Source organism: Hypanus sabinus, chromosome 1 (genome assembly GCF_030144855.1).
Source record: "Hypanus sabinus isolate sHypSab1 chromosome 1, sHypSab1.hap1, whole genome shotgun sequence".
Taxonomy (NCBI): domain Eukaryota; kingdom Metazoa; phylum Chordata; class Chondrichthyes; order Myliobatiformes; family Dasyatidae; genus Hypanus; species Hypanus sabinus.
In genome coordinates, this window is record NC_082706.1 from 116,586,677 (window position 1) to 116,730,855 (window position 144,179).

Genomic DNA, 144,179 nt, shown 5'->3' on the forward strand with positions numbered 1-144,179 from the left:
CAATTTAAATGCAGCTTTCAGCTTTCCAAGTTCTTGCACTCTCAACATAAATGCTCTTCAAGATAATGCTGTATACTTTCCTCTTACATTTAACTCCCGAACTGTCATACCTCACTCTTGACCAGATTAAACTCCAGCTACCATTTACCTGCCCACATTTTAACTGATCTATATCCTGCTGAATCTTTTTACTTATTATCCACAACCACAGATTTTTCTGTAATCTACAAATTTACTGATCAGCCCATTTACTTACTTCCAAATCACAATATATGATTCTTGTGGGCAGTGTCTTTACAGGACAAATGACCCCAGCCATTATCAATATTCTTCAGAGATTGACTGCCTGGTATCAATGGTCACATAACCAGGACTTGTGATATGCACCAGCTGCTCAAACAATTATCCACCACCTGTTTCCATGGCTACACTTAACCCTGATCAAGGGACCTCAGCCTTCTGTAGATAAGCCAGTGTTGAATCCATTCTATCAAACCTCCACAGATCCCATGTGCCCTAATCTTCTTGATCTGCCAGCTATGAGGTACTGTGTTGAAGGAAGAGCCCATAACCTCCCAATCTATTTGTGGGCTACATTAGATTAAATAGGAAAGGTACAGCGGCTCCTACCTTGACATCCATGAAAATCATAAGTTGAACATAACAGAAGATTTTCCCCATTGTAATTTGTTAACTCCTTGGCCAAGTACAAGTCTTCTTATACTTGCTTCTATGTCAGAAATTAAAACCTGATTTAGCGAGATTTGCTGAAGATCATATCAGAAAGAGCACTGGGTGGTAGAAAACTTGAAGTTATGACTCAGTAAGTTATGCTTAGTAGCAGCAACTGCATGTTATAGTTTATGAAACAATCCCACATCATGAGATTAAAGTTATACAGCTGCAGTCATGTGAGGAAACCTGTAATCCCCATAGAGCCATGTTCTCTCTCTCCCTATACATGTCTTGCAAATGAAAATTTGACTTTCTTGGAAAGGAGAACCTTAGAGGCATCACTTAATCCAACAGAACATAGCTGACTTTTAGTTGCAAATATCTCCAAATGCAAATGCATACCTTTAAACCCTGAAATATTACATGGACATAGAACCATGCATAGGAACAGGCCCCTTCAAAGCACAAAGTGAAGTTATCATCAAAGTACATGTATGTCACCATATACAACCCTGAGATTCATTTTCCTGTGGGCATACTCAGTAAATCCAAGAACCGTAACAGAATCAATGAAAGCCCCATAATATCTGTGATATTGGACCTTGGCACACAATATTTGTGAAAAAAATGATGTCAAACCAAACTAATTCTGCCTGCTCAAATGCTTTCTTGATCCTTTCACTCCCTCCCCATTTATATACCTGTCTAAATGCCTCTTAAATATTGCTGTTTTATCTGCTCCTATCAACTTCCCAGGCAGTACATTCCAGTTACCTACCAGTGTATTAAAAACTTACCTTGTAAATCTCCTTTACACTTTTCCTATCTCACCTGAAAACAATTCCCCCTAGCATTGCACATTTACACACCGGGGATTAAACATTCCTGACATTCCTATGCCTTTTATATAGATTTGTCAGGTCACCTCTCAGCCACTGACAGGCCGGAGAAATCCAAATTTATACAACCTCCCCATGTAATTAATACTCTCTAATCATCTAATTGTTAGCTAATAGGTGATTGGCTAAGTAACTAAATCATCAGCCACTAAAAAGGCAGAGTGGACCAGTGTAGAGCATGGTGATTTCATTGTGGGACATTTTTTTAAAAAAAGTGAGTCCAACAGATTGGTTAATAGGAGGACACTTTATTCAACAAAACAAAGTTAAGTTTTAAAGTGGAAGTTCTGAGATTATAGAGCTGAGGCTTTAGTGTAGAGGTTAGTAAAAATAGGTAAGGTTTCATTTTTTGCTGTTCATCCTTCCTACTTAACTTGGTGTAGCTAAGATGGCAGTTAGTGCACATTCTGTAAGGTGTTGTAGTTCGGGGAAACTCTTGGAAGTGCAGTCAGGTACAGCTCCTGACAGTCCAGGTGGTTGTACTCAGGACCATAGGGGAGGCTGAGTGCCTCAAAGATGAGATCTTCACTGAGGTGCTCACATGGGAGGTACAGACTTCAAACTGGTGGGTGAAAACCAGGGAAAGAAGAATAGGTGATTAACAGGGTTCACCTATGAGCAACAGGTATACCCCCATTTAGCTTCTGGAAAGAGGGTGTTCTCTGAGGGAAAGGATGTAATCAGACAGGGTGATAGTGTTCAGAAACTTGATAGTGCAGTGAACATGGGAAATGTGGCTGTAGATTAAGTGCCAGGGTTGTTGTGTCCAGGATGCTAGGGTCAGGAATCTGAATGGCTATGGCAAAGTCTTGAGGGGGGAGGTGAGCTGCCAGAAGTTGTATGTGTTGGCACAAATTACATCAGTTCAGTGAAGGATGAAGTCTTGCAGAATGACAATAGTTGGGTAAGAAGTGAAAAAACAAGATCTTCAGTGTAGTGATCTTTGGATTATACCTGATGCCAGGAGATAATGAAGTCAGAGATTGGATAGACCAAATGAATTTGTGGCTGGGAATCTGGTCCAAGGAGGCAGGAGCTTAGGTTTTTAGGCTATTGAGATCTCTTCTTTGGTAGAGAAGACCGGTACAAAAAAGGATGGGTTGCACTGGAACCAAGAAAGATGACTGTTTTGCTTGCAGTGGAAATTGCAAGTGCTTTACAGGAGAGTTTAAACTTGATTGACGGGGGAGTAGGGGTGTGCTTGGAACATGAGTAAGTCATGGGATAAAGTAGTAGCTAGCAGGAGAGTGTAGTAATGAACGTAGCAGAACACAGCAAAGAAGGGGAAAGGAATAATCAGTTACACAATTATTTTGATGCTTCATGTTTAAATGTAGGTTTTTGCAAATAAAACGAAGTGAGGCATTTTATTTAATGAAACCCATAACACATTTTATTGAACTCCAAAACCTAAAGATAAAAGTGCACTGAATATCTTTACATACCATGTCATCAATTCAGAAGAGTCTCTTAGAGAGAAATCGCAGCTGAATGACAGTGGTTGTGAATTATGTACATTTCTTCCAATTACATTACCCTACTCGTTGTCCCCCAGAATTCACTAAAACTGGCATTGAGAGTCTGTCTGGAGCTTGGATGAGTTGACTGGCTTGTGTCCTGTGTTCCATGGGTGAAGGAATCTCGGTGCCTCTGGCTCGTCCAGAGGTGTGTTGACACGCTCAAGATCACATTGTGATGCAGGGGCATGGCAACAGAATATTCCAAATCTTAGTGGGCCGGTTTAAGCCAATCTACCGGTATATGTTCAGGTTTACCCCTCTTTGATGATGTCTTCTCTCCCCATTCCAATAGCGGAATGGGTCAATGTAAGGGGTCAAGACTGCTATTCACCATGAGGGGAGGTAGGAATAGTTGAGAAGGAATTGAATTTGCTGAGGACAATGGAATGCTATGATATTTTTCAGCAGCAGGGACTAGAAATCCAGTCAGGTGTGATGGGAAGATGAATGCTGCTACATACACAGAGATTCTTGATAAAAACTTGCTAGACTCTACCAGAAATCTTAAACTGGGGAGGAAGTTTGACTTTCAGCAGGACAGTGAACCTAAGTCCTGACCTTAACCCAATCAAACGTCTCTGAAAGGACCTCAAGATTGCTGTCCACTGCTGCTCCCCAACTAACCTGGCACAGCTTGAGCAAATTTGCAAAGAGTAATGGGCAATCTTGCTCCATCCTTTTGTGCAAAACTATTGAAGACATCCAGAAAAACTGCTGGCTGTAATAGCTGCGAGAAGTGGTTCAACTAAGTACTAAGCAAAGGGGGAGGAATACTTTGGAACTGTTAACAATTTAGTTTTCCATGCTTTACAATTTTCTTTTTTTGGGGCTGTACTGTGAAAAAAACAGCATGTGGTTCACAAATAAAAATTGTCACCTAAGTTAATCAAAATCCCTATTTGTAAAATTCTTTTATGTAAACAAAGGGGTTGGGGCTGAGTACTTTTTCAAGGCACTGTATTTCCATGGTTGGCCAACCTTCAAGATGGTGCCAGCAAATAACAAGACCAACAGCGACATCCTGCAGACAGTTCATGAAATGACTATTTTTACCACTACTTTTTTCACGTATGGTTCTACCTCGAAGCTGTGTGTCATTAGAACCTGTGAGTTACATTTTGATGACTTTTTTTGGGGGCCGATCGAGTGTTCTGGTGCTCTGCTGTGTCCGAGGGAGTTTGGTGAGGTTTGTAGCAGAGTATGCGGCCTGCAGACGGTGCATTTCCTTGAGTACTCCATTGCTTCTGTCCAAATGAGGTGTTGAGCAAGTTTGAAGTTGATGAGGATGAGAGTGAAGGATGGGATGGCGGGAGTTCGGCACTGGCTGCCTGTTTCGGCCGATCTTCCCCTTCCTCTGATTGGCTGCTGCAGGAGGAAAGTGCAGGAGTCTTCAAAGCCACATCGCAAGGATTGTTCAGCCAGGCTGTGGACTTGCTTTGGAGGGATTTTGAGTTTTAGTTTCATGTTTTCCTGGATTCTGGTTACTCTTTATTTTTGCTTTTTTTTAAAAATCGGAATGATTGATGCGCAATGGTGCATTTTGACAGAGAGTGGCCCTGTGATGTGGAGCAGAACTGAACTAAACTGAATATTATTGGACTCTTGGTTCAATATTTGATATTCTATGGTGTTTACTCACGTTTTATCATTTGTACAATTTGTTTTTTTTTGCTCATTAGGTGTTTGCTCTTTTGAATGGATTCTATTGTATTTTTTTGTTTTGTGGCTGCCTGCAGGAGGACAGAGCTTAGAAATGTATTCTTTATACAAACTTTAATTTAAAAAATGTATCTTCAATCTTGAAATTGTATGCCACAATGAGGTAGACAACAAAGCCCAGCCAAGTTGTTTACTTTCTTTTCCAAAGACATTGGCTCTGGACTATGTGACGATACTTGCAGGCTGCCCCAGTACATCCTTGGGTAAGCTGGTTGCCAATGTAAGCAATGCATTTCACTAGCAAACACGAGGAAATCTGCAGATGCTGGAAATTCAAACAACACACCCAAAATGCTGGTGGAACACAGCAGGCCAGGCAGCATCTATAAGGAGAAGCACTGTCGATGTTTCGGGCCAAGACCCTTCGTCCTGACCTGAAACGTCTCAGTCCAAAACATCGACAGTGCTTCTCCTTATAGATGCTGCCTGGCCTGCTGCCTTCCACCAGCATTTTGTGTGTGTTGAATGCATTTCACTGTATGTTTCAATGTGTGTGTCATAAATAAATCTGTGTCTGAGTCTGAACACCTCGATGGCCAACCATGAGAAAGCTCATTCATCAATGCACGTTCCAGCTGACAGAGGTATGCATCAGATTTGACTAGTCTACGTAAACAGCAGAGTGACATGAATGAGTCATTCAGTCTTCTGATTCAGTCCTTCACTCCAACCTCTGCTACAAATTCCTCAGTACAATGACTGAATTAAATTAGGTCTTAAATGTCTTAGTTCATATACAGTGAGGTAGTGTTACATATTTCCCAATGAGGTTTGTGCTAATGGACTTTTCTACCTAATTCTGGTGCCTCTACGTCTCTGCAGGTGCTTGGACTGTTCCAGCAAACTATATTTGCATTGGGGTGGTGAGGCATATCAGGGCCATTATCTCTCATAAAGTAATTGAGCAATATGATTCCAACATTTACCTAGTTAATGAGTCTGGCGTAATAGTGTGCACCACATAACCCAATCTCTGACCTGAAAGCACTAGCATTCTGATTGGTGCAATAGGAAAGTGATATTTCAACATTTTTGCATTCAGATTTAAAAAAAACAGAATATTTCAATTATTAGAATGTTTACTCTGTTTATTTTAAATTACTGCATCTTGAAACTTCAATGGGCATACTACAAGTACTTACTTTTACTTATCCACAGGATTTGGAAATCAATGGAACAGTAATTGTGTAGTACCAATCCCTTAAGATACCAACTAAAGATAATACTCTGTGAATTCAACTTCAATTTGATTGGATGAGGGTCTAGAGTACATTTGACTTTCAATGTGCATTATGGACAAATCCTTTAACCTCACTGAGGTTACAATGTCAGAATGCTCAAATATGGTTACTGATTGTTTAATTTTCAACCAAACTTTTGAGCATAATTGTAATTTCCCTGAATTATTTATCAACTGTTAAATTGCCTGCCCTTTTAGTTACTGCTCATAACAGTGTTAGTGCAGTTATCTCCTTCCACATCTCAGGAAAGTAAACAAATCTTCAAAATAAAGGGCAACAGAGGTATTGATGTTTTCCTTTATTCTAATGCTTAGCAAGTAGCAACATTGTTTTTTTTTATTTGAATGAGTTTATTGTGAAACAGTGATCAAAGTGAATATTTATACGTTCAATTGCAAAGATATCCAATTGCATGGGGTTAAGAGTTTCCATGAGGCTAATGGAATCATATAATGGGAATAAATCAATTAAACTGCAATAGTGCATAATTCTTCACTGATGTTACAGCAAGAAGTTCAAAGTAAATTTATTATCAAAGTAAGTATGTTACCATATACTACCTTGAGATTCATTTTCCTGCAGCCATTCACTGAAAAACAAAGAAATACAATAGAATCAATAATTAAGTGAGATCTAGGCAGCTGAAGGGATGGGCATGCGTCTCTTAACATTTACAAAAGGATTTGGCATCACATCTGCTGTCTCAAATTAATGCTGAGCACCAGACAAAAATGAATAGAAATAAACCACATTTCAAAGATATTGTAGTTTCTGGCTTAGAGTCATAAAAGCTTTCAACAGAGCAATACTGTGCAAAAACTTTCACTGAACTTGTCCATACCAACCAAGGTGCCCAGCTAAATTGATGTAATTTATAACCATATATAACCATATAACAATTACAGCACAGAAACAGGCCATCTCGGCCCTTCTAGTCCGTGCCGAACACTTACTCTCACCTAGTCCCACTGACCCGCACTCAGCCCATAACCCTCCATTCCTTTCCTGTCCATATACCTATCCAACTTTACTTTAAATGACAATACCGAAACTGCCTCCACCACTTCTACTGGAAGCTCGTTCCACACAGCTACCACTCTCTGAGTAAAGAAATTCCCCCTCGTGTACCCTTAAACTTTTACCCCCTAACTCTCAACTCGTGTCCTCTTGTTTGAATCTCCACTACTCTCAGTGGAAAAAGCCTATCCATGTCAACTCTATCTATCCGTCTCATAATTTTAAATACCTCTATCAAGCCCCCCCTCAACCTTCTACGCTCCAAAGAATAAAGACCTAACTTGTTCAACCTTTCCCTGTAACTTAGATGCTGAAACCCAGGTAACATTCTAGTAAAATCTTCTCTGTACTCTCTCTATTTTGTTGCCATCTTTCCTATAATTCGGTGACCAGAAATGTACACAATACTCCAAATTCGGCCTTACCAATGCCTTGTACAATTTTAACATTACATCCCAACTCCTATACTCAATGCTCTGACTTATAAAGGCCAACATACCAAAAGCTTTCTTCACCACCCTATCTACATGAGATTCAGGGAACTATGCACCATTATTCCTAGATCACTCTGTTCTACTGCATTCTTCAATGCCCTACCATTTAACATATATGTCCTATTTGGATTATTCCTACTAAAATGTAGCATCTCACACTTATCAGCATTAAACTCCATCTGCCATCGTTCAGCCCACTCTTCTAACTGGCCTAAATCTCTCTGCAAGCTTTGAAAACCTACTTCATTATCCAGAACGCCACCTACCTTAGTATCATCTGCATATTTACTAATCCAATTTACCACCCCATCATCCAGATCATTTATGTATATTACAAATAACACTGGACCCAGTACAGATCCCTGAGGCACACCACTAGTCACCAGACTCCAACCTGACAAAGTTATCCGCCATTACTCTCTGGCATCTCCCATCCAGCCACTGTTGAATCCATTTTACTACTACAAAATCAATACCTAACGATTGAACCTTCCTAACTAACCTTCCATGTAGAACCTTGTCAAAGGCCTTACTGAAGTCCATATAGACAACATCCACTGCTTTACCCTCATCATCTTTCCTAGTAACCTCTTCAAAAATTTCAATAAGATTTGTCAAACATGACCTTCCACACACAAATCCATGTTGACTGTTCCTAATCAGACCATCTATCCAGATAATTATATATACTATCTCTAAGAATACTTTCCATTAATTTACCCACCACTGATGTCAAACCCATTTGTTCGTTGAACTTCCTCCAGACAGTATTCTTATTTTTATTTCTGAATTAGATACTAGCATCAGTGAAATTTTCCATTTCAGAGCTGGGCATTAACTTTAGAAGTGTGTGGGGGTGGGGAGTGCACAGTACACATGCACCTGTCTACATCAATGGAGTTGAGGTTGCGAGCTTCAAGTTCCTAGGTGTGAGCATTATCGCACCGTGATCTAACCACATTGATGTCACATGCAAGAAAGCTCACCAATACTTCTACTTCCTCAGAAGGCTAAAGAAATTCAGCATCGACTCTTAGCAATTTTTATTGATGCACCGTAAAAAGCATTCTCTCTGGATCCATGGCAGATTGGTAAGGCATCTGCTCTGCAAGTGACCGCATGAAACTGCAGAGTTGTGGCCAGAGCTCAGCACGTCATAAGAACTAGCCTTAACTCTTTGGACTCCATCTATATTTCTTGCTGCCTTAGTAAAGTGGCCAGCATAATTAAAGATCCCATCCACCCCTGATATTCTCTTGCTTCTGTTCTTCCATTGTGCAGTAGATACAAATTCCTGAGGCAGGCACCACCAGGCACAAGGACTGTTTCAATCCTGCTGTTATCAGACTCTTGAACAGGCCTCTTCTACAATAAGATGGACTCTTGCCTCAGTCTACCTTGCACTTTATTGTTTACCTGCACAGTACTTTTTGGATATTTCTTACATTTCATTGCTTTACTTGATTCTAACTCAATGCACTGTGTAATGGTTTGATCTGTCTAAACAGTATACAAGTTTTTCACTGTGTCTTGGCACATGCCACAATAACAAACCAATAATACCAATTCTGGGCTTTTCTAAAAAATATAGGGAGCATTCTTAAACCAAAGGATTCTTGAGGTTGTGATATTATTCCCAATGGAGTCAGGGGAAAAAACCCAGGATGTAGACGTACAGAAAATGAATCATACAATAAAAATCCAGATTAGGATGTCTGTTTCTTCTTATCTTTGGTTATGTAGAAACAGCATGTAATGTTGAAGCAAGTGTGTAAGTTGTTGCAATAACACATTCTACAGAATCCAGAAGTGATGGATATTGAAAGTGACAAGTACAAATTGAGCTGATTGCTCAGTTCTTGATGTTTTGAGGTTATTTGAGAGAGGGGTAGTGACTTCTACAAAATGAGAGCACCTCAAAATGCATCAAAACCAATGAAATGCCATTAATAATTTAACTGTAACAACATAGTTACAATTTAGGAAACATGCAGACATCTCAATACACTGGAGTGCTTTTTTATTTGGAGATAAAGCGTACAATAGGCCTTTTCAGCTATGTTGCCAGCAACCCACCGTTTCTATGGGCAGAGTGTTTGAATTTGTGGTGCTTGATAATTTGGTCTCTGAAAGTAATATACATTTCCTTGTACTCAAGTATTGAGCCAAGCAACAGTTACATCAGAGGGCAAATATTTTTCTAGACTCCCCCGCAACAACGCTTTATCACTTCCAGGATAGCAATATTGTAAATGTGTTTTTTTATATTTCAAAAAAACAATTTATTCATTATATGTACACATTGAATAAAAATCAGTATGCATCTTCCTACTTTTATTGTATCATCTGTTAAGTACATTCATTTACAAAGTACAAATGCCACTCACCTTTCCTCCTTAAACAATACAGTTTTGAGAAGCTGTTACTTGGGGTCCAGTCCTGGTAGAAGGAATCTAGACTGTGCCCCTTGTCCACTTTGCTGTGGCTTTAACAAGCTTCAGGGCATTCTTGTATTGTGTCAACCAGCAGCATTTTCTTGCTGGCATACTATAGTGAATGACCAACAAAGTTTAAACAGACCCAAGTGTATTTTCCACTCAGTTAATGATCTTCCAGTAGCATGTAATATTTGTCTCAGTATTCATCAGGGGGTGACAAAGTAATCATCACAACTGGTCTTCAGCACTATTTCATTTAATTTTCTAGTCCAAGCTTCCTTGGGGTGTTTCTTGAGAATCACATTATCCCAAGTGTGAGGAACATGGAAACGATGTCCTCAGTGCAAGGTCATTTGTGAATAGGAGGAACCAGTCTAATTTCGGTTATGGTGCCACTTCGCAGAAGAAGCAACGAACATAACTTATTCTAAAAATAAGCATATTTTCACTCATGTCATTTTGAAGAAAAGCACATGTGACTGAATTTCTGGGCCTTAATCTCTCTTCCTTCTAATCTTCAGATCTCGCTGGGTAAGTTATGATCCTTCATCCACTAAACACATCAATCTATCAGGAAAAAGAGAACTTATCAATAACCTATTGCAGTGCCCAAAACATCATCCTTCTACAATTCATAAAATCATATCAGCAACCACACTGTTTAAACCAATTTCATCTCATTTAACTATGTTTTTGTCTTGTATTAAAATGTCTACTATTATTAGATTTTTATTGGCTGTAAATTGTCATAATTAATGGCCCAGCTGTCTACTCAGTTCACAGGCTATGTGGAGATGTACAATAAATGTTCTTCTAACCAGTAGTGAAACATTTTAACCAAAGGTCTTCGACCTGAAAGGTTATCATTTCTCCTTGTACAGATGCAACCAGGCTTGCAGACAGTTTCCAGCAATTTCTGCCCTTTTTCATGTAACAGTCTGTGAATGAATAGGTAAAAGGATTCATCAGAATGACGATGGGCTTGCCCTGAGCAACAGAATGGCAAAATAAATGAGTCATTAGCTATTCTTTGAGAAATCCTGCCTTGCAACAGCACAGAAGCTGAGCTTCTCAGACATTTCTGGATATGAGAAATAGTCAGGTGTAACTGCAAGTAGACGCTTCTCAAGTTCTCTTTCTTCATAGCTGTAGTTACATTAAGGACAGATCTTCAAAGAGTTCTTTTCACTAAACTTTACAAATTTCAAAGGTGCAGAAGACTGATTTTCTTTTCTTGCAAAAGATAGATTGTTAATTCTTGCTTCAGTAAAATATTCCGTGGAACATGGCACCTCATGATTTTTTCATTGTCATAACAGTTCATTCACAAGGCTGCCTGATGGCCCAGCCCAGGGAAAAATAAGATAGGCTGCTGAGGATTCCTTCCACGCTGTTTTAACCTTGAATACTAATTTCATCCACATTGCTTTTAAAATACAATGGATAATAACATTTATATGATACTCCTAGTCTTTCCTGAACAGTGAATATTTTGTTTATGTCTTGGGGGTTACATCATTTTCATTTGTTGATAGTATGTGGCACTCAAATACCCTGTGAGATAAATTTAAGCTCACTGCCTGTCCATTCATCTTCTTGGACTTGAACACCTCACAAGCAAGGATAGAATAATGAACTCATAAGATGTTACATCAACTAAGAATGAAATTTTACACCATATCATCTTATATATCTAAAAATAAAAATATATCAAAATATCAATTTTTCAAAATCTATGGGTATCGTGATGATCAGTGCCCACACTTCTCCAAGTAGTTTGTGTTAAGTGGAAAGCTTATCAGTTGAAGTATTTGATGACTTTCTGAAACACCCATATCACAAAAGAGGCAATGTTGATGGTCATGAGGCATGTAGAGATGGGTAAATTCCTGGCATCTGACCAAGTGTTCCCTAGGAAGTTGTGGAAAGCAAAGGAAGAAATTGTTGTGGTCCTGGCCAAGATTTTTGCATCTTCCTTAGCTCTGGGTGAGGAACTAGAAGACAGGAGATTGTCTGATGTTGTATCTACAAGGACAAGTAATAGATCTACAGACCAGTGAGTGGTGGGTGTGTTGTTGGAGGGGATTTTGAGAAATATAATCTCACTGCACTTGGAAGGCAAGGTCTGGCCTAGTCAGCATGGTTAACTTAGCTTTTTTGATGAGGTGACTAAGGAGACTGTTGCGGACGGGGGAGTAGACGTTGTCTATATGGATTTTAGCAGGGGTTTTGTCAAGGTCTCACATGGTCTCGAAGGTCAGATCACATCAGTTCCAGGATGAGTTAGCCAGATTGATATATAACTGGCTTTACAGTAGGGGTCAGAGAAGTGTAGTGGATGATTATTTTTCAGTTTGGAGGCCTGTGACCAGAGGTTTGTACTGCAGGGATTGGTGCTGGGTTCACTGTTTGTCCTCCATGGTAGTGATTTGGATAGCATTGTTTCAGATTGTTACTTTCAGGCTGCCTGTGTTAGAGTCAAGAGGTAATGTTACAGCTATATAGGACCCCGGTCAGACCCCACTTGGAGTACTGTGCTCAGTTCTGGTCACCTTACTACAGGAAGGATGTGGAATCTACAGAAAGGGTGCAAAGAAGATTCACAAGGATGTTGCCTGGATTGGCAAGCATGCCTTATGAGAATAGGTTGAGTGAACTGGGCCTTTTTTCCTTGGAGCAACAGAGATTGAGAGGTGACCTGATAGAGGTGTATAAGATGATGCGAGGCATTGATTGTGTGGATAGTCAGAGACTTTTTCTCAAGGCTGAAATGGCTAACACAAGAGGGCATAGTTTTAAGGTGCTTGAAAGCAGGTACAAATGAGATGTCAGGGGTAAGTGTTTTTATTTGTTTTTTTACGCGGAGTGGTGAGTGCTTGGAATGGGTTGCCGGTGACAGTGGTGGATACGGATACAATAGGGTCTTTTAAGAGACTCCTGTTTAGGTACATGGAGCTTAGAAAAATGGAGGGCTAATGGGTAACCCTAGGTAATTTCTAAAGTAGGTACATGTTCAGCACAGCATTGTGGGCCGAAGGACCTGTATTATGCTGTAGGTTTTCCATGATTCTATTATGCATACTTACAAGTCTCCATTAATTATCAAAACATTTCTATCAAATTTTACTTTTATTTCCAAAGCCAGGTATGCCTCCTTAAAGCTTTTTCTCTTGTTTTGCCAAGCTCTCCAGCTTTTTGTGTTTTTTTAAAAAAAGAAATAGTAATTGGACATTGTCTTTAGAATGTGCAAGCCAATGTATAGGTGTGAAATGTTTGCTCTCCTTTGGGACAAACGGCATTCCCTATGCATCTGCTAGGCTTCCAGCATTTACATTAATAACACAGATGAAGAAAGAGAGCATGTTATTTCCAGTTCAGCAGATAGGGTTGCTAGCAGTGGACAGCTGCATGCAGAGGTTATTGAGGGAGAGACCGCAAGAAGGGGAAAAATGTGGCAACTGAATTTGGACAGAACTACAAAAAGTTTTCTATTTGATGAGAAAATTAAGAACTGAAGGAGTATTAGTGACCAAGTAGAGAAATTTAGAAGTGTGCAGCTTTGAAGGTGCAGTGAGTATTTATTTATTTATTGAGTATGCCAGCAAGAAAATAAATCTCAAGGTTGTGTGTGGTGACATAAATATACTTTGATTATAAATTTGCTTTGAATTTAGAACATTTGCATTCCAATCTATTGAATATTAGTCACATTTAACAATTAGGGATAGCATTTTCCCCTTTACCATCAGATTTCTGGATGGTCCATGAACACTACCTCATTATTCCTCTTCTGCACTATATACTTATTTTTAAACTCATAGCATTTTTTTTCTCTTGCACTGTACTTCTGCTGAAAAAGCAAAAGCATATTTCAAGATATATGTCAGTGATATCAAATCTGCTTCTAATTGGCATCGTGGACAATATCTTGGTGTAAACAAAAAAATTCCAGCTCAGTCCCATATTTGAAATTTTGTGCAATTTTTGAAGTTTGTTAGTAGTGTAATGCCTTGGATAAGATTTCTACTATTACGCTGTGAGATATTTTTATTTTAGCAGTTTTCTGTAAAAGCAGAGTGTGTCCTGCTTGTAAGAGTGTTTTAGCGTCGGCTAAAGCCATGTTCCCAATTTAGGAATTTTGCATCAGCCAATTAGAATTGTTTAGATACAGGTGATAACTTTCTGCCCAGTGTAATGTGAGAGAAGGTTCCAGGGAGCTAGGCAGGATGATAATTCTGAAGGACAGTAGTCTGGTTTGGGTTCTTTTGGTTGGAGGTGCAGAGAGAAGAGCAACAGGAAAGACACCTGGCGGATCTCATCAAAAGGGGAAACACTAATGCAAGGAGTGCTTGGTGAGATGAAGGAGGGAAGTTTTACCTGTGGTTGGTGATGGGAATTCAGTGCTGTGAGTAAAGCAATACACCCAACTACTGCTGAAACAAGCTTCACTGTTTATGTGCCCATTTAGTCTGGTTAACTGTAATGGGCCTGTCTATTTTTATTTCTTTGTTTTCCTATTGTTTGAAATTGGTAAATATACCTCATTTTAAATTTTATATTGGTGTATGATCGGTCATTTTTTTGGTGACTGATAATTATGTATATTCAGTATTTACACAGCATTTATTGGGGTTATTGGGGTCTCCCTACCTTCTGTCCAAGACCTCTTTCAGAGTCGATGCCTCCAGAAGACACGGTACATCATTAAAGACCCCTCACATCCTCTCCATGAACTGTTTGTTCTTCTGCCATCAGGTAAATTTTACAGGAGCATCAAAACTAAAACCACAAGGCTACTAAACAGCTTTCTCCCACAGGCAGCCAGACTGCTAAATAGCTGCTCCACCTGACTCTGCTTTGGACACTTTTTAACTTACACTGGCCACTTATAACTTGTTTTTAACTGACATGTGGCTGTTGCGTTTTACTATTTATTGTTGTGTTTATTATTTTGTGTTGCATTTGTTATGTTATGATTACACTTGCCCCTGGGAAACACTATCTCATTCTGCATTACAGACCTGATGTATGGTTAGAATGACAATAAAGTTTTTGAATCTTGAATCACTTGCTACAATCATTGAACATAGAAAACTACAGCATATTACAGGTCATTCAGAATCAGAATCAGGTTTATAATCACTGGCATGTGTCATGAAATTTGTTAACTTAGCAGTGGCAGTTGAACGAAAAATGTAAAGAAGAAATAAATAATAAGTAAATCAATTACAGTATACATATAATGAATAGTTCAAAAATTGTGTAAAAACAGAAATAATATATATTAAAAGAGTGAGGTAGTGTTCACAGATTCAATGCCCATTTAGGAATCAGATGGCAGAGGGGAAGAAGCTGTTCCTGAATTGCTGAGTGTGTGCCTTCAGGCTTCTGTACCTCCTACCTGATGGTAACAGCGAGAAAAGGGCATACCTGGGTGCTGGAGGGTCCTTAATGTTGGGATCCTTTGTGAGTTCTGCTGCCACACAAGTCTCCTTGAGGTGCCCCAGAAGTCATCCCACAGTGTTGTGCTGACCACGTAACCTACTCAAGAAACTGCCTAGAATTACCCTACTGCATCGCCCTCTATTTTTCTGAGCTTCATGTACATACCTAAGAGTCTCTTAAAAGACCCTATTGTATCCTCCTCTGCCACCTTTGCCAGCAGTGCATTCCACACACACACCATTTTCTGTGTGGAAAAACTTAACTCTGAATCCCCTTGTGCCTACTTCCAAGCACCTTAAAACTATGCCCCCTTGTGTTAGCCAATTCAGCCCTGGGAAAAAGCCTCTGACTATCAACACAATCAATACCTGTCATCTTATTCACTTCTATCGGGTCACCTCTCATCCTCCATTGCTCCATGGAGAAAAGGCCAAGTGCATTCAACCTACTCTCATAAGGTACACACTCCAATCCAGGCAACATCCTTGTAAATCTCTTCGGCACTCTTTCTATAGCATCCACATCCTTCCTGTAGTGAAGTGACCAAAATTGAAAACAATACTCCAAGTGGTTCTGACCAAGGTCTTGTATAGCTGTAACATTACCTCAAGGCTCTTGAACTCAATCCCATGGTTGATGAATGCCAACACACCATATGCCTTCTTAACAATGCTGTCAACCTACGCAGCAGCTTTGAATGTTCTGTGGACATGGACCCCAAGATCTCACTGATCTTCCACACTGCCAAGAGTCATACCATTAATATTATATTTTGTCTTCAAATTTGACCTACTGAAATGAACCATTTCATAATTATCTGGGCTGAATACCATCTGCCACTTCTCAGCCCAGTTCTGCATCCTGTTGATGTCCTGCTGTAACCTCTGACAACCCTCCAGCCTATCCACAACACCCCTGACCCTTGTGTCATCAGCAAACTTACTAATCCACCCTTCTATTTCGTCATCCAGGTCATTTATAAAAATCACAAAGAAGAGAGATCCCAGTACAGATCCCTGTGGAACACCATGCGTTACTGACCTCCATGCAGAATACAAACCATCTACAACTACCCTTTGCCTCCTGTGGCCAAGCCAATTCTGAATTCACAGAGCAAGATCTCCTTACTTTCTCATTGAGCCTTACATGGGGAAGTTTATCAAGTGCCTTACTAAAATCCATATACACTACATCCACTGCTCTACCTTCATCAATACACTTTGTTACATCTTCAAAGAACTCAATCAGGCTTGTAAAGCATGAACTGCCCTTGAAAAAGCCATGTTGACTATCCCTAATTGGATTATGTCCCTCCAAATGCTCATACATACTGTCTCTCTGGATCTTCTCCAACAACTTGCCCTGTACTGAAGTAAGTCTATAATTTCCTGGGTTATCTCTACTCCCTCTCTTGAACAAGGGAAAAACATTTGCAACCCTACAATCCTCCGGTAACTCCCCCTTCCCTATTGATGATGCAAAGATCATTGCCAGAGGTTCAGCAATCCCCTCCCTTAGTTCCCACAGTAGCCTAGGGTACATTTCATCTGGTCCTGGTGACTTATCCAACTTAATGCTTTTCAAAAACTCCAGCACATCCTCTTTCTTATGCTCAAGTGTTTTAGTCCGCTGTGAGTTATCCCACAATTGCTAAGGTCCTTTTCCCAATGTTCTGTAATGGGAACATCCCAACCTTCTGGTTTGGTTAAATCTCAAAATCATACCAACCCTCGCAGATTTAGCTAACAAGCCAAGTAGCTATACGAGCCCCAGTGAGAGTGTTTAAGTAGTACATACTATTATTTTACACCTGCTTCCTCCAACATAATATATCCATAATCAGGATATATTTATATTCAAAAGATTCTTCACAGGTTAGACTCATTTTTCTGCTTCTCTTCTGTCTGCCAACACTCCTGAATGAATATTTCCAGTCACCTTCAAAGTATTCCTGAAAGTAGCATTCTATTCATAGCAAATTATTACATTCATTATTCTCCAGTCATTCATTATTTCAGTCCATTCATTTTTCCATCTGGAAAATAAATTCTAGAAAAAAATGATCACCAGCCCAAGGAGTTTGTGAACAAATTGGACCTAATTGTAGTGATGGCTGTTTGGAAGGTCCAAGGAAAAACTGACAGACTGTTCTTCCATGAATATCTTAAAACTGGGAAGACCTGCTGCCGACTAACAGGAAAGGGCATGAAAACAGAATTTGTGAGGGAGGCATCATTGAAATATTAGTGTCATAGGAGGAGTACGAGTGTAGAGGAAAGTGCTAGTGGAAATGAGAAGCAGAAAAAATACTATTATAGATAACAGCTGAGATGAAGATGAGACTTTTATTGAAGGCAAGCTGTGTAATGCTAACATACAAGATTCACCAATTTTCAAGCTTATGGGGTGTAACATTTGGAAGTCACCTTATCTACAACAATATGACATACTTGAAAACTTCATTTCAAAAAGCGCTGTGTTCAGACAACCTGATTTAGATTAAATTCAGAGAAATAGCACATGATATCAGGTACTGCTAACAGCACTGCTTTTAATATAAGCCAAGCTGTTCAAATATAAAATGAAGAAATATCTCCTCTCTTGCACTGTGGCGTGTGAAATAATAACTTTTAAAGTGAAAGCAAATAACACTGTACTTTTCCTCACTGTTATTTGCAATGATTAACCTGTGATCTGTGTATACACATGGAGGTGCATACATAAATTCTGACTGTACCTATGCTTTGGTTTATGTAATATTACATATTTGCCATTCTTTACACTTAGTTCTTGAAGTATTACAGCTGTAGGTCAATGCTTGATTCCTTTCTGGTCATTTATGGACCTTGTGCAGAACTTTATAATTTTTTTAAAGTATTGTAAGTGGGTTTATTCTTTCCTATGGTAACTGAACACAAAGAAAACAGAAATCAACTGCAGGAGAATTGTTGAGTTGGACACAAATTTCAGATCCTGATTGGCACAGAAAATAGACACCAAACCAGGTAGGAATAAGCTCAGAGATATCTAATTCTACTGGCCAATGTATAGAGAAGTTTTGCATTCTGTTCAGCCTTATGTTCTTATTCTCCCAAGTCTTTTTCTAATGTGAGGCATGCTGCAAATCAACAAGTCATTAAATTTTCTAATTTATATTTTTTTAAAAAGTGTATTAGGAAAGCCAGGAAGGGCCATGAAAAGTCCTTGGCAAGTAGGGTTAAAGAGAATTCCAGGGTTTTTTATGCAATCAGTACATCAAGAGTGAGGAGATAAGGTAGGACCGCTCATGGATAAAAGGGAGAACATTCGCTTGGATGCCGAGGTCATTAATGACTACTTTACATCAGTATCTACCAAGGAGAAGAACACGAGTATAAAGAGATCGGTTCCGAGAGTACTAATATGCTAGGGCATTTCGAAGTGAGGAGTGTAGTGTTGGGTTTCTTAAAGAGCATTAATATCTTTGTGTCCGCTCCAGCCCCAGGCGTGGTCCTGGAGGACTGGTCTGGTGAGTAGTATTGGAGTATAAAAGTTGCATTGTTTGCTGTGTAACCAAAACTATGTAGTCAGCTTTGAGCTTGCTACTTGCTATGCATGTATCCAATTTAGTAGGAGAATGAAATCTTAAGAATGTAGAAGATAATGGGGTGTTAATGAGAGGTAGCTAAGAGATGTAGATTAGAACATGATTAAGTCAATGGGTAGAAACAATAGTGGCGGATGTACGTGTGATATGCAACTGTAGACCGATTGGATATGCTAATGCAACTAAACCAGGAGATTGCTATAAAGCATGCTATGTCCAAGGATCAGTGGGCAATCAGCGACTAGCTCAATGACTGTCTCAGCTTTGATTTGCAAATTAAAGTTTAACCCTTCTGCGTCTCCTGGTCGTTTGTGGGGCACGAGAAACCACGACAATAGCTAATGTTTTTCATTATTCAATAAGGGAAGCAGGGATAATCCTGGAAATGATAGACCTGTAGGTCTCACGTCAGTGGTGGAGAAGTTGCTGGAGAGAACTCTTATGGAGAGGATTAATAAGCCTTCGGAAAATCATTAATTAGAGAGAGCCAGCATGGCTTTATGTGGGACAAGTTGTATCTTACTAAAGAGTTTGTTGACAAGGTAACTGGGATGATTAATGAAGGTAGAGCTGTGGATATTGTCTACACAGATTTTAGTAAGGCATTTTACAAGGTCCCTCATGGAAAGCTCATTCAAAGATTAAGGTGCATGGATCCATGGTGAATTGGCCATTTGGATTCAGAACTGGCTTGAACTATTCTAGTGGAGGACTGTTGTTAGTGGTGTTGTGCAAGGATCTATACTGGGAGCTCTGCTGTTTGGGATGTACATAAATGACAGGATGAAAATATAGATGGGTGTGTTAGTAAGGTTGTAGATTATATGAAGATTGGTGGATCGTATTGTGGATAACACAGAAGACTGGCAAAGAATACAACAGGTTATAGATCAGTTGCAGATATGGGTGGAGAAATGGTAAATGGAGTTTAACCCAGCCAAGTATGAACAGTTGCAACTTGGTGGCAGGTCAAGTGTTAAGAGACTGTACACGGTTAATGACAAGATCCTTAACAGTGTTGATGAGTAGAGGGATCTTGGGGTCCAAGTTTATAGCTGTCTGAGAGTGACTACACTGGTTGATAGGGTGATTAAGGTGGCATATGGCATGTTTGCATTTTTTACACAAGGTATTGAGTTCAAAACTCAGGAAGCCATCTTCAGCTTTAAAAGACTCCAGTTAGGCTGCATCTGGAGTACTGTATACAGTTCTGGTTGCCTTATTATAGAAAGGGTATTGAGGCTTAGAGAGGGTGCAGAAGAGTTTACCAGGACAATTCCTGGATTAGAGGACATGTGCTATAACAAGAGGTTGCACAGATTTGGGTCGCTTTCTCTGGAATGGCAGAGGCTGAGGGGAGATCTGATAGAGGTTTATAAGATTATGAGAGGCATGGAGTGGCCAGACAATATCATTTTCCAAGTGCTGAAATATCTAATACAAGAGAGCATGTATTTAGGATGAGGGGAGTAATTTCAAAGGAGATGCGAGGACAAGTTGTATCACCAAGAGCTGTGGGTGCCTGCGGTGGTGGTAGAGCCAGAAACAATGAAGACATTTTCAAGAGATTTTTAGATAGGTACATGAATGTGAGAAAAATGGAAGGACATGGGCATTGTGTAGGCTGAAGGGATTAGTTTGGATAGCCATCTCGTTACTAATTAATTGGTTAGGCACAATTTAGTGTGCTAAAGGGCCTCTTCTTGTGCTGTACTGTTTTGTGTTCTGTATGTGATGCTACTTGGCAACATTCTTACATTACCTTCTGCACAAGCATGTGAACAGATTTCTGAGATGTTTTATTTTGAGATGAGCTGCTGCATTTGTGTAGATTCATACAGTTTTATAGATGTTAATTAAGAACAAAGCATGTAATATCTAGAGCAAATAATCCCTTTAATTAACAGAATAATTAAAACTATTGTACCACCCAATGAATTGCCTTCCATCAAACAAGAACTTGGGTTGAATTTCTAGCTGGGATTAATCTAGCAAACAGTGTCTATTTACACAACAAAACAAAATCTATTTAAATGTTTTCTCTACAAACTCAGCAAATAGAGGTCATATTCGTACTCTGGCAGACTCATAATAAAGCATTCTTAATTGTCATGAAAATATGCTGAATGCAGGGCATTAACAATATCCAAATTATAGATAAGAAATTGGATCATTAGTATCATGAGCAAGTCATCTATATAAATGATATAAACTAAATTAGATCACAAAGTAATCATTTGTGTGTCTATGAAGCTTCTCAGTCATCCAGGTTATTGTACATCAAACAGTAGCAAGTCAAGACAACCGGACTTGCTGTGTTTAGAAGACATTTTGCCACTCATCCGAGAGGCTTTGATTTATAATCTATGAGTTGTTTAAAGGTATATCAATCACATGAGGGTCGTAGTGGTATTAAGAGGGTCATGAGTCATATCTTTGCATGAATGGAAGTGTGAACTCTTGTGGAGATGCTGGGATAGAGATGTTAGGGCTCCATTGCAAGTATCTGATAGGTGGTGTCATACCCCACCTCCTCTGTTCAGGGCTGGGTTTTCCAGTTTAACAAAGGTAGCTTCTTTAACCTCTCTTTCAAGCCACCAGTCCTCCCTGTTCAAAATGTGCACCAGCTATCAGCTACTTACAATGCAGTCCTAACATCTCTGCCCCAATGTTCCTTCAACAGTTCAGAACTCCATTCATACAAAGACTAATGACCCTTTCACTACCCCTATGACTCTTAATGCATCTCGTGATTGCTATACCTTTAAACGACTCAGTTTATAAACTGGAAAACTACCCACTATGCATCAGAACTGAAAAAGCCTCTCGAAACATCCTCTAGACCAGGGGTGGGCAAACTTTTTGACTTGTGGGCCACAACGGGTTCTGAAATTTGACAGGGGGCCAGACCAGGAGCAGATGGACGGAGTGTTTTGGTAATACACCTCATAAGAGAAAATAAAATATCATGGGATATGTAGAAAACATGTGCTTTAATTTCAATTGAAAATGAACAATGCATTACAACAAAATATCTGTCTTTGAAGTCCCATGGTATTTAGCTATTTATTGAAATGACTTTTAAAACACTGAAAATTAAATGAATAAAATACAGCTTTTTTTAATAGTAACAGTTATTATTTTAAAGCACTGAAAATTCTGTTATCCTTCAAGATATTATCATCATCACTCTCCTCCTGACTGTCTATTTCAAAAACGGTAGGAGATGCAGGTCTACTTGTCCTGCTCCTTCTTATTCAATTGTCCCCTGTGCCAAAACTCAAAAACGACCAGCACAATGACAGAACAGTGACAGCGCGCCAGTATACGGAGCACGTTATTTGATCTGGAGCGCATTTTTTATTTTGAGAACGTACGTGCACCTGCGCACTACTCATGTCCATCACTTAACAGAAATGACATGTAACATGTAAGGCTTATTGAAAAAAATATTTTCAAATGCATTTTTTACATAACACAACGAAGAAACTTATTTTTAATTTCAGTGGGAAGAGTGTTGTTGGTCTCCCTTTTTAGCCAGCGCATCAAAGTCTGGATTTAGTTTTGTTGTGGCGTGTGCTGTCTTTACGACAGTTATTTAGTTTATAATATTTTCGCTTAGTAATTCATTCAATAGTATTTTCTAGTTAGAATTAGAAGTGTTTAAAGTATATTCATTGCATGTAAAATATATCGGCATGCGATGACGTCACATCCGGTTTCGCCGCGTCTTGTGGGAAAGTACCGATTTGAAATTAGCGCGAGGGTGGGGGCTTACCACGAGGCAGACCCGAGCAGAAGTTGTTTTGCAGGCATGAGAAATCACAGTGAGAGCAACGCTGTAAGTTAATAGATAATCGATATATTGAACTAAGATGTTAATGCCGATCCTGTTAGAAGTAACGACGGTAGATAATGTTTATGCTTTCGTTAGTTAAAGAGTCGCGGATAGTTTGCATGGAAGTGTATTTAAAGTAGTCAATGGAGCAGGTAAACTCTCCCTGTATACTGCACCTTAGTGTAATGTAGTTATAGTCACCTTTGCAAGTATTTACACTTGAAATGTGATATTAAGGAAGGAACAAATACTGTATCAATCTTGTATTGTTTTATCAACAGTTTTCACCATATGTTAATGTGAAGAGTGAACAGTAAATGGTTAATCTTACTGCGATCTGGTTCTTATTAACTGGTTTATCTCGACGTTAAATTCGACGTTATCAGTTACACGCGAAGGAGAACGTTACATGGCGATTCTCAGGATGGATCTGAGGTGTTGGTCAGTTAACTTGGATCTGTGGCTGGCTTTGTTGATGTTCATGACGCTGAACGCCTGTTCACACAAATAGGTTGAGCCGAACAAAGAGTAAAGTGCAAATGTGGAGTAATACGCTGCACCTCAACAAAGGTTAATGTATATAGAGTGCGTCATCTATTGGGAAAACGCCAGAATTGCAGGGAAAAATGTGAACAAGGTTTATTAATATAATTTCATCAAGTTCTGTGGGCTGGATTAAAAAGCTTAACGGGCCGCATATGGCCCCCGGGCCGTAGTTTGCCCATGCCTGCTCTAGACAATACAGGAAGTCCAGTTGCCTTGACTTACTACTGCTCGATATAATCATTTTTGTGTGATAGTATACCCATTGAAAATTCGTCCTCTCATGTCAAATGTTTCTCTAGAATCAGTCATACAACTAAAAATGGCATAAGTAACACACCCCTGCTAGATGCAAGACATCCTGAGTTTTGTTCCATTGTGAATTGTATAATGATAACTGTTTATGTTATATGCAGGATGAGGTCTGGGAAGGGGTCAAGGCTAGCTATCTTGTTACATAACACATTCAAAGATATTTGTTCTGTCAATTACTGGGCTGGTTATATATGTATTCAGAGCCATCCCGCAATACAGTGACAAAAAATTTCTTTCCTGTGTTTGCAATCCTAACAAATATATTTCAATCTTCAGGGTTAGTCTGGTCAGCCAAATGTGCTCCTAATGTAACTATATGGTTTTGCAGAACTGGCAGTCTTTTTTCTTTGAGTTTTAAGACTATTAAAAAAAATTGATGTACTTTTAGTTGAAAGGGATTCTTCTGAGAAATTCTAACACCAGAATCTCCCAGGGGATTCTTCTATTAGGTCTCCTCCTGGATACCTGCTTGTGTTATGATCTGTTACAGTAATAGTTCTGAAAATTTCATTAAAATTCACAATAGTCATTGACTGGAAACTTAACTGGACTAACTGTATGAATACTCATGATTAGATCAGAGGCTTCGTATTCTCCAGCAAATGATTTACCTCCAATTCCCCAACTACAAAGGAGAAGTAAGGAGTATGATAAAAAAAATGCTTACATTTTCCTGAATGTGCACAACTCTAACAAACTCAAGGAAACTGACATTGTTCATGATAAAGTAATTTTCTTCAGTGACATCTTCTCCTGTTTAAATATCCCCTTCCCCACCACCTCTATATTGTAGCTCCAGGCTGTATCATCTGCAAGCCAAAAAAAAATCTACATTGCAGGAATTCTTTGACTAAACAAGCCACATGCATAATATCAACCATCTGACAGGATAACAGCAGCAGGTGCATGGCGAGACAATTACCTCGAATATCCTGTCCACCTTGTACCCTGTTTAGATAATAAAATCCTGACATTCCCTACATGTCAGTACTGTGGGAGTACCTTTGCCAGTTGTCTGCAGCCCTTTGAAATTCACCACTTTATCAAGGCCAGGCAGGGATGGGTAATATATACCAATCATCCTGAGAAAACAATTGCAAACATGAAACAAAAGTTATCCAATGAGTAAATTTTGCATTTTCAGGGAACAATTTTCCTCTCGAGCCTCATCACATGGCGGCACCCAAGTACTAGCTGCTCCCTGATCATATATAATCTACTTGATTCATTTTTGCAACTGTCAACCATGGCCACGGGGTGAGAGACACGTTGTTAGTGGTATAAAAGTCTTTATTCAGCATACGCAAGCTGACATTATTTAGAGACATTCTGGAGAGAGATTCCCTGACCCAACATTACATCACCTCTGCATATGCTGACGATCAAAAGTAATGGCAAGCCCGAAACATCGACTGTACTGATGCTGCCTGGCCTTCTGCGTTCCACCAGCATTTTCTGTGTTGCTTGAATTTCCAGCATCTGCAGATTTCCTCGTGTTTGCAAGATAATTTCTATAGCTATAATGCATTCATAATGCTTCCTTTGAGTTACAGTACATATAATTTTCAAACACCAAGATCTTCACGCCAATCACCACTGTCTCTGAGCTGCATTCATGCATATGCAGACATCTCAGGTGAAGGGGGTGTTCCCTGGTCTGCAATTTACCCTAGACTGCAGTTCCAGGAACACCATTGTTCTGAGCTGTATTTTAAGTTCAATCTACAATCAGTTCTGAAGACTGTTGAAATTAATATTGGCTATATTCCATATCTCCAGGATATGCCTGAACACATTAAGCAACCTCATGTGATGCTAAATCAGGATAATATAATATTGTTATCTTCAAATTATATGGTGTATATGGAACAATAAGTTTCCCAAAATGCACATCAGGTCCACAAGTAGAATGATTTTTGAGCACAGATCAAGGGTCTCAAACGGAAACATAGGTTATTTGTTTCCCTCCACAAACGTTGCCTGGTTTGCTAAGTTCCTCCTGTGTTTCATGTGATGTTCCAGATTCCAGTATCTGCAGTTTCTTGCATTTCAATCTTTAAATGTGCTTCATCCTGCATTGGCAGCGAGCTTTCCTAATGTAATCGATCAGAGATCCTGAATCACTTACATTATTTGACATCTTCTGTTGGGGAATATGAAAATGTGGAATAGAAAAAGACATCTAGTTACCTAACATGTAGTTGTTATAACCAGGGATGGAAATGGGAATAAACTCCCACTGCCTATTAAATGCTCCTAATGGCACGTGCTTCAAATATCCTCTGACAACCAAGTCAAGCTCCTGGCCTTCACGTGTGAGTTAGCTACTAAGCTTGGCAGAACCCATTACTACAGACAGTAGAAAAAAGCAAAGATGGGTTACTGGTGCCTTAAAACTAGTCACTTTGGGCAGATGAGGCTTTTTAGCTGTAGTTGGCAGCTCATCTAGGAGAAGGAAAACTCTGATCTCAAAACTCTATTGCCTTGCGGCAGTACCCACTCATGGGGAAGGCTTTAGGAGTAAATCCTCAGGGAAAAGCCTGGAGCTGAGGCCCCCAAGGCAGTTCTACTTGTTCAACACTAATTGATAACTCTTGTGATGCTGCCGGTAACAAATTGTATCAGCCCCTACCATTCCTTTGGGTTCATCAGAAGCACAGAGAGCTGAGCTTGTGCTATTCCTGTCATAATGCCAAGGATTGTGTATCCAGACAGCTAGGATAAAACATCCATGGACCAGAAGACCAAAAGACATAGGAGCAGAATTAAACCAGTCAGCCCATCGAGTCTGCTCTGTCATTCCATCATGGCTGATCCCTGTTTCCACTCAACTCCAAATACCTACCTTCTTGCAATAACCTTTGATACCCTGACCAATCAAGAACCGATCAATTTTTGTTTTAAATATACCCACGGTCTTGGCCACTACAGCTGTCTGTGGCACAGCATTCCACAGATTTATTACTCTCTGGCTAAAAAACAAAATTCATCTTACCCATTCTAAAAGGTCACCCCTCAATTTTGTGGCTGTGCCCTCTGGATTCCCCCACCAGAGGAAACATCCACATTCATTTTATTTAGTCCTTTTGACATTCAGTAGGTTTCAATGAGATGCCCTCGTATCCTTCTAAATTTCAGTGAGTACAGGCCCAAAGCTGCCAAATGCTCCTCATATGTTAACCCTTCATTCCCAAAATCAATCTCCACTGGACTCCCTTCAATGACAACACATCCTTTCTCAGATATGGGACCCAAAACTGTTGACAATATTCCAAGTGTGGCCTGACTAGTGCTTTATAAAGGTTCACCATTATCTCTTAGTTTTTATATTCTATTGTCCTTGAAATGAATGCCAACATCACATTTGCTTCTTTAACATAGACTCAACTTGTAAATTAAACTTCTGGGATTTTTGCATGAGGACTTCCAAGACTGTTTGCGCCTCTAATGTTTGAATTTTCTCCCCATTTAGATAATAGTCTTCACTTTTGTTCCTTTCACCAAAATGCATTATCATACATCTCAACCCTGCATTCCATCTGCCTCATTCTTAACCATTCTTCCAACTTGTCTAAGGCTATATCGACACTAGACCGGAAATTTTGAAAACACCAGTTTCACGTAAAAACAACATCAAGTGTTTTTGAAAATACCTCTGTCCACATTAAAACAGGTATTTGGATGAATCTTCTTCTACTGGGCATGTGCAGGACGCATCTACAGAAAACAAGCGACGTATTTGGTGTCGAATCTCACAGTGAAAGTGTGCGTTCGTGCAGTTACAGACTAGAAAAACTTTAAAGGAAATTGCCAAACAATGGACACTTGTTGGCTCTCATGCAGGAGGACTTAAAACTAAAAAAAACAAATACTGGAGGCAACCGACAGGGAGTTCACAGACAGTTTGACCCAGCTGACGACGAACATTGAAAAACTGACTCTGTTGCATTAATAAAGCACCTTGTTAAATGTATAAAACATGTCTGCATCAGTGTTATCTTGTATTTCCATACAATGTTACTTTAAGCTGTTACACATCTATTGTCAGAGAAGTACTTGCACAAATAGGTAGACCACCTTCATTCGAGCAAGGACAGAAAACAGGGCAAAGTGAGGATAATTATTTATTCAGTAAGTTATGGGGCAAAGTATTTGGTGAGTACATTTCTAACTCTTCTGGCTTCAGTCTCATTGCCATCTGTTCTGAAATTGTTAGGTTGCGTGGGGGGTTACGTTCAAGAAAACACTGAAATGTTGCCATCTGTTCCGGCACGTCATAGTGTTTTCATATATCTCTGGTTACCCCGTCCACATTACTCTTGCCCAAGCGGCATTTTCAAATTTACACACTCAGGAGGGCGTTTTAGAAAAACGCTGTTTCAGTGTGGACTGAGGGTAAAAATGAAAAGAAAAAGCTTCGGTTATGGATTTATCCAGTCTAGTGTGGACGTAGTCTAAGTCCTGCTGCAATCACATTGCTTCCTCAACACAATGTATCCCTCCACCTGTCTTTGTATCATCTGCAAACTCTGCCGTAGAGCCATCAATTCCATTATCTAAATCATTGACAAACAATGAAAAGCTACAGTCCCAATACCGATCCCTGACAAACACCACTAGTCACTGGCAGTCAACCAGAAAAGGCCCCCTTCCCCCCGCCACTCCCTACTTCCTGCCTGTCAGCTATTCCTCTATCCATGCCAATATCTTTCCTCTAATATCATGGGATTTTATATTGATAAGCAACGTCATGTGTGGCATCTTATCGAAATCTAAGTAAATGACATCCCCACCTCTCCTTTGTCCACCCTGCTTGTTACTTCCTCGAAGAACTCTAACAGATTTATCAGGCAAGATTTCCTTTTACAGAAACTGTGCTGACTATGAGTTATTTTAACATTATTCTCTAAGTACCCCAAAACCTCATCCTTAATAATGGACTCCAAAACTTTCCCATCTACTGAGGTTAGACTAACTGGCCTATAATTTCCTTTCTTTTGCTTTCCTTCTTTCTTAAAGAACGGGATGACATTTACAATTTTTTAGTCCTTGGAAACATTGCCAAGATCAAATGATTCTTGAAAGATCATCACCAATGCATCTGCTATTTCTTCAGCAACCTTTCTCTGGGATGTAGTCCATCTGGTCCAGGTAGGTCACCTTAAAACCTTCAAGTTTGCTGAGCACATTTCCCTTTGTAATAGCAATAGCATTTGCTCCTGCTCCCTGACACTCATGGACCTCTGGCACACTGCTAGTGTCTTCCACAGTGAAGACAGATGCAAAATACGTGTTAAGTTCATCTGCCATTTCTTTGTCCTCCATTACTACCTCACCAGCAGCATTTTCAAGTGGTCCAATATTAACTCTCTCCTCCCTTTTACTCACATATAACTGAAAAAATCTTCTAGTATCTTGCTTTATATTATTGTCTAGTTTTCCATGATATTTAACCTTTTCCCTTCTTTAAGCTTTTTTAGTTGTCTTTTGTTGGATTTTATAAACTTCCCAATCATCCAACTTCAAACTCACTTTTGCTATATTATATGTCATTTCCTTGGCTGTTATGTAGGCCTTCACTTCCCTTGCAGCCATGGTTGCCTACTCCTGCTATTTGAGAACTTCTTTTGTGGGACACAACTATCCTGCGCTTTGTAAACTATTCCCAGAAACTTCAGCCACCTCTACTCTGCCATCATCCCTGCTAGTATTGCTCTCAAACCACCTGGGAAACTCCTTTCATGTCTCTGGAATAAAGGGAATTACATTGTGATATTGATACATGTGACTTCTTCTCCCTCTCAAATTGCAGTATGAATTCAATCATATTATGATCACTGCCTCTTAAGTGTTCCTTTATCTTATGCTCCCAAATAAAATCTAGATTATTACACCACACCCAATATATGATAGCCTTTCGAGTAGGCTCAAGCACAAGCTGCTCTAAAAAGCTATCTTCAACAAATTCAACAAATTCCCTCTCTTGCAAGCCAATACCACCCTGATTTTCCCAATCCTCTTTCAAATTGTAGGCCCCATTACAATAGTGATATTACCCTTATTATATGCCCTTTCCAGCTCCCTTTGCAATCTCAACCCCCCATATTTGCTACTATTTGGAGGCCTGTATTCTCAAGTCTTTTTAACCCTTGTAGTCTCTTAATTCCACCCACAAATGACCCCTATCATAGGGTCATTCTCTGAACCTATGTCACCTTTTTCTTAAGATGTAATTCCATCTCTTATCAATAGACCTTTGCCTTTGCCTTTCTGCCTATCCTTTCAATACATAATAAAAAGTACTCAATTTCAAAGGATATATTAAGAGGGACAGCTACAGGAGTGCTCTCCACTATCTGACATTCTCCTGACAGTCACCCATTTATCTGTCTCCTGTAGCTCCTGTCTGTCACTTCCTCACTTTCCTCAACAAACCAAAGGTCATTGAGCTGCAGCTCCAGTTCTCTAACACTGTCTTTAAGGAGCTGCATCCCAATGCCCCTTGTGCAGATGTGGCCATCGTGGAGGCTGGAGTTCTCCTGGAAATCCCATATCTGACACCCAGAACAAAACACTGGCCCTGCGGACATGTTCCCTTTTCATTCAGAAATTAAAAAAAAGAAATAAACTTACTTACTTAGCCTCCACCGGTTCTTGTTGAATCCTGTTGGGCCAGAGCTCTGACTCAGGCCACTCTGACAATGACTGCTCTACTAGACAGTAACTCTCTTTTATGAAGACTGGGTTTTTAAAGCTCTGCTCCAGATCTGCGCAGGAATACTTCTACTACATCTGCACCACTGTCGAATCAACATTCAACCCTAACCGACAGAGGCCTTGCTAACATAACATTAGTGACCAACAATGTATGATCACCTATCTGTGGACTCAGCAAATGAGGAACTACCTTATCCCATCAAACAATTAATGGACTGGGAGCCACCTTAATGTTGTTTGTTTGAGTGCTAGAATTCTCCTTCTCTCTCTCTCTTTTTAGTTGCTGTATTTCTGCCAATTCAGCCTTATACTTAGAACAAAAACAATTGTCATTTCCAGCATTTTTCAACTCTGTTTTTCAGTCTTACATCTAGGCTTTTTAGAACAAAAGCTAGATATAACATAGGTTTGATACCAATTAAAACTTTCTGACCTATACTCCAAAAATACACCTTAACTCTAACTTCAGAAAAATAACTATTTCCCTGTGTAATTATCCCACATAGTCATATTAGATAACTATCAAATTCATTGTTGAGAAGTAAGAAATAATGCAGAGGTTTCACAGGCAAATAATTTTGTATCAGTACCAGTGGTTCTGAGAAAAGTGGACAACTTCCCAGAGGCTGTAGTCACTTGGGTGCCATTCCTGAACAGTGACCTCAGTAATAACATGTATTTCTATTCTGGCTCAGAGCTTCCAAATTGCAGTCTCAATTACATGGTACATTCAGGCACAGGTGGTAAATTTTCCTAACCTGATTTGGTCATTAACTCCACCAGTCAGGAGGATCTTTCCCCCTTAGGCTACCATCAGTTTATCATTCGCTAGTGATTAAAATGCAGCTATTTGGCCTCATGAACCTATTATAGGCCTGTTTATAATGATCTTTTAATGACTGTCAACCTCAGCTGAGCAAGCTGACAGATAATGATGTCAATTATGCAAATTTAAGTAATGGCTTCAAACCCAATAAATTTAAAGCTGGCGGGGGGGGGGGGGGGGGGTACGTTATATTTAGAGCTTTGTATTAAATCTTTTTTGTACACAAGTTAGTAAGTAAAATGCTAAGACCCAGAAACTAAAAGCAGGCACTTACTTCAAGATAAATTACCAGTGAGTGTGGAAAAAGGCATTCAGAATGCTGGAAATTTACCATTTTCCCATTGGCTTCTGGACAATTAAAATGGTGATTAAAAATCTTGCACATTTTGCTGAGAATAATAGAGTGACACATACAAACATACTTCGGTGTTCTTGGCAAATACCCATTTGTACATCAGCTGATAAGAAGGCGTTTTTACTGATATCAACATTCAGTAAGAGTCTGAGGAACTGAAATTCACCTGGGGGTTTAATGGTGAACAGGCGAGCAAATTGTATACACTTCAGCTAATATTCCCTTCCACTGACATCAATGAACAGTACACCAGGTGAGGCTGAAAACATTTTATAAATGAGCACGTGGTGATCCTTATTAATATCCATTTTGAAGCCTTTGTTGCTTCTGTGCTATGTGCCATGACACACAGATCTTTGTTATAAGGGATGCCAATAGATTTTCCTCAAGCAAGAGAACCTTTTGACCCCAGTATTTCTTTGGCAAAAAAACAAATGCCAAGCGTAGTTGTGGGTAATGCCAATTATAATTTGGTAGGAATGCTTCAACTGTTGCTGTTCCATACTAACTTGCAGTTTTGATGCTATGGGATCTACAGTACTTCATTCAAATTACAGATAGCTTCTATTAATTTGTCTTAACAACACTAGTATCCAGATTATCAGTTTTGTTTCATAGATTATGATGATCAATGGCTGAGAAATGCTTTAGTATTAAAAGAGTGCTGTTTTGTGTAGATGGAATCCAAGGTATCCTGAATATAGAAGAAAAACAAATATACAGATCTAGGCCTGAAAAATTGACTGTTTCCATAGATGCTGCCTGAACTGGTGAGGTTCCAGCATTTTGTATTTCTTATTAAGTTTTCCAGCATCTCTAGTACTTCTTGTGTTTTCCTATCTCTTAGTAGGGAGGCTACCTCATAGGTCCAGACAGCTAGACTCTATTCTGACCTCAGGTGCTGTCTATGTTGTTTAAATGTTCTGGACAACATGGGCTTCCTTCAGGGTCTCTGGATTTTCCCCACATCCCAAAGTTGATCAGTAATTTGCCCTTATTTCCCCACATCCCAAAGTTGATCAGTAATTTGCCCTTATTATGTGGGTGTAAAGTACAATCTTGGTAACCTGGTAACTCCTATTAGTTTCCTTCTGCAGGACTTCAGCCCTTAGCTCTTTCACCTATCATCTCCAGCTGGTCAGGCAGCATCTATAGAGGGGAACAAACAACTGATGTTTTGGGCCTTCATTAGGACTTGAAAGGAAGGGGGAAGGCCAGAATAAGATGTGGGAGAGGAAAGAGTGCAAGCTGGTAGGTGGTAAATGAAGCTAGGTGACGGGGGAAGACGGTGGGGAAGGGGAAGTGGAAATGTACCAACTGTGCAACTGTGTCATCCAAAATTTTAAAGAAATTATACTTTACACATATAGTGCTGAATCATTCAAGCTCTTAGGTTTTCTGGTTGGCTGCATGTAACCAGTGGTGCTCCATAGATATCAGTATTGGGAATGCTTCTTTTCAGATTATATATCAATTATTTGGATGATGTAATTGATGGCTTTCTGGCCAAGTTTGTGGATGATACAGAAATAGGTGGAGGGACATGTAGTATTGAGGAAGCAGTGACACAACAAAATAACTTAGACAGATGGGAGAATGGGCAAGAAGTGGCAGATGGAATATAGTGCAGGGAAGTTTATGGTCATGCACTTTGATAGAAGGAACAAAGGCATAGACTATGTTCTAACTGGAGAGCAAATTCAGAAACCAGATGTGCAAAAGGACTTGGGAGTCCTCATGTTTAACTTTCCCTAAAAGTGAACTTGCAGGTGAGGTGATAGGAAGTAAGGAAAATGCAGTTTTATCTTTCATTTCAAGAGGACTAGATGTAATGTTGAAGGTTTAGAAGGCAGTGGTGAGACCTCACTTGGAGTATTGTGAGCAATTTTGAGCCCCCACCCCCATCTAAGAAAAGATGTGTTGGCATTGGAGAGGGGCCAGGCGTGGAACATGAGAGTGATTCTGGGAATAAAAAGGTTAAAGCATGAGGAGCATTTGATGGCTGCGGGCCCATATACACCAGAGCTTAAAAGATTGAGGGGGTATATCATTGAAACCTATTGAATATTGAAAGACCTAGATAGAATGGATGTGAGGATGATGCTTCCAATAGCGGGGGAGTCACTGAACAGAACCTCAGAATAGAGTGCCATCCATTTGGAACAAAGATAAGGAGGAATTTCTTTAGCCAGAGGGTTGTGAGTCAATGACAAGGGTCGGCAACCCGCGGCTCCGGAGCCGCATGCGCATCTTTGATCTCTGTGCTGCGGCTCCCCGTAGTTTGTTAGTTTTTGAAATGTAATTCGAAATTTGAAGATTATGGTGATCTTGTACAATCTAAAAACGTTGTGGAGACCCCATTTCCTGGCACATCCGAACCGGCTCACAAATAGCCACCGTTCCGGCTAAGGGAGATAGCCTACAGGGGTTTGTGAGTACATGTTGTTTGGAGCATCCGCACCCACGGGGACGGGTTGAGGGAGGCTTTAAATCAAGGCTGTTTAGTTCGAATAAAGTTACCTTTGACTGCAGTGTCTTTATTTTAGCACTGCGTGTAGCGCTACACCGCTACAACGTGTTTTTTATCGCTATTAATATACATCACCACTGCCAATGCCTGACACCCGCCAGTGCGCGCTTTCTTTTAATTCTTCGATCCAAGGTAGGCTAACTATGGAGTAACCTTCAACCCAACGTCTTTTTATCAGAGTTCAAAATGTTTTTGTTGCATGCAGAAATGTAATTTCGTTTTCTCTGCCGGAGTTCATCAATTTCATAAATGCAACACATTATAGTTTGTTTATACATAGCATAAAGGCAAAACAAAACGTTGTATGCAGTGTTATTTCATTTTAAATGTCAAACGGGTTTTCTGGCTCCCAGTGTTTTCTTTTCTGTGGGAAATGGGTCCATATTGGCTCTTTCAGTGGTAAACGTTGCCGACCCCTGGTCTATGGAATTTATTGCCGCAGATGGCTGTGGAGGCAAAATTATTCAGTATATTTAAAGCAGGGGTTGATATGTTCTTGATTAGTCAGAGTGTCAAAGGTTAAGGAGAGGATGCTGGAGAATGGAGTGGAGATAGATAATAAATCAGCCATGATGGAATGGCAGTGCAAACTTAATGGGCTGAATGGCTTTGCTCTGTTGTTAGGCCTTATGGTCTTGTAGTCTAATTGACAGATTTCACATGCATTTTATTCACACTACCAATGAACAACTAAGTCAATATTTTCAAAATTCCTTAACTGCAGCTTTCCCCTGAAACCCACCCTGTACTCCTGTCTGTTACAAATTATTACATGCAAAATCCTTTCCTTCTGCCTTCAATGCATTTAGCTCATCTTACATTGAAATTCATGAATCCACATTATCCTCTGTGCCATGGCTTATTCTCAGCAATAACCTTCTTCTGTTAATACCAAAGATGCAAAAAAAACCATCAAGGCTGATATAATGCTGCATTTACTTTTGGAGACTGATCTGTTTTGTGAAATTGCCATTCATGTTCACCATATCACTTGGTAGCTCATCTTCTTGATCATTTTATTGTGAATTGTCACAGTGTTGGGTTTCTTGAAGCGCATTAAAGTGGATAAATTACCAAGGTCTTAAGGGATCTATCCAAAGTTATTTAGAGGAACAAGAGAGGTGATGGCTGGGACAACGGCAGAGATCTTGGTATTTCCTCGTTAACCACAGATGAGGTCCCAGAAATGGAGAATAACCAATACCATATCATTGTTGAAGAAAGTCAATAGAGACAAAGCAGCATTTTATAGCAAGTGTAGGCAGGATTGTAGTTACAGCCATGGAATGCTCCTCCTGTAAGGTGCGGCATGACTAGTAGAGATGACTACATCTGCAGGAAGTGCATCCAACTTCAGCTCCAGATTGACAAGGTCAAAGAAATGGATGCACTCAGGGCCATCTGGGTGGCTTAAGACTTCATAGACGAGATGTTTACTGAGGTGGTCGCACCAGAGTGCAGGTTTCAGTTAGTAGATGGATGAGCACTCAGAGAGGTAAGGGGAATAATCAGTTAATGCAGGGTTCCCTTGTGGCCTTTTCCCTCAGCAACAAATATACCCCTTTGGATAGTACTGGGAGAAGACCTATCATGGCATAGCAGCAGCAGCAGCCAGGTTAGTGGCACTGTGACCAACTTTGAGGTTCAGCAGGGAAGGGTAAAATCAGGTAGTGACAGGAGACTCAGTTGTTAGGGGGAAGGACAGAAGATTCTGTGGCCATGTAAGAGATACCAGGATGGAGTGTAGCTTCCCATGTGCTAGGGTCAAGGATGTCTCAGAGTGGCTACAGAATATTCTAAAGAGAGTGAGCAGCTAGAGGTAGAGATGCTCATTAGCACCAATGACATAGGTAGAAGAAGAGAAGAGGTCCTGTGCAGTGGGTATAGGGAGTAATGAAAAAGGCTGAAGAGCAGGACCTCCAAAGTACAGTAATAATCTCTGGACTATTCTCAATGCCATGTGCTAGTCAGGGCAGGAATAAGATGATGTTACAGATGAATGAGTGGCTGAGGAACTGGTGCTGGGTGCCGGCTTTTAGATTCTTGGATAATAGAACCTTTTTTGGGGCAGCGGTGGCCTATACAAGAAGGAAAGGTTGCATCTAAATGAACCAATATCCTGGCCAGTAGGTTCACTAGTGCGACTCACAGGGATTTAAATTAGTTTGGCATGGAGATGGGAACCAGACACCAGGATGGAGAGAAAGGTGGAATCAGGGCCAGTAAGAGCAGGGTTAACAGATACAATTAGACAGATAGTTTGAAGTGTGTGTATTTTAATTCTAGGAGTATTATGGGTAAAGGTGATAAACTTGGAGCACAGATTACTATATGGGACTATGATGATGTCCATCACAGAGACTTGGATGAGAAGGGACAGGAATGGGTGCTTAATATCTCAGGGTTTTGATGTTTTAGAACAGATCGAGAGGGAGGCAAAAGTGTGGAGTGGAGGGGGCGCTGCACTACTAATTAGGGACAACATCACAGCTGCACTTAGAGGGGACATAATGGAGTTCTCGTCCACTGAGTTCATATGAGTAGAACTAATAAATTGGAAGGGTGCAATCATTTTGATTGGATCGTACTACAGACCACCTAATAGCCACTGGAACATTGAGGAACAGATATGCAGGTGGATTAAAGAAACGTGTAAAAACAACAGGGTTGTTGTTATGGGAGACTTCAATTTCCCTAATGTAAGTTGGGACTTTCTGAGTACAAGAGACTTAGATGCGGCAGAATTTGTCAGGGGCATCCAGGAAGGTTTCTTAAAATAATATATAGATAGTTAAACAAGAGGAGTGGCTACACTGGACATGGTGTTGGTTAACAAGCCGAGCCAAGTGACTGATCTTTCAGTGGGTGAACAGTGATCACAACTCCTTAAGTTTTAAAATAGTTATAGATAGGAATAAGTATGGGCCATGCGGGAGAGTATTAAATTTGAGCAAGGCAAATTATGGGAACATTATGCAGGAACTAGAGAGAGTTCATTGGAACAGCTGTTTTTGGGCAAGTCCATATCTGACATGTGGAGGGTATTTAAAGACAAACTGCGCAGAATACAGGACAGGTATATTCCAGTCAGAAGGAAGGACATATTTGGCTAGGTAAGAGAACCTTGGATATTGAGAGAGGTGATGAATTTAGTCGAGTAAAAAGAAAAAGTATGTAAAGCTTGGGAAGTTAGAATCAAACAGATCCATTGAGAATTTAAAAGAAGATAGAAAGAAGCTCAACAAGAGAATTAACAAAGCCAGGAGGCACCATGAAAAGTCTTTGGCAAGAAGGATTAAAGAGAATTGCAAGGTATTGTAAACATACAGTATATCAGGAACAAGAGCATAACTAGGAAGAGGGTAGGACCACTCAGGCATAAAGGGGAAACATTTTCTTGAGTGCAGAAGGTGCGGTTGAGGTCTTTAATGAGTTCTTTACATCAGTATTTACCAAGGAACCAGTATTACCATGGATAATAGGGAGATCAGTGCTGAGCGTATTGATATGCTAGAGCATTTCAAAGTAAAGAAGGAGGTTGTGTTGGGTCTTATAAAGAGCATTAAGGTGGATAGTTCCCAGGACATGATCGGATATACCTCAAGTTATTGGGAGAGGCCAAAAAAGACAATGCTGTGGCCTTGACCAATATCTTCTTGCCCTCTCTAGCCATAGACGAGGTCCTCGAGGACTGAAAAGCAGCTAATGTTGTTCCATTATTCAAGAAGGGAATAAGGGATAATCCCAGAAAGAACTACATATACTGTTGAGTCCCATATCAGTAGGAGGGAAGCTACTGGAGAGAGTTCTTAGGGTTAAGATTTATAAGCATTTGGAAAACCATGGCCAACATCTATCAGGGAGAGTCACAAACTCGAGAAAATCTGTACACACAAAATGCTTTAGGAACTTAGCAGACCAACAGTGTCTATAGAAAAGAGTAAAAGGTTGAGGCTTTGGGCTGAGACCCTTCATTAGGACTGGAAAAAGAAAATGAGGACAGAGCAAGAAAGTGGGGGGAAGGAATGAAGAGGTACAATGTGGTAGGTAATAGGTGAAACTGGGAGAGGGAGAGGGGATGAATAAAGAGCAGGGAACTTGATTGATGAAAGAGATAAAGGACTGGACGAGAGGGAGTTTGATAGGAGAGAGTGGAAGACCATAGAAGAAAGGGATGGAGGAGGGACAGCAGAAGGAAGTGATGGGGCAGGTAAGATAATAAGGTAAGAGAGAGAAACAGGAATGGTAAGGGTGGGGTAATTACTGGAAGTCTGAGAAATCAATGTTTATGTCATCAGGTTGGAGGCTACCCAGACAGAATATAAGGTTTTACTCCTTTGATCTGAGTGTGGCCTCATTGTGGCAGTAGAGGAGGCCTTGGACAGGCACGTCGGAATGGGAATGAGAAGCAGAATTGAAATGGGTGGCTACCAGGAGATCTCGCATTTTTTTGCGGATGGAGCATAAGTGTGCAGTGAAGCGGTTCTCCAATCTACATCAGGTTTCACTGATACACAGGAGGACACATTGGGAGCACCAGGTACAGGGTGTTTGTAGGCCTCCTTTAGTCTTGTGAGACCATGGATTTGTGCCTTGGAAAGTTTCCAGGGAGCAAGCCTAGGCAAGGTTGTATGGAAGACTGGCAGTTGCCCAAGCTGCAAGTCTCCACTCTCCACGCTACCAATGTTGTCCAAGGAAAGGGCATTAGGACCCATACAGCTTGGTATTGGTGTCGTCGCAGAGCAATGTGTGGTCAAGTGCCTAGATACAGTATATGACCCCAACAGAAGTATCACCTCACCTGTGTAAAGGGGGTTTCTTCTTTTTTCTTTGTTACTGTGTATGTAATCAAAAGGGCTTCTTTTGTTAACTAGCAGGAGAGCTTCTTTGTTGCGAGAGAGTGCTGGAAGCTTGTTTGGGTTAAAATTTACTGATAACGAGAATGGTATTCCTTTGTAAACCAAATGGGGATTAATGTTCTTTCTTCTGAGTCTGTAAGCTTTTGTTGACGGGCTTTTGGGCAGATCGGCGCGAGGGGGTCGAGAGAGAGGACGCAATGCTGTAAGCTGGGCGAGGAATGGACCCCAAGTGGGGGTCCGAGGCCAGGAGGTACTCCGAGGAGGGGGGGATGAAGCTAGATGTGCTTGGTTGACCACTCGGAGGGTCCTGAGTCGAGGAGTTCGGAGGGGATCGAATGGTGGCAAGAAGACTTCAGTAATTGAGCTCCAACGGTTGTGCATGAAGTGGTTTGAACTTTGATAAGTTTGGCGCCTTTTCTTTATTTTTTCTCTTCATATATACTGTATCATTATTAATCACTTAGTTATAGTAACCTTTATAAATTGTACTCATTTAATTGCATGGTGTACTGTCTGTTTTTGGGCAAGGCGGGGACATCACACAGCATCCACACCAGCTGATTACCCAGTTTGGCGGGGCCGAAGGCTGCTCCCCCTAGACGAGAACGAGCTGAGCGAGCCTGAGGTGACCCAGGGGGATGAACTGTTTGCAGCCCCAAATGGCAGTGAGGGGAAGGTGTGTAGAGGCAGGTATGGCACTTGTCCTGCCTGCAAGGTTAAGTCCCAAGAGGGAGATCATTGGGGAGGGATGAGTGGATGAGGAAATCACGTAGGGAGTCATCCCTGTGGAAAGCAGAATGTGGGGTGAGGTAGAGATGTACTTGGTGGTGGGATCCCGTTGGAGATGCCAGAAGTTACGAAGACTTATATGCTGGATGTGGAGACCAGTGGGGTGATAAGTGAGGCCACGAGGAACCCTGAACCTGGTATGGCAATGGGAGGATAGTATGAGAGCAACCATATGTGAAACTGAAGATATGTGGCTGAGGGCAGCATTGATGGTGGAGAAAAAATTGCCCCTTTCTTTGAAGAAGGAGGACACCTCATTAGTTCTGGAATGAAAAGCCTCATCCTGTGAGCAGAAGCCAAAAAGAGAGGCATTTTTACAAGGGACTGGATGAGAAGAGGTATAGTCCAAGTAGCTGTGAGATCAATGGGTTTATAAAAGATATCAGAAGATAGACTATCTCCAGAGATAGAGACATAGAGATTGAGAAAGGGGAGGGAAGTATCAGAAATGGACCAAGTAAATTTGAGGGCAGGGTAGAATTGGAGTAAAAAGTTGATGAAGTTGACGAGCTCAGCATGGATGCAGGAAGCAGCACCAATGCAGTCAATTTCCCAGCTCTTTACTTCACTCCTCCCCCTTTCCCAGTTTTACCTATTCAACTACCACCCTGTACTTCTTTCCCTCCCCTCACCTTCTTACTCTAACCTCTTTTTTGTTCCAGTCCTGATGAAGAGTCTCAGCCCGAAACATTGACTGTTTTCTCTTTTCCGTAGATGCTGCCTGGCACTGCTGAGTTCCTCCAGCATTTTGTGAGTGTTCCATTAGGGAGAGGCAGCATGGTGGGGCAAGTTACGTTTTACTAACTTGATTGAGTTTTTTGACAAAATGACAACGGTAATTGATGAAGATAGAGCTATGGACATTGTCTACATGGATTTTAATAACATGTTTGACAAGATACCTCATGGGAGGCTCAACCAAAAGATTAAGATGTAGGGAGTCCATGGTGAATTGGCTAATTGGATTCAGAACTACTTTGCCTGTAGAAGGGTAGTGGTTGAAGGCACTTGACCTAGCTGGAGGTCTATGATTAGTCGTGTAGTACAGGGATCTGTAATGGTACCTCTGCTGTTCGTGATGTGTATTATTGCTCTAGATGAAAAGGTAGATGGGTAGGTTAGTAAGTTTGCAGGCAATATGAAGATAGGTGGGAGACCTTGTGGATAGTGTAGAAGACTGGTAAAGAATACAGTGGGATATAGATCAGTTACAGATACAGTACGGGCAGAGAAATGACAGATGGATTTTAAGACCATAAAACCATATGGTCTTAAACGGGCTAAATGTGAAGTGTTGCACTTTGGTAGGTCAAATGCAAAGAGATAGTACACTATCAATGGCAAGATCCTTAACAGTGTTGTTGCGCAAAGGGATCTTGGGGTCCAACATCTTAGCTCCCTGAAAGTGGCTACACAGTTTGTTAGAGTGGTTAAGAAGGCATATGAAACACTTGCCTTTATTTTTCAAGGCATTCTGTACAAAATTCAGATAGTTATGTTGCAGCTTTATAAAACTCTAGTTAGGCCATATCCGGAGTATTGCATACAGTGCTGGTTGTCCCATTACAGTAAGGATATTGAGGCTTTGGAGAGGGTGCAGAAAAGTTTTCCCAGGATGCTGCCTGGATTACAGAGCATGCGTTGTAACAGGAGGTTGGACAAGCTTGGGCTGTTTTCTCTTGAGCGGTGGAGGCAGAGGGGAGACCTGATAAAGGTTTGTAAGATAATGAGAGGCATTGATAGAGTAGACAGACACTGCTTTTTTCCAAAGGTTGAAATGTCTAATACCAGAGAGCATGTACTTTAGGCGAGGGGGGTTAATTTCAAAGGGGGTGTGAGGAGCAAGTTTTTTTGCAGAGAGTGGTGGGTGCCTGAAATGTGCTGCCTGGGGTAGTGCTAGAGGCAGAAACATTAGATACTTCTAAGAGATGTTTAGATAGGCACATGGATGTGAAGAAGATGGAAGGATATGGAAATTGTGTAGGCAGAAGAGATTAGTTTAGTTAGTTATTTGATTACTAATTTAGTAGGTTCAGCACTACAAAGGATCTGTTCTATGTTCCATTTTCTGCATGCTGTTGAAATTTATATCAAAGGTAAGACCATAAAACCATAAGACATAGGAACAGAATTAGGCCATTCAGCCCCGGAGTTTGCTCACCATTCCATCATGGCTGATCCTGGGTTCCACTCAACCTCATACACTGGCATTCATGTCATATCCTTCGATGCCCTGACTGATCAGGAAATGATCAACTTCCACCTTACATACCCACACGGACTTGACGTCCACTGCAGTTTGCGGCAGAGCGTTCCACAGATTTACTACTCTTTGGCTAAAAAAACACCTCCTTACCACTGTTCTAAAGGATTTCCCCCAATTTTGAGGCTGCACCCTTTAGTTCTGGATCCTCCCCACCATAGGAAATATCTTCACATCCACCCTATCTAGTCCTTTCAACATTTGGTTGGTTTCAATAAAATCCCCACACATTCTTCTAAATTCCAGTGAGTACAGGCCCAAAGCTGCCAAATGCTCCTTATATCTTCACCCCCTTCATTCCTGGTACCGTCACTGTGAACCTCCTCTGGACTCTCTCCAATGACAACACATCCTTTCTGAGATATGGGGCCCAAAATGTTGACAATACTCTGTGCGGTCTGACTAGTGTCTTATAAAAGCTCAGCATTATCTCCTTGCTTTTATATTCTATTCCCCTTGAAATAAATGCCAACATTGCATTTGCCTTCTTCACCACACACTCAACCTGTAAATTAACCTTCTGGGAGCCTTGCACGAGGACTTAGAAGTCCCTCTGCACATCTGAAGTTTGTACCTTTCCCCCTTTAGATAATAGTTTGCACTATTGTTCCTTTTACCAAAATGCGTTATCATACATTACCCAAAACTGTTTTCCGTCTGCCACTACTTTGCCCATTCTTCTAATTTGTCTATGTCCTGCTGCAAATGCATTGCTTCCTCAGCACTATCTACCCTTCCACCTATCTTCATAATATCTGTAAGCTTTGCCACAAAACCATCAATTCCATTATCTAAATCATTGACAATCAATGTGCAAAGCAACCTGTGGTTGTGAAATTATTGGAGTAGTTTCTTAGAGGCATGACCCACTCAATACGTGGAAAAGCTTGGACTCATTAGGGATAGTTAACATGGCTTTCTGGGGGGGGGGGGGATGCTCTGTCTTACAAACTTGACTGAGTAAAAAGTACCGAAGAAGAGTTCATGGTTTCATTGTTCATTCAGAAATCTGATGGTGAAGTGGAAGAAACTTCATCAAATGTTGAGTGTGTGTCTTCAGGTTCCTGTACCTCCTCTTGGATTATAGTAATGAGAAGAGGGCATGTCCTGGGTAATGGGGGTCCTTAATGATGGATGCCACCTTCTGGTCATCACCTTTTGAAGGTATATAGGATGCTGGGGAGACTAGAGCCCATGATAGAGCTGACTGCGTTTTCTGATCCAGTTCAGTTGTCCTTCCATACCAAATGATGATGCAACAAGTCAGAATGCTCTCCACAGTACATCTATAGAATTTTGTGAATGTCTTTGGTGACATACCAAATTTCCTCAAGCTCCAAATGAAATAAAGCCACCACTGTGCCTTCTTTGTAATTGCATCAATATGATCAACCTTCAGAGATGTTGACACCCAGGAACTTGAAGCTGCTCAACTTGTTGAGGCAACTCATCCTGCTCTTCTTGGGCATTGGTATGATGGTCTTATCAGCTCCCAGCTTTTCACATTATCCCCTCCACCCCATCCATCATTTAACATCCCACTCACTTGTTCTCACCTATCACCTGTCAGCTTGTACTCTTCCCCCTCCTCCATCTTCTTATTTGCCCCCTTCCTTTCTGGCCTTGATTAAGTTTATTTCCTCCAAAGTTACTCTGAGACTAGCTGAATTCTCCCAGTATTTTGTGCCTGTTGTTTAGAATTTCTCCTGTGTCTACCATTCATTCTCAATACCCCTGATCTGGGAAAACAGAAAACAATTATTCACTATGTTGGGACTTCAGACACATAGAAACGAGAATATTTCAGAAAATTAATTTTCTTAGCTTGTGGGACATTAATAAATCAGGTGACATTATAGAAGGATCCATCAGTTTCATTGTTATCATTATGTTGAAATAAAACTTTTTACTTACTATCACTCTGAAGATAACATTTTACAGAAACCTCTATTTATTTAGTTATTTGAATTTAAAGATTTAATGTCCCTCATACTTCTAAATCAAACTTCTGGATTTATTAATCAAGGAATTTAACAACTGCATTGTTCTACCCTGTACTGATCATTGGGTTTCAGAAACAAGAGGTTCGATTGTTACATGGAAACATAGAAAACCTACAGCACAATACAGGAAAATGTCCCTTCCTTAGAAATTACTAGGCTTACCTATAGCCCTCTGTTTTACTAAGCTCCATGTACCTATCTAAAAGTCTCTTAAAAGACCCTATCGTATCTGCTTTCACCACCATTGCCGGCAGCCCATTTCATGCACTCACCACTCTCTGAGTAAAAAACTTACCCCTGACATCCCCTCTGTACCTGCTTCCCAGCACCTTAAACCTGTCTCCTCTTGTGGCAACCATTTCAGTCCTGGGAAAAAGCCTCTGACTATCCACATGATCAATACCTCAATACCTCTCATCAACTTATACACCTCTATCAGGTCACCTCTCATCATCCGTCGCTCCAAGGAGAAAAGGCTGAGTTCACTCAACCTATTCTCATAAGGCATGCTCCCCAAACCAGGCAACATCCTTGGAAGATCTTCTCTGCACCCTTTCTATGTTTTCCATTTCTTTCCTGTAGTGAGGTGACCAGAACTGAGCACAGTACTCCAAATAGGGCCTGACCAGGGTCCTGTGTAGCTGCAACATTACCTTTCGGCTCCTAAATTCAATTCCACGATTGATGAAGGCCAATGCACTGTAGGTCTTCTTAAACACAAAGACAACCTGCACAGATGCTTCGAGCGTCCTACGGACTCGGACCCCAAGATCCCTCTGATCCTCCACACTGCCAAGAATCTTACCATTAATATTATATTCTGCCATCATATTTGACATACCAAAATGAATCACTTCACACTTATCTGGGTTGAACTCCATTTGCAACATCTCAGCCCAGTTTTGCATCCTATCAATGTCCTACTGCAACCTCTGACAGCCCTCCACACTATCCACAATACCTCCAACCTTTGTGTCATCAGCAAACTCACTAAACCTATCCCTCCCCTTCTTCATCCAGATCATTTATAAAAATCACGAAGAGTAAGGGTCCCAGAACAGATCCCTGAGGCACTCCACTGGTGACCGACCTCCATACAGAATATGACCCATTTACAACCACTCTTTGCCTTCTGTGGGCAAGCCAGATCTTGATCCACAAAGCAATATCCCCTTGGATCCCATGCCTCCTTACTTTCTCAATAAGCCTTGCATAGGTTACCTTATCACATGCCTTGCTGAAATCCATCTACACTACATCTATTGCTCTTCCTTTATCAATGTGTTTAGTCACATCTTCAAAAAATTCAATCAGGCTTATAAGGCACGACCTACCCTTGACAAAGCCATACTGGCTATTCCTAATATTATACCTGTCCAAATGTTCATAATTTCTGCCTTTCAGGATCTTCTCTGTCAACTTACCAACCACTGAAGTGTGACTCACTGGTCTATAATTTCTTGGGCTATCTCTACTCCCTTTCTTGAATGAAGGAACAACATCCACAACCCTCCAATCCTCTGGAACCTCTCCCATCACCATTGATGATGGAAAGATCATCACCAGAGGCTCAGCAGCCTATGCAAAGATTGTTGTTTAGTCCAATCATCATAAGAATTGTGATCTAAGTGACTGACTATGGAATAATTATTGGTACTGGACAGGGTGGTTTGAGTGTCTCAGAAACTGCTGATTTCCTGGAATTTTTAAGCACAGAACTGCTTGCTCACTGATTTTTTTTTTTGTTTTTCACACCATTCTCTGTCAATTCTAAAGTCTATTTGGTCCTGGAGAAAAAAAGAAGATATTGGCTGTCTATGCTATTTATGCCTCCCAGAATGTTAAAATTCTCAGATGTCCTTTCAGCCTCCACCACTCCAGAGAAAACAATTCAAGTTTGTCAAGCTTCTCCTGATAGCAGATGCCCTCCATAATCAAGAGAAATCTACTCAGCACCCTCTCCAGAGTCTCAACGACCAGTTGTTATGTACCATGTCGTACAACATGGGTGATCATGGTCTTTTCATGAACATGATTGTTCTTTGCAAATTTCTCCACAAAAGTGGATTGTCATTGCCTTCTTGTGGACAGTGTCTTTACAAGACAGGTGACCCCAGCCATTATCAATACTCTTCAGAAATTATCTTCCTGGGGTCAGTCGTCACATAACGTCACTGGTCTTGTGATGTACAACCATTCTACCTACTTTGTACCACCAACCTACTCCCATGGCTTCATGTGGCCCTGATTGGGGGGCTAAGCAGGTGTACATTTTTGCCCAAGGGTGACCTGCAGGGTAGTAGATGGAAGAAGAGCTTTACAGCTCCTTTGGTAGAGAAATGTCTTCACTCTGCCAACCGAAATTCACCACATCCTTCCTATAATGAGGTGAACAGAACTGCATTCAACTCTCCAGATACAGCTTAGCCAGAGTCTTATAAAGCTGCAATATAACTTCCTGACTCTTGAAATTAGTGCTCTGGCTAATATAGGCAAGCACTGTTTTTTTTTTACCACCCTGTCAACAATCTTCTGGGGGTTATGGATTTGGATCCCAAGATCCCTCTGTCAAGGGTCCCTAGGGTTTACGTTAATAATGTTATAATTGTTTATCTATATCATTGAGTCCAGTCTCACCAGTTAAAGTGTGTGGACTGCACCCATGAGGTCTAACAGGCCTGCAGGAGAAAGACTAATGAACCAACATACTTCTATTTTACCTGAAAATGGATGTGTGTGTGAGTAATTACCAGTTCCACAATAACTGCCTAAAAACAACTTTTCTCTGAGACCCTGTTAAATATCCCTCTTGGTCCTGACAGCTGCTAGGAAAGCAATGGAAACCTTGGAAGAACTCCCTGCAGATAACTCTAACATCTCATGTGATAAGAATTCAGTATGAACATACTGCTGAAATTAATGAAAGCAGTTTCCCTTCAAGACATGCAATCATCCTATAAATAAAAAATGTTGCAGCTGTTTCTGGAAATTTTGCTGTGAAGCCATTGGCCAGTCAGACAACCAATCATACTCACTTTACACCTATGACAATGTGGCTAAGCACAGCTCCAATACCAGATTCAAATTTGCTGATGACAGCTTTATTGTGGGCCGAATCAAAGGTGGTGATGAATCGCATTCAGAAGGGATATTGAAAACTTAGCTGAGTGGTGTCATAACAACAACCTCTGACCCAATGTCAGCAAAACCAAGGAAATGTAGAGCTCAGGAGAGGAAAACCAGAGGTCAATGACCAAGTCCTCATCAGAGGACCAGAGGCAGAGAGGGTGAGCAACTTTAAATTCCAGAGCAGTGCTATTTAAGAGGACCTGTCCTGGACCCAGCACATAAGTGCAATTGTTAAGTAAGCACAGCATTTCTTTACTTCCTTAGGAGTCTGTGAAGATTCAGCTTGACATCTAAAACTTGGGACAAACTTCTATCGACGTGAGGCGGTGAGTGTAATGATTGACTACATCACTACCTGCTATGGCCACATCAATGCCTTTGAACAGGAGGTCCTACAAACGGTAATCAATTCGGCCCAGTACATCATGGGTAAAGCCCACTGAACCACTGAGCCAACAGAAGCTCAAAGAAATGCTGGAGGGAAACAACATTCATCATCAGAGATCCTCACCACCCAGCCCATGTTCTTTTCTCACTGCTGCTATCAGGGAGTATGTGCAAGAACAGTTACTACACCACAACAATCAGGCTCTTGAACAAAGGGATTAACTACACTCACTTGCCCATCCATTGAGATGTTCCCACAACCGATGATCTCACTTTAAGTACTCTTGTTGCCTTGTTATTTCATGTTCTCATTATTTATTTATATTTGCATTTGCACAGTTTGTTGTCTTCTGTACTCTAGTTCATCTTCCATTGATCCTCTTATAGTTGCTATTCTCTAGATTTGCAGAATTATGCCCACAGGAAAATGAATCTCAGGGTTGTATATGGCAACATATATGTACTTTGATAATAAAATTTACTTGGAACTTAGAACTTTGAAATTCTGCAGATCCTGGAAATCCAAAGCAACACACATAAAGTGCTAGAGGAACTCAGCAGATCAGACATCTTCTAAGAAAATGAACAAACAGTCGACATTTCAGGCCAAGACCCTTCTTCAGAAGTGGAAAGGAAGATGGGAGATGTCAGAATGAAAATGAGGAGTTAGGGGAAGTAGGTAGCTAAAAGGTGCTAACTGAAGCCAGGTGGGTAGGAAAGATAAAGAGAAGGAGAGGACAGAATCTGTCAGGAGAGAAGAGTGGATGATAGGAGAAAGGGAAGACCCCGGGGGAGGTGAGAAGAAGTAAAGGGCCAGAGTGGTCAACAGAAGAAGAGGGGAGGGAGAGGGTACTTTTTTTACTGGAAGGGGAAATCGATATTTGTGCCATCGCTGCCCCACCCTGCGGGTAGCCGCATTGTGCCAAAATCAAAAAAGATGTTGAATACAAGACTGGAGATGTTATATTTGAGTGCACACAGTATATGGAATAAGATAGATCATCTTGTGGTACAGTTAGAGATTGGTAGGTATGATGTTGTGGGCATCACTGAGTCATAGCTGAGAGGGGATCATTGTTGGGAGTTTAACATCTAAGGTTACATATTCTATTGAAGAACCGGCAGGTAGGCAGTGAATGTGGAGTGTTTCTGTTGGTAAAAAATGAAATCAAATTCTTAGAAAGAGGTGACATAAGGTCAGATGATGTAGAATCCTTCTAGGTAGGGATAAGAAACTGCAAGGGTGTAAAGACATTGGTGGGAGTCATATACAGCCTCCAACAGTAGCTGGGATGTGGACTACAAATTACAATGAAAGATAGAAAAGGCATGTAAAAAGGGAAATTTTATGATGGTCATGAGGGATTTCAATACACAGGTAGACTGGGAAAATCAGGTTGGTCCTGATTCCAAGCAACAAATTGTATAATGCCTATGAGGTGAATTTTTAGAGTCTTTGGTACTACAGGAAAGATACTAGTATAGATAGAGGATTGGCTCATTGGCAGGAGGAAAAGAGTGTAAATAAACTGAGCCTTTTCTAGTTAGCTGCCAGTGAGTAGTTGTGCTCCATTTCGCATTATACGTCAGTGACTAGGACGATGGTATTGATGGCTTTGTGGTCAAGTTTGTGGATGATACAAAGATAGGTGGAGAGGCAGGTAGTGCTGAAGAAGCAGGGAGGCTGCAGAAGGACTTAACAGATCAGCAGAATGGGCAAAGAATTTCCATCCATCTCTCTCCTTTCCATGAGGATCACTCTCTTTTCCCCTTACCCCTCCTTGCTGCTCTCCCTCCTAGCACATATCTCTGCAAGCAGGACGTGTTACACCTGCCCCTACATCTACTCCCTCATCACCATTTGGGGCTCCAAACAGTCCTTCAGGTGAGGAGACACTTCATCTATGAGCTTGCAGTCTACTGTGTTGGTGCTCTCGGTGTGACCTCCTCTATAATGGAAAGACCTGGTAATGATTGGGGTACCGTTTATCAAGTACCTTTGCTCTGTCTGCCACAAAAGACAAAATTTCCTAATGGTCACCCATTTCAACTTTCCCACTTCCATTTTGACATGTCAGTCCTTGGCCTTCTCTCCTACCATGATGAGGTCATGATCACCTCATATTCCAGCTGACATGAACAGCATTTTCTTTTAATCTGGTAATTTCTCATCCTACCCCTTCTCTCTTTTTCCATTTCCCATTCTGGTTCTCATTTCAGCTGCTCTCTTCTCCTCACCTGCCTATGACCTCTCTCTAGTGCCCCTCCTCTTTCCCTTTCTTTCATGGTTCATTGTCTATCAGGTTCCTTCTTCAGTGCTTTACCACTTCCACCTATCACCTTCCATCTCTTTGCTTCATCCCCCCTAATCCTTCACCTGTTCTCACCCATCACTTCCCAGTTTGTACTTCCTCCGTTTCACCCACCTTCTTATTCTGGTTTCTGACCCCTTCTTTTGCAGTCCCGATGAATGGTCTCAGCCCAAAATATTGACTGTTTATCTCTCTCCATAAATGCTGCCTGATCTGCTGAGTTCCTCCAGCACTTCGTTTGTGTGTTCCTCAAGATTTCCAGTATCTGCAGAATCTCCTGTGTTTACCCATGCTCTTTCATTCTAGTCCTCTCAAAGTGAATGCTAACATTGCATGTGACTTCCTCAGTACCAACTCAACCAGGAAGTTAACCTTTAGGGTTTCCTGCACTGGGACTCCCAAGTCCCCAAAATGATTTGTGTGTTTAGTAATTTAGTTATATGTGACAAGATGCCAGCTAGAGTATCAGAAGGGTCAGTATTTGTAGAGCAAATTATATTTTTGTCATCCAGGCTTTGTTTATTTTCTCATGCATGAATGAGAGGAGATAAAATTAAAGTAATTCTTGGTACAAGCATGCACCAATGTTTTTGAAGTTTTTTCCTTTCATCTGTATTCAGGTACTAATTGCAGCTTTCCTGTCACATATCATATTGGCTTTGCTGCTGATCACCAACACAGTCCTGATTTGTGTTCCATCAGTACCATCATTTTCTCTGTATATAATATAGTGATTCTGCTGTTAATCTATTTGATACTCTACCTGGTGATAAGCTTATTATTGTTCTTTCACCACTTTCTATCTGTAGAATCAAAATCAGGTTTATTATCACTGTTTTATATGATGTGAAATCTGTTTGTAATGTTCTCCTTCGCGTGTCACGAACGCCGAATTTAATGTCGAGATAAACCACAGTTAATAAGAACCAGATCACAGCAAGATTAACCATTTACTGTTCACTCTTCACATTAACATATGGTGAAAACTGTTGATAAAACAATGCAAGATTGATACAGTATTTGTTCCTTCCTTAATATCACATTTCAAGTGTAAATACTTGCAAAGGTGACTATAACTACATTACACTAAGGTGCAGTATACAGGGAGAGTTTACCTGCTCCATTGACTACTTTAAATACACTTCCATGCAAACTATCCGCGACTCTTTAACTAACGAAAGCATAAACATTATCGACCGTCGTTACTTCTAACAGGATCGGCATTAACATCTTAGTTCAATATATCGATTATCTATTAACTTACAGCGTTGCTCTCACTGTGATTTCTCATGCCTGCAAAACAACTTCTGCTCGGGTCTGCCTCGTGGTAAGCCCCCACCCTCGCGCTAATTTCAAACCGGTATTTTCCCACAAGACGCGGCGAAACCGGATGTGACGTCATCGCATGCCGATATATTTTACATGCAATGAATGTACTTTAAACACTTCTAATTCTAACTAGAAAATACTATCGAATGAATTACTAAGCGAAAATATTATAAACTAAATAACTGTCGTAAAGACAGCACACTGTTGTTATAGAGCAGCAGTATAGTACAAAGACAAAAAATACTGTAAATTACACAATCAATGAATAGTGCAACATAAAAAGAACAATGAAGTTTATCACCATTCAGAAGTCTGATGGGGCAGGGGAAGAAGCTGTTTCTGAATTGTTGAGTGTGGCTCTTCAGGATGCTGTACCTCATCCCTGAGTATTTGGCGTATATTTGAATTCAGGTAAATTTTAAAAGGACATCCCCAGTATCTGAGTTCCATTTAATTTCTCATCACTTGTTCTGAGTAAATTTTACTTGTGTCATACAGACATAGAGAGAAACAGGAAAAACAAACTTCTTGGCATTCCTCATCTGCACCAACCATTTACACTAATCATACGTTAAAGTCATTTAATGTTATTCTTCCAGATTCATCCTGCCCGCAAGGGAACATTTATATTGGCCAATTGATCTACTGAGCCACACAACTTTTGGGTATGGGAGTACCAAGAAGAACCCCATGTAATCACAGTGAAAATATGCAACTTCTCTATAGACAGCCAAGGTGGGATTGAATGTGGTTCTCTGGCACCACTTTGTGCTTCACTATCATTGAAAATCTGTTCCAAACCTTAATACATAATGTCAATCTATCATATAGTCTATTATTCCTAAGATCTACTCAGATTCTAGCATTTACTCTTATCCTTGCATGTGCATGTAGAGTTATAGAATCATGAAAAACTACACCATATATAACAAGCCTTTCAGCTCATCTACTCCATGCTGAACTACCATTCTGCCTCATCACATTGCCCTGCACCTGGACCATTGCCCTGCAAATCCCTCTCATTCATGCACTTATCCAAACTTCTCTTAAATGTTGAAATCAAAACTACATCTACCACTTCTGCTGGCAGCTGGTTCCATTTTGAAATATCGTTGCATCAAATCATACTTAGATAATATTTAGATAATACCAAATTTTATATTCCTCAAAATTTCTTGAGGCACCTGCACTTTGGTACTTTGGCAGTGGCTTAGATTTCTGGGCAACCTCTTGAACACCAGACTGCCTTGTGCAGAACAACTGGAGGTGCTGCTGTCAAAGTTCTGGTCCAATGGTCATTGTTGCTACCAGTCACAATATTACAACCTTGTCTGAGACTTTAGGAACAGGTCATTTAGTCCCTCAAGACTGCTCTGCTGTTCAATTGAGTTATAGATCATTCAGCTGTCAACTCTATTTACCTGTCCTATCATTAACTTTTATACACTTTGCTACAAAATCAGGTCAATCTCAATCGGAAAATTCCAACGGTGGTCGACGCTGGAGATTATTGCACGAGGTGTGTGAGTGGGAAAAGATGGCGCTTTTGTAAATAATGAACTACGCTTTCCTATTTCCTGCTGAAGTCCAAACACTTATTTTAAGACTAGGAAATTATCTTGCATACCTGGTAAAATACTTCCTTTAAATTAACCAATTCACTTGAAATCCTCGATCACAAATCCAGTGTTATTGCAAACCTCATGTTTACATCACCTACCTGCTGAGACCGGAGCTGCTATTCAGCAGACTGAATGTAACTCAGAGCTTCATTAACATCTTGCCTGAGCCAGAATAAGTGCCATGCCTCCAGGCTCACTGCACTATCTTGTTTCCAGTACAAAAGGCACTTTTATTCAGGAGTTCCTCAAATGGGAGAAAAATGGTCTACAGTGAAGGGCTTAAGGAATAGGAGAGTGTCTTTATTGTGCAACTGTCAGTTCAGATTCACTGTGATATCAGCCTCCAGGCTTCCCATCAACACTCTATTACTGCAACAGTCAACACATTATATTCTGTTCCATCTCCCTGCATCTCCATAGGCTAAGAATCAAGAGCAAGTTATCACTGACCTGTAATTTTAATGTCCGAATAATGGACACCAGCAAAAGTACACATGTGCAATACTTAAAACATTTAACAAAACAGGCTAATAAATTTGTTACAATATAATTTTATCAGAGTATGACATTTCAATAATTTAAAACAAGGGTTTAAGCTTCATTTGAGCCATCATGTTTCTTAGTATTTTCTGCAATACTAATTCATTCTGTCTGGAGAGCCTTGCTACTCTGATGAGAGATGATTGTTCTGATATGTTAACCCTGCCTTCTCCTCTCTACAATTCCTGACCTGCTGAAGTAACTATGCAGAAAGTTATTTTCCATGTTTTTCTTTAGTTGGTAATTTCAGTTTTTTTTTGGCCCATTTAGTTCTTCTAGGCTGACATTTAGTCCCTTAAAAATTATGAGTCAAACATAGGGTAGATAGACCGTTTAGGCTGATTATATAAGCAACAATCCCTTTCCCACCTTCTTGTTCCTTGGACTCTCAACCATTTTGTCAGGAGATCCCTACTGATCTACCCTGTCACTTTGAGTTCCTTTGAGTTCTCTCCCCCACTTAGACTTTCTTTGCATCTTAAAATTGCTTTTTTTTAGTACTTGTATTTTACTCTATAGCCCTGATTGGTTATTGTGGTGACTGATGGTAAACATTAGCGTTCATCCTTTCTTTTTAGATGCTGCTGATCTGTTGAGCATTTCTGTTATTTTCTATTTTTTTTTCTTAGTTTACTAGCACCTGCAGCATTTCAAAGTTGGAGTCTCAAATGTGTTGGTTCAAATCCAAATTTAATTTTCAGCTGCCAATTTATCGAGGACAGTGCAAACTGTTCTACTCCTAAAAACCTTACACTGTAAACCTCCTCTGAAATCTGTGATCTCAAGGTGAAGCTATTGATGCCTCAATGTGCCTCTCTGTGTCTCTGCCATTGAAGGAGAAACACAGAGTGTGGTGTCCTGCTGAAGGACTATCACCCAGTACCATCCACAGTGATAAAGTGTTTTCAGAGGATGGTGATGAAACATACCAACTGCTGCCAGAGAAGCAACTTAGATCCACTTTAATTTGCCTACCAGAGTGATAGATCCACAGCAGATGGCATCTAATTGGCTCTTCACTCAACCCTGTATATCTGGACAGCAAAGACACACACATCAGGATGCTCTTTATCAACTACAGCTCATCATTCAATACCGTCATCCCTTCAAAACTAATCAATAAGCTCCGAGATCTTGGCCTCAATACCTGCTTGTGCAATTGGATCCTGGATTTCTTGACTTATAGACTCCCAGTCAGTTCGGATTGGCAACAGCATCTCCTCCATTATCTCTGTCCATACAGGTTCAATGGTTCAATGCCCCCATTTAATATTAGAGAATGCATTCAATATACAACATGAGATTCTCACTCTCCACAGACATTCTTCAAATAGAAGAAAAACCCCAACGAATGATTGACAAAGAAAAAGTAAGAACAGCAAAGCCCCTAACCCTCCCTCCCCCACTCATTCTAGCATAAAACATGAGCATTTCCACCACCAGCCATGCAAGCAATAGCAAAAGCCCCAAAGAGAGACCATGGTCTACAGAGTATCAAAAACTAACCGTTCACTCCAACATTTCGACATCCCTCAGGCTCTCTCGGCAGTTATCACTCCTTCCACAGAGAGAAGGGAGACAAACAGACACTGTTTCGATGCCACAGTCAGTCTGAAGCTTTGCTTTTTATTTCGAGTTCTCCGGCTCAAGAATCGGCAGCAAACTCTCATCCGCCATCAAGAGAATGAGAGAGCGATCAAACATCGAGTGCAGAGGCCTGCAACAGCCACTCTCGCTGGCTTCGATGTTTCGGCTCCTGCTACAATTTAGTTTGTGATGCCGGCAAGGATTCATGTCTACAGACCCATGTAAAGCACCAAAAGGCACCCTGAAGGCACCAAACTTTAGGCTAAACCCGGGTCTAACAAAAATGTGGCCGATCAACGAGCTCCAAGATTCAGGACACACCACTGTGCAGAATGGCAGTTTGAATGACACTGTAAATAAAATACCCTGACAGGACCCAGCCACCCTGAAAAGGAAAAAGAGGCATTAGAAGTGGAAGAATTTAACTGTTTCACTGTTGGGCTGGGAGAAGTTGTGCCATCTTTTGTTCTTCTCCTCCATTGCTTCTTTTTGTGCAAAACATTGTTGTGTGCTTAGCCCCCTGCTCTTCTCACTTTACACTTGTGATTAGATGGCTAAGCACAGCTCCACTGCACTAGTCAAGTTTGCAGGCTGTCGTAAGCTGATCAAAGGTGGTGATGAATCAACATATAGAAGGGAAATTGAAAATTTGGCTGAGTGGTGCGATAATAACAACCTCTTAGAAACATAGAAAACCTACAGCACGATACAAGCCCTTCAGCCCAAAAAGCTGTGCCAAACATGTCCTTACTTTAGAAATTACCTAGGGTTACCCATAGCCCTCTATTTTTCTGAACTCCATTTACCTGTCCAGGAGTCACTTAATAGACCCTATCATATCCATCTCCACCACCATCGCTGGACTGTGTATAAAAACGTACTCCTGACATCTCCTCTGTACCTACTTCCAAGCACCTTAAAACTGTGTCTTGTTGTGCCAGCCATTACAGCTTTGGGAAAAAACCTCTGACTGTCTACACAATCAATGCCTCTCATCATCTTATACACCTCTATCAGGTCATCTCTCATCCTCCGTCACTCCAAGGATAAAAGGCTGAGTTCACTCAACCTGTTCTCATAAGGCATGCTCCCCAATCCAGGCAATATCCTTGCACTCGATGTCAGCAAGACCAAGGAGCTGACTATTGATTTCAAGAGAAGGAAACCAGAGGACCATGAACCAGTCCTCATATGAGGATCAAATGTGAAGAGGGTTAACAACTTTAAATTCCTCGGTGTTATTATTTTGGAGGACCTGTTCTGGGCCTAGCATATAAGTGCAGTTACGGAGAAAGCACAACAGCATACTTACTTCCTCAGGAGTTTGCAGAGGTTTGGCATGACATCTAAAATTTTGCCAATCTTCTATTAGTGTGTATGCAGAGTATATTGACGGGCTGCATCACGGCCTGGTATAGAAACTGTAACGCCCTTGAATGGAAACTTCTACAAAAACTAGTCATTACAGCTCAGTTCATTATAGGCAAAACACTCACAACCATTGAGCATGTCTATTTGAAATGCTGTCTCAGGAAAGCAGCATCCATCATTGACCTCCGCCAGCCAGGACATGCTCTCTTCTCGCTGCTGCCATCTGGAAGAAGATACGGGAGCCTCAGGACTCACACTAGCAGGTTCAGGAACAGTTATTACCCCTCAAACATAAGGCTCTTGAACCAAAGAGGATAATTTCAGCCAACTTCACTTCCTTCATCATTGAAATCTTCCCGCAACCGATGGAGTCACTTTCAAGGACTCTTCATCTCATGTTCTCAATATTTATGGCTTATTTAATAGTATTATCATTCTTATTATTACTACTTCTTTTTATATTTTTAAAGTTTGTTGTCTTCTGCACTCTGGTTGAATGCCCTAGTTTGGTGTTCTTTCATTGATCCTGTTTACAGTTACTGTTCTATAGATTTGCTGAGTATGTCTGCTGAAAAAAGAATCTCCGGGTTGTCTGTGGTGGTATGTATGAACTCTGATAATAAATTTTACTTTGAACTTTGAAAGGAATCATCAGCTGTAGAAAAGGGACTTACCACTAGTCTCCAGGATTTAGATTAGAGTTTATAGGACAGGTCCTTCAGCCTATGGCATTTATGCTGGCCATGATGACAATTTAAATTAATCCCAACTGCTTGCATGTCATTTAACTTCATCCATCCTTTGCCTGTTAATTCATCTGTCTATATGCCTCTTAAATGTTGCTATTGTTTGTTATTTCACCTTCTCCCTTGGCAGCACATTCCAGGCACCTATCACTATGTGTGTAAATGAGTTTGCTTTTAATCCTCCTTTAATCCTTCCTCTCTCACCTTAATCCTATGCTCTCTAGTATCTGATATTTCCATTCTGGGAAAAAGACTTAGTCTATCTACCCCATGTATGTCAATCATAATTTTTTAAAACTTCTTTGAGGTTACCCTTCAGACTCCAACGCTCCAGAGAAAACAATCCTAGTTTATCCAATCTCTCCTTATAGCTAATACTCTCTCTGGATCAGACAAAAACATGTGTAAACCTTTTATGCACTCTCCCCAAAGCCTCTATATCCGTTCTGTAATGCAGCAAACAGAATTTCATGCTATACTCCAAACGTGGCTGAACTAAAATTTTATACAGCTGCAACATGACTGGCCAACTTTTATACTCAAAGACTTGATATGCTATATTTCCACATGGAAAATCAGAGCATACTTCAAATTAAAATGACATTTTAAAAAACACAGCTTGTACTCAGCACCGTGGCATAATGGTTAACATAGCACTATTACAGTGCCAGTGATACGGGCTCAAATGGTGCTGCTGTCAGTAAGCAGTTTGTATGTCCTCCCTGTGAGTTTGCTCCAGTCTCCTCCTACATTCAAAAGATGAAAGCATTGGTCAGTTAATTGGTCTCATGGGTGCAATTGGGTGTTGAGGGCTTGTTTGAGGGCTGTATCTCTAAATATTAAAAAAAGTCAAATATCAATATTGTTTTCTATAATGATAATCCATAAGCAGTAGTCAGACCTTGGTTTGGTGAGTATTGGCTGAAAGTAAAGTGTTGCTTAGGAATCTGAAAGAAGTTCTTACCGAAAGGATGCTGATAAACCATTCAGACGTATGTGCTCTTGATTTATTGTCCATCCTAAAGATATAAATATAAGAAAATGCAATCATGTCAGGAGGAACTTATTTCATAGCTTCACCGTGGAACATCAGATTCCATGAGAGTTTTAGCTGAAGCCAGTAACCTTAATGTACTGGCTTCAGGCATGTAAGCTTACTGTTCAATAAAGGGGTTTTGATATACAATAGTTTCAGGCAATTCTTTCCTGCATTTTAGAATTTCACTTTGAGTTCAAACTATAAATACAGAGAATGGAAATGCAACAAGGCAAGGCAGGCAGGAAATCTTTGAAGGGTGAAGCAGAGTGTTGACTTTGCCATGATTATTATCTGTAATAAGATCTCAGAGACACAATATTATATCTGCAGCAAGTGTAAAGTTCAAAGCTACATTTATTCTGTGTCTGTAAATATTCTTCTTTCTGTGAGACATTTTTTTTAAAAAAGCAGCTGCTACGCCATCATGTTGAGAATAAATATACAGGAGCTGAAATAACATTCACAGCTAGTGGAATTGCTATATATGATTTTAGCACCTCCTAAACCTTGGGTGTAGAGGAGGGGAATTTTAACTCCGTCAGATTCTGGAGGGGTGAATAATTAACAAATGGACCCTAAATCAACATGTAAAATTTTAATGTTCTGTTCCTGTTAAATCTGCCTTCACTCTAGAATAAACTGCTTACCTAATTTTAGGGTGTCCATTGCATTAGAACACTTACTATCTTATTTTGATAAGCGTACTTGAAGCATAACTATGCTTCTTAAAAATAGGAAGAATTCATTTCCATCAGATTACTGGCCATAATGATATTACAAATGGTTGCAATAATAAGTTGCAAGGCTGACTCCAAGTTCCCTGACCTCATAGTAGGGGTTCAAGTGGAGGAAATCTTGGCAGAGGGACATTCTCCTCTAATGAGAAAAGCAATGAGGTGTCTGTGCTTGTGAATCACTGGAAAGTTATCCCAGCATTCAATAAATGTTTATGTGACCAAACTTCATATTATTCTTAATTCTTACATTTCTTGTTATGTGGTTTGGCAGAAGTCATACCAACTTTCTCATAAGGAAAATTCCTTATCAAAATTAACATTCACACTTTGCATTTAAATAGCCTCTGCTCTGCCCTCTGGCTTTGAAGGCCAGTGACGTGGATAGGTGTCGAAGGACATCTTGATTCTGTGCCTCTGCTCTGCACTTGAAAAGGACAGTGACCTGGATGGGTAACAAAGAGCACCTGTGGATGTTGAGATGTCCCAGATCAGTGGATCCTGGATATGATATCCATGCGAACTGACGGCACGAGGGCCACTGAGTCAGCCTGGATGTCAAGCTCCTGTCTTCAGCTGGTTCATTAGTCAATACCAAAGGTTGAGCTCCAAGGTCGACTGGAATTCTGGAAGTCAAAGGCCAATGGTCAAAGCCTGGAGACTAGAGATTGAAGGCTGGAGGCTGTCCTTGAGTTGGAGGACTGTGCGTGTATGAGTGGGTGGGAGGCAAGGGGCTATTGTTTTGTAACTTTGTTGCTTGTGTTGTTCTGCCTCGCTTTGTGTGCGTGCTATTTTGATGCCAGAATGTGGCAACACTTGTGGACTGCTCCCAGCACATACTTAGGTTGTCAACACAAACGATACACTTCACTGTGTTTCAATGCCCATGTGATAAGTAAATATCAAACTGAAATCTGTAATAGGATCATGAAACATACCACGGGACTACTTAGGGAAACTGCCTGGAAGCTGGAAACTCTTTCTGGTATTGAATGCCTATTTCTCCTTAAACAATTTGGTGCATTAGGTTGTTGGAGGTTAACAAGGAATCACACATTATTTGTAGCATATTCTCCTAAAGCAGCTTGGGAAATTATTCTCAATTAATTGTCTAAAATTTATTCCTCACTCTAGGTCTGAATCCTTGTCCACACATGCTGCTTGAGAAGGTGTTTTGTCTGAGCTTACTGTCTCTGGATGCAGATGGCTGAACAACTTGAAAGACATTATATGATGTTTAGTAAGCTCCAAGTGATGAGTAAGCTTCAGTTGGTGTAGTCTGAGGCTTCACTTCCAGAACACCTCTAGAAATTTGGAAGACTCCTGCTGTCAAAAACCTATGAACTGCTTTCAAATGTCCCCGGTATTTAGAGTCATAGAGTTATAGAACATTACAGCAAAGAAATAGGCCCTTTGGCCCATCAAGTCTATTATTTGGCCTGCACCTGGACCATGGCCCTTCATACCCCTCCCATCCATGTACCTATCCAAATTTCTCATAACATAGAAAACCTACAGCACAATACAGGCCCTTCAGCCCACAATGCTGTACCAAACAAGTACTTACTTTAGAAATTACCTAGAGTTATCCATAGCCTTCTATTTTTCTAAGCTCCATGTACTTATCCAGGACTCTCTTAAAAGACCCTATTGTATCCGCCTCCAGCACAGTCACCGGCAGCCCATTCCGCATACTCACCACTCTCCATGTAAAAAAAATCCCCTCTGTACCTCCTTCCAAGCACCTTAAAACTGTGCCCCCTCATGTTACCCATTTCAGCCCTGAGAAAAAGCCTTTGACTATCCACACGATCAATGTCTCTTATCATATTATACACCGCTGTCAGGTCACCTCTCATCCTCCATCGCTCCAAGGAGAAAAGGCCAAGTTCTCTCAACCCATTCTCCTAAGGAATGCTTCCCAATTCAGGCAACATCCTTGTAGATCTCCTCTGTACCCTTTCTGTAGTTTCCACATCCTTCCTATAGTGAGGTGACCAAAACTGAGCATAGAACTCCAAGTGGGGTCTTACCAGGGTCCTATACAGCTGTATCATTACCTCTCGGCTCTTGAACACAATCCCATAGTTGATGAAGGCCAATGCACTGTATACCTTCTTAACCACAGTCAACTTGCACAGCAGCTTTGAGTGTCCTATGGACTTGGACCCCAAGATCCCTCTGATCCTCCCCACTGTCAGGAGACTTACCATTAATACTATATTCTGCCATCATATTTGACCTACCAAAATGAACCACTTCACACTTACCTGGGTTGAACTCCATCTTCCACTTCTCAGCCCAGTTTTGCATCCTTTCAATATCCCGCTGTAACCTCTGACAGCCCTCCACACTATCCACGATACACCATCCTTTGTATTATCAGCAAATTTACTAACTCATCCCTTCACTTCCACATCCAGGTCATTTATAAAAATCACAAAGAGAAGGAGGGGTCCCAGAACAGATCCCTGAGGCATACCAATGGTTACCGACCTCTATAAGCTCTATCTACAAGCACTCTTTGCCTTCCGTGGGTAAGCTAATTCTGGATCCATAAAGCAAGGTTGCCTTGGATCCTATTCCTCCTCACTTTCTCAATAAGCCTTGTATGGAGTACCTTATCAAATGCCTTGCTGATATCCATATACACTACATCTACTGCACTTCCTTCATCAATGTGTTTAGTCACATCCTCAAAAAAATCAATTAGGCTCGTAAGGCACGGCCTGCCTTTCACAAAGCCATACTGACTATTCCTAATCGTATTATGCCTCTCCAAATTTTCATAAATCCTGCCTCTCATGATCTTCTCTATCAACTTACCAACCACTGAGGTAAGATTCACTGGTCACTACTCCCTTTCTTGAACAACATCTGCAACCCTCCAATCCTCTGGAACCTCTCCCATCCCTATTGATGATATCAAAGATCATTGCCAGAGGCTCAGCAATCTCCTCCCTCGCCTCCCATAGTAGCCTGGGGTACATCTCATCTAGTCCCGGTGACTTATCCAACTCGATGCTTTCCAAAAGTTCCAGCACATCTTCTTTCTTAATGTCTATATGCTTAAGCTTTTCAGTCTGCTGTATGTCATTCCTACAGTCTCCAAGGTCCTTTTCCTCTTGATCTGCAGTCAAATGCTCTACCATTAAGCTATACCCCCTGCACACCAAGGTCCTTTTCCATAGTGAATACTGAAGCAAAGTATTCATTAAGTACCTCCTCCGGTTCCATATACACTTTTCCACTGTCACAATTGAATGGTCCTATTCTCTCATGTCTTATCCTTTTGCTCTTCACATACTTGTAGAATGCCTTGGTCTTTTCATTAATCCTGCTTGCCAATGCCTTCTCATGGCCCCTTATGGCTCTCCTAATTTCATTCTTAAGCTCCTTCCTGAAAGCCTTATAATTTTCTAGATCTCTGCCATTACCCAGATTTTTGAACCTTTCATAAGCTTTTCTTCTTGACTAGATTTTCAACAGCATTTGTACACTATGGTTCCTGTACCTATCATCCTTTCCCTGTCTCATTGGAATGCATCTATGCAGAACACCACAAAAATATCCCCTGAACATTTGCCACATTTCTGCCGTACATTTCCCTGAGAACACCTGTTCCCAATTTATGCTTCCAAGTTCCTGCCTGATAGCTTCATCTTTCCCCTTACTCCAATTAAACACTTTCCTAACTTGCCTGTTCCTATCCCTCTCCAATGCTATGGTAAAGGAGATAGAATTGTGATCACTATCTCCAAAATGCTCTCCCACCGAGAGATTCGACACCGGACCAGGTTCATTTGCCAATAACCGATCAAGTACAGCCTCTCCTCTTGTAGCCGTATCTAATATTGTGTCAGTAAACCTTCCTGAACACACCTACCAAACCACCCCATCTAAAACACTTGCTCGAGGGAGATGCCAATCAATATTGGGGAAATTAAAATCTCCCACCTCAACAACTCTGTTATTATTACATCTTTCTATAATCTGTCTCCATATCTGCTCCTCGATGCTCCTGTTACTATTAGGTGGCCTATAAAAAACACCTAGTAAAGTTATTAACCCCTTGCTGTTCTTAACTTCCATCCACAGAGACTCAGAGGACAATCCCTCCATGATGTCTTCCTTCTCAACAGCTGTGACACTATCTCTGATTAGCAGTGCCAAGCCCCCACCTTTTTTGCCTCCTGCCCTGTTGTTTCTAAAACATCTAAAGCCTGGCACTCTAAGCAGCAATTCCTGCCCCTGAGCCATCCAAGTCTCTGTAATGGCCACGACTTCATAGCTCCAAGTATTGATCCACGATCTAAGTTCATCCACTTTGTTCATGATACTCCTTGCATTAAAATACACACATCTCAGATCATCAGACTGAGTGTATCCCTTCTCCATTACCTGCCTATTCTCCCTCTCACATGGTCTACAAGCTTTCTTGGTTTGTGAGCCAACCTCCCCTTCCTCTGTCTCTTCGGTTTGTTTCCCATCCCCCAGTGGTTCCAGTTTAAACTCTCCCCAATAGCCTTTGCAAACCTCACTGCCAGGTTATTGGTCCCCCTGGGATTCAAGTGCAACCAGTCCTTTTTGTGCAGGTCACTTCTACTCCAAAATAGGTCCCAATGATCCAGAAATCTGAATCCCTGCCTCCTACTCCAATCCCTCAGCCACACATTTATCCTCCACTTCACTCTATTCCTATATTCACTGTCACGTGACAGAGGCAATAATCCCTTGATTACTGCCTTTAAGATCCTGCTTCTCAACTTCCTTCCTAACTCCCTGTAGTCAGTTTTCAGGACCTCCTCCCTTTTCCTACCTATGTTGTTGGTACCAATATGTACCACGACCTCTGGCTGTTCACCTTCCCACTTCAGGATATTGTGGACGTGATCAGAAACATCCCAGACCCGGGCACCTGGGAGATAAACTACCATCTGCTTTTCTTTCCTGCTTCCACAGGATTGCCTGTCTGACTCCCTAACTATAGAGTCCCCTATCACTGCTGCCATCCTCTTCCTTTCCCTACCCTTCTGAACCACAGGGACAGACTCTGTGCCAGAGGCACGGCCACTGTCGCTTCCCCCAGGTAGGCCATCCCCCCAACAGTACTCAAACAGGAGTACTTACTGTTAAGGGGGACAGCCACAGGGGTACGCTCTAGTATCTGACTCTTGCCCTTCCCTTTCCTGAATGTTACCCACTTATCTGTCTCCTGAGGATCCTCTCTATCATCTCCTCGCCTTTCCTGACCAGATGAAGGTCATCGAGCTGCATCTCCATTTCCACAACCCAGTCCCTCTGCAGCTGGTGCAGATGTGTCTGCCTGTGAGGCTGGGAATCTCCTAACATCCCACATCTGATACTCAGTACAGAACACCAGCCTCACAGACATACGTCCTATTCCATTTTTTCACAAGTAACTTACTTCACCTTACCCATTATCATCAAAGCCCTGTTGAGCTAAAGCACTCCTACTCTGTCTCCCTCTACTCTGTTGCCCCCTCTATAAAGCTGCCTTATTTTTAAACTCTTCCTGCCGGTCTATCTCGCTAACATCCACACGCCAGCACAGTCGTTCCTCAATCAAACCCTGAAGAAAATATCATCACCTTTTATACTCTTCCCACCGGTCTAACTCACTGACATCCACAAACCTGTGCAATCGTTTCTCGATCAATAATGTTGAAATTGAACCTGCATCCAACATTTCAACTGCCTAATAATGTATTTGGAGATATTAAATTATTTCAAATAGATGAAAATAAGTGAAACATACTGAAAGGAGGTAAATATCGGAAGAACATAAATACTGATTAAAAGGAATTAAAATAAATTAAGATAACCCTAGTAGGCATTTGCTGGTCGGGGTAGACGATGGATGTTGTGCTCTGGCTGTCTAGATACTCATCCAGAGCAGTATAATATGAAGAACAAGCTGTTGCCTATATAGCAAGATACCCTGCTCCATCCATCTGATGAACTCAAAGGAACTGTAGAGACCAATATAGTTTGGCACCAGCAGTGTTGCAGGAGTGGCAAGTCAGCATTGAACTCAATGTAGGACTGCCTTAGGGACTCCAGCTCCAGATTTTTCCCTCGAGGTTTACTCCTGAAGCCTTCTCTGTGAGTGTGTATAGCTGCAAGGCTGCAGTGGCTTGAGATCAAAGTTCTTCTTCTCCTGATGAGCCCCATCTGCCCAAAGTGATGGGTTTTACGGCACAGTAAGTCACCTTTGCCCCTTCTGCTGTCCACCATGCTCAGTAGCTAAACCACAGCGAAGGCCAGGAGCTGGACTTGGACGTCAGAGGCTACTGAAGCACACATCATTGGGACCATTTAATAGGCAGTAGGGGCTTATCCCCATTACGACCACTGGCTTTAACAACCTTAGGAAACTAAGATGACCCAAACATCTTTAATTCTCATGAATGCGAGTGGGTGATGCTTCTATCTACCAGCAATGGTGAGCGCAGTGGCAGAGCAAAAGATCAGGTTCATCAGAAACTCACATACAGCTCATTTTGGATTTCTGTGTTTGGTTGAGCATATATCAAAGTCTACGAAAAGATGAGCTACAAATGGTTGACAACCATGGCTATTAATTAGCTTGATTAAGCCCATTAATCTCCAAGGGCTCTTACTAAATGTGATTGTCTATTAAGTTTAATATGCTATGATCATGGCCACAATTTAAATTATTGACCTGGATTTTAAGTATAGAGGGATGATTTGAGATCATGAAACATGTAATACAACTCCTTTCTTAATGGTTTTGTTAGGGATGCTTACATTTCACAAAACAATAATACTACATACAGGCAATTGAACTTGTTGTCAAATCAATATGGGTATAATTATGGGAAGTCATGTTATCAATAAAATGTTATAATCGTGTTAGGATATAAAATTGCTTAACAAGAAAGATTAAGGTCAGCTATCACGACTAACTCACACAAATATCCAGTTCGTATTTTCTGTGAGTGGGATACACTAACAAGCCTATACAGGACATAGAAACATAGAAAAATATAGAAAACCTACAGCACAATACAGGCCCTTCGGCCCACAAAGCTGTGCTGAACATGTCTTTACCTTTCTTCCTTGCCAGCAATCTTCTCCCTCACTTCCCACAGTAGCCTGGGGTACATCTCGTCCAGTTCTTATCCAACCTGATGCTTTCCCAAAGCTCCAGTACATCCTTTTTCTTAATATCTACATGCTCAAGCTTTTCAGTCCACTGCAGGACATCCCTACAATCGCCAAGATCCTTTTTGGTAGTGAATACTGAAACAAAATAATTTTTAAGCACCTCTGCTGTCTCCGTCAGTTCCACACACACTTTTCCACTGTCACACTTGGTTGGTCCTATTCTCTCACATCTTATCCTCTTGCTCTTCACATACTTGTAGAATGCCTTGGGGTTTTCCTTAATCCTGTCTGCCAAGGCCTTCTCATAGCCCCTTCTGGCTCTTCTGGTTATTTTTTTCTCTATAATTGATTAATATTAGACATCAACTGAGAGATAAGAAAGCTGTAGGTAGAGTATATTCAAATATTTCTTTCACAGCTTTCTGGTGTGAGAAGCATCCAGTGAAGGGAAAAGGCTTCTCCTCAGTTTTGGATTATCTCCACCCACCCCCATGCATTTTCCAATAACACCTTTGGAACTGAATACCAAATTGGACTGATAACAAATGTTAAGGGTTCCTAACTGATAGAGACATGAGACATCCTGTAAAGTTACATTTTCTCTTTAACTGACGAGCCTGTAAGCAAGGCTGTTAGAAAAGGGTCAGTGTAGAATGGTCACTATTGAATGTTTAGACTGTGTTCCATATTTGTAAAAGACAAACTAGAAAATGACGAATTGTGTACTATAGGTTTGAGAGTTGGAATTTTTTTGGTTCAAGTTCGTCTCACATGAAATTGGGTTTAAATATCCACAGAACTGTGAGATTAAAAAGAAATGATTTTTTATTTACCATTCATAAAACCATCAACTATGGACTCACAGCACTGAGAAATAACACTGAAAGTCAAAGGCATTACACCATCCACAACATTTCAGTAACTATCTTTCCCCACCAGATCCCACAGTCTATTATAGCTTCTACAATATTAATATAATAGCCAGATAAATTATTTACTCTCTTTTAGGTGACACACAATTGAAGGAGCCAGGAATGACAGGCAAGGAAGAAATGTGTCTGCATGCACTGATCCCATAGTAATGTTACTTCTCAAAGCTCAGTGGCTGGGTTCTTGTGTTGCCAGGTTGCCTGAAGCTAACTTGGCACTAGAAGCTAACATTGAACTTGAAACCTATTCTTTTCTAAGGAGTGGTGGCCAAAACCGCATTCTAGCAGGAAGGCCTGAATGCTGTGTTAGAGGCTCAGAGGAAAGTTTGGCTTGCTGCAATACTAGCAGAGACTGTTGCCAAAGGAAATGTGTTTGCTGGTGTTTAAAATTTGTAGTTAACTATAGTTAGTTCTCTGTCATGCAACACATAATGAAGATTACTGATTCATCACTTTGAAGGAGTAACAGAACTATAATTATGACAATTTAATTTCAGGATGGCAATATTTATGTCCCACCGTGCCATTGTGCATTCAGTAGTGTGTCAGCCCCACTTACAGAGATTGTAAACTTGCTCGCAGTTGTGTAGCAGTTAGCGTGATGCTACTACAGCATGGGGCATTCCAGAGTATAGAGTTCAATTCCAGCACCATTCTGTAAGGAGTTCTCTGTATGTCCACCTCGTGGAATGTGTGGGTCTTCCCTGGGTGCTCCGGTTTCCTCCCACAGTCCAAAGACATACCGTGTAGGTTAGGGTCATTGTAAAATTATCTGGTGATTAGGTTATGGTTAATTGGGTTTGTGGGGTTGCTGGGGTTATAAAGCTCAAAGAACTGGAAGAGGTGATTCCACGAAATCTCCCTAAATAAATAAATTTGTTGAAGGCACACATGTATTGGTAGGAAAGAGAGCTGTAAAGATATGTGCAGACTACAAAGGAAAGTTGGTTGTGTAAGCAAGTAATTATCTGGCAGATGGAGGATAGTGAGAGAAAACATGAAATAGCTCACTTCTGGCAGGAAGAATAAAAAAATCCAGATAGGATGCCGAGGGATCTGAGTGCCAGAAGATTAATATGTAGATGTAGTGTATAATTAAGAAAGTGAAAACAATGCTACTTGTTATTCAGATGGAAACTGAATGCAGAAACAGGATTGTGCTTGAGTTGTATAAGACATTGGTGAGACCACTACTGTGTGCAGTACTGGTCTTATTTGAGAAAATACATGGAAGCAAATCTGTGAAAGTTTACTGAACCAATATGTAGAATAGATTGATGGGCTGTTATAAGGAAAAGGTAGACTTAAGGAAAGTTTAGAAGAGTGAATGGGGATTAGTTTAAAACATAAGATCTGGGAGAGGACTGGTGGATCACTATTTAACCATAAGGGATTATCCATGGACAGATACAAGATGTAAATAGTCAATCTTTTTTTTTGCAGGTGGAAATATCAAACATCAGAGTTAATAACTTTAGGATAAGAGTGGGAACATTTGAAAGAGATTTGTGAGACAAAACTTACACAGTGTGGTAGGGGCTTAAAACACAGCAGGTGAGGTGGTAGAAGGGATGTGATAGTAATTTTTAAGAAGCATGTGGATAGACATATGACAGGGAATAGAGAAATGCAGATCAAGTACACACAGCTACTGTTAGTCTAAATCGGCATCATGGTCAGCATGTTCATAGTGGGCTGAAGGGCCTGTTCATGTAATGTAGTGTTATTCTGTATTCTATGTAAAATATAATGTTGTAGTGTTGTGCTACACGCAGCACTAAAATAACGACACGGAGTCAGTAAACTGCAGTTAAAGAAGATTTTATTCGAACTTCACAGCCTTGCTTTAAAGCCTCCCTGATCCCGCCCTCCCCGGGCGCGGATGCTGTAGGGGGCAAGTACTCACAATCCCGCGCAGGCTTTTCCCTTTGTTGGCAAAGTAGACCTGGCGCCCTCTTGGGACTGGCCTTTGTGCCAGCACGCTGGCTATTTGTGAGCCGTTTCGAGTGCGCTAGGAAGTGGGTCGCCATGTAACACCCCCCTCCCCCCCAGAACCGGCGATACACCCCCCAATGTCCACAGTCTGGGCTGGACCCTGTTTGGGAGGTCGGCCTCTGCGCTGCAGTGCCGGAAACTCGACCGGTTGCACCAAGTCCACATGGGCCGGTTTGAGTCGGTCCACCGTGAAAACCTTCTCTCTCCCCCCAACGTCCAACACGAACGTGGACCTGTTGTTCCTGAGCACTGTAAATGGCCCCTCGTAGGGCCATTGCGGCGGTGGCCGATGCCCGCCCCTTCGTACAAACACAAACTTACAGTTCTGCAGGTCTTTGGGTACGCAGGACGAGTTCTGCCCATGCTACGAAGTGGGTATGGGGGACAGGTCACCGAGCCTCTCGCATAGTCTGCCCAGGACTGCTGCGGGTTCTTCCTCTTGCCCCCTTGGGGCTGGTATGAACTCCCCAGGGACGACCAGGGGTGCGCCGTACACCAACTCGGCCGAAGAGGCATGCAGATCGTCTTTGGGCACCGTGCGGATGCCGATTAGGACCCAGGGAAGCTCGTCCACCCAGTTAGCTCCTCGCAGGCGGGCCATGAGAGCCGACTTTAGGTGACGGTGGAAACGCTCCACCAGGCCGTTCGACTGTGGGTGGTAGACAGTGGTGTGGTGCAGCTGTGTCCCCAAAAGGCTGGCCATAGCTGACCACAGGCTGGAGGTGAACTGGGCGCCTCTGTCGGAGGTAATGTGGGCCGGTACACCAAAGCGGGACACCCAGGTGGCGATCAGTGCCCGGGCACAAGATTCGGAGGTGGTGTCAGTGAGCGGGATCGCCTCTGGCCATCTTGTGAACCGGTCCATGATAGTCAGGAGGTGCCGCACTCCACGCGACACTGGCAGGGGGCCCACAATATCCACATGAATGTGGTCGAAACGCCGGTGGGCAGGGTGGAACTGCTGCGGCAGAGCTTTGGTGTGCCGCTGCACCTTGGCAGTCTGGCAGTGCATGCACGTTCTGGCCCATTCACTGACCTGCTTGCGGAGTCCGTGCCAAACAAACCTGCTGGAGACCATCCAGACAGTTGTCCAGATGGAGTGGTGCGCTAAGTTATGAATGGAGTCAAAGAAACGTCGCCGCCAAGGTGCCGGGACGACGGGATGGGGCTGGCCGGTGGCAACGTCACAGAGTAGGGTCCTCTCACCTGGGCCTACGGGGAGGTCCTGGAGCTGCAAACCGGAGACGGCGGTTCTGTAACTCGGGATCTCCTCGTCTGCCTGCTGCGCCTCTGCCAGCACCTCAAAGTCTACCCCTTGGGAAAGGGCATGAATGTTAGGGCGAGAAAGCGCGTCCGCCACGACATTGTCCGTACCCAAGACATGCCGGACATCCGTCGTGTATTCAGAGATGTAGGACAGATGGCGCTGCTGGCGGGACGACCAGGGGTCGGACACCTTCGTGAACGTAAAGGTAAGCGGCTTGTGGTCCGTGAACACGGTGAAGGGCCTACCTTCTAAGAAGTATCTGAAATGCCGGATTGCCAGATACAGTGCCAACAGTTCCCGGTCGAAAGCACTGTATTTGAGCTCAGGTGGTCGCAGGTGTTTGCTGAAAAACGCCAGGGGTTGCCAGTGACCCGCGATGAGTTGCTCCAGTACCCCACCGACTGCCGTGTTAGATGCGTCCACAGTGAGGACGGTAGGATTGCGGGGGTGCACTAGCATCGCGGTGTTTGCCAAGGCTTCTTTTGTTTTAATGAAAGCGGCGGCAGACTCCTCGTCCCAGCAGGGCGAACAGGGGGCGCATGATTTGGGCAGCTGAAGGGAGGAAGCGGTGGTAGAAATTGACCATACCTACGAATTCCTGAAGGCCTTTGATTGTGGTGGGTCAGGGGAAATGGCGGACCGTGTCTACCTTAGTGGGCAGAGGGGTCGCCCCGTATTTAGTAATCCTGTGGCCCAGGAAGTCGATGGTGTCGAGCCCGAACTGGCATTTGGCTGGGTTGATTGTTAAACCGTACTCACTCAGTCGAGCGAAGAGTTGACGGAGGTGGGACAGATGCTCCTGACGACTGCTGCTTGCTATGAGGATGTCATCCAAATAGATGAATGCGAAGTCCAGGTTGCGTCCCACCACGTCCATTAACAGCTGGAACGTCTGCGCGGCATTCTTCAGGCCGAACGGCATGCGGAGGAACTTGAAAAGGCTGAACGGGGTGAAAAGAGCCGTTTTGGGGATGTTGTCCGGATGCATTGGGATTTGATGGTATCCCCGGACGAGGTCTATCTTGGAGAAGATCCGTGCACCATGCTGATTTGCTGCAAAGTCCTGAATGTGCGGCACAGGGTAGTGGTCCGGTGTGGTAGCCTCGTTCAGCCTGCGGTAGTCGCCGCACGGTCTCCAGCCTCCCGTCGCTTTGGGCACCATGTGCAAGGGGGAGGCCCATGGGCTGTCAGACCGCTGGATGATCCCCAAATCCTCCATCCTCTTGAACTCCTCCTTTGCCAGTCGGAGCTTGGCCGGGGGAAGCCACGGAGCACGGGCGTGGAGGGGTAGTCCCTGGGTCGGGATGTGGTGCTGTACGCTGTGTTGGGGCATGGCTCCCATGAACTGTGGTGCCAGAACCGATGGGAAATCCGCCAGGACCCTGGTGAAGTCGTTGTCGGACAGCGTGATGGAGTTGAGGTGAGGGGCTGGCAAATGGGCTGCACCCAGGGAGAACGTCTGAAAGGTCTCGGCGTGGACCAGTCTCTGCCTCAGCAGGTCGACCAGCAGGCTGTGAGCCCACAAAAAATCCGCACCCAGAAGCGGTTGGGCTACGGCGGCCAGTGTGAAGTCCCACGTGGACTGCCTGGAGCCGAACTGTAGCTGCAGCATACGGGTGCCGTAGGTCCTTACTATGCTGCCTTTACGGCCCTCCGGGGGGACCCGGTGCCCTGTTGCGGGTGTCGTAACTCGTCGGAGGTAAGACGCTGATCTCGGCACCGGTGTCGACCAAAAAGCGGCGTCCTGACCACTTGTCCCACACATACAGGAGGCTATCCTGATGGCTAGCCGCCGTAGCCATCAGCGGCGGCTGGCCATGGCGTTTCCCGGGAACTTGCAGGGCGGGCTACTGTGGCGGGCTTCTGCGCCCCACCACTGGTGGTAGAAACACCATTATTCGTTGTGCTCCTCACCCCTGCCTCTGGGGTTAACGGGCTCTGTGGCCGGGCCGGGTCTGGTTTGCTGCTGGGAACGTGGCCGGGTGATCTGTGCTATGGACGCCCCACTCACCTTCTTGGCGTTCCACCGCAAGTCCACCCGGGCTGCCACCTTCCGGGGGTCACTGAAATCTGCATCGGACAGCAGCAGGCGTACGTCCTCGGGCAGCTGCTCCTGGAATGCCTGCTCAAACATGAGGCAGGGTTTGTGTCCTCCGGCCAGGGACAGCATCTCGTTCATTAAAGCCGATGGAGGTCTGTCTCCCAAGCCATCCAGGTGCAGTAAACGGGCAGCTCGCTCGTGCCGTGAGAGTCCGAAAGTCCTTATGAGCAGGGCTTTGAATTCCGTGTACTTGCCGTCCGCTGGGGGAGACTGTACGAACTCCTCAACCTGGGCCGCTGTGTCCTGGTCGAGGGAGCTCACCACGTAGTAGTAACGTGTGACCTCTGAGGTTATCTGTCGAACGTGGAATTGGGCTTCTGCTTGCTGGAACCACAGGTGAGGTTGCAGCGTCCAGAAGCTTGGCAGTTTCAACGAAACTGCATGAACAGATGCGGCGTCGTTCATCTCCGGTCCAAAGATCGTTTGGACCGTCGGGGTCACCAATTGTAGCGGTGTGCTACACGCAGCGCTAAAATGACAACATGGAGTCGGTAAACTGCAGTTAAAGAAGATTTTATTCGAACTTCACAGCCTTGCTTTAAAGCCTCCCTGATCCTGCCCTCCCTGGGCGCGGATGTTGTAGGGGGCACGTCCTCACAATCCCCCATAGGCTTTTCCCTTTGTTGGTGAAGCAGACCCGGCGCCCTTTTGGGACTGGCCTTTGTGCTGGCGCACTGGCTTTTTGTGAGCCGGTTCGAGTGCGCTAGGAAGTGGGTCACCACAATGTCTTCTTTCGGAGGTCTTATCTCCATAAAAAGTAGTGCAAGGAAAGGCTATGAGTATGTTAAGGGTAGATGTAGATAATTATGCAAAATAATTATCACTAGTAAACAGGAATGTGAAGTTGTGGTTCCAATCACATCAGCATAATATTAAAAGGCAGATAGGTTTGAGGGGCTGGCTGTGTCTGCTCTGGTTGTTAGTTCGCAGTGCCCTATGTTTATCTGCAGCTGTCCATACTGCAAAGTCGTCTGGACATTGCCACACTATCTGTCCTTTGTGGGACAGTTCTTCTAGATTAACACCTTCAACCAGCATGGGACATCCTGCAGACACTGCAGGAGAAGAACTTGGACACAGAGGGGTGTACCCTGAGCAGACCATCCAGACTATCTGGCGGAATCTGCTAGATCTCAGCAGCAGGCTTTGCCTGTCTGGCAGTGAGAGGGGACCTCCCAGTCAGATCCCACCTGTATGCCTGGACCAATACTTCCACCGCAGGCTGCCTGTGGGATGACGGTGGTGGGAATGAGACACTTGCTGACCTGGATTTACAAAAACGGTGTACAGAAAGATGCAAGGACCTGTGTCACAGTTCATCCTGAGCAGCTGAGTGACAGACGACTTTCTGATCTCCAGGCTGTTCCCAGGGGCACGCATAATCACAGACATTATGAGTGCTGCTGGCAAATCATCAGTTTGGCCAAAGATGCTCTTTGGTTGGCCCGAAATCTGCACATCAAGAGGTCTGTTGACTGGCACATTCCACGCTGCAGGAGTACATGTTGAGGGTTGCACTGAAGCCACCGCAATGCCCAGTGGGGGAAAGAAAAACCACAGTTTAATCTTCTCCCTTTACTGGACTGGGAGGGAACAGGTTGAGTGAGGAATCCTTTCAATTATTGTAGAAGTGCACCACCCCAGGGACCCATTTGAGTGGCAACAGTCTTATTGGTTTCAAGGAATACAATGGAAACCTACTTAAAGTATTGACTACTGTAAACAACTGCACGGTTTATTCTTGTAAATAATGTTTTATTATGAATAAAGTTTACTTTGATAATAAAAAAATGCAAGATGTGCTGTCTGGGGATTCAAGGCTTGGAATCTTTTCCATTGGGAGCCAATGTTCCTCCATCAACCATTCAGCAACCAGCAGTGCAGATCTATCTGCACCTACTGACACAGACAAGTAACAAGCATTAGAAATTGCACAGGGGTGATTAGTTTAAGTCTGCAAGCAATTTGGCATGAAGTCATGTAGAAATTTAGGTTTTGTATTGTATTAGCTTTTATTTTTGCTTTTTAACCAAGGGAATGTTGTGAAGGTAAGTACTGGAGGAAAAAACAAATGGAAGAACCAGTAATGAATGGAAGGAGTAGTATGATGGATATTTAACCAGCAGCTTGAGGTCTGAATCTCAAGTCTCAGAATGCTAGAGGAGAATTTATGTAAAGCAAATAAACAAATAAAACAAATAAATCTGAAGTTGATAAACAGTACCTATGAAATTACTATTGTTAATAAACATATTTAAGTTCTAGTGTTTTAGGGAAGGAAGTCTGTCTTGCTTACCTGGTCTGGCATAAATATGACTCAATAGTCAAAAATACCAGCAACTGTTCTTGGACTACAATGCAACATTCAACATCATAATTCCCCCCAGGCTTGACAAGGAGCTTCAGAAACCGTGTCCTTCACGCTGTCTTGTGCAGCTGGATCCTGGATGGTCAGCAGGTGGTAAGAGTGGCTCCCTCGCCTCTGTCCCGCTGACCCTCAACACAGGAGCTCCCCATGGCTGTGACCTAAGCTCTCTCCTTTACTCTCTGGACACCAATGACTGTGGCACCACCCACAGCTCTAATCTGCCAATGAAATATGCAGATGATACCACATTGATTGGCCTTATCTCCAATATTAACAAGGCAGCCAACAGAGAAGTCATCACCCTGACACAGTGGTGTCAAGAGAACAACCTCTCCCTCAAAGTTGCAAAAACAAAGGAGCTGGTTGTGGACTACAGGAGGAATGGAGACAGGATCACCCCATTGACATCACTGGATCTGGGGTTGAGAGAGTCAACAGCTTCAAGTTCCTTGGTATCCACATCACCGAGGATCTCACTTGGTCTGTACATTCCAGCTGTGTGGTGAAAAAAGTGCATCAGTGTATCTTTCACCTCAGAGGTTGAAGAAGTTTGGCAAGAGTGCCCCCAAATCCTAAGGGCTTTCTACAGGGGCACAGTTGAGAGCATCCTGACTGGCTGCATCACTACCTTGTATTGGAACTGTGCTTCCCTCAATTGCAGGACTCCGCAGAGAGTGGTGCAGACAGCCCAGTGCATCTGTGGATGTGAACTTCCCACTATTCAGGACATTTACAGCAACAGGTGCGTAAAAAGGGCACGAGGGATCATTAGAGACCCGAGTGTCCCCAACCAGAAATTGAGCCTTTCTAGAACAGAGTGATCTAGGAATAATGGTGCATAGTTCCCTGAAGGTGGAATCTCATGTGGATAGGGCGGTGAAGAAAACTTTTGGTATGCTGGCCTTCATAAATCAGAGCATTGAGTATAGGAGTTGGGATGTAATGTTAAAATTGTACAAGGCATTGGTAAGTCCAAATTTGGAGTATTGTGTGCAGTTCTGGTCACCGAATTATAGGAAACACATCAACAAAATAGAGAGAGTACTGAGAAGGTTTACTAGAATGTTACCTGGGTTTCAGCACCTAAGTTACAGAGAAAGGTTGAACAAGTTAGGTCTTAATTATTTGGAGCGTAGAAGGTTAAGGGGTGACTTGATAGAGGTATTTAAAATTATGAGAGGGATAGATAGAGTTGAAGTGGATAGGCTTTTTCCATTTAGAGTTGGGGAGATTCAAACAAGAGGACGAGTTGAGAGAGGGGGCAATAGTTTAGGGGTAACATAAGGGGGAACTTCTTTACTCAGAGAGTGGTAGCTGTGTGGAATGAGCTTCCAGTGGAAGTGGTAGAGGCAGGTTCGATATTGTCATTAAAAAAAAATTGAATAGGTATATGGACAGGAAAGGAATGGAGGATTATGGGCTGAGTGCGGGTCAGTGGGACTAGGTGAGAGTAAGAGTTCGGCACGGACTAGAAGGGCCGAGGTAGCCTGTTTCCATGCCTGTAATTGTTATATGGTTCCAGCTGCTACCATCCAGGAAACAGTACTGCAGCACAAAAGCCAGGACCAACAGGTTCCGGGACAGCTTCTTCCACCAGGCCATCAGACTGATTAATTCACGCTGACACAATTGTATTTCTTAGCTATATTGACTGGTCTGTTGTACATCTTACTGTACATACTATTTGTTACACATTACTATAATTTGCATATTGCACATTCAGACAGTTATGTAAAGATTTTTACTCCTCATGTATGTGAAGGATGTAAGAAATAAAGTCAATTGAGTTGAATTCAATTCAACTTTAAAGTGCCTCCCTTATCCAGGACACATTAAGGATGGGCAATGGAGACTTGCCATTGTGAAGGGTACTGGGATTGAAGTGACTGGTATCACACCTGATTTAGTTTGTCATTTATTATCTGGGCATTAGTGGGTTATCATGGCAGCAGTCACCTTTCCTCTACCTTCACCTTTTCACTAAGTGTTTGTTTCCTCAGTACTGTCAGCCTGATATCTGTGATATCTAATCATTTGACCATAACTGTCTATTCCAACAGAAACCTGGGAAATGTCAGAAAACATGTGATCTGCCCACTTTCTGTGTGTCCTTGTTGAAAAGGATCTTAAGAAAGCTACCTCTTTCCATTTCTCTTAACCTTTGGGTGTTGACAACATGATATTCACCTCACCCTTAACAATACTCTTGCAGCTTTCTCCTAACTCCCAAATTACAGTATTACTCATTCCTGCTTCTCTTTCAATCATGTAATTTTTTATGGAAACTTTATTTTATAGATCACATTTTAATTTTTAACAGTAATTTCAATTTTGAGTGCCATTGTAAAGTAGAGATACAAATTGCCCATTGAATATTGAACCTCATTTCCCTTACCTGAGATGTTAATGGATGAGAAAACCTATCCACTTAGTGGCCAATCTTATACTGGTCTATTGTCAGCACTTCAAGCAAACTTCTCTGTGAACAAATACTAAAAGAGATATCTGGCATCTCTTTTGAGTACTTGTAGTTCTTCCTTCCTTCTTAGAATCTTTTCGGAGAGAGAAAAGTGATGCAATAGTTGAGAGGTTCATTTTCAGAATTGATGCTTTAAGCAGCCTCTGCAAATTGCACTCTCCATCATTGGATTACAAACCTCAGACATTTATAATTGGCCAAAATGCATGACCAGTTAGCAGTAGTGGGCATACAAACCATTCCTGACTTCCACACCTAAAAAAGCAGTGAGGAGGTCAGGGAGATAGTGGAGGTCAGTTGCATGGCTCACCTGGCTTCTCTTTCCACCTTGGTGCTCAACGTTAAATCCATGGGCGTTCTCAAAGTTACAGGCTCAAGAATAAGTGGCCTTGTTCATTTGAATCAAGCAACTTATCTTCATTTAACAGTTTAAATGGTTTTAGTTATTTTTTCAATATTTCATTTTTTTAGTTAACGGTTTAAAGCATTTAAAATGCATGACCTCAAAATATGTTATTTTAATTGTTTCTTTTCCCCCTTCCTATTTCAAAATGTGTTTAAAACAATGCTGCTGATAACACAGGTGTTCAGGCCACTTCACTGAGTATGACCTCACTTTGTAGAACCTGCAGCTGAATAACAGGTTTGTACAGTGACTGAGGCAGCAACAGCTGCAGGACCCTAGGAGTGATTAGCTTGTGCAGCTATCATGATGGAGGTGAATGTAAGACACAGGCCAGTCAGCACAAAATGACTCAACGGGCAGATCATTCCATTGTAGGGTACTTATGACACAGAATCAAGCCATTCAGCCTACTACGTGGGGGCTGGTCAAAAAATAATGTTACCCCACCTTCAAGAACTAGGTTCGTAGTTCTGCAGTCACAGGTTGCCAGTACCCACCAAATGCCATGTGGAGAAGTTCTGTCACTTTCATCGTTCCATGCAGCAAGTTAAAGACTATTCCTGACCAAGAGCCCCCTCTAATCTTCCGATCAACTGCTTTTAACTTTTGAAATCTTAGTTGAGAGAAATGCATCTTTCCTAGTCACTCCATTGATTTTATCCAATTCTTCCCTATGGGAATTTTCCTGACCTGGCAGTACCCTTTTAATTTGCCTCTCCAGTGTAATGAGGTAATTTTTATGTAGTGTTCTCCCTAAGTAAACCACTAAAGAATCATTATTCCAGGTGCATTGTGATTAGTTGCCTCTAATTAAGTCAAACTCCTGAGAATTGAAGTCGATGTTGCTGACAGTCATTATTTATATTAAGCAAAGCTTCTCAGCCTGGAGTTTCCCTGTGCTGCATTCTTCCCTTCCCAAAATGCCGAAAATCAGTGCAAAGAAAGCTAAATATGTGCCAAGAAATATGATAATTGAAATTTCCACAATTATATGCACTAGTAAACAAGCAATGGATTAATTGTTAGACCCCCTGCACCAAAATAATTGAGTACCTACAATATATTGAAATAATTATGATGTTGAGTGTCTATTTACAGGGCTTTTGTGGGCTCTTAAAATTAAGCCTCCTTCTAAATTCCTCGTAGACATAGTTTAAGAGCTTTTAATTTACTATGAAATTGCTGCTGAAGTGTAACTTGTAAATAATTCTCTTGTTTTATAAACTCATTTTCAGTTATTTTAGTTGTGTTTGTGGCCCATGATGGATGGATATCGATGAAGAATAGGTTATTTTCATAATACTGAAAAAAAATCTTGAACCTTTTAATCCAAATTTATCAATTTACCTGTTTTTAAAATATATGTAAAACTTCAATTTAGGTGTTATTTTGGAGAAACATTCATGACAACTCTGCAAAATTGGATCGACTCATGGAAGATTTATTATCTGCAATAAACATGGACTGGGTAAAATGCATTAAGTGAATGGCTAATGCAAAGGATTGTGTAAATTTGAATTGTCCTGGGCATAAGTTATTTCTTGAGTGAAAGTTGAACAAAAATAAATCTTGCTCAATTTTGTAACAATTATTAGTCAAATTGCTTATTGCTCCCCCAGCAAAAAAGAATCATGACCCTGGTGCTCATCATTATGAGGAAATCCTTGCTTTTATTTCGCTTGATTTGTTCCATTGACCTCAGGTTCACCTCTCCCAGAATGAACTGATAGTTAAGTCCCAGTTGGAATTCATTGTAAATTAGTCCTACTGTCAAAACAAATCAGAGAGTGCTATGCAAAAAGATATTTCCATTTCTCATCAATTGTTTATGGATATACACCCACGTACAGAGATTAAAACATAAATGAAATAGTCCATTAAGCCATCCAGTACATGAAGGTTATGCTCAGTCATCATGCTGATAAATCCAGTGTCTATTTGTCAACCTTGTATCTTGCATCAATGTGGTAAAATTAAAGTCTCTAGACTCCTAATATTGGAAAAATAAAAGGGAAACACACAGCAGATTTCTCTTTCAGATCATAGTTAAGAACAAAAAATTGTGGCACTAAATGAAAAAAAAGTGCCAGAATGTTTCATAGTAAGGTAATCAAATGTAGAACTGACTTTGGACCAAACAGGAGACTAAGAGTTAGCACTCAACTATCTGCTCCAATAGATAGTTGTAAGAAACACTTTAAATAAGACAGATGGGAGTCCCAAGGTTGTGAAAGGAACTGTATTAAAGCAAGTTCTTTCTTTCTCTCGGGGGCTAAATTGCATTCTCTGTTCTCCCACCTTGTTTAATAGAAGGGTCTCTGTAACCTGACCTTGCCAATTTAAATGAGGTTATGCTGTGAAATATGTATCTGTCATTCTATCTGCTATTTCTATGTCAGATTTAGAGCATAGGTGTGATTTCTTTTTCCCTTTTATAACTTCAAACTGTGAGGAACTGTGCAGCTCATCAATCTATTGCTCTGACAGGATGCATTCTTTTAAAGTTGTCAGCTTATGGAGACTGAGATTTGTCAGCACCAAAAGCGACACAAAGTACAAATACATTTAAAGTGCCAAAATTGTATTTTCAGGATGGCATAAAATGAAGCGGATAAATTTTTAAGTGAGTGAAGGTATTCTCCTAAAAATTTGTCCTTGTATGCTTCATCATCACACTTCATTTCTGCCACTATTTCAGACCTGCCGTACAACATGCTGCTATTGCTATGTTAAATGAAGTTAGCACCAATGAGGACTGAGTGAATGGGTTTATACTTGCTGGGATTGTATTTGGGCAGTCCTCCATCCTTTAATACTACTAAAATTGCTACTTTTCAAGTTATTTAAGCAAGAGGTCCAACACAATTGTCCCAAGTATCTTTTTTCACTAATGGTGCCCATTTCCTTGTTGACTGGAGAAACATAGTGACAATTCCTCCCATTATCTTTTTCCCAAAACAGATAGCTAACTTGCTTTTTTTTTCTTGTTCCTAAGTATTGATTTTATGGCTATGTAGTCTTCCCTATACCCATGTCTAAAATTAGGATGTGCATAACTTGGAAGAATTGTTTATTCAAGTTTGTTCATGTTTCCTTGCCTTGAATATAATTAAAGTGGGTATGAGATGAAATCTTAGGTCTTACTCCTATGAACGGAGTAAGGATTACACATTGTTATTAGGAGTAAATCAGAAAACAACCTCTGATGCTCTTGCACATACATTTAAATGCAGAAATCTGGAACTGCTGTCAATCATAGACCTATTTAATATTAAACCCAATCATTGCCATGTTGCTGGAATACTCATCTATCAGAAGACCTGTAAAGAAGCTGGAAAAGATTGGTGTGGCTTCATTGCGAAAAATAGTTTCTGAAGTTGTGGTTAGTGATAAAATATCACATTCCCTAGCCCAAAAAGTTAATATATAAATGTGGAAACTTTTACTTGAAGCTGAAGTGCAGGGTTTATTTGAAAAGAAATTCACATTTCTCTCACTTAATTTCATTTGTATTTCCCAAAGCTTATTTCATTTTTTGCCTTATACTTCCTGATTTAATCTCTAATGCTTATTTCCATTTGATAAATTAGTGACCATTTTCCACATGCAAATTGCACATAAAGAACTGGTTAGAACATATGAGGGATAATTTCTCGGTAACATAGCATTTATCAGGAAATTTGCTTGTGCACATTAATGTACAATTCACTTCAGTGATCCCTGAAGCACTCCTAGTGTCAGTTATTACACCTAATATTGCCACAAGCTATCCATTGCATGCTTCCTGCACTTGTGAAATAAATTAAAGTTTTTATGCATGACGCACAACTTTCATTGAAAATGCAAGGGGAGAAAGTTCCGTGGCATCTATGTAGACAGTCCCTTCAATCGGATGGTAACAATTGAGCTTGAGAAATTTTCATTCAGCTTCAATTAGGAACCATGTGTAGTTCATTTTACTGCATAATTCTGGACGTAGGCTTCCACAAAGCTGTTTCCAATGCATTTTTGTCCATTAACACATTTTTTCTGTGGTATCTATCCAGCTATTAATGCCATGTGTAAAAAATGTAAAAGGCACTGAGGAAGGCTTAAAGTCAAAGTTGAATTTATTGTCATATGTATAATATGTAATGAAAACCTTACTTACTATGAGAATCTTGCAGAGCTCACAGACACACATCATCATAAAGGCAGCATTTGCAAAACATAAACAAATTATACACATTTTTTTCAAGAAACCACGCAATTAGAATGAAAAGTCTGCACTTTAATGCAAAGTGAAATTCAATTCCTATGTGCAAGTGACTGTGTAGTGCTTTATTGTTGCTTTCTAGTGTACAAATTCTCGATGTTGAAGTGATAATGTGTCATATCGGAACAAGCGCTAAATTAGGGCATGGCAGATGTTGAATATATCAATGACTGAATTGATGTTGGTTAGCTGGTTCAGGACAGATGGGCACTTACTGATCAGCTTAGACATGCTGGACTGAAAGGCCTTTTCTGTGTTGTATCTCCCTATGACTCTCTTACTTTTTGAAATAAGAAGGAAAATTGGTTTCATGGAATCCCCTAAGGAGTGGGAATTGAATTGCGCACTGCCCTATTAAATTGATACTAGGATTTTGATTGCATTCCAAATTTATAGTCATGGCTATTTGGACATCATCATTTTTATCTAAAGAAAAATAAATGACTGGAACTGTAGTAAAATTTTCCAGCAGTATGTTGCAGAAAAAAAGAATTATTGGAAACAAGAGGCCTAATCTTCCCTTGTGGAATCTCATATTAAGATGAATGTTAAGATCTCTCATTTGATTTTACTCCCCTTCTAAATTGAGTTAATCTGGCAAGAAAGCCTCTTTGGTTTCTACGATGAGTGGGAACACAGTCTTGTCGGGGACCAGTATATGTTGGGTCTTAACTGCATCTTTTTGAAAAAAATACTGAATTCAGTAAGATGCACCTTCTTCATCATCCTTAAATTGTCACTTAAGGATTTAGATGGTACAAAGGAGGATATGCTAAAATTACTCGATTGCTATTATATTTTAATACTATAATTAACTGTTTTTTACTTGGCAGGTTTTGTTAAAATCGACATTACTGATTAGTACTCTGACTGGGTTTTAAATAATTTGCGCTTCTTAACAGTGCAGGGGTTTAGACTGAGAGGACCTTCAGTTTGAACTTCCTAGTCTTCATTATGTTCAGTCATCTTCTGATATACATTGTGCATGACATTGTTTGAAGGAGTCCCATCACATATTACACTAATATTGTGAAGAAAATAGCATCATCTTCTTCTGGGATTTGACTGATTGCTATTATACATACTAATGGGAAACACTAGAGACTACAGATGCTGAAATGTGGAACTACTGTAAAAACAAAATACTGGAGAAACTCAGCGGGTCAGGCAGTATCTGTGGTTGGAAATGGACAGTCAACACTTCCAGTTGAGCCCCTTCATTCAGAATGAATATCCTCTTTTGTATTTCTGTAGCAGAGAGATTGGCAGTATAAGGAGATGAAGGAAAGAGAAGGATCAAATGCTGCCATGCTGGATCCTGGTGTAGATAGAAAAGGGAGAGTGGAAAAACTGAGAGATGATAGGTGGAGGAAACACCTATGATGTAATTTGATAGGAAAGTATGGTGGAGCATGGAACCAAATAAGAGAGGTGGGATAAGAAGATGGAAACAATGGAAAGAAAGGATCCATGAGGATTGTGTGGTTGATGAGCAACTAGAGGTGGGGAACAAGACAGGAAGATTGGGGGCTGGGGATTTATTTACCTATTTGTGTTTTTATGGATCCTGTATGGAACAGGCTCTTCCAGCCAATGAGTTGCACTGCCCACCAAACCAGCTTTGTAACATTAACGTAATCACAGGACAATTTACAAAGACCAATTAACCTACTAACCGGTACATCTTTGGGCTGTGGCATTATATTGAGTGGGTGGTGGAAGCAGTGGGTTGATGAGAAGAGACAAAAAGGACCAAGGGTAAATATGACATTAATTATTTTCTTGCCACTCATACAGGTATTCGCCAATCTTGCTCGTTTCAGGATTTAACCTCGGTTGGCCTTTCAGTTCAGTAACCTATCTGTTGATACAAGTCTCATGGCAAAATAACAAAATATTTATTAGTAATCAAAGAACTGGTATTTTTTCAGCTGACAGTATTAAGACTTTGACCATTCTCTGCCCCCTCTATCCCTGCTGTCTGATCTACTGAGTTCCTCAAGCAACTTGTTTATTTAGCCTATATTCTAATCTTAGCAGTCTCTTGTGTCAAACATTATTGAAAACCCATTAACATGGTATATATGTTATAGATGTGTGTGTGTTATTAGTGACAAAACTGGCAGCTTATATTGCTAATATTAGAATAGTGACTTCAAAATAATTAATTGGTTATAAGAAACTTTATGTCAAGTAAAACTCTGCTCAAAAGAAGCAGAAAAGCTACATCTTCTCGGGTACATTTTGCTTTGGCTGTTTTTATTATTGTATTGTCTCCAGGTTTCCAGGAACTTGCATGAATAAGTGTGCTGTCAGTTCAATAGAGAGCAAAGAAATACAGATCATGAATTGACCGTACCGTCAAAGGTATTCCAATCATGAACTCAGCGCAAGCCAAGCTAATTTAACAGTGTCACTATTGTAATTCAAGAAAAGTAGCAGTAACATTGTATGTAACAAATCCCATGAACAAAATTTTATATGTGCCAGAAATATGTTTTAGTAATGTTGGTTAAGGGATAAATATTGTTTAGGATAATTGATAACCTCCTCTATTCTTGTTCATTAAAATAAAAGACATCACTGTGGTTATATCTTGGTCTTAAAGTAATTTAAAAGGTCGGCACAACATTGTGAACTAAAAGATTATGCTGTAATGTTCAATGCTATAAAATGCCCCATCTGAAAGACAGTATTTCACAATCCCTGGCTCTTTCAGTACTTCATTAAGCCCCCTGAGTGTACTCTGGCTAAATCTGATTTGGCAGTTTTTATATGTGAATGAAATCAGGTGTATTTGATAACTTCCAAATCAATCAGAGAGAACTTGTTGCACTGAGTGCTTAAGAAGAAAGACAGTATTCATCTCATTTTCCACTTAAAAGTCAAGTTGGATTTCAACAGTTTGGATAAGATTTCATCAATTATATCATTTCAAGTAAGAAGTATTTTGAGTGTACACATTCCTGCCAGAATGATGGATGATATTACCGGTAAAGTATTTTCTCCATACTGTGCAGCATTAAGCTCTGCATGGATCAATGGTTGGTTATGGCTCACATGCAACATGCAGCCCTCTGAATATATACCCTCAGTAACACAGCTCTAAAGACTATTCTGAAAGTAGATATAAAACACTAGATGTTGGAATAAAAGCAAGGTTTTCTAAAATAAAAATATAAAATGCAAGAATACTTTACCAGAGAGACAGAAACAGTTTATGTTTTGGGCCAAGGTCCATTTAGAAATTTGGAAAAAAATTAGGGAAGTTCCGTTCAGGGAATGGTAGGATTCATATATGGTTTAATATGCAGGGAATGCAGAAGAGTGGAGTACCCAACGGGAATGACATTGTGGAATATATTAAAGAGCAATGTTTGAATTAGAGTGCAGAGAAAACCTCCACATCCCTCCAAATGAGTGAAGGGTCCTATCTGTGTTGCCGCTCACACCCAGAGTATCATACAGTATATTGTAACTGACTTTGTTGCTCAGTGCTTGACTTAAAACTTTTTCATGACTTCCCAAAGACAAGGAGACTAAAAAGGACTCGATTTAATTATCATTATGGAACTCCCTCTCACTCCTGCATTCACAGTGAGCTAACTTTGGATCAGAGCAAAACATTAAAATATTAGAGGCTGCATGCTTGAGGAAGAATAGCCCCATTTCCAAATAATAAAATTTCACCAAATGATTCATCAAATGGAACTTATATTTATGCTATGTTAGTAAATTCCCAGTGAGTGGAGTATTTTCTGAGTATAAATGTTAATCAAAATATTATATATGTTTATGCATTTCATGATGTTGTTCCTCTTATGCAGATGAGTCATGATTTTATTGAATGGTGGAGCAGGCTCAATGGGCCAGATGACCTGCTTCTTCTCCTATTTCTTATGTTCCTATGTTTTAGGTTGTTGAAATTGATCCAACTTTGACTTCAAGGTTATAAGTAATAACTTATGAAAAGCTCCTGACAATTCACATCAATAATTAAGTACCAGAATATCTATAGGACAAAAACAAACTGCTGTAGGATTCAATGGATAAAGCAGCATCTGTGCAGGTAGCAGAATAGTCAATATTAGGGCCAGGATTGTGTACCAGGTCTGGGAATGTAGAGGGAAGATATTCAGTATAAAGCAGAGAGAGGGAGAGATAACACAGGGGCTGGAGGATGATAGGAGAAATGAGGTGAGATAGGGGAGGGTAGAGCAAGGGAGAAGAAACCCAGGAGGCCATGTGTCTGGTTGAAAGGCAAGTGGAAATGGGAAATTGAACAAGGGGAGAGAGAACTTAGATGGTCCAGTCTGAGTGGGATATGACACAGAAGATGTTCATAGAACTGGATTGTAGGCTTCCTAAGTGGATATGAGGTATTGATTTTCTAGTTTGTGATTAGTTTCAAATATAACAATGTAACACAAGATAATGTAACACTGGTGACCAACAGTTTGGTGTGGGAATGGGAGTTCTAAGGCTCGATATGTTGTGTGTTCAGAAATGCTCTTCTGCACATCACTGTGTAATGCATGATTAGTTGAGTTACTGTCACCTTGAACCAATCTGGCCATTTTCACTGGCCGCTCTGACTAACAAGGTATTTTCACCCACAGTACTGCCATTCACTGAATGTTGTTTTGTTTTTCGCACCATTCTCTGTAAGTTCTAGAGCAGGGGTGGGCAAACTTTTTGACTTGTGGGCCACAAAGGGTTCTAAAATTTGACAGGGGGGCCGGACCAGGAGCAGATGGACGGAGTGTTTTGGTAATACACCTCATAAGAGAAAATAAAATACCATGGGATATGTAGAAAACATGTGCTTTAATTTCAATTGAAAATGAACAAATGCATTACAACAAAATATCTGTCTTTGAAGTCCCATGGTATTTAGCTATTTATTGAAATGACTTTTAAAACACTGAAAATTAAATGAATAAAATACAGCTTTTTTTAAATAGTAACAGTTATTGTTTTAAAGCACTGAAAAATTCTGTTATCCTTCAAGATATTATCATCATCACTCTCCTCCTGACTGTCTTTATTTCAAAAACGGTAGGAGATGCAGGTCTACTTGTCCTGCTCCTTCTTATTCAATTGTCCCCTGTGCCAAAACTCAACAACGACCTGCACAATGACAGAACAGAGAGCGCGCCAGTATGCGGAGCCCGTTATTTGATCTGGAGCGCATTTTTTATTTTGAGAACATACGTGCACCTGCGCACTACTCATGTCCATCACTTAACAGAAATGACATGTAACATATAAGGCTTATTGAAAAAAATATTTTCAAATGCATTTTTTACATAACACAATGAAGAAACTTATTTTTAATTTCAGTGGGAACAGTGTTGTTGGTCTCCCTTTTTAGCCAGCGCATCAAAGTCTGGATTTAGTTTTGTTGTGGCGATTCTCAGGATGGATCTGAGGTGTTGGTCAGTTAACTTGGATCTGTGGCTGGCTTTGTTGATGTTCATGATGCTGAACGCCTGTTCACACAAATAGATCGAGCCGAACAAAGAGTAAAGCGCAAATGTGGAGTAATACGCAGCCCCTCAACAAAGATCAATGTATAGCGGTGTGCTACATGCAGCGCTAAAATTACAACACGGAGTCGGTAACTGCAGTCGAAGAAAAAAACTTTATTCGAAATCCCCAGCCTCACTTTTAAACCTCCCTCAACCTGCCCCCCGTGGTGCAGAGGCTCCAAAGCTCTGTGCTCGCAAATCCCCGCAGGCTATCTCCCTTAGCCGGAACGCTGGCTAATTGTGAGCCGGTTCGGATGTGCCAGGAAATGGGTCGCCACAAATGTATATAGAGTGCGTCATCTATTGGGAAAACGCCAGAATTGCGGGGAAAAAACGTTAACAAGGTTTATTAATATAATTTCATCAAGTTCTGCGGGCCGGATTAAAAAGCTTAATGGGCCGCATATGGCCCCCGGGCCGTAGTTTGCCCATGCCTGCCCTAGAGACTGTTATGTGTGGAAAATCCGAAAAGATCAGCAGCTTCTGAGATACTCAAGCCACCTCATCTGGCATCAACAATTATTCCACAGTCAAAGTCAGTTAGATCACATTTTTCCCCCATTCTGATGTTTAGTCTGAACAACTGAACCTCTTGACCATGTCTACATGCTTTTATGCATTGAGTTGCTGTCACTTGATTGGCTAATTAGAAATTTGCATTAACGAACAGGTATACAAGTGCAGGGAATGTAGAGGGCACTGGGTAGAGGTAGTACTTTGATGTCTGGCAGCTGCACTCTCCCTAGTAGGGTGGATGGACATTGCTCGTCCTCATCCATCTCCTAAATCTCTCACGTCTGCCTCCAGGTGGCACACCCTAGCACACTGCTTCAACTGGCAGGCTAAATAACGTGAGGGGCTGAAGTTAACATGACACTACTGGGCGAAGGACCTCATTGACAAAGTCACTCCTCAGGGAGGATGAGTACCCCGAAGAACTACGATGGCCATGTGTTCGAGACCAGGGCGAGCCATCGAGTTGGAGCACATTGGCTGTGGTCTGGCCTGGAGAGAGATGGCCAGGTCTCTGCAGCCCAAGACACACAAAAACACCTCTACAACCCAGAAGGGTTGCAGGATCCGAACAGAACTGAACTGATACAAGTGTACCTAATTAAATGGCCACTGATGAAATACAGTATTTGGCTTATGTGAGTGGACAGTGATCAAGCAAATGAAGTACGAGGGAAAATATGAATTTATTCATGTTAACAGGTAGAATAAAAAGAAGTATATTATCTGAATGATAAGAGATACAGAGCCCTCAGGTGATGAGGAAGACAGGATGTTGCAGTAGATATTTCACATACAGGCTGCTTTGCGGTATAGCAAGTAGTTTGGAAAGTCAGAAGAATGTTACGGTTCATTTTTATTTAAGACATTAAAGTTGGGCATTTTTAAAAAGCAATATACTTAAATTTCTAGATTCCATTTGAACTTTTCTATATGCCCTGATATTAGAATTCAAAAGTTGTTTCAGTTGTTACCTTGCTGGTCAATCAAACTAACAGTAAAGAATCCAGACAAGTGGAAGATAACAAATTCATTTATCTGTACAACTAAGTCTCAATTATCTGCTCAGTACTGCCCAAGACGAAGGAAGGATCTCAGCATATTCCCATTCTAATCTGAAAGGATTACACTTAAAGCTAGGTCCTGCTTCTGTACATTGCTGTACACAAATTTGTGCAAGTTTCCTATTTCACAGTGATGTCAAGATCTAGCCTTTTGGAGTAAATCTGCAAATTTATCAACAAAAGGGGTGCTCCTACTCTTGCAATTTGGGCTCTACCACTCAAATATATTTTACTTAGAAACCACAGTCGATCACAATTCCTTCAAGCTGCTTCCTACTATCTTCTTATGAGTTTTCCACTTGAACAGAGAGGACATATAGTCCATCCATTCAAATGTGAGTACAATGTCATCTCAGTGCTAGAAATGGACTAGCCAATAGTTAGACTTTCTGTTTCATGCTGGATGCTAGGAGTACTTACGTATAGTTAGTATCTCAATGTTTCTATCGCAACATGAAGCTTCACAAATTACATTTCTGCAGTTGATTACGTTATATAGAGAAAGACACACTGAGATTTCAGTGGATGTTGAAACTTTATGAAGGCTGTACTATGCTGACAGGGTAAGACAGCTCATGATAAAAGAAAGTAACACAAATGTGATAGAGTAATTTCCGACTTTCATCACTGAAAACTACCAGACCTGTTCAGGCAGTGGAGCTGTCAAGGCATCTTTTTTTAAAAAATAAAACCCTTCAATTCAGCAACTGAGTGCATATTTCTGACAAGAGACAGGTCACCCATAGTCCTTGTATTTAAATTCTCATTGGGTACATGGGTCAAAGGTTGTATATAGAGAGAGAAGAATCAAGACGATATCAAGAGAGAGGACATGTCTTCCAAAGTGTACCATAGGTATTCATACACCAGTTGAAGTTATAGAGTGGAATCCTTGTGATTCATGGTGGTAATGGGATAATCTAGAACTAACACATAGGACCGATGCAGGTGTTGTTGATGAGGCTCTGGACGTGGGTAATTCTAACTATTGCAAATCCCAGAATCCTATCCCACTTCTGGGTAGAAATCAGAAGGGTAACTGAAATATTTTATTTCAGAAAATCTAGTATCAGTCACTTGCTCAAAGCAAACATGGACGGCAGACAGAACAATATTACAGATGGAAGACAAATTCTAGCTCCTGACTAAGGCACTGATGACAGAAGTTGAAGCACATCTTAAAATTGAAATATATAAATTGGTTTCTCTGCATTGTATGAATAAACTCATTTTTAGTTTATTTTATCAGAGAAATCCAAGAGTTCTGCTGGCAATCTCTATCTGTATATTTTATCCATATCTTTGTGGTTGGAAGATTCAAAAAAAGCAAAATGTCTACAACATATTTGCATTTCTGATGCTGCTCCTGACCTGTTAGAACTCAAATTTGGTTAAGTTTCTCAGTTGTGTTAACTCCATAGACCAAAGAAATCAGAACAATGAGGGGAAATTGATTAGCTACATATCCTCAAATTACAAAACATGTTGATGAAGAACAAAGCTATAATCACAACCAATGATGCACATAATTTAACTTGTCAATTACGCACACCTACACATTTTTATTGGCATTATAGAAAGTAATGACTTCCCCTTTCTAATTGGTCTGTTCTCCTCTCACAATCTAGCATCCCCGACTAGCGACATCTAATTATTTCTCTTGGTGGGTACATTATCCGCAAATGATCTTTTGTTTATTGATAATGGTGCCCTAATGACACACAATGGCTGCCAAAATACAGAAAAATCTCACACAATAATGACAATGCCCTCTGTTGTAATTAGCTTTTATTGCCTTTAACTAACCTCCTTTCTGTAAGGGAAGGATGTTTGGTGCACTAATGATGGGTAGAAGATAACTAATTACCTCTTCTCGATGTGCTTCATTCCGTCCCTCCACGTTTATCTGTTTTACTGCTCTCTTGAGATTGGCCTATGGTGTTTAACTACAGAGAAGGAATGAAAGATAATCATTTCAAAGAAAAAAGATGAATGACAGCTTGAATATTCCAATACATTCACAGACACCATAAGCAATAAGCAGTTGAGATTATTAAAGTGCATTGTTGATGATTAGGCACTTTGCAAAGTGTTGTGAGTTGCTTGCTACAGATAGACGGATAACTTGCTAGATAATGATAACCTCTCATGGATTGATAGTTGGGGATTTGGCAATGGAAATGCAGCTAAATATCAATGAACCTGGTTCGGCCTACTCTTGTTGGAGATGTTTCTAATCCTCCCAAGCCTCAGAACTTATTGGACCACATCTCAAGGTTGTAGATTGCAATGGTGATTTTCTTTATTTGCTGCAGCTGCTGGTCCATGTAATCTCAAGGGTGCTGATTGCTAATCAGGAAGAGCATCACACATGCTGAAAGGGAGAATGTCATCAAAGGATTGCCTATTGAGTCAGTGTGGGTGGAAGTCAGAAACAGGAAGGAAGCAATCATTCTCTTGGGAGTATTCTACAGATCCTCTCAATAACAACATAGACAATGAGGAACAGATGGAGAGGCATTTTTTGGAAAGGTGCAATAATAACAGGGTCATTTGCATGGGTGACCCCTTCTTCAGTGTAAAAGGTTTAGATGGAACAAATTTGTCAGTTGTGCACAGGAAATATTCCTGATACAGTATGTAGACAGGCTGACTACGGCAGATTAGATCATAAGACCACAAGATATAGGAGCAGAAGCAGGACATTTGGGTCATCGAGTCTACTCCACTGTTCAATCATGGGCAGATCCAATTCCTTCAGTCATCCCCACTCCCCTGCTTTTGCCCCATACCCTTCGATGCCCTGGCTAATCAAGAACCCACCTATCTCTGCGTTAAACACACCCAATGACTTGGCCTCCACAGCTGCTCGTGGCAACAAATTCCACAAATTTACCACCCTCTGACTAAAGTAATTTAATATATCTCTGTTCTAAATGGATGTCCTGCAATCCTAAAGTCGTGCCCTCTTGTCCTAGACTCCCCTACAATGGGAAATAACTTTGCCATATCTAATTTGTTCTGGATTTTTTAATATTTAGAATGTTTCTATGAGATACCTCTCATTCTCCTGAACTCCAGGGTATACAGCCCAACAGTTGCCAGATGTCTCTCATACAGTAATCCTTTCATTCCTGGAATCATTGTCATGAATCTTCTCTGAATCCTCTCCAATGTCAGTATATCCTTTCTATAAAAGGAACCCAAAACTGCACACAATACAGTACTCCTACTGTGTTCTCACAAGTGCCTTATAGAGCCTCAACATCTCATCTCTGCTCTTATATTCTACACCTCTAGAAATAAAGGCCAACATTGCATTCACCTTCTTCACAACCAACTCAACCAGGAGGTTAACCTTTAGGGTATCCTGCACAAGGACTCCCAAATCCCTTTGCATCTCTGCATTTTGAATTCTCTCCCCACCTAAATAATAGTCTGCCCATTTATTTCTTCCAGCAAAGTACATGAGACCATACTCTTTCCAATATTGTAATAAAGGATCTGGTACTAGAGAATGAACCTGATCAGATGTCAAATCTCTCTGTGGGTGAGCATTTCAGAGACAGTGACCACAACATCCTGATCTTTCCCATAGCCTTGGACTAGGATAGGAGCAATGTCTATGGGAAAATACTTAATTGGGGTAGGGCAGATTATGAAGCTGTTAGGCAGGAACTTGCAGTGTAAATTGGAAACAAATGTACTCAGGGAAATTCACAATAGAAATATGGAGCTTCTTTAGGGAGCACTTGCATGGGTTTCCGAATATGTTTGCCCATTGAAGCAGAGGAAGGATAGTAGGGTTGAGGAACCATGGTTGACATGTGATGTGGAACATCGAGTTAAGTAGAAGAAAGAAGTGAACAAAATGTTTAGGAAATAAGGTTCAGACATGGCTCTTGGGAGTTACAAGGTAGCCAGAAAGAAGCTGAAGAATTAACTTAGGAGAGCTAGAAAGGGACATGAGAAAGCTTTGGTGAGTTGGATTAAGGAAAACCCCAAGATGTTCTACACGTACATGAAGAACAGAAGAATGACTGGAGTGAGGGTAGGTCTGATCAGGGAAAAAAATGAGGAAATAAGTGCCTGGACTTGAAGGAGGTAGTGAAGTTCTTCAACTCCTACTTTGCTTCAGTATCTTCTGGTGAGAGGGACCTTGAGAAATGTCAGGTCAGTGTAGAACAGGCTGATATTCTGGAACATGTCTACGTTAAGAAAGAGAATTTGCTGGAACTTTTGAAAAACATTAAGATAAGTAACACTCTGGGGCCAGAGAGGATCTACCCCAGGTTACTTTGGGAGGCAAAGGAAGAGATTGCTATGACTTCAGTGATATTCTTTTCATCCTTACTGGTCATAGGAGTAATACCAGAAGATTGGAGGGTGGCAAATATTATTCCTTTGTTCAAGAGGGATTATAGTGATTACACTTGGATTTCTAGACCAGTGGTGGGCAAACAATTGGAGAGATGATTTACAAGCAGTTTGAGAAGCATAACCTGATCAGGGATAGTCCATATGAGTCTGTAAGGGGTGAGTTATACATCGGATGCCTGATAAAATTTGTTAAGGAAATGACAAAACACATTGATGAAGAAAAAGCAATGGGTGTGGTGTAAAAGGTTTGTAAGGCATTTAACAAGATTCTTTAGGTAAGATTCTTCAGAAAGTCAGGATGCAAAGGATCCAAAGAAACTTGGCTGAGTAGATCCATGATTGGCTTGTCCGCAGATTGCAGAAGGTGGTAGTGGATGGAGCATATACTGCCTGGAAATCAGTGACCAGTGATGTTCCTAAGTGATCTGTTCTGGGACCCCTGCTCTTTATGATCTGAATGAGAAAGTGAAAGGGCAGGTTAGTAACTTTGCAAATGACAGGATGGTTGGTAGTCTTATGGCTAATGCAGAAAGTTGTTGTAGGTTACAACAGGACATTGACAGGATGTTGAGCTGGGCTGAGAAGTTACAAATGAAATTCAACTTGGAAAAGTGTGGAGTGTTTCACTTTGCAAGGTTGAACTTGAAGGTAGAATACAGGGTTAATGGTATGATTCTTAACAGTGAGGAGAAACAGAGAAATCTTGGGGTGCATGCCCCTGGAATCCTCAAAGTTGCGGTGCAAGTTGATAGGATGGTTAAGAAGGTGAATGATGTGTTGGGCTTTATTAGTCAGATGATTTAATTCAAGTGCTGGAAGGTAGTATTGCAGCTCTAACTTGAATAACGTCATGATTCTGTCACTCTAATTCCCCTAACTTGCCTCATGAATCTTTCAAGTGGAAGGGTTCATCAGTAGCTGAACAAGGTGATAATTCTGGCCTGAATCTATCAGAGGTATTCTCTTTACCCTATCTATGCCCCCACCCCCATTCTCTCAAAAATTAAAACTAGCTTGTTTTCTTATATTCTCAGTCCTGTTCAGTATTTTCAACATGAAATTATGGTTATTAATATATTTCACATAAAGCAAAAAGAGTTGTATTTCTTTTGCAGATGTGAATACATTCACTTTATAGAAGCATATGTATGAAATAAAAAGTGCCAATAAAAAGCATTCACCCCATCCTTTGGAAGTTTTCATGTTTTATTGTTTTACAACATTGAATCATAGTGGATTTAATCTGGCCTTTTTGACACTGATCAACAGAAAAAGACTCTTCCATGTCCAAGTGAAAACAGATTTCTACATAAAGTGATCTAAATTAATTACTAATATAAAACAAATTAACCGATTGCATAAATATTCACCCCCTTCATGTCTTTAGTAGATGCATCTTTGGCAGCAATTCCAGCAGTGAGTCTGTGCGGCGAGGTCTCCATCAGCTTTGTACATCTGGACACTGCAATTTTTCCCCAGTCTTCTTTACGAAGCTGCTTAAGCCCTGTCAGATTGCATGGAGATTGTGAGGGCACAGCCCTTTTCAAGTCCAGCCACACATTCTCAATTGGATTGAGGTCTGGACTCTGACTTGGCCAGTCTAGGACTCTAACTTTGTTGTTTTCAAGCTATTCCTGTGTAGCATTGGCTTTATGCTTGCGATCATTGCCTTGCTGGAAAACAAATCTTCTCTCAAGTTGCAGTTCACTTGCAGACTCCATCAAGTTTTCTTCCAGGATTCCCCTGTATTTTGCTGCATTCATTTTATCCTCTACCTTCACAAGCCTTCCAGGGCCTGCTGCAGTGAAACATCCCCACAGCATGAGGCAGCCACCACCATGCTTCACAATAAGGTTGGTGTGTTTTTGATGATGTGTGGTGTTTGGCATACTCCAACTAAAGTGTTTAGCCAAAAGCTTAACTTATGTTTCATCAGACTACAGCACCTTCTTCCAGGTGACGTTATTGTCTCCCACATGCCTTCTGGCAAACTTTAGCTGAGATTTCATGTGATTTCTTTTTGTCACTGTCCCATAAAGATGCAACTGGAGAAACACCTGGGCAACAGTTGTATGCACAGTCTCTCCCAGCTCAGCCACTGAAGCTTGTAACTCCTCCAGAGTTGTCATAAGTCTCTTGGTGGCCTCTCTCACTGGTCCCCTTCTTGCATGGTCACTCAGTTTTTGAGAACGGCCTGCTCTAGGCAGATTTGCAGCTGCACCTAATTCTTTCCAATTCTTGATGATTGACTTAACTGTACTCCAAGGGATATTCAGTGACTTGGAAATTTTCTCGTAACCATCTCCAAACTTATGGTTTTCAATTCTCTTTTTACAGAGTTGCTTGAAATGTTCTACTGTCTTCATGGTGTATTTTTTGCTAGGATATTGACTCACTAGAAGTTGGACCTTTCAGATACAGGTGTATTTTTACTATAATCAATTGGAACACCTTGACTGCACACAGTGATCTCAATTTAACTAATTATGTGACTTCTAAAACCAATTGGCTGCAGACTTGATGATTTGGAAATCTTCATGTTTAATTGTTTTACAACATCGAATTGCAGTGAATTTAATTTGGCTTTTTTGACAACAATGCCAAAGTGAAAACACATCTCTACAAAGTGATCTAAATTAATTTCAAATATAAAACAGAAAATAATTGATTACATAAGTATTCACCCCCTTTGATTTGACACACCAAGTGGTTAAATACTTTCTATATGCACTGTAGCACAGAGAATTCCTCCCAGCATTTTCACACAGTGGTATTTGTATGAGTAGACTTGGATCAGGTCTTGCAGCACCAACAGCAATACAAAAGTAATTCTGAGATCATAAGCTTGGCATAAGTTTATCTCTTTTAAAACTTTAGAATAACTGATAACATAATCATTTCCCCCCTAGAATAAAACCTTTTGATTGACTAAGTGTAAGTACTCAAGCTTCACCAAACCCTTTTCCATTATTCCTCATTTAACCTATTCAACACAGACTCACAAAAAACTGAAGATATTGCCATCTAAAATAATAATATAAGCTTCTGGAGGAGTTCAGTGGCTTAGGCAGCATCTTTTGAGGGAAACAGATCAACTGCATTTCAGGTCAAGAGCCTTAATCTGATAGATAATATAAAGAGGCTAAGGAGGGGGACAATAACTAGCAAGCAATATTTTAGGTTTTCTTTTAGTACCCCTCAACTGTAACTAGTCACCTCTTAAAAGAGTTTGTACTGCTAACATTAATTGCTGCCTTTGAATTGTATCCTTGTTCTAATTTCTTTCTGATGTAGAAGCTCCTCTGAAATTTCCTGTCAGATTTATTAAAGAATATCTGACAGCTACAACCTAAGCAGGAGAATGATCTCTATGTCTTCACTGTTAAATCTTTCCATAATCTTAAAAGCTCCCCATTAAAGAAAAATTCCAATAAATCTGTTTTGGACTTTCTTCAGTGCCTGCATTTCTCTTTTGCCAAGACACAGTGGAATCTTTCACAATTTGTTAATATTTAAATATTATCAAATTAATGATCAAAGTACATTTTATTATCAAAGTATGTTTACATTATAGAGCTCCGAGATTTGTCTCCTTACAGGCAGCCACAAAACAAAGAAATAGAAAAGAAACCATGAAAAAAGAGAAGACGGTCAAACACCCAATGTGCAGAGAGAAAAAAAACAAATCATGCGAGCAATAAACAGAAGCAAATAGCATTCCGAACTGAAGTCCACACAGAGAATTCATCCACAATCACTTAGTTCAACACAGAGCTCAGTAAATGTCACGGAGCAGCAAGCTGAACCAGTCCTTCCCTTGCCTTGGGCCCTGTTTCCCTAACTTTTTTAATCTGGCCCGATGCCCAAATCATTATCCAAATCGAACAAGGAATTCATTTTGTCCTAGAAGAGCAAAGAGTGAAATTGTACCACAGAGGCAAAACTCAAAAGGATGGAGAATGCAGGACTGAAGGTGCTGTATTTAAATGTGTGTGGCATTCAGAATAAGGTGGACAAACTTGTGGTACAATCAGAGATTCGTCGGTATGACATGTGGTCATCACTGAGTTCTGGCTGAAAGAAGACCATAGTTGATTTTATATTGAAAAGACAGGCAGGAAGGCATAGGTGGTGGTGTGGCTCTGTTGGTAAGAGATGGAATTATGTCTTTAAAAAGAGGTGACATAGGGTCAGAGAATGTTGACTCTTTGTGGGTGGAGTTAAGAAATTGCAAGGATAAAAAAAATGCACTATGCAAATCATGTACAGGTCTTCAAAGAGTAGCCAAGATGAGGGTTGAAATTGCAAAGGGAGCTGGAAAAGGCATGTAAGAAGGGTAATGACACAATTGTAATAGGGGACTCAATATTCAAGGGGATTGATAAAATCAGGTTGGTGTCAGATTGCAAGCAAGGGAATTTGTTGAATGTCCTTGAGGTAGTCTTTTAAAGCAGCTTATGCTTGAGCCTACTTGGGGAAATGCTATCTTAAATTGGATGTTGTGTACTAACCCAGATCTTATTCAGGAGCTCAATGTAAAGGAACCCTGAGAAGACAGTGATCAGTATGATTGAATTCATACTGCAACTTCAGAGGGAGAAGCATAACTCCATGTATCAGTATTGCAATGGAATAAAGGGAATTCCAGAGGCATGAGAGGGGAGTTTGCCCAGGTGGATTGGAGAAAGATACTGTCGGGGATGACAGAAGAACGGAGATGGCTGAAGATTCTGGGAATGGTTCACAAGGCTCAGGATAGATATGTCCCACAGAGAAAGAAGTTCTCAAATGGCACGGCCAGGCAACCATGGCTGATAAAAGCCAAGGAAAGGGCATATAAGGTAGCAAGATTGAGTGGAAAGATGGATGATTGGGAGCTTTTAAAATCCAACAAAAGGATATTAAAAAAAGTTATAAGAAGAGCAAAGATCAAATATGAATGCAGAGTAGCTAATATAAAGCAGAATACCGGAAGATTTTTCAATTGTATAAAGAGTAATAGGGAGGTGAGAGTTGATATTTGACCACTGGAAAATTATGCTGATGAGGTAGTAAGGGGTGGACAAAGAAATGCCAGATGAACTTAATGGGTACTTTGTATCAGCCTTCACTGTGGAAGTGACTAGCAGTGTGGCAAAGATCCCTGAGTGTCAGGGAGCAGGAGTGAATGCCATTACAAAGGAAAAAGTGCTAAGCAAACTCAAACATCTTAAGGTGGATAAGTCACCTGGACCAAATGGACTACATCCCAGAATCCTGAGAGAGGTTGCTAAAGAGATAATGGATTAATTGGTCATAATCGTCCAAGAATCACTTGCTTCTGGCATGGTCCTGGAGGACTGGAAGATTGTAAATGTCACTTCACTGTTTAAGAAGGGAGGAAGGCAAAAGAAAGGAAATTATAGGCCAGTTATCCTAACCTCTGTGGTTGGGAAAATGTTGTAGTCTATTATTAAGGATGAGGTTTCAGAGTACTTGGAGACTAATGATAAAATCAGTCAAAGTCAGCATGGTTTCTGTAAAGGTGTAAAGGGAAATCTTGTTGGACAAATCTGTTACTTCGAGGAAGTAACAAACAGGGTGGACAAAGCAGAGGCAGTGGATGTCATTTACTTGGATTTTCAGAAGTTGTTTGATAAGGCTGCTTAACAAGGGGAAATCCTATGATGATACAGGAAAGATACTGGCATGAATAGCAAAATGGCTGACAGGCAGGAGGCAGTGAATGGGAATAAAGGGGACCTTTCCTGGTTGGCGGCCGGTGACTCGTGGTGTTCCTCAGGGGTCAGTATTGGGACCGTTGCTTTTCACATTGTTTGTCAATTTTTTAGATAATGGAATTGATGGCTTTGTGGCAAAGTTTGTGATTGATACAAAGATAGGTAGAGGGGCAGGTAGTGCTGAGGAAGCAATATGATTGCAGCACAACTTAGACAAATTGGAAGAATGGGCAAAACAGTGGCAAATGGAATTCAGCATGTGAAATGTGTGATAATGCATTTTGCTAAAGGAACAATAGCACAGACTATTATCTAAATGGAGAGAAGATTCAAACATCAGAGGTGCATAGGGACAGGAGTCTTCATGCAAAACCTTCAGAAGGTTGACTTACAGGTTGAGTCTGTGGTAAAGTAGGCAAATGCAATGTTGGCGTTTATTTCAAGGGAAATAGAATATAAAAGCAAGGAGATAATGCTGAGCCTTTATAAGACACTTGTCAGACTACACTAAGACCATTGTCAACAGTTTTGTGCCTCATATCTCAGAAAGGATGTGTTGCCATTGGAGACAGTCGAAAGGAGGTTGATACAGGGAATGAAGGGTTTAACAGATGAGAAATGTTTGGCAGCTTTAGGCCTGTACTCGCTGGAATTTAAAAGAATGTGGGCAACCTCATTGAAACCTACTGAATGTTGAAAGGACAGATAGGATGGATGTGGAGAGGATGTTTCTTCTAGTGGGGGTATCCAGAACTGGATCCACAGCCTCAAAATTGAGAGGCAACCTTTTAGAACAGAGGTATGGAAGATTTTTCTTTTAGCCAGAGAGTAGTAAATCTGTGGAATGCTCTGCCACAGACTGCTATGGAGGCAAAGTCCATGTGAACACTGAAGGCAGAAGTTGATCATTTCCTGATCAGTCATTACATTGAAGTATATGGTGAGAAAGTATATGGAGTTGAGAGGATTCCAGGATCAGCCAAGACAGAATGGCTGAGCAGACTCAATGGACTGAATGGCTTAATTCTGCTCCTATATCTTATGATCTTAAGAAAACAGCTAATTACTCAAAAAAATGAAGCTTTTTGATTTATTCAATCTCACCTCTGAAGTGGATTACCTCATATTTCTACCTTTGAACACCAGTAACCATATTGTTACCAATTTATTTACTCATAATCTTTGCACCCACCCATTCAACTTATTGTATCCATAGTTGTCTATTAGTCCATTAAGTCAGTGATAGATGTGGCTATCAATTTAAGAATTTGGAAGAGTTCCAATTAGGATTTATGAAGGAGCCTATTGTTGTGTATAAACATACATTAAAAGATTAAAGAATAAAAGAATTTCAGTTCATCATTGTTTTTGATTTTTAAAATTTTCAGGCCACATATTTAAAATCAGATGTTGTCTGAAGTGGAAAGAGAATCTTTTGCATTTGAAAGTATAATTCCAACTCCTATGAATATACGGTAGATTAAATATTCAGTGCTTTGTATTCATGAAAAGATTTTTAGAAAAATAATCAGAAAATAAGATACTGCAGGTTCTGGAAACATAGAACAATACTGCACAGTACTGGCCCTTCGGCCCACAATGTTGTGCCGACCCTGAAACCCTGCCTCCATTATAACCCCCCACCTTAAGTTCCTCCATGTACCTGTCTAGTGGTCTCTTAAATTTCACTAGTGTATCTGCATTCCATGCACCAACCACTCTCTGAGTAAAAAACCTCCTCTAATATCTCCCTTGAACTTTCCACCCCTTACCTTAAAGCCATGTCCTCTTGTATTGAGCAGTGGTGACCTGGGGAAGAGGTGCTGGCTGTCCACTCTATCTATTCCTCTTAATATCTTATATACCTCTATCATGACTCATCTCATCCTCCTTCTCTCCCAGAAGTAAAACCCTAGCTCCCCTAATCTCTGACCATAATCCATACTCTCTAAACCAGGCAGCATCTTGGTAAATCTCCTCTGTACCCTTTCCAATGCTTCCACATCCTTCCTATAGTGAGGTGACCAGAACTGGACACAGTGCTCCAAGTGTGGCCTAACCAGAGTTTTATAGAGCTGCATCATTATCCCGTGACACTTAAACTCTGTCCCTCGACTTATGAAAGCTAACACTCCATAAGCTTTCTTAACTACCCTATCTACCTGTGAGGTAACTTTCAGTGATCTGTGGACATGTATCCCAGATCCCTCTGCCCCTCCACACTCTCAAGTATCCTGCCATTTACTTTGTACTCCGCCTTGGAGTTTGTCCTTCCAAAGCGTACCACCTCACACTTCCCAGGGTTGAACTTCATCTGCCACTTCTCAGCCCACTTCTGCATCCTATCAATGTCTCTCCGCAATCTTCGACAATCCTCTACACTATCTACAACACCACCAGCCTTTGTGTTGTCTACAAACTTGCCAACCCAACCTTCTACCCCCACGTCCAGGTCGTTAATAAAGTAGAGGTCCCAGAACCGATCCTTGTGGGACACCACTAGTCACAACCCTGCAATCCGAATGTACTCCATCCACCATGACCCTCTGCTTTCTGCAGGCAAGCCAATTCTCAATCCACCTGGCCAAACTTCCCTCGATCCCATGCCTTCTGACTTTCTGAATGTCTACCATGTGGTACCTTGTCAAATGCCTTCCTAAAATCCATGTAGATCACATCTACTGCACTACCCTCATCTATATCCCTGGTCACCTCCTCAGAGAACTCTATCAGTCTTGTTAGACATGATCTGCCCTTCACAAAGCCATGTCCCTGATCAGACCATGATTCTCTAAATGCCCATAGATTCACTCTTTAAGAATCTTTTCCAACAGCTTTCCCACCACATATGTAAGGCTCACTGGTCTATAATTACCTGGACTATCCATCTATCCATATTACCTTTTTTGAAAAGGGGACAACCTCCAATCCTCTGGTACCATTCCCGTGGAGAACGAGGACATAAAGATCCTAGCCAGAGGTTCAGCAATCTCTTCCCTTGCTTCGTGGAGCAGCCTGGAGAATATTCTGTCAGGCCCCGGGGACTTATCGTCCTAATGTATTTTAACAATTCCAACACCTCTTCTCCCTTAATATCAACATGCCCCAGAACATCAACCTCACTCATATAGTCCTCACTGTCATCAAGTTCCCTCTCATTGGTGAATACCAAAGAGAAGTATTCATTGAGGACCTCGCTCACTTCCACAGCCATTTCAAACCTGAAATGAAAGGAGTGAACTCTTGAAATACTCAGCAACTGTGGACATTTGCAGGATACTGACTTCCTGAACAAGCTTATTTCTAAATAGATGTTGAATCTTTCCAGTGTTTTCTTTTTTTCTTTCTTCTGCAATTTGTTGATTATTTTTCATTTGTCTGCACTGTGTAGAATGTGGTGACTGGGCCCCAGTTCCCCAGAGGGAATGTGACCAAGCAGGCAGCTAGTTTGTTTGCGAGTCTGGATAAACTGGGTCACCAAATTTGTGGACGACACCAAGATTGGGGTCATAGTGGACAGTGAGGAAGACTATCAAAGCTTGCAGCGGGATTTGGACCAACTGGAAAAATGGGCTGAAAAAAAATGGTGGATGGTACTTAATGCAGTCAATAATGATGTGTGCTCTTTGGAAGGAGCAACCAGGGTAGGTTTTACATGTTGAGCAGTGTGGCACTGACCCTTAGAACAGAGTAATCTGAGAATATACATTCACAATTCCTTGAAAGTGCTGTCATAGGTAGATAGGGTCATAAAGAAAGTATGTGGCACCCTTGGCCTAGTCCTGTGGGGGATGTGGCTTATTTTGATTGTCAAAAATTGTTTCCATTGTGATTGTTTAGTTTAGAAACTGCAGCTGCTTTTCCCATTGGTTAGCTCTCTGGTGTCCAGTTTCAAAAATCCTGCATATATAGGGAGCACGTGTGGGAAGTTATTTCTATCATATTTGTTTAAGACAAACAGTGCACATGACCATTGAGAAGGTATGCTCTGTGCATACTTTTAACTGAATTATTTGTTGAATATCCAGATTTTAAGTTTCTGTAACTTGGGGAACATGAATGCTTGGTCAAATTTTTACTGTTTGTAAATAAATGATTAATATACTTATTCATGGTCAGTGTTCTCTGTCTCACCTGCGAACCTGATTCAAGATTATAGACCTTCATAAATCAATGTACTGAGTGCAGGGGTTAGGATGTTATGTTGAAATTTTGTAAGATGTTGGTGAGGGCTAATTTGGAGTATTGTGAGTAGTTTTCATCACTTACATACAGGAGAGGTGTAAATAAGGTTGACAAAGTGCAGAGAAAATTTAAGGATGTTGCACAGGACTTGAGGACCTAAATTATAGGGAAAGTTTGACTAGGTTAGGACTTTATTCCCTAGAAAGTAAAAGATTGAGGGGAGATTTGTTGGAGGTATTCAAAAACCTTAAGAATATAGATAGGGTAATTGCAAGTAGGTTTTTTCCATCACTGATATTGTGTGACACTACAAGTCGAGGACTTGGGTTAAGGGTGAAAGGTGAAATATGTAAGGGGAACATAAGGGGGAACTTCTTCTCTCAGAGGGTGGTGAGAGTGTGGAATGAGCTGCCAGAGTGTGTGGTGGATGTGGGTTTGATTTCAACTGCTAAGAAAAATTTGGACAGGTTCATGGATGGGAGGGGTAAGAAAGGTTGTGGTCTGGATGCAGGGCAATGGGACTAAACAAATTAATGGTCAATATGGCCTATATAGATTGAAGGACCCGTTTCTGTACTGTAGTGTTCCATGGCTCTCTGAGTGCTGATTGTATTAGTGTCTGTTAAAGGTTAAAGAGTCCAGTTAGCTAGCTAACCTCTGCAGAAAAAGTAAAAGGGATCCAGCAGGAAGAGACTGTGAAGATGAAGCCAGTAGCTTCCTAATAATATACAACTTATTAAGCCATCAAGGGAATTACATAAATCAATTAAATTCAGGATTATGCTGCTCTTCATGGAAGTCAATACTCAAAGCTAGCAGCATATTAATCAATAGAACAACTCAACACCCAGGCAACTTCATACTCATATTATTGTGATTCAATCAAATCATATGCATTGTGGTTAGAGTGATTCATGAGCCTTTAATGGATATTTGGTCCTAAAATTATGGTGGATAAATGGTAGTAGCTATGGCTACTATTACAGTCTGAGGAATATGATTTTTTACTTACATCAATGGCCTATATTAGTCAAAAGACCATCTACCTCAACACAATCTCTCTTTATCCATGATCAGAGTTGAAAGTTAGATATTGACAGATCATCTGTGTGACAATCAGCACTGTTTGATCAGTAATTTATATCAAACCCAAAGCCATTGTTTTTAGTTTCAAACCAAAACTCCATTCTGTAGGCATCAATCCAATTCCTTTACCTGACAACCATCTAAACCAGATTGTTAATTATCTTATTTCTGCATTGTACGCTGAGGTGAGCTTTTCTTTACACATCCTCGCTTTGCAACTTCATTCAGCTTTGTAAAATTCTATAACTTGTTCTGTCTCAGCTTATCTAAAACTGAAACACATACCCATGCCTTTCGCTCTGGATTTGACAACTCTAGTGACCACTGGCCATTATTCATGAATTCAAGGATAACCAAGATTTTGCAACCCACATAATAACTCAGTCTACATTCATTCACCCATCCATCATGCACTCACTAATATGCCTTAATTAAGCAGCACCTTGACTTAAAAATTCTTCTTTTAGTTTTCAACTTCATCTATGGTCACCTCTCTTAATCTTGGGAATGTGCTCCTGCACTGAAGTTTTCTGCCTCCTTTCAATCCTGGTTTGCTGTACATCTCCAATTTCATTGGCTTTGATATTGGTTGGAATGTCTTCATCTGTGAAGGACTCCCAGCTCTGCATATATCTCCATCATTCCATCTGCCTTTTCTCTCTTAAAACTTCCCTTTCTGTCTAAACATTTGTACATCTGTGCTATTAAGTCATTGCATGATATAATGTCAAATTTTGTTTATTAATGATCATGAAGGATGTCTGGACACTGAAATACATTTCAAGTGATTCATGAATTCAATGCCATATTGTTAGAATAATTTCTGAAGGCTCTGGAGTATTAATTTTAGTGATGAATTGCAATCTTTCTCACTAATGCTATCTCTGCATATGACTTTCCATAGAACTGTGCAACTTTAACCAATTCAAAGATGAACTTCTTTCTTTAAGATTGTCTGTTTGGCTCTGGTGGAAATATTAATAAGACCTGGAATCAATAATTCTAGTGATAGACTCGTTTTTCATCATCGGCTAAGAAACTGATTTAGAATAAAACTTTGAAGCAATAAGACTGATAACCCATGAAGTAAATAGTTGTCATTTGAAGTAATTTCAGAAAATTCATTATGTCAAGATAAAGATAACATTTTCACTCTCATTGTTTGTGCAATATATATTTTTAACTTTTAATGTGACTTTCAATGCTCTGCTTCTAAATTACTAAGTTATATCTATATTATGTTTTATTGACATTTATAGCAGTTTATCTGATTCATGTTGATGAGTATCATTTGGCAAAGTAGTTGCTACTGAGAAACAAATTATAGCCTTAAACTAAAGCATTAAGTTATTGCCATATCATAAGTACTGAATGGTCAAATGTGAAGAGAGAGATTCTGCTACAGTAGATTTCATCAGAAAATACCGCCAGACATATTGAATAAAATTTCTATGGGGGCTCTCCAATTACCATCGCTACCCTAGATAACAGATCAATTGAAACCCTTGAGAAATATTATAGAATTGTCCTCTTCAGAGTTTTCAATATAAAAAGATCACATCAATGAGTCCTTACAGAACTTGTTGATGTTTCTCCTCTAATAGGCTTTTTGGAAAGGGTACAGAAGGGATTCAATGGGATGCTGCAGCTATGAAGTAAGCTCAGAAAGGCTAAGTTTGTTCTCATTGAGTGTGGAGGCTGAGCTGTTGAAGGAGGTATAGATGTGATACAGATTTTAAAGCATACCCCCTAGCAGAGATGTCTTAAAAACTAAAGTGAGCGTAGGTTTAGTCTAAGGAGGAAGAGGTTTAGAGGGGAACAGAAAAGGATTTTTTTCACCTGAAGGTTGTTTGTGATCTCTATTGTGGTGCCTGATTGGATGATGGAAGTAGGTATCTCATAACATTTATTCCATATGTGGAGAAACACTCAAAATGCTTAGTCATAAGAAGATAAGGATAGAGAGCTGATGAATGGGAATAATGTAGAAAGATTCTTGCGGATTTACCAGGTTTTTGGAATGCACATCATGGATCATCTCACCTGGTCCGCCACCACCATCTTTTTAGTCAAGAAGGTAAAGTAGAGCCTCCTTTTCCCGTTTGGTATAGGAAATGTAAGGCTTTTGACTGAAAATCTCTGTAATGGATTGCTGAGAGAATCATCAGGGGCTCTCTCCCTCATCCAGGACATACACCAGAAGCTCTGTGTTCTCAGAGCCTTCAGCATTGTCAAAGACCCCTCCCATCCATCCCACAATCTCTTTGACCTCACTTGTAATATTTGAGTTGTTGATTAAGAATTCTTGTTTATTTAAATAATTCACCACAAGCTATATGTAAAAATGCATGAATTGTAAACATCATGATGCTACCGCATGATATGCGCACTCTTTGCTTAAGATAAACACAAAGTTAGACTCACGTGTCAGACTCCCATGTCTTCCTTTGAATTAGTTTAATATTTTGAAATTACAAAACACTGCAGTGGTGATAAAGTAGTTTTAAAATGAACCCAAGACTGCTACCAACCTGTTGAAACATAGCAAGACTTTCGAGTTAAAATAAAGTGCAGTAGGATCGGTGAGTAAAGAAAAAGTGCAACACATGTAGAAACAGGCGACTTTAAAAATGTCAGAAAATCCAAGAATTTAGGGTTCATAAAAGTTGATTACTGGGTGATACTAATCATTAAAAAGCAGCAGAAATGGCTGGCTACATCTAAATGATCATCATGTTTGATTCCACAAGAGGTAATTGGCTCATGTACTTTGAAGCAAATAAAATAGCCAATGAGAAACAAATACTAATTTTTCTGAGGGTTTTTAAGGCATCCAGTTTGCTTCAAAATTTGTCTGCTGCAATAAAACCATCAGAAATGAGCTTTGTTATAATTGTGAAGGTAATGCAGGAACACTTAGAACAGAAGCCATTGTTGTTTGCAGAACACTTTAGGTTTCATAAATTGAATCAAAATGAATGGGAGTCTATTTCAGTGTACGTGGTTGAATTGAAGAGATTATCTGAGCACTGTCAGCTCTGTAATGGGCTTAATGATGCACTGACAGATAATATAATTTGTGGAATCTTACAAGCAAGCATTCAAAAATGGTTCCTAATTGAAGCACAAGTTACATTTAAGAGAGCAGTTGAAATTGCTGTTTCAATGGAAACCACAAAGATGCAATTAAGTTGTAGTCAGGAATGAAAGTGATCATAAACAAAATTGCAATGTCTAAACAGAAGAAGCCCTGCCAAATAAATTGTGTTACTGTTGTGGCAGGGATTCACATACACCAGAGCAATGCAGATTTAAATTTGAAACATGTAGAAAACACAACAAAGTAGGACACATACAATGAGTATGCTGGGCAGACAAAAATAAATGGACTGTACAGGGAAGAGAAAGAAATAAAAATCAAGTTGCTGTATGAAAAGAACACTAATTTGCATGCTGTTGGAGAAAAATCTGAGAATGATGTGAGTGACACAGGAGTGGTTAGCCTTGAGATTTATAGTGTGAAAACTTGCAACAGACAACCAATATGACTTACACCAGAAGTAGATGGCAAATTAATTAAAATGGAATTGGACACTGGTTCAGCTGTTTCAGTCATTCCACAAAATGAGCTTGGATGGCATTTCAAGATACTGAACTAGAACCTGCAGATTTCCAGCTAAGAACTTGCACTGAAGTAAAGATAACTCCTATGGGAATGACATTTGTAACAGTGAAATACAACAACCAACAAGCCATATTGAGCTTGCATGTGGTAAAAAACAGAAGGGCCAGAATTGTGGAGGTGTGATTAGCTGAGAAAACTACAACTTGATTGGCGATCCATCCACCATTTATATGACACATCCCTTGCGATGAGGCCAACTGAAAGCAAATTAAGAAAGGCACTGGATGATGCCAAATCTGGCTCCATGCTGTACTCCATGAACCAATGTCCAACAGAGGGCAAATTGGTATTGGTGCCAACCTCTGTGCCTCTAGTTGGAAAGCATATTGTACCATGGAAGAGACATGCTGCTCAAAGGAGTCATGACAGTGGCAAAAGCAGTGTTCCAACTACAACTGTTTTATGGGCAACCCACCTGAGAAAGCTTCGGATATGTTAATCAGGCAATTACTTTGAAAATGTGGCTTCGCTTTAAGCTGGAAGAGAGTTCAAGGAGCTTCCAGAAAGTTGCACACATTCGGCTTTTGTAAGTATAAAGAACTAGAATCTACCCTGCATCATTAAGGTTTATTGCATGAACTTCAAGTGGGAGGTAAAAAGCTGCTTGTTAAAGTAGTTGCAACAACCAACGCCCAGCTGGATGAATGGAAGGCCAAAAGGAAAGAAGCGAATGGAGATACAAAAACAAAGGATTCATCAGATGATGTTGTGGAGGTGGAAACAAAGAAGAGAGTTTGTATCATAAAGGAAGCAATAGAATGATGAATAAGAGAATACTCCATTGAACTAAATGCACCTTCTCAAGATCAAGATGCACAAACTAGAAGAAAAAGGAAGAAGATAAAATTTGTCCAGAGATGTCTGAACCACTACTTGCATTCTCAGAATCAACTCCTACAACCACCACTGAAGAGATCCCAGAACCTGAGATTATTTTCATAGGCAGAAGTCTCAGATCCCAAGCAGGGTGATTCTCCATTGTCAAGCAAGACATTATCCCACAAGGGTAAGAAATCCTCCACAGCAATGAAATCTTGCAATATTTGCAGACTGGAAAATGGAAGTCTATAGCTAGCTGAGTAAGTTATCCAACAGAAGGTGGATTACTGTGCCTCTTCAGTATACTGTATGTGCTTCACCAGGCCATCTACCCACTTAATTGATTCAACTCATTTTATGACCATACTTATTCTTTTCTTGCTCATGTACTCAACTGTCGTCACCTAAAATTTGTTGAAAATAATGTGGAGAGGATTTACTACTTTGTAATGCATTTTTAAAACATTATGCTAGAAAATCTATCATCTGTCTGTCATCATTCAGTGCTTTAAACAATGTACATGGTACTATGGACCATGATATAACCTATCATTATGCTGAATGTAGGCTGACGTAAATAACTGTAATGACGTTTTTAAGAAACAGGAAGGAGCTAAAGCTTTTCGTTGTTCACAATGTGACTCAATGTTTTCAGATAAAAGCCATCTCCATATTTTTCTATTGTGTTTATTATTGATTGCTGGTTATTTGATTGCTTCTGGTTTTCTTTCAATTCAATTAACTCCATTATTAGCATCTTTTTCTGGTCTTTGACCATATAACAATGTGGGATAAGCATTGCTTCAAATTCCTAACTTTTAATGAAGTTAATCAGATATTTTAGATTTTGTATTGTAATCTTCTTTCTTTTATTAGCTTATGCTTGTTTTTCTAATAGATATTTATATTAAGAGAAAATGCCATTCTAATTTTCTGTTCTTGAGTTTTTGAAGATTATTCGAATATACATGATTTACTCCTAAACATACAACTTGCCATCACCTTTCAATCAAAAATACATCCATGTAATGGTCAGGAGTAGCAACTCACTGAATCCCAGCAACTGTCTGCATTAGGAGGGCGTTTAACCGTCATTCATATGCTGGCTGAAAAATAATAGGCTAATCTTATTTTTCAGCACTTGAATCATAGTCTTGTAGGTTATGATAATTTAGTTACAATCCACCTTTTTTTTGAATGAGATGAAGGCTACATTTTTACTTCTTCACATTGTCTATTCTTCTTACTGATAAGTAGTATACTGTATTAATAGAGAGTAGAATGGAAGTCAAGACCACTCCACTTTACTTCAGTTTTGCATCTGATAATTAAGCATTTAGTGATACATGTGCTGGATTATAACAGTATAGATCCTACCTTTGATTCCTTAGACATTTTTAGAGGCTTATTAACTTTTGTCCAGTTTCTAAAGAGAGAATCATGCAACAGTCATATATTCAGGAAACTTAAAAATGATGACCCAACATATATGCAAGCGTGTAAAAGATGCTAAAAATATATAGAGCTATAATAGGTGTCAAATTAAAACTTTCAAATTTGTTTTTAAAAGTTTAGTGCAAGCTTGATTATTAAACCATTCCATCCAGTTCAAATATATTTCAATTCTAGCCTAACCCAAATCAAAAAAGCTTTTCAACACTTTGCTGTGCACTGTGGCAACTACTTGAAAGTCACTGAGAGACTAAATGAGGGAGTATCACACTGTGTGACATGCTTCCAACTAAATGAACTCCAAGTCAAAGAAGTACATTTAATCCTTTATTACAAACCGACTATAAAATCATTCAACTCTTCTGTAATTGATGTAAATCAAAAACAAGCGAGATGTGTGTAATTGGATCAAATTCAAACAAGGATGAGCAGTCAAGAAAACATATGCACTCCTGATTCACCCCGCTCTCTATGCCGCCATGCAGATGTATAGGTGATTATAATCATTTACTTCTACCACCACCCAAAGCTGCATGACAAACCCACATGTCAAACTACCTTAACGCAGAGTGAGGATGTGCAATACAAATACAATACGGACAGACAATAAATAGATACATGGCTCCTACTGTGCGTACTTCTCTTAAAGCAATACCAGCTCATGCTGAAATACACAAGAGCACCAGGTGCACGGGCAGGCTTTTTATAAAGAGAATTTATTTTAGGATCTGAAATGAACTGTGAACCTAAAAAAAGGTAGCATTCATAGTTTTCCTGAGCAACATTTTTATTGCTTTCCATAAACTAGAAGTTATAATCTACTTTACCCAGATTAAATAAATAGTTTAAATCTTCAACCTAATGACTTGTAAAATACAAGATTTCCTTTCATAAAATCAGGTATTACCATCACTGATAAATTACCCTTGTTTGATCATATTTGTCATTGAGAGTATCTAATTAATTTTGACCAAGAAAATTTCAATGAATAGGATGCTCAATTACATTTACTTTGTGCAATCATTAATTTTACTCCTTCGCACTTGTATAGTTATCAGACTGTGGCCTGTTTGAGAACTTAGACAGATTTATAATCCTGTGTTTTAAAGGATGTAGCTTGCATGGTCTGAAAAAAAAAAGATTACTGTAGGAGAGGGAAACATTTCCCTGTTCAGTATAAGATTTGGTTCTGTTGGTTCTGTGCCAAAAGAATTGGCATTTGTTTTATGCTCCAAAGCGTGAACAGCTCTTGCATGGCCAAGCCAACCCATTATTATGACAACAATTGTTGCAGTCAGTGTTGAAAAAGACACAACAATCAAATAGGTTTATTAATATAGCTAGCAAGGTTGTTTCTCATTATTAGACTTTGCAGGTGGTGAAGAAATCACCTATAATGTGTCTCTTTTGATTTAAAGAAGATTAGGATGCAGTGAACTGCTATTGGCAATTTCACCTATGTGTTAAAAGTTACAAATTTCTCTTCTTTGAATTTCTCACTTGTTGATAATCTGATAATTATGGAGAGAAGACAAATGAAACTGTTTGTTCATGGCAATAATTCATGAAATCATCCATTATAGTTCATGTTGCAGTTCATGGCATTCAATATTAGAGGTCACAGCAGCTGTCAAAGTATGGATCAATCAGTCAAACCAAGTGCTGCAGCAAAGTAATTGTGATACTGCACTATTAATTCAAAATCTGCATTATTAATCCAAATAATAAAAATCCAGATCTTCATTTATCAGTTTGAATTTAGTTTAAGGAAAAGGTTGGCATCAATAAAATTGATCTGGAAGTTGTCAGGTGGTTGCAAAAAGCTCAAAGTAAATTTATTATTGAAGAATGTATATGTCAGTATATACTATCTTGAGATTCATTTTCTTCTAGGCACATACAGTAGAAAACAGAAAAATCAAAATAATCCATAAAATAATACATATTATTTTACCCATCGCTGCCTGTAAGGAGTTTGTACATTCTCCCCATGACTGTGTGGGTTTCCTCTGGGTGTTCCAGTTTCCTCCCACAGTCCAAAGAGGACTTTGTACAATATCCCATGATAAGGCTAGGAGTAAATTGGAAGAATGCTGGGCAGTGTGGCTCAAAGGGATAACTCCGTGTTATATCTCCATAAGTAAATAAACAATAACTGGCAAACAACCAAAAGATGATAAAATGTGCAAATAAAATAAATAAATAGTACAGAACCATTCTTAAAAATGAGTCCATAGGTTGTTAAATCAGTTCAGAGTTAACGTGAGTGAAGTTATCCACACTTATTCAGGAACTGATGGTTGTACAGTAATAACTGTTCCTGAACCTGGTGATGTGGGACCCAAGGCTTTTGCACCTCCTGTACAATAGAAGCAGCAAGAAGGGAGTATGACCTGGATTATGGGACTGTTGTGGTGAACTACATATACCTGTCTGGACACGCCCCCTGCTGACTGCTCCTGTGGCTCCTCCCACAGACCCCGGTATAAAGGCGATTGGGGCCTGAGCCTCCAGGATGTAGCATGGTGGTCAATTGCTGCTTGTTCTTTCTTCCAGTCAATAAAAGCCGATATCTTGCCTCACGTCTCAGAGAGTTATTGATGGTGCATCAAGTCCTTAACGATAGATGCTGCTTTCTTATGGTAGTGCTCCTTGCAGCTGTGCTCATTGGTGAGTAGGACTTTACCTGTGATGGACTGGGCTGTATTTATCACTTTTTGTAGTTTGTCCCATTCACGGCCAATGATATTTCCAATACCAGGCCATAATGCAGCCAGTCAGCATACTCTCTATTGTGCTTATATAGAAGTTCGTCAAAGTTTTAGATGGCATACCAAATCTACACAATCATCTAAGACAGTAGAGGCATTATTTTGGCTTCTTTGTAATTCGATAATGAAATCTTATCAGTTTTACCTGGTCTAAAAATAATATATTTGGCTAAACTGACCTTTGAAGGGGCAAGCAAGTTATATAAGTCTTGTTAACAATATTAACATCCTGATTTTTATTTAAAGAAAAATATAAACTTAAAAATTATCATTAAAACACCTTTTAAAGGTGTTTTAAAGACAGAGTAGATACGTTATGTTATGACAATTTTTTCTGATTCATTGGAAATGCAGTCAATATAGAGTATATGAGCTTTTAGCAAATATTTGTGTGAGTTTTATTACAAGATGCACTGTATATGGTATAAGGGGAAATATACCAAAATGATTAAAGGTTAGTTGACATATTGATAGTTAATGTTTAAAGGGTCCTTTGGTCAATGCTAATGCCACATTTTCCTAAGGCATTACCTGTATTATGGATTCAATGAATAAAAACTGAAATCCCACTATAGTGACCTGAGAATTCGAATTTAGTTTAAGGAAAAGTAGGGATATAAAGAAAATTATTGACATCAACAGGACAGCACAGTAGTGTAGTAGATATTGTAATGCTATTACAATGCCAGTGACCCAGGCACAATTCCCCCTACTGTTTGGGCAGGATTTCTCTGAGACTGCACATGTTCCCTCCGTGTGTTCCAGTTTCGTCCCACATTGCAAAGTAATATGATGGTTAATAGATGAACTGGTCACAGGAGGTATAAATAGGTGGTGTGGACTCCTTGTTACTGTGCAGTACTTTAAATACATAAATTATAAGTTACTCAATATTATTTCAGCAAATTTGATGTGATAAGCAGTGAGTAAGTAGGTTGTTAAAATGCTTTATATGTAGCGGTGTGCTACACGCAGCGCTAAAATTACGACACGGAGTCGGTAACTGCAGTCGAAGGAAAAAACTTTATTCGAAAACTTCAGCCTCACTTTTAAGCCTCTCTCAACCGGCCCCCCATGGCGCAGAGGCTCCAAAGCTCTGTGCTCGCAAACCCCGTAGGCTATCTAATTGTGAGTCGGTTCGGATGCGCCAGGAAATGGGTCGCCACATAACCCCCCCCCAGAACCGGCGATACACCCCGCAATGTCCACAGTCTGGGCCAGAACCTGCTTGGGAGGTCGGCCTCTGCGCCGAGGCGCCGGAAACTCGGCCGGTTGCGCCAGGTCCACATGGGCCGGTTTGAGGCGGTCCACCGTGAAAACCTCCTCTTTCCCCCCAACGTCCAGCACGAACGTGGACCCGTTGTTCCGGAGCACCATAAACGGCCCCTCGTATGGCCGCTGCAGCGGCGGCCGATGCCCGCCCCTTCGTACAAACACAAACTTACAGTTCTGTAGGTCTTTGGGTACGCAGGTCGGGTGCCGCCCGTGCTGTGAAGTGGGTATGGGGGCCAGGTTACCGAGCTTCTCGCGTAGTCTGCCCAGGACTGCTGTGGGTTCTTCCTCTTGCCCCCTTGGGGCTGGTAGGAACTCCCTGGGGACGACCAGGGGTGCGCTGTATACCAACTCGGCCGACGAGGCGTGCAGGTCATCCTTGGGCGCTGTGCGGATGCCGAGTAGGACCCAGGGAAGCTCGTCCGCCCAATTGGCTCCTCGCAGGCGGGCCATGAGGGCCGACTTCAGGTGATGGTGGAAACGCTCCACTAGCCCGTTCGACTGTGGGTGGTAGGCAGTTGTGTGGTGCAGCTGAGTCCCCAAAAGGCTGGCCATAGCTGACCACAGGCTGGAGGTGAACTGGGTGCCTCTGTCGGAAGTAATGTGGGCTGGTACACCAAAGCGAGATATCCAGGTGGCGATCAGGGCTCGGGCGCAAGATTCGGAGGTGGTGTCGGCGAGCGGGACCGCCTCTGGCCATCTTGTGAACCGGTCCACGATAGTCAGGAGGTGCCGCGCTTCGCGAGACACAGGCAGGGGGCCCACGATATCCACATGAATGTGGTCGAAACGCCGGTGGGCGGGATGGAACTGCTGCGGTGGGGCTTTGGTGTGCCGCTGCACCTTGGCTGTCTGGCTGTGCATGCACGTTTTGGCCCATTCATTGACCTGTTTGTGGAGTCCGTGCCAAACAAACCTGCTGGAAACCATCCAGACAGTCGTCCAGATGGAGGGATGCGCCAAGTTATGAATGGAGTCGAAAACATGGCGCCGCCAGGCTGTCGGGACAACGGGACGGGGCTGGCCGGTGGCGACGTCACAGAGTAGGGTCCTCTCACCCGGGCCCACGGGGAGGTCCTGGAGCTGCAAACCGGAGACTGCGGTCCGGTAACTCGGAATCTCCTCATCCGCCTGCTGTGTCTCTGCCAGCGCCTCAAAGTCTACCCCTTGGGAAAGGGCATGAACGGTAGGGCGAGAGAGTGCATCTGCCACGACATTGTCCTTACCTGAGATGTGCCGGACATCCGTCGTGTAATCAGAGATGTAGGACAGGTGGCGTTGCTGGCGGGACGACCAGGGGTCGGACGCTTTCGTAAACGCAAAGGTAAGTGGTTTGTGGTCCGTGAACGCGGTGAAGGGCCGACCTTCTAGGAAGTACCTGAAATGCCGGATTGCCAGGTAGAGCGCCAACAGTTCCCGGTCGAAAGCACTGTATTTGAGCTCGGGTGGTCGCAGGTGTTTGCTGAAAAACGCCAGGGGTTGCCAGCGACCTGCGATGAGTTGCTCCAGCACCCCACCGACTGCCGTGTTTGATGCGTCCACTGTGAGGGCGGTAGGGGCGTCCATTCTGGGATGTACTAGCATTGCGGCGTCCGCCAAAGCTTCCTTCATTTGAACGAAAGCGGCGGCGGACTCCTCGTCCCAGGTAATGTCCTTGCTCGGACCCGACATCAGGGCGAACAGGGGGCGCATGATCCGGGCAGCTGAAGGGAGGAAGCAGCGGTAGAAATTGACCATACCTACGAATTCCTGAAGGCCTTTGATCATGGTGGGTCGGGGAAAGAGGCGGACCGCATCTACCTTAGCGGGCAGAGGGGTTGCCCTGTCTTTAGTAATCCTGTGGCCCAGGAAGTCAATGGTATCGAGTCCGAACTGGCATTTGGCGGGGTTGATTGTAAGACCGTACTCACTCAGTCGGGCGCAGAGTTGACGGAGGTGGGACAGATGCTCCTGACGACTGCTGCTGGCTATGAGGATGTCATCCAAATAGATGAACGCGAAGTCCAGGTCCCGTCCCACCGCGTCCATTAACCGCTGGAACGTCTGTGCGGCATTCTTCAGGCCGAACGGCATGCGGAGGAACTCGAAAAGGCCGAAAGGGGTGATGAGAGCCGTTTTGGGGACGTCGTCAGGATGCATCGGGATTTGATGGTACCCTCGGACGAGATCTACTTTGGAGAAGATCCGTGCGCCGTGCAGGTTTGCTGCAAAGTCCTGAATGTGCGGCACAGGGTAGTGGTCCGGTGTGGTAGCCTCGTTCAGCCTGCGGTAGTCGCCGCACGGTCTCCAGCCCCCCGTCGCTTTGGGCACCATGTGCACGGGGGAGGCCCATGGGCTGTCGGACCGCCGGATGATCCCCAATTCCTCCATCCTCTGGAACTCCTCCTTCGCCAGTCGGAGCTTGTCCGGGGGAAGCCGCCAAGCGCGGGCGTGGAGGGGTGGTCCCTGTGTCAGGATGTGGTGCTGTACGCCGTGCCTGGGCATGGCCGCTGTGAACTGCGGTGCCAGAACCGATGGGAACTCCGCCAGGACCCTGGTGAAGTCGTTGTCGGACAGCGTGATGGAGCCGAGGTGAGGGGCTGGCAACTGGGCTGCACCCAGGGAGAACGTCTGAAAGGTCTCGGCGTGTACCAGTCTCTTCCTGGGCAGGTCGACCAGTAGGCTGTGAGCCCGCAAAAAATCCGCACCCAGAAGCGGTTGGGCTACGGCGGCCAGTGTGAAGTCCCACGTGAACTGGCTGGAGCCGAACTGTAGCTGCACCTGACGGGTGCCATAGGTCCTTACTGTGCTGCCATTCACGGCCCTCAGGGGGGGACCCGGTGCCCTGCTGCGGGTGTCGTAACTCATCGGAGGTAAAACGCTGATCTCAGCCCCAGTATCGACCAAAAACCGGCGTCCCGACCTTCTATCCCACACATACAGGAGGCTATCCCGATGGCCAGCCGCCGTAGCCATCAGCGGCGGCTGGCCCTGGCGTTTCCCGGGAACCTGCAGGGCGGGCGACAACGGCGGGCTTCTGCGCCCCACCGCTGGTGGTAGAAGCACCAATGTTCATTGGGCCGGGGGTTGGCGGGCCCTGCGGCCGGGCCTGGACTGGTTTGCTGCCGGGAGCGTGGCTGGGAGATCTGTGCGATGGACGCCCCGCTCACCTTTTTGGCGTTCCACAGCAAGTCCGCCCGGGCTGCCACCTTCCGGGGGTCACTGAAATCCGTGTCGGACAGCAGCAGGCGTATGTCCTCGGGCAGCTGCTCCAGGAATGCCTGCTCAAACATGAGGCAGGGTGTGTGTCCGTCGGCCAGAGACAACATCTCATTCATTAAAGCCGATGGAGGTCTGTCGCGCAAGCCATCCAGGTGCAGTAAACGGGCAGCCCGCTCGCGCCGTGAGAGTCCGAAAGTCCTGAGGAGCAGGGCTTTGAATGCCGTGTACTTGCCATCTGTCGGGGGCGACTGTACGAACTCCGCGACCTGGGCCGCTGTGTCCTGGTCGAGGGAGCTCACCACGTAGTAGTAGCGGGTGTCTTCTGAGGTGATCTGGCGAACGTGGAATTGGGCTTCGGCTTGCTGGAACCATAGGTTCGGTCGCTGTGTCCAGAAACTCGGCAGTTTCAACGAAACCGCATGAACAGAGGCGGCGTCGGTCATTTCTGGTCCAAAAATCGTTTGGACCGTCGGGGTCACCAATTGTAGCGGTGTGCTACATGCAGCGCTAAAATTATGACACGGAGTCGGTAACTGCAGAAATAAGTTTCATAAGTATCACAAGAGAATATCCTTTCACTTTTCCAATATAAAACTATCCTTAATCTCATTTCCCAACCCCTCCAGAATTCCTTTTGTGCATGACAGTACAGCAGTTAGTGCTGCCACCACCAGCTCCAGTGGTTCAGGTTCAATCTGCTTTGGGAGTGCTTTCTGTAGGGATTTATACACACCTCATGTGAATTTCCTCTGGATACTCCGGGTTTCTCTCACATCTTAAAACACATGCTGGTTATTACATAAAATGTAAGTTACCCCTAGTTAGGTTGGTGGTGGGAATGTGGGGGGGGGGGGTGGAAGGGTAAGGATTGAGGTGGGAGGTGGAGGAGATGATGTTCAGGTTACAAAACAATAGGACTGACAGGAAAATTATGAAACTCAGATAGACCTGATGGCCAAATGAATTTACCCAACATTCCAAGAAAATATAAAATAAGACAAAAAAGTTGAAGAATCAATGGAATTGGATCCTATGGTAGAAGCTGTCCTTCAATTTCTATGACAATTTTAATGGCTGAAAACACAGGTGACTGTCCAAGCCTGAGATGAACACTACAGTTTCCTCGCGCAATTCAACCTGTTATTTTCTAGCATTAAGAGCTTCAGTAAAGTGTGTTGATGGATACACTGACTCTATAGTTACACCTAGGTAAAGTAGTCATTTTGCTCTTAAATAAAGGCAGATCAGGCAAATGCATATTCTAAAAGCAGTGAGCTAAAATAAAGTCAGGAGATTCCCTTGCTCTATTCTAGACAATTTGACAAATTACCTGCTTATTTAGGCAAATAAAAACAAGCACTAAGAGCAAGCCATCTCCATTGGGAGACGTTTTGAAAGCTGCAATTTGAAACAAGCACAAATAAGCCAAGGTTTTAGGCATATCCAGTCAGGAGCAAGCACTATGGTAAATAACATTAACTAAAAGCAAACTGTAATTTATACCCTTAGCAACACCGGATGGTTATTTTGCACAGATGTTTATGAAAATTGTTGATCTGGAAATGTTTCAAATAGAGACTCCCTTTTACGCTAAGTGTCTCTCAGGTGCACACATCAATATAAACTATTCTCTGCAATCTCTGGCCATTTACTCTTACTGATCTCGTGGCTTATCTCTTCACAACCTATAGCCCGGTATCAGAAATTTGCCTTATATGTTTATTGGCACACATTTGGGAGAGGGATGGAGGCTGTTGTGAGAAGTCACTTCAGTTCAAGTCATTGGCAACTGAAATAATGAAAGCTGCATGCAGGGAACAAGGAGGTGATTTGGAATGGGCAGAACAATAACGTCAGAAAAATTAGGACGTTAGCAACGGGCAGAATGGCTGAATGACAGATGACAACTCTGCATTGGCTGCAAGCCAAGGGATCCATTTAAGGTTTGTGAGGTTTCATTGATCAAGTTATTGTATCTGACCAATCCACACAGTAGAATAATGAACAGAGGTTTCAGGAAGCCAATGCAAACAATAACTAAATTCTCATTCTCTTGTGACATTTGTTAATTCAATGCTCCTGATCGTTATTGATATATCAACTGTTAGTGTTATTTTTAATGGATAAGGGCTAGAAATATGTGGTGTAATTTCTGCTAACACTTTGACACTGTTATCAATCCCTTGTTGCTGCTGAATAGCATAATGTGAAAATCAATATAGGTTATAAATTGTGCATAGCTAAATGTTTACTGTCCTTTCTGTAGAGAGAGCCCCAGAGTGATTAGGACTGATTGTGTGGTGAAGATGAAGCATTTAGTATTCACAGATAAGAGGGAGGTGATTTGCAAATATGGTTGGCCAATGTTCCAGCAGAATTTCCTCAATAATGATAACAAATCAACTTCCTGACAGTGCAGAGATGGGAAATTTCAGCTGATGGCAGTTACTCGAGACAAATGCCTTGCAAAGCTACACAACTCCCTATCCAGTAGGATTGTAGAAATACAATTTCTAGGAAGCTTTCACCTAGGAAGTGTGTTTTGATTCCTGGAAGATGGAGAATGGATAAGATGTAGGTGTTACATCCATAGTTATTGCTTGGCAAGCGGGTCATGATCCTGAGACTCAGTTTCTTGTGGGCATTCACTGTGAATATAAAGAAAAACAATAGAATAAATGAAAGACGGCACACAAAACAGACAACCGATTTGAAAAAGACAACAGACTGTGCAAATACAGAAGGAAAAAAACCAACAAAATAATAATAATAAGTAAGCAATAAATATCAAGGTACAATAGGCCATGATCAGAAAACAGAGCAATGTTCAAAAATTCAAAGTTCAAGGCAAATTTATTAACAAAGTACGTACCTGTCACCATATATACCTCTACGATTCAATTTTTTGCAGACATACTTAGTAAGTCCATAAAATAATGATCATAACAGAATCAATGAAAGAACACACCATCTTGTATGTTCAACCAGTGTGTAAAAGACTGTGCAAATACAAAAAAGAAATAAATAATAATAATAATAATAAAAAAACATATAAAAAATATTTATTGAGAATACAAGATGAAGGGTTTTTGAAAGTGAGTCCTGGGTGCTGGGTATCCTGGTATATGCATCTTCACAGTCCAGATGTTCCAGTGTTGAGTGAAGAGCCAATAAAATGGTTTCTGCTCTTGACCTGTTGTTGACAGTAATCAAGTTGGAGTGGGTCCAAGTTGCTCCTCAGGCAGGAGTTGATATGCTTCATCACCAACCTCTCAAAAGACTTCATCACAGTGAAACTAAGTGCTACTGGATTATAATCATTGAGGCAGGTAACCATGCTCTCCTGGGGCAGCAGTATAATTGAAGCCTGCTTGAATCTGTGGATACCTCAAACTGCTGAAGCAGGAGGTTAAAGATATCATGAACACTACAGCCAGTTAACCAACACAGGTTTGCAGTTCTCTGTCAGGTACCCCATCTGGGCCAGATGCTTTCTGTAGGTTCATCCTCCCAAAGTATGCTCTCACGTTGGCCCCAGAGACTGAAATCACAGGGTTGTCAGGGGCTATGAGTGTTCATAAAGGTTCCTCCATGCTCGTCAGTCAAAGGAAGGTTAAAAGGCATTAAAACTCATCTGGGAGTGAAACCTTGTTACTACATATGTCTACAACACACATAAAATGCTGATGGAACACAGCAGGCCAGGCAGCATCTATAAGGAGAAGAACTGTGGACGTTTCGGGCCAAGACCCTTTGTCAGTCCTGATAGATGCTGCCTGGCTTGCTGTGTTCCATCAGCATTTTGCATATGTTGTTTGAATTTCCAGCATCTGCAGATTTCCTCGTGTTTACTACATATATCTCTTGGCTTTACTTTGTAAGCGAGAGAATTCAAGCACTGCTGCCATTGTCGAGCATCCTTCTGTGATTCCAGTTTGATTCAGAATTTCCACTTCACATGTGAGATGGCTTTCAGGAGATCATACCAGGACCTCTTGTATCTTACTTTGTCGCCAGACCTGAACACCACTGATCTGGCCTTCAGCAGTCTGCCGATCTCTTAGTTCCTACAAAGCTTCTGCTTGGGAAAGATTCTAAATGGTTTTGTGGGGACTGACTTTATAACGTCTGTGACAGCTGTGATGTATCCGTGCCGAATATTTCTGGAGATGAAAGAATGGAGGAATATTGAACAATGCGAGTGGAAGTGATTGTGTATATCTTCAATAAATGTGTGAAACTTCTTGTCACAGAACAGGAAGAAATACCAATAATCTCATCATTGTAAAAGAAAAATATGTTTTAAATGCGACAAGACTAGGAGGCAGCAAATGGTTCTACAGAAGTTGGAGAAACAGAGTACCGGTAGTTAGAAGTATTATTTTTGGCTTAATTTTGAGATTTACGGGACACAAATTATTTCATTTATTAAGATAAGGCATTACATCACTTCCGGTTCTTCAAGCCACAGCAACTTACTGATTTAACCGTACCCTAATCAAGGGACAATGTACAATAACCAATTAACCTACTAATCAGAACTTCTCTAGACTGTGAGAGGAAACTGTCGCACCCAGAGTAAACCCACATGCACTTAGGAAGTAATGTGCAAACTTGATTAGAGAGGATGCCAGAATTGAACTCCAAATTCCATGGCAGCCCCAGTGTGCCTCTGCTACCAAGTTCTGTAGCTAACCTTTTTTTGCAAAATTCCACTAACAGTAACATGGATATTATTTGTTACAACCTGCATTAAGTTATTTGGTATTACTTTATTTTTCTGTAAACACCTGCAAGGAAATGAATCTCAATGTACTATATGGTGACATATACATACTTCGACAATTGATACTGAAGATTACTAATTATAGAATTTCTCTTACATAGATGTTAATTTTATGTGTGAAAAGGCCAAGAATGGGTGCAGAGGTCATTTACAGGAACAAGAATCTGCAATTTTGTGAAAAGACTGAAGGATCTGGGATTGGATGCAGAAACAAAGATACATAGAAACATAGGAAACCTATAGCACAATACAGGACCTTCCATCCAGAAAGCTGTGCCAAACATGTCCTTACTTTAAAAGTACCTAGGGTTACCCATAGCCCTCTATTTTTCGAAGCTCCATGTACCTACCCAAGAGTCTCTTAAAAGACCCTATCGTATCCGCCTCCACCACCATCGCCAGCAGCCCATTCCACGCACTCACCACTCTCTGTGTAAAAACTTACCCCTGACATCTCTTCTGTACCTACTTCCAAGCACCTTAAAACTGTGTCCTCTCCTGTTAGCCATTTCAGCCCTGGGAAAAAGCTTCTGACTACATGATCAATGCCTCTCATCATCTTACACACCTCTATCAGACCACCTATCGTCCTCCGTTGCTCCAAGGAGAAAAGGCCAAGTTCACATAATCCATTCTCATAAGGCATGTTCCCCAATCCAGGTAACATCCTTGTAAATCTCCTCTACACCCTTTCTATAGCTTCCACATCCTTCCTGTGGTGGGGTGACCAGAACTGAGCACAGTACTCCAAATGGGTTCTGACCACGGTCCTATATAGCTCTAACATTACCTCTTGATTCTTGAACTCAATCCCATGGTTAATGAAGGCCAATGCACCATATGCCTTCTTAACCATGCAGTCAACCTGCACAGCAGCTTTGAGTGTCCTATGGACTCGGACCCCAAGATCCCTCTGATCTTCCACACTGCCTAGAGTCTTAACATTAATACTATATTCTGCCATCATATTTGACCTACCAAAATGAACCACCTCACACTTATCTGGGTTGAACTCCATCTGCCACTTCTCAGCTAGTTTTGCAAGCTGTCGATGTCCCACTGTATCCTCTGACAACCCTCCACACTATCCATGACACCACCAATCTTTGTGTGATCAGCATATTTACTAAACCCATCCTCCACTTCCACATCCAGGTCATTTATAAATATCACAAGGTGAAGGAGTTCCAGAACAGATCCAGAGGAATACCACCGGACACTGACCTCCATGCGGAATACGACCCGTCCACAACCACTCTTTGCCTTCTGTGGGCGAGCCAATTCTGGATCCACAAAGCAATGTCTTCTTAGATCCCATGCCTTCTTACTTTCTCAATAAGCCTTGCATGGGGTACCTTGTCGAATGCCATATACACCACATTTACTGCTCTACTTTCATCAATGTGTTTAGTTACATCCTCAAAAAATTCAGTCAAGCTTGTAAGGCATGACCTGCCCTTGACAAAACCAGGCTGACTATCCCTTTTCTTATTATGCCTCTCCAAATGTTCATAAATCCTGCCTCTCAGGATTTTTTCCATCAACTTACCAGCCACTGGTTTATAATTTTCTGAGCTACCTCTACTCCTTTTCTTGAATAAGGGAACAACATCTTCAAACCTCCAATCTTCCAGTACCTCTCCTGTCCTCATTGATGATGAAAAGATCATTGCCAGAGGCTCAGCAATCTCCTCCCTCGCCTCTCATGTTAGATTAGGTTATATCTTGTCCTGGTGACTTATCCAACTTGATGCTTTCCAAAAGTGCCAGCAGACCCTCTTTCTTAATGTCTATATGCTCAAGCTTTTCAGTCCACTGTAAGTCATCCCTACGATCGCTAATGTCCTTTTCTGTAGTGAATACTAAGCCAAGTTTCATTAAGTATCTCTGCTATCTTGGTCAGTTCTGTACACTCTTTTCCACTGTCACACATGATTGTTCCTATTCTTTCACATTTTATCCTCTTGCTCTTCACATACTTATAGAATGCTTAGGTTTTCTTTAATTCTGCTTGCCAAGGCCTTCTCATGGACCCTTCTGGCTCTTCTAATTTCATTCTTAAGTCCTTCCTGCTAGCCTTATCATTTCCTCATCTTTTTGAACCTTTCAGTAAGCTTTTCTTTACTTCTTGACTAGATTTTCAACAGCCTTTGTACACCATGGTTCCTGTACCCTACCATCCTTTCCCTGTCTCATTGAAACATACTTGTGCAGAATTCCACACAAATATCCCCTGAACATTCGCCACATTTCTGCCATACATTTCCCCGAAACATCTGCTACCAATTTATGCTTCCAATCTCCTGCCTGATAGCTTCATATTTCTCCTTACTCCAATTATACGCTTTCCTAACTTATCTCTTCCTATCCCTCTCTAATGCTAGGGTAAAGGAGATAGAATTGTGATCACCGTTTCCAAAATGTTCTCCCACTGAGAGATCTGACACCTGACCAGGTTCATTTCCCAATACCAGATCAAGTACAGCCTCTCCTCTTGTAGGCTTATCTACATATTGTGTCAGGAAACCTTCCTGAACACACCTAACAAACTCCACCCCATCAAAACTCTTTGCTCTAGCTAGGAAGATGCCAGTCAGTATTGGGGAAATTAATATATCTCATCACAACAACCCTGTTATTATTGCACCCTTCCAGAATCTGTATCCCTGTCTGTTCCTAGATGTCCCTGGCACTATTTGGTGGTTTATAAAAAAACACTGAGGAGAGTTATTGACCTCTTTCTGTTTGTAACTCCCATCCACAGAAACTCAGTAGACAATCCCTCCATGTCTTCCGCTACATTCTGCAGCTGTGACACTATCTCTGATCAACAGTGCAATACCCTCATCTTTTTTGCCTCCCTCCCTGTCCTTTCTGAACAATCTAAAGCCTGGCACGCTAAATAGCCATTCCTGCCTCTGAGCCATCCAAGTCTCTGTAATGGCCACAACATCATAGTTTCAAGTACTGATCTATGCTCTAAGCTCATCATCTTTGTTCATAATACTCCTTGCATTAAAATAGACACATCTGAAACCATCGGTCTGAGCGCATCCCTTCTTGATCACCTGCCTATCCTCCCTCTCACAATGCCTACAAGCCTTCTCTATTTATTACCCAACCACCCCTCCCTCCGTCTCTTCAGATCAATTTCCACCCCCCAGCAATTCTAGTTTAAACTCACTCCTGTAATCTTAGCAAACCTCCCTGCCAGGATATTGGCTCCCCCTCGGATTCAAGTGCAACCCATCCTTATTGTACAGGTTACACCTACCCCAAAGGAGGTCCCAATGATCCAGAAATTTGAATCCCTGCCCCTTGCTCAAATCCCTCAGCCACATATTTATCCTCTGCCTCACTCTATTCCAATACTCACAGTCACGTGGCATAGGCAGTAATCTCGAGATTACTACCCTTGGGGTCCCTGCTTCTCAGCTTCCTTCGTAACTCCCTGTAGTCTGTTTTCAGGACCTGCTCCCTTTTCCTACCGATGTCATTGGTACCAGTTTATTAAAGTAGTACTGCAAACCAAAAGGGAGCTCTTCTAAATTATGAGTTACTCTCATGGACTAGATGGTGAAAGACATCTTCTTTTGTTGGAATTTGACAGATTTAAGAATACAGTGTCTGCAGTCACACAAAGGATTTTGTCATCATATTTTGCTCTTGATAAAAACTCAATGGCAATTTCCCAGTTGGTCATGCGGTGGATAGCGTAGAAGGTTATTGTTGGTTACAGCAGAATGCAGACTGGATGATGAAATAGGCAGAGGAATGGTGAATGGAGCTCAGTCTGGAAACGTGTGAAGTGATCCACTTTGGAAGAGTGAAGGCTGAGTACAGGCTTAATAGCAGGATTCTTTGCAGTGTGGAGGAACAGAAGGTCTATCAGTCTAAGTCCACTGATCCTTCAAAGTTGAAATGCAAGTTGGTAAGGTGCTTAAAAAGGCATATGATGTATTGGCTTTCATTAATCGGGGATTGAGTTCAAGAGCCAAGAGGTAACGTTGCAGCTCTATAAAACTCTGGATAGACCAAACTTAGTGTATTTTATTCAGTTCTGGTCACCCCAGAATGAGGATGTGGAAGCTTCAGATAAGGTGCAGAGGAAATTTAACAGGATGTGTTTGGATTACAGAATATGTTTTATGAGGAATGGTTGAGCAAGCTAAGACTTTTCGCTGTGGAGTGACAGAGCATGGAAGGCAACTTGATAGAAGTGTATATGGTAGAGTGGAAGCCATTCCCCTCCACCCCGAGGACAAAAATAGCCATTGCCAGAGAACGTCCATTTAAGTGGAGAAAGTCTAAGAGATATGTCAGAGGTAGCTTTGAAACAGAGAGTGGTGGGTGTCTGCCGGGGGCAATGGCAGAGCCTGATACAATAGGGAAATTTAAAAGACTCTAAGATAGACATATGGATGCAAGAAAAATTAAGATTATGAGTTGTGCAAGAAGGAAAGGTTAGATTGCTCTTGTAGTAGATTTAAATTGGCCAGCACAACACCGTGTGCTGAAGAGCTCGTACTATGCTCAAGTTCTTCCATATTCTATGAAATCTGCTCCAAAAAGGCCAACAGTGGCTCACAAATTTTATTTACAAATGTCATTCTAGCAATTGGAAAAAGGCAAACTTAGATGATTGAAAAGCCAAAAGGGAACCAAAGAGAAGTTGTTTTACATGATGTTGACAAGATTTGAAAATGCATGAATGGTGGAGCGTGATCCCATAGAAACATTCACAGGGCAATTTAACACATAATTGAAAAGGATGGACCTGAAGATTTCTAGTGACAATGGTGAGTCATAGAGTTAAAATTTGAAGTGCAAGGGAAGGCACAATTTAATGTCCTTCTACACCTAAGCTCTTCATTGCATTTTGGGCCCATTTTAATAAGACTTACTTATAATAATAATTACTTGAAATGATTTTACTCTGGATCCACAACAGGTATTCAAGAAAGGTTGCTTGACCCGTGCCTTTGTTATTTATTAATATATAGACCTTCATACAGAGAGAATATTCTGCAATAATACTCTATCCAGTGATCTTAAGATGTTATTAACTAGTTTAGAAATCTTTGGATTAACTGGTTTCAATATCATTAACAATTTCCTAGACATTAAGGAAATACAAAGACTGACGAGGTATGGAACAAGTGGTAAATGGTTGGTTGCTTGAGTAACCATTATGTTTCTAATTATTATTATCTGAACAGCATGTGTGAATGATTGGGGTATATCACTGACATGACACCAATTACTGATCCTAGGAAGAGCATTTATAGTGGATTTGCTTCATTGATTATGTACACTATGATGAGTAATAAAGTTATGTACCATTCACAAGAGAATGGCCCCCCCCCACACCCCCAGGATTATAAGTTTTGTTCATATTTAAGGCTTTTCTTCCATAACACCTAAAGTACTAAACTGATGTTTGAAAATACAAGGGGAATGGTGGAAAAGCTAAAAGGAAATCATAAGTTATTGGCACTATAAGGAAGAGTACTCTTAAGAATTTTTGTCATTATCAGATAGAGTTGAAAACATTTTTCAGTTGTCTCCCTAGCTTAACAGGATTTTTAAACCTAATTGCTATTACATGGTTTATCTCAACCTCTTTTCCTATTCTTTTTAGCCTTGGGGCTTTAGCTTTGATTAATAAACGTCCAGGTCTTTTGCAAGCCACTAGTGTCACATAATTTGTAGAAGGCAAGTCATTAGCAAGGTATGTGCATTTGAATGAGTACTTTCCTTCAACAGCGTTTACAATGCAAAGGAAAGGTTGCCCCTCATTTCTATGCCATATTTCCCATTTATATGCCTCAATTTGTCTTTATTTATTGAAGGGATTGTTTCTTTCATAATTTCATGGTCCACTCTTCCACAAGCACTCTCACTAGTCTTATGATCTTGTGTGGCCTCCGTCAGTCATGGTACTGCGCCTCTAGTAGTCACTGGTTTGTTGAGCAGCATCGACTGTGGTTATTGAGGGTGATCCTGGAATGGTAGGCTCTGCCACAGTCGCTGCAAGTGTCAGAGTGTCGTGGAATTGTTGTCTGCTCTCCGTTGTGCTCTCTGTTTCGCTCTCCGCTCCTCAAACTGACTCAGGATCACTCTTTCGCCTTGCTCTAGATGTTGCTGAAGAGCACCTCGCCACCTGCTTCTGCCATCTGCTGTATCCCCCCAGCACTCTGTGCCGATTTTTAAGGCCTTCATGTCGCGCGAGCAGAGGTCCCTGAAGCAAAGCCGGGGTCTCCTCCCGCCCGCTGCCAGCCCTCCGCAGCGGACTACAAACTCTTGTGGGCTGCTTTTCTAGGGTATGCAAGGACTTTGTTTGCCTAAGGAAAACAAACGTCCTTGCCCAGAATGTGGTGAGGGTGCCAGTTGCTGCCAGCGACAATTGCGATCTAGAAGTGGTCCATGAGTTCACATACTTGGGGTCGACCATTAGTGACACTCTCTCCCTCGATGCTGAAATCAATAGGCGTATCGACAAAGCAACATTGATCCTTGCTCGACTCTTCTCGCGGGTCTGGGAGAATCCGAAACTGGCTACAAAGGCCAAGACTGCCTTGTACAATACATGCGTTATCAGCACCTTCCTGTGTGGTGATGGGATTTGGACCGTCTGCTTCAGGCAGGAGAGGGACTTGGTGGTTTTCACCTGCGCAGCCTTCGCTGCATCCTTAGCATCACCTGGGGAGACAAGGCCCCAGACTCTGGGGTCCTCTACCGCGCTGGAATTCCCACAATGTTCGCGCTTTTGGGACAGCGCGGACTGCACTGGGTGGGCCACGTCAGTCATATGAGGGATGGTGGACTACCAGGAGACATCCTCTGTGGAGGGCTGGCTAGTCTTATGATGCTTACCTATAAAATCACAGGACATGCAGTACCTGCCCTTTTACTTCTTACTCTCGTAACTTAGTCTCATGATATTACATATATTCTTGTTGTCCTATACACCCTACCCACCAACTATTCTGCAAGCATACAGCCCTGTGCAAAAGTCTTAGGCACCCTAGGTATACCGTATATACATGCCTGAAGTTTTTGCACAGTACTGTAGGTTAGCGTGAAAGGTAAAATATTTAAGGGAAACTTGAGGGGAAATTGTTCACTCGAGAGTGGTGTGAGTGTGGAACGATCTGCCAGTGGATGTGGTAGATGTGGGTTCAATGAAAACATTTAAGAGAGGTTTGGATAGATACATGAATGAGAAGGGAATGCGGGCTATGGTCCAAGTGCAGGTACATGAGACTGGGTAGAAAAATAGGCTGGGATGGACTAAAGGCATGGTTCTGTGCAGTGTGCCTCTCTGACTCTGACCACGACCCTCCTGGGGACACTGAAGATCTTTTAATACTTCCTGTGAATCCTCTAACAACCTGCAAAGGCTGCAGTCGTAGCTTTTTCTTGACACCTGACTTTCTCAACATTGTGCATTGCCGAGCCAGCCTGAACTGCTGTCAATGGTTATGCACTGCTGCTGAACAGTCAGGGCAGCCTGAGCTACATGACACTGCAGAATAATCGATTCTGTAACTCTGTTATCCTTTCATCCAAATTAAAGGTTGATGATAAAGCAGTTTAAATGAAAAATAATGTATCCATTGAATATGGAATTAAACTGAGCATTAGACTGTCGAAAATAATGAAGTAATACATTATTTTTTATTTTATAAAGGAAAGTTGAAAATTCAGAAATATCTCTTACGTAACAATTATTTCAAGAACTGTTCAGTGTTTGTTCCTTAGGACATTACATCTTCTCAAAGCACGGCCAACAGGGTGAAGGCAGGTCTTGCCTCTAGCCATTGACTATATTTTAAGCCAACACATATCAGCTTTGACTCGTGCTTGCTGTATACTTCCCCTGAACTTAGTCATACTTGCTGCTTTTAACAAAACAACCCAGAAATAATGCTAAGTCAACAGGGGGTTTGGAAATTGTTTTGACATTTAAAGGTTTTTTCTAAGAAAGGTTGAATGGAAATAGGGGGTATTTTCAGTAGGCAGAAAATGTGTATCTGGAAGGATTTGAAGTCTGTGGTTAATAATTGCCATGAAAGATCAAAGAGAAGAATAATGAATCTCAGTTCTTCAATATGATAGGCCAGAGTGTGAAAAAATCTGGCCTGGGGTAGAATCCAGCAGATGAGAAGATACTTGAGTTTGTAGCTTTAAGAAGTCATCAGTCACAGTGAATTAAATAACTATAAAACAATAACTCCTATCTTCCTGTGGGCTATGAGAATCATAAATGTGCAGTGACAGAACCCCCTGCATACTATTACAGGACCTTTCTCATCCATCAGCCAATCGTAACTCAGGGAACTTGCCAGAAAATGATGTATCTGCTTATTAATTGACCTTCTGTACCCATTCAGAAATGTATCTGTTTAACCACTTGTCGATTGTGCAGTGGAAGTCATTTCATAATACTGTTTTTTGTAATTTATATCACAAAGTGCACAACATGACACTATTCACATGGCACAAGCAGCCAGCATCCTTTGGAAATATGTTCATGTCTCAGAAGTGGAGGGCAGCTGACAGCTACAGGATAAAAAGATTTTATTTTTAATTTACAGAGGCAATGTTACTTTCTGCTGGTTTGGCTGAAGCTAATGGAGAAACAGGCAGATTGCTGTACTGTTCAAAAGAAAGGCCAATGAATGGTGATTGGCTATTTGTCATTTCAAGGGCTAAAATCCAGCAATAATCCTTTGAATGGAATACACTTATAATTAACACCTTCAATGACCTTAGTTACCTACCCTTCTGAATGAGCACTTGAATCACACAGACATTGTAAGCTTAAGGCAAAGTGCTGGCAAAATCAGCTTAGTATAAATTCGTACTTAATGGCTGACATAAGATAATGGATCAAAGGGCTTGTTTCTGTGCTATATGACTATGACTTGATGACATCTAAAGTGGACTTGCAGATACTAATGTGAATGCAGTTCACTAATGTTCTGTGCAGAGGAGAAACTACCAAGCTTACCTGAGCTGGCTAGCATGTGACTTCAATCCTGTACTATTGTAGCTGTTTCTTAAGTTTCCTTTGAGGTGGTGCAGAAAGCATTTGGTTATTCTAATCATAATCTAATCTAAATATTATTATAACCAAATGAACCAATTAACACCCACTTTATATAAAACAACTGATACATTTTGGAGCACATCTGGTAGCTCAGACTTCAACATCCATGAGGTTCTGTGGTCCATAAGAGGCAGTAGGATTGTACTTCCCCTCTATCTGCAATCTCATATTTTGACGTGTTCCTTATTTGCCAGGTTGCTAGGAGATTACTACTGTGGAGGAACATGCTGGGGGCAGCAGCAAACATACTTCAAAGTGACGATCCAGCCTGTGAATCCACAACATGAGATTAAAATACATAATACTGATGGAATTATGCAATTCCAAAGTCAATTGATACATCAAAGACTGCAATCCAGTCACATCCATTAATAAATTTGCAGTGGGCAGTTAACTTGATGATGAGATGAACAAGGTCCATATACTGTTTTTGTACTGTGTCATGTAACACCATGGTCCTGAAAATGACAATAAAAGTGACTTGACTTGACTTGATATCCCCATATTCAATAATGATAAGGGCTGACTGAATGACACAGTTGTGGTGGTACAATGGCACAGACACTAGTGCTGCTGCTTCATAGCCCCATCATTCCTAACCTTCAGTGGTATTTGTGAGGTGTATGCATGTTCTCATGTCCTATAGTCATCAGCCTATGTTCAATACAAAGTGAATGGGTGACATTTCAAAAGGACTGCCATGGCTACAGTAAAGGTCAGCTCCATTGTAGCACTACTTACTAGTAAAATACGTGGTGGATGATGGGTTCCTCTTGGTCTCTTGGGTTAATTGACTACCTAGTAAGCTAGTGAACAGTGGAATTGGAAACCCCAGAGAGTTGTGAACACAGCTCAGCACATCACGGAAAACAGCCTCCTCTCCAAGGACTCCGTTTATATGTCTCACTGTCTCAGTGAAACAGCTAATATGATCACAGACTGCTCCTACTTTGGTCATTCCCTCTTCTCCCTCCTCCCATTAGGTAGAAAATACAATAAGCCTGAAAGCATCAGGACTTGAGGAAGGCTTCTATGACTATTGAATGGTCCTCTAGTATGATAAGATGCACTCTTGACCTCACACCTCCTGCATTGTCTCTGTAAACTGTAACACTTTATTCTGCATTCCTTTGCTGTTTTCTGTAATTGTTTTATTCTTTTCTCCTGTAGCTTTGCAGGATTTCCCCCACCATACACTGTATTGATGCAATGCAACAATGGAATCCAATTCATTCACAGCCACAGGCACAGGTAGAAGGTGGTTCCAATGGAGAATCTTGACAGGCCAATTCCCATCCTCTGGTTTCACCTGAGAAATGGGTACATTTGGCATCTTACCCTCCATACATAGGGCCATAGCCACTCAGCCGTCAGCCAACTTATGCTTCCCAGTTAGCCCCAAATTCCTTATGACTCTGTCGCCAAGCATGAGTTGGGAGAGCCTAACTTTTTGATCATACCTCCTCTTATTTCTTTGATTCTGCTTGGCAGCCATGACCTCAGCCAATTCATAAGCCTTTTCCAGCTCTCCTCATTATCAGACACATACTTCAGATAAATCTTCACTGGTAGGTCTTCCTCACCAGTCCGAAAACAAAGGTCAATGGTCAACCTCGTCTCATGCCCAGATATCATATAATATGGCAATTACCCAGTAGCTTAATCTTATGGGCAGTTATAACAGTGGACCGGATGTCCAATATGTGACTCCACTTGTTCTTGCTGATTTCCAAGGTTCTGAGCATGTCTAGCAAGGTCTGATTAAACGCCTTGGGCTGGGATCACCCTATGGGTGATAAGGCGTAGTCCTTGACTTCTTGACTCCAAGCATGCTCAGTAAATTATGTATGAGCCTACTCTCAAAATCCCGTCCCTGATCGCTATGTATCCATGTGAAGAGGCCATAATAAATGAAGTACTTCATGGACACCCTCTAATCCTTAGTAGGGAAAGCTTGCGCATATCTGGTGTAGCGATACCAGGTCAAGGGGCCCTGCATTCTGCAAGTGGAACATCGGAGCAGTCCTCGTGGGCAGTATCTTTGTCCGTATGCACGACCTGTTGTACTCTTCAACCTTTGGCTTCATTCAGGGCCAGTAAAACCTGTCTCTGAGCAATCTATAGGTCTTTTCAACCCCCAAATAGCCAGAGTCATCATGAAGTGACTTCAACACAATCCTCCGATACCTCTCAGGCAGAAACAGCTGGGAATTCTGAAGCAGGTTCAGAAGTGAAGTGACCCAGTATGGGATCTGGTTCCACAACTCCAATCTGGCCCACTCTCTCAGTAATTCAGACACAGCAGTGTATTTTGTCCTCTCCACTTGGGCCATGTCTCCCTTTTCAGCCACTGACCAAGTGGTACCGATGCCCGGGTCATCTTGCTGAGCAGCTTCAGGACACGATTCTGGCTTGCCTCCAGTATGGTCATGTTACAGTAAGCTTGTGGAATGGCATCATCAGAAGCTCCCAATTGATCTACCGCTTGATCCTACCCTTGCCTTCCCTTTGCCTTCACCATAATGGAAAACTGTCACGTGGCTTTCACTCACCGGGGAGGGCCCTCTCCTACTCCTCATCCCTGCCCAGGCCTTCATGCACATGGCAGGACAAAGCATCAGCATTGGTGGTTTGCAAAACCCAGCACAGGCGCCTGTGTCAGCAGCTCCTTCAGCGACTGAAAGGCCACTTCACATTTTGTATCTCACCTCGTTCCAAAAGGCTCTGAAGGAATAAGATAATCCTTACCCTCCTCTCCTTTTGCCCTTCTCCCTTTCTTCCCCCAAGAGAGGGTAACCACACAGAAGCTGATTTAAAGGGAGGCTCACTTTCACGTAACCCATCACGAACCTCTGATAGTAACCACAGAACCCAAGGAACGAGCGCAAAGCACTCACATTCAGGGGCCTTTTCCATGTGGTCACCACCTCTATCTTAGCTGGATCCGTACTTACTCTGTTCTGTGAGACTATGTTTCCAACATAGCTGACAGACATCTTGCCAAACTGGCACTCGTCTAGGGAAAGTTTCAAGTCTTCAGCTTTCAGGTGGCCTGGCACCTTCAGTAGCCTCGCTTCATGTTCTTCCAAGGTGGACCCAAACACTATGAGGTCATCCAGATACACCAATACCTCAAGCAAGTTCATATCCCCCATCCTTTTCTCTTTTCTTTATCTGCGGGGCCCCCGATATGCCCTGTGGCATCCTTTCGAACTGAAAGAATCCCAGTGGACATATAAATGACGCCTTCTCTTTGTCAGCCTCACTCATGGGGATCTGGTAATATCTGCTCCTCAAGTCCAACACACTGAACCACTTCACACCACTCAGATAGGCCAGTGCATCTTTGGTCCTCGGGATCATATAGTGGTCAGGGAGAGTACGCCTGTTCAGAGTCCTATAGTCCACATACATCTGTACCTTCCCATTCTTCTTCCTGGCCACTGCTGTTGGGGATGCATAGGGGGCTTCTGGACTCAGTGATGACCCCAGCTTTCTTCAGCTTCCATAAATGATGCCAAACGTCTTACACCTCTGCAGGAGCCAGTCGCCATGACCTTTCTCTGAACGGGGTGTTAGCAGTCAACTTTCCCTTTTCTGAAGAGAGTTTCTCCCTGGATTGAATCATAGGGACACTCGACATTACCGTCACCAGGAAGAGATGCGCCAGGGGCTTCACCTGCCTAAAGGTGACCTCCCTCTTCATAGTGTTCCTGGCAATCACTGCCATCCTGTTCACCTGTACAACTGAGGGTTTCTGCAGTTCAGACCTCATCAGTACCCCAACTTGTCTTTGTGATCTTCCAGAGCATCCACCAAGAAGGCCTAGGCCTCAGGCATTCCAGGAAATTTGCAATCTCCCATCACCCTTGCAACTTCCCCAGGCCGTAAAACGTTTGGCTTGGACTGGGTGAACCACGCAGTCTCTTGTCTAAGCTCATTATCCAGCCCAAGCCATCAAGCACTTCCTCAAAAGCAGCTCGAAACACCGGGTGAACAGTCGTTTTCAGAAAGCTCTCGCCAGGCTTCTCCTTGCAGAACCCCATGAGCCTCCTCACAACAGGAGTGTTGGTCCCCACAAGAAATGAAACTCTGCCCTTCTCAACAGGGTCCGGACAAACCAGCGCTAATGTATCAAGGACCTCAGCCATGCCCACATTGAAGACTCCAGCTTCACTGACAAATAACCATTACACGAATTATCATCCTCACTAAGACCCCAGATCTCTAGTGCACTGAGTGGTGTCAATGGTAAATACATCAGATACTGGTTCTAAAACAAATGGTACAGCAAAGTGCCTTGTGACCCTGTGTCAAGTATGGCTCTGCCATAAATACCCTCCGTCCATAGAGATGCACTGGAGCTTGGCCTCACTAAGCCTTCGGGAATAGGGATTTTTGCTTTAGGTGTTCCTTAATATATTGCTGGGAATATGTTACCCTCCTCCCCCACCCTCCCCGAGATGCCAGGCCATTCGATCACTGGGTCTCTTCTAAGTTTCCCAATATCTCTCTCTGTTTAGGCACCCAGGGGCTCACTCTCCGAAGGGTTTCCCATTGTTCCCACTCCCGCCACTTCGCCACAGTCATAACAGACGGTACCCGCCGCTCCCCTTCTTGGAGGACCCCAGCTGCTAGCAGTCCTCTATGTGGTCCATCTCGTTAGGGGGTCCGCCTTCCTATCAGCTTCAGCATACGGGGGGTGGGGGCGCCACAAAGGCTGGTAACAACCGGGACATCTCAGTTTTCATCTCTGCCACAATCTCCTTTACCACTCCCCCACTCCCCGGGGGGGGGGGGGGGGGGTGGACTATCAGTGGTTACTCAACACAGGGGGCTAGTACCGAGGACTGAGCCTTGCTGACAGAGTCGCCCCTGCACCTCCAACATGCTCTCCTCCTCTCGTACTTCAACAAACGGGGGCGGGGGGCAGGTCTTGCAAGACAGTCGGAGACCCCAAGCGGTCAACTCCTGGGACTGGGCGCTTTTCGCTTATTGGTCCATTTTTAACTGATCCACCTCAGCCGTCTGAATGGCCCCTCGATGCTGCAAGGAATTTAGCTGCCTCTCTAGCTCCTTCCCCTTCTCCTGACACATGTTCTGAAAGCCCATCATGAGCTCCATTGGGCTTCCCGTCATGCTAAACACCTTCTCTAGAGTTTGCATGTAGGCCACAGAAGTGGCAAGGGGGTTCTGTGCCTTTACAGCTCTCACTACGTCAGCAGCCTGCCCACTCAAATTTTCAACCGATCGCTGTTGTTTTACACCATCAGAGCGCCGCCACAGCTGGGAGGTCCGCTCCGGTCAAGACTCACACTCCTCTTCCCTCTCGGGGGCTGGCTTCCCCCCAGAGAACATTCTCAGCTTTCGATAGCTAGGACCCTCTGCCTGGGCACTGGGCCATTTATTTATTCACCAGATAAGGGCTGATACCAACTCAGAAGTCCCACTCTTCACCAGGGGGGCTTATTAGACATTGTAAATAGACCACTCCTTCCCCTCGCTCCACAGAAATGAGAGCAACCTGCCTTTGAAGTTTCTGCCCCCAGCTACGGAAAACTTGGCTTGTGATTGGGCCCACCCCCCTCCTCCAAGAAAGTATGGACAGCCCATGGCCCCCTCCCAGTTCTGCTAGTCTGGACTAAAACAAAGTCTTTGCCTGCCATTTTATCCACAATCGTAACAGTCCCTACAGTTTTAATAGTACATAAAGTTTGAATTAACAATTCATCAGAGATACAAATGTCTACCCCACTCAACATGCACGCCTTCGTTACCTGTAACCCCATGGATTGGCGCCACCACTTAACCCCTGCAGTATCCATAACGACGTACTGTAGTGACTTTACTAGACAATAAACCCACAACCCATTGGATCAATGCTCAGGGCAATCATACAACATCCAATGAAATCGATTCCAGATGATACCCCTGCAATGAAACACTCTGGTTCTGTCAGTTGTGTAATTCTAGGGAAAACAATCTCCAGCCCTGCCAAACATGTAAGATTGAGGTGCAAGCACACCCCAAAACCCCATTTGTGTGGATACTGTGTGATTCGTTACCCTGTTACAAATGAGTGCCACAAAATAACAGACAGTACACCGCATACAATTAAAAGGTGTAGCTTTATAATTCTTAATTTCACTAAAGGGTTAGTAAAGAAAGAGCAAAACAAGGGCCCATTTTAATGAAACAGTCAGACGTGCACAAATTGGAGCTTACGGTTTCTCCTTCACCAATCCTCCTTCGATCTCACCCAGGGCTTCGTCAAATCACAGCCCTGCTCCAGGTTGAATCCTACGGCCTCCTCTCTCTGGTGTCTTCTCTCTTCATCTTCTTAAGAACAGCCCCAAGCCCAACCTTAGTGTCCCTCACCAGAGAAACCTCTACTTAATCCGACCATCCTAAATGGATGGCACACAATTCTCCTATCTTTCATCTTCAACAGTAACCCAAACAAGCAGCTTGCACAGAAGAGCACAAATGAAATACAGAACAGCCTAATAGTAAAAAAAATATGAACCAGGGCATTACTAACATAAATTTAGAAGTGAGATGTTTGCTTATGATTATACAGCATTTAATTATCTAATCTAATCTCCTCAAAGGACAAAGTAGTCTAGGCCTTCACACAGCAAATCTCAATAATATTTAGGTGTGGGAGGATAAGTGGCAGGTAATATTTATGTTTATTTCCACAAAAGAAGATTCCAGTCAACTCCCTTTGAGATTTAATGGTACTGAAGTGGCTTCAATTAACAAGCTGGAGTCATCCAAAGATGTATCAGGCACTTAAACATCGTAGCCACATGATGTCAGAAGCTCCTTCAGCCAAAGTACCACAGCGGCTCAAGAAAATGGTTTACATTATGTCTTGAAGATAATAACCATCAAACATGAGAAGAAATTTCTGTAGCGTCTGTTTACTGTCCCATTAAATAATTTCTTTCACCCATTTTGCACTACAATCTAAAGTGAACTTCAGTCCAAAGTGATGCCATATATTGAAGTAAGAGGTTAAAATAGGGGAACAAAATAACCTCAAAAATTGGAAAGGGTAGAAAAGAATCTTGAGCATTGTCAGCACGTTTTGGAAAAAACCAAAGCTAGGTCATTCAGATGTGAAATTTGGAATCAATTTTTGTATGCTGATGGGAAGATGGGAATTTGGAACTGACAGACTGAAAACGCAAAGCTATCTGACTTGATGGTTGTTATTGAAAGTAGCATTAAAGAGAAGAAATATAAAAATTAGCTTTATTTGTGAAAAGTACATTAAACCATCAAAATATACAGTGAAATGTATTGTTTGCATCAATGACCTACAAAGTCCAAAGATATGCTGGGGCAGGCCACACATTGCCATTCTTCTGGCATCAACATAGCATGCCCACAGTTTACCAATCCTGACCCTAATCTGTATGTTTTTGAAATGTGCGAGGGAACTGGAACACCTGGTTGAAGTCCACTCAGTTACGGGGAGAGCATACAAAGTTCTTACAGACAATGGCACTGTAAAGCATTGTACTAAACACTGTACTGTCTAATTGAATTGCAATAATACAGCCATATTTCTAGTTTTTATTTGAAAGTCTGGCTTCAAAAATAACATAACGAAGGAACATAGGACTAAGTTGAGGAGTACAAGTAGACCATCTGACTCCTCAGGTCTTCTCTACTATTCTAGTCATTCTCTGGGGCTCTATTCTCTTGCAGATAGATATGCATCGACATACAAAATACAGCAGGACTTTTTTTAATGGCTAGAAAAAAACTATGACACTGCTAACATTTATTAAAAATGAGAACTTCCAATTCCAACATATAGAAAATCTGGTTTATAAAATCATAATTTTATTTAACTTCTAAAGTTTTTCTTTTTGTAAAGCAGTAATACTTGTGAGCAAATAGTCAGAGGTAATGGTAAAAATTAACTTGTGCATGAAAATTAACTCACAGCTTTCTTTCTAAACCTTGAAAACATTTGCTTCCATTTCAATCCAGTGGAATCCAAGCTGCTGATAGGCTAAAGTGAGACCCAAGCAGTACATGATGTGCAAGACAGTTGGGTAAACTGGTAGGAGATGTGGGATTTCAATAGTTTATACAAGGTTTCTGTCTGCTTCCAATAAAGACTCAATGTCACCCTAAATGCCCCTTCCCTGTTTTTATCAGTTTTAGTTGGCTAACATTTCATTTCCAATTTTCTGAATATTTTAATAATCAATTAGATTTGGTAAATGCTTAAATTTTAACTGATTGGTGATAGCTTTTCAACTGTCTTTCAATACACATGCATATATCACTTTTTCAGATGCAGATTTAAAATCTCAAGGAAAAACTTTAGGAATTGAACCAAACCATTTTAGTATCACTTTAATCTGACCAACATCTCCTTTGTTATACCAATTAGTATGCTTGCAGTTTTGTTATTTAGATTTGTTAATTGATTAGGTCTAATTGATCATTAATGGAAATGTTCTGCCCATCAAACACAATCTTTCAATAATTAACTCTCTCCTGACTCCACACCTAATTAATTCCTAAAGCAGAACACTTCATGGAAGATAATAAGACCATAAGATATGGCCATTCAATCATGGCTGATCCAATTCTTCCCATCATCCCCAATCCCTTGCCTTCTCCCCATACCCTTTGATGCCCTGGCTAATCAAGAATCTAACTATCTCTGCCTTAAATACACCCAATGACTTGGCCTCTACAGCCGCTCGTGGCAATAAATTCCATAGATTTACCACCCTCTGACTAAAGTAATTTCTCTGCATCTCTGTTCTAAGTGGACATCCTTCAATCCTGAAATCATGCCCTCTCATCCGAGACTCCCCTACCACGGGAAATAACTTTGTCATATCTAATCTGTTCAGGCATTTTAACATTCAGAATGTTTCTATTAGATCCCCCCTCATTCTCCTGAAGTGCAGGGATTACAGCCCAAGAGCTGCCAGATGTTCCTTGCTAGTATCCCTTTCATTCCTGGAATTATTCTTGTAGATAAACAAGAAAAATTTGACTATACTTTTCCATCCATCTGATTCTGTTACTTCCAGTAAGATGGTGACAAGCTTGGATGCAGTGGCCTTTCGGGTCCAACCAAAGGTTCTTTTCACAAAGATTGGAGGAGTAACGACTTATATTCTGTTAGGGTAGCCTCCAACCTGATGACATGGATATTGATTTCTCAGACTTCTGGAAATGCCCACCCTCGCCATTCCCTATTCCTGTTTCTCTCTCTCACCTTATCTCCTTACGTGCTCACCACCCTGTGGTGCTCCCCCTACCTCCCCTTTCTTCCATAGTCTTCTGACTTCTCATATCAGATTCCTTCTTCTCCAGCCCTTTATCTCTTTCACCAGTCCACTTCCCAGATTTCAACTTTACCCCTTTCTCCCAGTTTCACTTATCACCTCCCCTCCCCCCATCTTCTTACTCTAACTTCTCCTCTTCATTTCCAGTCCTCAAGAAGGGACTCAGTCCAAAATACTCTTTTCTATTGATGCTGCCTGGCCTGCTGAGGTCCTCCAGCATTTTGTGTGTGTTGCTTTGGATTTCCAGCATCCGCAGATCTTCTCACCTTTGTGTTTTTTTTCTTTGTTAAATGTCTTTTTAATGATCGCAAGGAAATACTGGACTCTAATACTGGGGTACTGCAGGGCTACCCCATCAATGAGCTGCTCATCGGAGGGGCCAGACAGGGTGTTGAAGGAGCTGGGCTGAGCTTGGAGCTGCTAGACCGGGTGCAGACTGCGTTGCTGCCTGCTACAGGAAGGCATTGAAGGTTTCGGAGTTGGTGCATGAAGGTGGGTGGCATGCAGTGTAAACGTGGGTGATTGCTTTAGACATTTCTCTTGTGATTGCAAGACTGTAATAATATAAGATGTTGCAGGCTTGTTACCCCTATTTAGTGACAAGACAGGTAGCGGGGAAGCTGCATAGCCTTGGTTGTAGCAAGGACTAGGCCTCATGCCACAGGTTTGCCAGTCCAGGGGATGAGAAGCTGGAGACGGTGTAGCAAGGTGTCTATGCTCAGTTAGGGGCCTGGCCTCTGCCATCAGTGCTGCCCTCCAGTATTCAATCGATGGAATGACAGGCTGGATTGCAGAGGCTGTGCACCATCAATCTGTGGGTCAGGTCAATCAGGGACTGGGGCGATGCATATGTTTTCTTATGCTACAATGTTCTTTTCGCTCATCCAGAGGAATGCTGTTTCGTTCGGCTCTATTCATGTATACTTAAATGATAATTAATCTTGAATTTGATTTGAATTGTCCATATAAAAAGTACAATGACTTATGTCCTGTCTTATGACTTCCTCTTCCTAGATGAGAGCAATGAGACTGTGACTTAATTTCCTCTCGTGTAAGGTTTATAACCTCAACAGGTTCTCTCTGATCCCAAGGGCAGGTTGCTTGCCAATTGATAAATGGCCTTAATGATTTCATGAAATTCACACGAACAAATTTCTGTACTGAGATCAATGGTTTCATTTATGCCATGGACCGGTCTGATAGCAGGAGAGGTAAGTTTTCTGCAGCCTGACTCTCTTGAGATGGTCTCTCTCAATTCTCTTTCTACAGTATCTTGTGGTGAATGAGCCACCCAAATGTAACTTTACATCTAAATTTCAGTGGATGGGCAGACAAGGTCATAGAATAGTGATGAAATATATTTAACCTTAATTTCCAAGAAATGCAACCAGAACTAATTTTAAAAAGTTAACTTTTGCAGAAGTAGAGACTTTCTAAGCCAGTTCTGTTTCTGATACTCCCTTTTATACGGTGCTGCCCGGAGGCCATAGACCGATCAAAGTTCGGACAACAATTTTCTCGACGGCCCTTCTGTCTAGAATTTCATGGACTTGAACATGAAATGCTTCTTTGAGGTTTCTGCTGCATTTTAGAAGCTGGGCTCCTGCTTAATGGCGGATGAATATTCAGCCACTGATGTACACTGTCAGTCTAAGGTCATTTGTCACGGCTGCTGGCAGACTTCCATATGCACACAGGAATAAATCTGAGTCATGTCTTTTATTCTGACAAGAATGTCAGTGTTATTTATCACAGTCTTGTTTAGTGGCTCAATTGGAGTATCTCTGCTCCTGCAAGGCACCATAAGGTGTCAGCACATGTTGCCGGTGGCTACATCACAACAACTCTTAATATTGGACAGGAGGATTGAAAAGTAATGCACTTCTCTTTTTTTCTTTTTTCTGAATTTTCCAGCCAAAAGGCAGTGTCAAATTTAATCTGCCATTTCAGGTGGACATCAAAGGCACTAAGTCCAAAGAAAATTAGATGCATTTTTTCCAGTACCTTAAAGATTATTTAGTCCTTCGCCAACAAAATTAAAATATCTAGTTCTGTATATTTAGATAGTAAGATTGTGAGAGATCGCTGAGCTTGAATTATCCATTGCTTTTCCTTCATTGCAACAGTAAGTCAATTTCAAAAAAATAGTTCTAGGCTGCGATGTGCTGAAATTGTGAGCTCACCTACACAGAGCACTGTCGCAGGACATTGCAAGACCATAAGATAAGGTGCAAAATTAGGCCATTTACCCCATCGAGTCTGCTCCGCCATTTCATCATGGATGACCTATCTCCCTCTCAGCCTCAATCTCTTGCCTTCTCCCCATGTTCCTTCATGCCCTGACTTGTCAAAAATCTATCAACCTCTGCATTAAAAAAATTCAATGACTTAGCCTTCACAGCCCTCTGTGGCAATGAATTCTTGTTTCCCTTAATGCCCTGACCAATCAAGAATCTATTAACCTCTGCCTTAAATATACATATTTGGCCTCCACTGTTTCCTGTGGCAAAGAATACCACAGATTCACCACCCTCTGGCAAAAGAAATTCCTTCTCACCTTCATTCTAAAAGGATGCCCCTTTATTCTGAGGCTGGGTCCTCTGGTCTTAGACTGTCCTACCACAGGAAACATTCTCTTTACATCCATTCTATCAAGGCTTTTTACAATTCGATGTTTCAATGAGGTCACCCCCATTCTTCTGAATTCTAGTGAATACAGGCCCAGAGCCATCAAACACTCTTCATATGACAAGTCATTTCATCCTGGAATTATTTTTGAGTACCTCCTTTGAACTCTCTCCAGTTTCAGCACATATTTTTGAAGAAAAGGTGTGCAAAACTGCTCACAATACTCCAAATGAAGCCTCACCAGTGTTCTATGAAGTTTCAGCATTACATCCTTGCTTTCCATTCTAGTACTCTTGAAACAAATGCATTTGCCTAACTCACTATAGACTCAACCTATAAAGTAACCTTTAAGGAATCCTGCACAAGGACTCCTAAGATCTGATACTTTCTGGGATATGGGGCCCAAAGCTGTTGACAATATTCCAAGTGCAGTCTGACTAGTGTCCTATAAAGGCTCAGCATTAACTCCTTGATTTAATATCCTATTCACCTTGAAATAAATGCCAACATTGCATTTACCACAGACTCAACCTATAAATTAACGTTCTGGAAGTCTTGCACGAGGACTCCTAAGTCCCTCTGCACCTCTGAAGTTTGAACCTTTTCCCCATTTAGATAATAGTCCCCTCTATTGTTCCTTTTACCAAAATGCATAATCAAATCATTGACATATAATGTAAAAAGAATCGGTCTCAGCACACAGCCCTGTGGAACACCACTTGTCACTGGCAGCCAGTCAGAAAGGGCTCCCTTTATTCTCATTCTTTACTTCCTGCCAATCAGCCACTGCTTTATCCATGCTAGAATGGTCCCTGTAAAACC